Genomic DNA, 127,162 nt, shown 5'->3' with positions numbered 1-127,162 from the left:
TCCTGTCCATCCATTCTTTTCTTCTGTGAGCAGGTATTTCGGCATTCCACTATTCTAATTTGCCCCCAATGCCTTCCGCTCTATGTGTAGGATGGTGATTCTTTGCCGCCTGTATCAAATCCCCTTGACCCCCTAGCTTTTTCATCATTTATATTCCCTCAAACCCTCATAACTGGGTTTCTTCATGGTGCAATCCCGGATCGGGTCCAAGTTTTTCGAGGGAATGCCTTCTTCCAACAAGGGTTGTAAGTCTTGATTCTTTTATATCTAATTGCCTGAATCAGTGTCCTAGCCTGTTGAGTGGCGTTACACTCTTTCACCTCCCTCCGAGCTGCGTGACCACCAACATCAACTAGATTTCCCCATGGCTTCTGAGAAACTGGAGGGTGTGCAACTCTAACTTTTCTTGCTACTGCGAGAGAGTGTGCTATACACTTTCGGGCTCATCCCTATCCAGACGTCTTTGGGCGCTCCGTTTGGTAAGGTCTAATGTCTCCCCTTCCAAGTCTTCACTAACTAAGGTATCTTCCCATTGTTTTGCAGAAGTCGCCATGTTTCGTGTTTATGCTCTCGACTCCTCTAAGTTGCCATGTGAGATTCTGAAGAAGTGAGGCTAAGAGATTTTGGCGGGCCAGGAGGTTCCTCCGGCCTCTCAGGCCAGTGCCTCAGCAGAGGCTTCATCGTAACACTCTGGGGACCCCGAGGTCCTAGGAACTAAATTTCTCCCCCCAAGGCAACTGCGGTCGAGAGAGCTCCTTCTCCTTCGCTTGTGAAGCGTCTACGACTTCAGCGCAAGAGAAAGCGAGTTATCTCGTCAGTCCAAGCTTCTTCGTCCAGGCCTCCCCTTTTGCAGGCCTCTTCTAAGGCAAAAACCCCCACCTGGTGACTCCTTCCCCGTCAACAGAGGTTGTGAGCTCTTCTCCTGTTCCTGTCTGTGTCCCGTAGTAGACCAACTCCCAAGCAGGAGACCAAGTCGGGGTTTCCATGTCGTCCACTCCTATTTTTGCATTTGCTTCCTCCTCCCATCCTAAGGAGCGCCTTAAGAGCAAGTATGTCATCACCTCCTCCTTCCAGCTGCCGTCGCTACAAGTGCTGGGCCCTATTCCTCCTGCCAGCACCTCCCCCCACCGTGGTCAGGTGCAGCTCCACGGAGCCTTGACCGACTCATGGAAAGCTGCTGCCGACCAAATTTTGGAGGGCCCGCAACTGGAATTGGCCGACAAGTTCTCACAATAGCTAGTATCGGTGAGTTTTCTTTGTCCTTTCTATTGGGGTTGCAAGGTTGCAAACATAGTCCCATATTGAAAACACATGGGAAAGATCATGGGTTTATAAGAGAAAAGATATCTCTATTGGCATGAGACCTTTTGGGTAGAGCCCAAGAGCAAAGTCATGAGGGCCTAGGCCCAAAGTAGACAATATCATACCATTGTGGAGATATCTAAATTCTTTTCGATCCTACAATTGGTATATGAGCCTGGACTACCAGAAGGTTTAACCGCTGACTGTGCACAAGAGCTATGGTCTGATTGAGCCATATAGGTACAATATTGACCTCGAACAAAGAAAGTGGGGGCTCCTATGTTCGGATCAAGAGAATCAGATACCAGGCAGGAAGTCCTAGTTGCGGCTAGATAAGGAAGTCCTAGTAGGTCGGGTGGACCGAGGGACAGGAAGACCTGGTGGGTCGAGGATCGGACGTGGGAAGCCCGTGGTCCTTTGTTTGAGGGGGGGATTGTTGGGGTTGCAAGGTTACAAACATAGTCCCACATTGAAAACATCTAGGAAAGATCATGAGTTTATAAGAGAAAATATATCTCCATTAGCATGAGGCCTTTTGGGTAGAGCCCAAGAGCAAAGTCATTAGGGCCTAGGCCCAAAGTGGATAATATCATACCATTGTGGAGATATCTAAATTCTTTTTGATCCTACACTTTCCATATCTTGAGATAATGTTAATCCTCTTCTACTCTTGATAGACTTGTGCCCTGGGTCTTAGCATATCGCAATACGTGGATGGTCTGCAGCAAGAGAACGAGTCTTTGAGGGCTCGCCTCCAGGAGCTGAAATCTCCCACGACCGCCAGCTGTGCTTTGGATCCGACCACCCTTGATAACCCAATGCAGTCCTATCTTCAGACTGCCGAGGAGAAGGCCCAAGTCACCAGGGGCATGGCTCAGGTGGAGTTAGAGAAAGTACAAACCTTTCAGATTGCCCTGAAGACGAGTGAATCCAAGCTTAAGTCTAAGGGTCTGTAGCGTGCCCAGGTCTTGGCCGATCTAGAAGAGAATGAAGCTGAGGTGACCACCCTTTCTTCGTGGCTGTGGGAGCTTAAAGAGGCCCACACTGCTTTAGAGAGAGATCTGGCGGCCTAAAAGGCAGATCTATCTGCAAGCACTGATCGGGAGGCTGCCTTTCAGAAGCAGTGGGAGGTAGCCAAGGCTACCCTCAAGTCTCTTCAGGTGGACCTCTCAAAGGCCCGAGACGAGGCCACCATTGCACATCAAGAGCTAGCTGCGGTCCGAGTTGATGCAGACAAGGTCAAGGGCGAGCTGAAAGACTATCAAGTCGGCGAGGCTGCTCGCCTACAAGCTTACAAGGCCACCTTCCTTGCTTCCCAAGAATTTGGAGCTAAGATAGGCAGTCTCATTGATCGGATGATTTGTTATGGTGGTGTGGGGGCCCTATTGCAGCTCTGTGAGAAAGGTTACCTCCAGTCATCCCCTCCTGATGACTTCTTGGACCGCGCTCGCCTTCTCCGAGAGCTTCCTGATGAAGTATTCCCTCTTTTGATGACTAACTTGTGCTTATCTTGTACCCTTCTCTTCCAAGGATGTAGGACTTCTCCTCCTTCTGTAATATTGATTTGAAAATTATGAAAGGCATGTGTCTAGGTGGACTACCCTTGTGCAATGTATTGTTCACTTACTACTTTCCATTTGATATGTTCAAGTAGCTTGTTAAGTGACTTTTCCTCTTGCAGGTGTTTAGTTAACTTAACATCTATGTAGGCATCAAGAAATGCCATCGGGCAAGTCCCTTTACCTGACCGGGCGTTTATCCTGACCGGCCAATCAAATATCCCGACCGGGTTTATTGATGTGGCTACCCGATCAATCGCTTTGCCTGACCAACCTACTCTAGGGTTCCAGATCGAGTTTTGTGTGATCTTGCTACTCGCCTAGTCATGAGCCATGATACTTCAGAGTCTCCTTACAGGACCGAGGAGGAGCTATTGTAGCATCGCCTACTCCCGAAGCCACAATAAACCTTTATCCCCCTCGTGTCCCTCACCTCCGCTTTTCCCGACATGCCCCCTTGGTGTCGTTTTCTAGAATGATCCTATGACCATCGTTGCTTTTAAATCTATGGATGACGCCAGCTACCTTAGGCACGGACTGTTTGATGGGCGCTGATGACGAGACCCTCTGTGCCCCCCTTGATAGCTATAAATATCATTCCCCTTCCGTTTCACTAAACTTTTCATCTCCAAAGTAAGCCTTCCTCTTGTTTCTGGTACCTGCTGTGCTCTAACCCTTGTGCTTCGTGTTTGCACCCTCTTATGGATTCCCCTATGCCTACCTACTCTCTCGGAGTTTCAACCTTCATCGGCATGGATCTGGACGATCTTCGCTTCTCATATGAAATTCTCATGGCCATGCATATCATCATACCTTCTGAGGTTCACAGGGTCTTTTCCCCTCCGGCAGGATATATGACCTTTTTCAAAGAGTAGTTTGTCACCGACCTCCGTCTTCCCATCCACCTTTTCTTCTCTGAAAGTGAGTCGGTACTTCTGAATTCCTCTTTGTCAATTCACTCCCAATTCTATGAGGATCTTATGTGGGTTCTCCTACTCTGTGAAGTGTGTGACATACCCTGGACTCCGCCTATTCCACTGCTTCTTTACCCCTCATCGTCATAGTGAGGGCTTTTTCCGTCTCCAGACCCATACTTGAACTACCTTCTTTGTTCCCCTTCCATCCTCAGACTTGGAATGGAAAGAGAAATATTTTTTCCTGTGTTTCCCGGTGGCATGGGAGATTCAGGGTTTCCGCAACGTGAAAAAGCAGTTTTTTCGGCCCGAAAATTCCAACAGTAGGTGTACAGTGTTGTTGCCTTCTTGGTGGGCCATTATAGAAGAAAATCTTGCACATAAAAAGAAAAGGAACCAAATATCCTAAGACTTGGTCTTGGATTAGTAGCACAGGAGAAAAATAGAAATAACAATTAATTTTTTAAAAAAAATAATAAAATATTAAAAAAATGTTATCACAAATCTTTGAAAGTGCGATATTTCGCTAATATCGACCAATAGTGAAACGATAAAAATGAATTTTTAAAAATAGTTTTGGAGGGAAAAATGAAAGGCGTAAGTTTTTATTTTTAGAAAAACGGACGAAAAAAGCAAAAAAAAATTGCTCGAACGGTAGTTGTACCGATTTAGAGCAACCTCGCTCTGATACCAATTGTTAGATTGAAAGCGCTAGAGGGGGGGGGGGGTGATTAGCGCTCGTGGCTTTCACTTTTGTTTCGGAAAACTTAACGAGTAAACGTAGCGGAAATCAGAACAAACAACGCAAACACCGAGATTTACTTGGTTCGAAGCCTTGGGTGACACCTACTCCAAGGCCCGCGATCGTTGATCGCTTTCGATGGACAATCACTATCGATTTGTAAATCTTTACAACTTTGAAGTACAATTAAATGTAGTAAAATACACCAACGACAAAAGAGAATAGTGAACTTGAAGTTTCTGGTCGACAGAGTCGAGTTGCGACTTTGTCGGAACGTTCTTTAAGCAGCACACAGAAGAAGGATCACATTTATGATGATGTCTCAAGCTTGCTCGAAACCTCTTTATAAAGCTCGTTGAGGGCGCCTCTAACACCATGGAGGGCACCCTCAACCCCACCAAATCTGTAGCATGGGTGAGCTCCAACCCGGTAACAGTCTATCCGCCTGAGGGCGTCCTCAACCTCCATGAGGGCGCCCTAGCGCCAGTGTCTAGGGCGACCTCAAGCTCCATGAGGGCGCCCTCTGCTCAGCATCAATGGCGCCCTCAAGCTCCATGAGGGCACCCTGGCACCTTGCTGCGAGAGGGTCTCTTCTTGCAAAATAAGTTAGTCCAACAAACCAACATATCCTGCAAAAATAAAGTTAACATATAGATATGTAATATTAAAGTATTTGACAGTCACCGACTGTCCGATTCTGACTTCGAATTTCCTACTGGAAACCCTAGGTCGAATTGACGTCTACTGTTCCCACACCGGGGAACACGTTCTCGCCTACTCCACTAAGGAGAGTTTACATGTTACAGTTGATCCTCCAGACCAACTGGACTTTTGCTCAGCGCCTGAGGCTCCAGGACTTTCCCTGGGCGTCCGCTCCACGACCCGCCCAGTCTTTCACATGGTTCACGACACCAGGACTTTTCACCTGAAGCTCTCGAACCGCCAAGACTTCTCGCCTAGGGTTACCACCCCCTAGGACCTAGGGTTAATTACCACCCCTTAGGGTTTTCCACCTACCTAACTACAGCTAGGACTTTTGCCTAAGTACACTTAGGGCTTTCCTACAAGATCATTCAAACATGTTAGATAACAAAACAACTTAACTTTGAACTTTTTGACATAATCAAAACATAGGTTCAACTGTCAGATGCTTCTCGCACCAATAGACTGGTGGCGGGAAACATGTTAGCTAGAGCCCTAGAGCCAATCATTTGATGATTGTATTTTTGGACTTGTTGTATCATATTCTATATAAATAAAGGCATTTGGTTTTTGGTTATTATACTTACTTGTATTGGTGCCAAATAAACTAAGTATAATAACGTCCTTGAGTAGAAGGTTCTTACCTATGTCAATCGATTGGTTGAATCGATAGTGAGATGATATAGGGAACACTACTCTTAATCATTCCTAGTCGAGTATTAACATTCAGGGACAATGTTAATGCAATAAGACTAGCATGTAGGTTAACTCGATGACTTGATCTCACAAGTCATGGATATAGAGATATCAAGTTGACACATGGGTATACATTAGAGAATGTATACTGAATGACCCGCCATGAGAAAGTATCATGGATCGTTATATGAGTGTCATATACTTTCTCATGTGGCTATTAGTATGACTACTAGTCCTTAGACCTGAAGTCACCATGGATCCCTACATAAGGAGTTATGTACTTTGGTTTCGTCAAACGTCATCCGTAACTGGGTTGTGAGTGATTACTGGTATGTAATGAATTATGCAGAGGGATGTGAGTGATGTAGATGGGATCTATCCCTCCTATATGACGGGAGAGACATCGATATTCTTGATAGAGTGAGACCACGAAGTGCATGGTCATGCCCAAATGAGTCAATATGAGATATTGAGCTCATTTGATTTAGTGAGTCTACTTGGAGTTCAGGATTTAGATTGATCAGAGGATGACACGGTCTATGCCTCACATTGATCAATCTAGATGTCTAGGATAGAAGGACAATTGTCATATATTGTGAGGAGTCACAATTAGTAGTCACAAGGTGATGTTGGATCTCAATATTCTTATAACTTGGGTAGTAATGATGTGTTGCTAGATACCGCTCATTACTTATGCTCCTAAATGGGTTTAGGGTCATTGCCAACGTTACAAGAACCTATAGGGTCACACACTAAGGACAATTAGATGGAGATTAGGTTCATATGATGAACCAAGAGGATTAGATTCATTTGATAAATCAAATTGGATTAAGAGTAATTCTAATTGGGCTAATTGAGTTGGACTCAAGTTGATTCATGTGTTCAATGAGTCTAATTTAGATTATGACTCATTGAATCAATTTAATTAAATGAATTAGATTCATTATATTAAATTGACTTGAATTAAATGGTTGGATTAGATCAACCATGAGAGAGATTAAGTCAAGTTTGACTTGACTTGAGAGGAAGATGAAGAGTCAAGTTTGACTTGACTTTATGTCACTTCATTGGTGAGTTGTCATTAAGTGGCTAATGATGAGGTGCCACATCATCATGTTTAGCACATGTGTATGCCACCTCATGGAGGTTACAAATCTCTTAATGACCACACTTAATGCAAAAATTGGGGGTTACACTTTGGAAAGTGGTCGACCACTTTTGTTGGAATTGAGAATTCATTTTCTCATTCAAGACAATTCAATCCATCTTCTTCCTCTCAAGCTCTCCCTCTCCCTCTTCTCCTCTCTTGCCGTGACCTATCAAGGTGCTAGCACACCTTCATTTAGGTCTTTCTCCACCTAATTAGTTCGTGTGGATACTTCTAGAGGAGTATCTATTTTGATACTCTTGAGATCCGGTACCGTTTGGACGAGCGGAAACGCGAAAGGCTTCGCTTCAAAGGTATAACTCTTTTTCCATGTAGATCTAGGAGTAGATCTCGGTAGAAACTCGTATTCGTAGTTTTCGAAATTTTTCTTTGCACGGATCCGTTGGCTTTGGGGCTTTCGGGGTTTCCGCGACGCGAAAACGCGATTTTCGCGGCCCAAAAAACCCAACAAAACACAGCTAGGTGTTTCCTCCTGAGCTCCATTAAAGAGAGCTCGTGATGCTTAGCCATAGTTGACGAAATTAGTGATGGTTAACCCTAATTAGAGTCTCCAAGTGCCTAAGTGATCTAGCGTGCTTTATGAGATTGTGGCGAGGTTGTTTCTCCACCCACAAGGAGCTACGTGAGCTAAGAAGTTCTCCGGGGAATCATCCATCGATGGATCGGGATCGTCCATCTTAGAACTTTATCTCCGAACCACGTTAAATCAACATGTTAGGTTTGCTTTCTATTGTTAGTATTTATTTTTTTATTTCGCTGTGCGTACTAACCATTGTAGGAAGCGACGTTTTGGGTGAAACGCTATTCACCCCCTCATCGGACGTCAAGGTCCCAACAATTGGTATCAGAGCGGGTCACTCTTCTACGGACTAATCGCCGAGGGAGCAAAGCGCTAGAGGAAGATGGAGTCCGAAGGACTTCTAGGATGGGATATTTGAATCCTACCTCCATACGATCGAGATGATTTCGAGTATTGGAGGAAGCGGTTGGAGACTTGGTTACAAATGGATTAGAACCAATGGACTGTATTGGAGGAATCATTTGAAGCTCCAACAAACAAGAAAGGAAAGCGCCTCCGGCTTCGGTATTGGACCGAGGAGCAAAGAGAGCAATTGGAGGCGAACAAGGAGGTAACTAGGATTTTGATTAATTTATTACCTCTTAATTTGGTATTGAATGTAGGTGAATACAAGAACGCAAGTGACCTTTGGAAAAAGGTAATTGTGCTTCATGAGGATCCTACAAAACTCCATGTAATGGAAGAGCCCAAGGAGAAGGGCTCATTGGTTCAAAAGGAGAAGGACCAATCGGTTGTTGACATGTGCTCAACATCCGAGGAGGAGAAGGAAGATGAGGAGGTATCATCTACATCTTCAAGGGCGGAAGAAGTGGAATCATCCATATCATCAAGTGAAGAGGAAGAAGAGCAATCTAAGGAAGAGGAGATCTTGGAAGCTCAACCCTCCACCTCAACTACCAAGAAGAGTACAAAGGACCACATCAAATGCTTTGAGAGATGGGGCACTAGAAGAGTAGGTGTCCTTCACTCAAGAAGGTAAAGGAGGTAAACCCTAAACTCACTAAAGTTAATTTAGAAACTAATGTGAGTTGTAGGAAGAAGAAGAAGAAAAAGAAGCACATTAGGTGTTTTACATATGGTGAGTTGGGTCACTGCCACACAAAGTGTCTAAGGAGAGGAGAGCTCAAGAAATTGGCGTACTTGAAGAAATGGGAAAAGAAGATGACTCAAGTCAAGGAGGAGCTTTAAAGGTAAAAGGGGAGGTAATCCCTATTTTAAAGTTTAATCCAAGCTCTAATTCTTATATGCTTGTTAGAAATAATATAGATTATTTACCCAAGCATAATCATGGATTTATGTACAATGATAGAAAAGGGTTAATGTAAGTGATAACCCTAGGAGACCTATTCATGCTAAATCTAGTAAGGGTAGACCTAATAAGACCCAAGCTACTTTGCTTAAGGGAAGTAAAGTGAGTGAAAACCTAAGCATAAATTCTAAGAAGGGGAGACATATGCCTAGGAAGGTGGGTAGGTTTAGGGATGTCCAAGGTAGACATATTGATTCAAGGGTTAGAACCCTAGAATTAGAAAATCAAGTCTTGAAGGTAAGACTTGAAGAAATGGAGAAAGTCCTAGGTAGATTCATTGTTGGATCTCAAGGACTTGATAATGTTATGGGTTGCCTAAGACCCAAAAGTGATAGATTGGGTTTAAAATACTAATCTAGTCTCTCCAAGGCCAAGAAGAAATCATATGCTAAGGTGACAAATGATAATGGCAAGGGAGAGTCATCTAAGGCCAATAAAAAGGAATATGCTAGGGTAGCATATAATTATGGCAAGGATAAGATGTTAAGATTAAGGACAAGAAGAAATTAACCAAATACAAGGTGTCTAAGGTTAAAAAAATTCAAGTTTATAGGTCAAGTGTCACCTATGGTGCACCATGTGGCTATAGCCATAGTGGATGAGTCACCGAGGTAACTAAGGTTAAGATTCTTAAGGTTAGGAAGAGCCTTTGGGACCGATGGTAGATGGGTTATCAAATATGTAAAGTAGTTAAGAGACAGACTTGAGTCTCTAATCTAGTGAGTTGGCACAATTAGGATGGTACCATGCATGAAAATATGACATTAGGGTCATATTGTATGAAAATTAGTTTTTGATGTATAGATGCCATATAAACCCATGCTAGGGAAGTATTGTGGTTTAGTATGGGTAGATACATCAAGAGGAAGCCAAAACTAGGACTTTAGGTCAAGATTCAATGGAACCATTTAGTTAGTTTTGAATTTGTGATAAATATATTTTTATATTGAATGTATTACCTTTTAGCTACATGTCTACTTTAGGTATTGAATGTAGCTATATATATATATATATATATATATATATATATATATATATATATATATAGATATATATATATATATATATATATATATATATATATATATATATATATATATATATGTTAGGACCAAAATTCTTAGAGGATCCTGCTCGGCCTTACTCGGCGTTGCTTGTTCCTTCAAAGATGTGCAGCGGAAAATACAGAACCAAACACACAACGCTAACACGGTTGGTTTACTTGGTATCCACCTCACAAGAGGTGACTAATCCAAGGATCCACACCACGCACGCACCCTCCACTATGAAAACACTCCTTTTCGGTAACTACCGAGGGCGGAGAAACCCTACAAGACTCAATACAAGAAGAGAGGGAAAGGATACAAGAAATACAAGCTTACAAGCTTACAATGAGTACAAAACCCTAACCCTAGCTTCTCTTCTTGGCTTTGATCCGCCTCTTGACTTGGAGAGCTTCCAAGATCCTTCAAGAACTGGCGATCTGAGCTTTGTGAGCGCTGTGGAGGAGTTGGCGAGAGCTCTGGAGTGAATCAGTGAAAGGATGCCGCAGCCATCGAACGCCTGCAGCTATAAACGACGCCAACGGTCGGATCCCGATCGATTCGAATGTTCCCAATCGATCGGGGAGGCTTTGGATCGATCCACGGATCGATCCGAGCGCCTGATTCGACGCCACGGATCGATCCACGGATTGATCCAGCGCTTATCGCGCAAACGCCCCAATCGATCCATCGATCGATTGACCTCGATCGATCCACGGATCGATCCGTGGCTCGTCGATTGGGACCTGCGGATCGATCCACCGATCGATCCAGAGCTCGGATCGATCCACGGATCGATCCAGACTTGGATTTTGTCCAAAACCAAGTCCCAAACATCCCAAACCAACATCCGGTCAACCTTGACTGTTGGTATGTCATGCCCAGCATCTAGTCACTCCCTTGACCTGCTAGGACTCCCTACCAAGTGTCCGGTCAATTCCTTCGACCCACTTGGACTTTTCTCTGTGCAAAGTATCCAGGCAATCCTTTGACCTACTTGGACTTTTCTTTCATGCCAAGTATCCAATCAATCCTTTGACCTACTTGGACTTCCCAACACCAGATATCCGATCATCCTCGATCCATCCGGATTTTCCTTGCCTGGCTTCACTCACCAGGACTTTCACCTAGCTTCACTCACTAGGGTTTTCCATCTGCCTAGCTTCACTCACTAGGACTTTCACCTGGCTTCACTCACCAGGATTTCCATCTGCCTAGCTTCACTCACTAGGACTTTCACCTGGCTTCACTCACCAGGATTTCCATCTGCCTAGCTTCACTCACTAGGACTTTCACCTGGCTTCACTCACCAGGATTTCCATCTGCCTAGCTTCACTCACTAGGACTTCCTTCTGCCTGGCTTCACTCACCAGGACTTTTCTTCTGCCTGGCTTCACTCACCAGGACTTTCATTTTGCCTAACATCCCAGTTAGGACTTCCCAGTCAAGTATCCAGTCAACCTTGACCTACTTGACTCTTCTTCAATCAATATCTTATTGTCAAACATCTAAACCCAAACCAAGACTCAGCTTGGTTACCCAGGTCAACCTTGACCTGAGGGATATTGCACCAACAATATATATATATATATCCTAAGTGGACATGGATAATGTTGGGTTTTTCGGACCGCAAAAATCGCTTTTTGCGTTGCGGAAACCCCGAAATCCCCATGCCACCGGATCCGTGCGAAGTTTAAAATTTCATATACATGTTTTCTACTCCTACATCTACACTAGATCTACAAAAGAAAAGAGGTTACCCTTGATGCGAAGCCCTTCGCGTAATCTCGCTCATCCAAGGTTCACCGGATCTCGAGAGTATCAAAGTAGATACTCCTCTATGTGTATCCACACGAACAACTCGATGGAGAGAACCTCTAAGGATGTGCTAGCAACCTTAGAAGATCAGTAATGGTGGAGGAGAGGGAGAGAAGATGAGAGCTTGAGGAAGAAGATGGAGTTATAAAACAAAATTGAAACTCCACAAGCACTAAAAGTGGCTGGCCGACCACTTTTCATGAGGGGTTATATACTCCATGGAATTTCAAGAGTCAAAAACTCTTGATCTCCCTCATGAAGTGGCACACCATGAAGTGGTCTTGATGATGTGGCACATCATCATAAGCCCACCTAATGCCAACTCACCAATGAGGTGGCAAATGGTCAAGTCAAACTTGACTCTTCATCTTCCTCTCAAGTCAAGTCAAACTTGACCACTTCTCTCCCTTGGTTGATCTAATCTAACCATTGGTTCAAGTCAATTTTAATTTAATGAATCTCTATTCATTGAATTAAATTAATTCAATGAGTCTAAGTCCAAATTAAACTCATCTAATACATGAACCAAATTGAGTCCAACTCAATTAGCCTAATTTGGATTACTCTTAATCCAATTTGGTTCATCACATGAACCTAATCCTTTAGGTTCATCAAATGAACCTAATCTCCATCTAATTGTCCTTTGTGTGTGACCCTATAGGTTCTTATAACGTTGGCAATGCTCCTAAACCCATTTAGAAGCATAAGTAATGAGCGATATCTAGCAACACATCATTACTACCCAAGTTATAAGAATGTTGAGATCCAACATCACCTTGTGACTACTAATTATGACTCCTCACAATATATGACATTGTCCTTCTATCCTAGACATCTAGATTGATCAATATAAGACATAGACCGTGTCATCCTCTAATCAATCTAAATCTTGAATCCCAAGTAGACTCACTCAATCAAATGAGCTCAATATCTCATATTGACTCATTTGCGTATGGTCATGCACTTAGTGGTCTCACTCTATCAAGAATATCGATGTCACTCCCGTCATATAGGAGGGATAGATCTCATCTACATCACTCACATCCCTCCGCATAATTTGTTACATATCCAGTAATCGCTTTTATAGTCCACCCAGTTACGAGTGACGTATGACGAAGCCAAAGTACGTAATTCCTTATGTAGGGAACCATGGTGACTTCAGGTCCAAGGACTAGTAATCATACTAATAGCCACATGAGAAAGTATATGACACTCATATAACGATCCATGATATTTTCTCATGGCGGGTCATTCAGTATACATTCTCCAATGCATACCCACGTGTTAACTTGATATCTCCATATCCATGACTTGTGAGATCAAGTCATCGAGTTGACCTACATGCTAGTCTCGTCACATTAACATTGCCCCTGAATGTTAATACTTGACTAGGAATGATTAAGAGTAGTGTTCCCTATATCATCTCACTATCGATTCAACCAATCGATTGATATAGGTAAGAACCTTATACTAAAGGACGCTATTATACTTAGTTATTTGGCACTAATACAAGTAAGTATAGTAACTAAAAACAAATGTCTTTATTTATATACAAGAATATGATACAACGAGTCCATACAACAATCATCAAATGATTGACTCTGGGGCTCTAACTAACAGATAAAATAGACCTCTCCACAAAATTTAGAATTTTTTGGAGGTCTGTGGAATTTTTGGTGCATTTCTGAAGTTCGGTCAGAAAGGTTAATTTTTGTAGAAATAGAGTACCAGTCGACTGGTAATAGTAATTTTGAGCACAGAATATCTCTGTAAGCTCATTTTGATGATGACAACCGACTGAGACTTACGACAGTCGACTGATACGACTTGAAAATATTTTTCAATATTAGAAAATGACCAAAAGAGTAGTGAATATGTATGTAATCTTATGGGGGATTAATACATGATGTTTATGGTCATTAAAAGTCAAAGAGTCCAATAATTGGGATATTGTTGGAGCTTTTTTTGATGTATGACAAAGGGGGAGAAGTTTAGGTTTAAGTGAAAAATCTACACACCTTTGCAAGAAATCCTAACTCAAGGAGGAGCTTAGATGAAGGGGGAGCGATTACTCATTTATTAGCAAAGGGGGAGAAGTTTACTTTTAATTTGCAAGAAATCCTACCTTAAGGGGAAGCTTAGGTAAAGGGGCTCCCCTAGGGATTTAGGTTCCATTATTTATGCATGAGTTGATTTGTATATGTATTGCTATATTATTTTCGTAACTTAAACGGGTTGTCAAACATCAAAAAGGGGAAGATTGTTGGAGCAATCTGAGTACCCTAGGTTTTGATGTTTGCGTAAAGGTTTAAATTAGATTTATTGTTATATTTGATATGCATTATGAGCGTGCATGATACATGTATAATGAGGAAAGTCCAAGGGTGATCTTGACAAAGGAGGAAACTCCAAGGGTGAGTCTTGGCGGTGTAAGTCCAAGTATGTAGTCTTGGTAATGTAAGTCCAAGTGTGACTTGGCAAAGGATGAAGTCCTGGAGCGTGACTCTTGGCAGTGAAGACCCGACAATGATGACAAAGCTAATGGAAGCTCCAGAAGGCAAGGGGTGAAGGATGGGGAGACATCCGAGGGACGCAAGGCTGATGGAGGAGGCTAGAAAGCTAGGTCTAGGTTGTGCGGGCAAGGACGAGTGCACGAGATATTGTACTCAGGGTAAAATTTCAATGTGCACTGTAGCAGTACTATATTGTACTGTAGCAGTACTGTACCAGTCGACTGGTGGTGGGAAACACAGCTAGGTATTTCATCCTGAGTTTCTATTAAAGAGAGCTCGAAGTGCTTGGTCATAGTTGATGAAATTAGTGATGGTTAATCCTAATTAGAGTTTCCAAGTGATCTAGTGTGCTTGTACGAGGTTGTGGCGAGGTTTCTCCACCCACAAGGAGCTACGCGAGCTAGCCGGAAGTTCTCTGGAGAATCATCCACTAACGGATCAGGATCGTCTATCTTACGGGCAGCCGTGGAGTAGAAACTTTATCTCCGAACCATATTAAATCAACATGTTAGGTTTATTTTCTATTGTTAGTATTTATTTTTGTATTCCGTTGTGCGTACTAACCATTCTAGGAAGTGACATTTTGGGGGAGACGCTATTCACCCTGTCCTCCTCTAGCAGGCGTCAAGGTCCCAACAATGAATACCATAATCGATAATTACTTTTCTAAATTACATAAATTTTAAGTAAAACAAGTGAAATTTATTACTTTATATATTAAATTATTAATATTTTATTACCGAAGAATTAGTGACATGAACTAAATTTAGTATGCATACTATTAAGTAAGTTTATATATATAGTCTTATTTTTTCCTTAAAAAAAATCTAATTTCCATCCATCCTTCTTCATCTTCATCTCGACAAGTTTCTTTCATCATTGTTCATCTTGACATTTTATCAAACAACTATTAATTAAAAAAATAGAACCATCATAAAATACATAAAGTTTAGATCTTTAATCTGAAATCGAAAACTTATTTCGCCATCAAGGATGCACCAACACTCTTGTGAACGAAGTCACCCTTTGATGAAGAATCAACGAAGTTAGTCTCATCCTTCAAAATACTCATTTTCCTCCTCTCGTGATCAACTTTTCCGATTCATTGGATTTTATCTCTAATAATAATAAGAAACTAAAAAAGAGACTAAATGCTGAAAAATAAAAAAAAATGCAATGCAACGGTACGAGATCAAGAAAAGAGAGTGAATAAAATTGAGATGAAATGATGAGGAAAGATCACCCATAGCGTTTCTTTTAAAATTGACGAAGTTGACCACCATGAATTGATTCAAAGTTTAGTCTTGATTTTAAACTGTCGTCGAGTTACTATATCTTTTTGCTCTGTCGGACAGAGGTGAAGGGATGGCGACGGATAGTTACCGTCGATAATCTGATGATGGAGAAAATAGAGATGAAAGAGAAGGATTAGGAGATTAATTTTTCATTAAAAAAATAAAATAAAAATGAAAAGTAGTATTATTGGGAAATAAAAGGGAAAGAGATACAGAGTTTCATCAATTTTAAAATAGATAATTTTTTTAGATAATATCTAAAATCAATTATTTTACGTTATTTGATAAATCGTGGTAGATGTTTTTTTTTTAAATTATTTTTATCGTATGAAGAAATAGAGTCCAGAGAAAGTCACTACCTGAAAACTTCTTGGAAGCTAACTCCGCGTCCCATCTCCAAACTTGAATATAAAGCCAAGAGAGCAGCAGTGCCCCTCAAGTCCTGGGCCCTACCATCTCAATTGTCTACTGCTCAACAAACGTTCCCGATTCAATTTCACCGCTGCTTAGTCTGGCGCTATCAGTGTCAGTCCTTTTTCCTTTTACTTATTTAATAGCATGGTGTGTTGTGGGCTTGTGGCCAAATCAACACTGCTCAGTGACTCACATGAGGGAGAGGGAGAGGGTAGGGCACTGATAATGACATGGAGCTGTCACGTTTACAAATTAATGCGGTGTCGGATGGGATATGCATGGAGCAAGACCGATGAGCAATCTCCTTCATTTTCAGTCCAGTTTTCACACACTGCCGGTAATGAAATTTCACTCTCGGCTGGCTTAGGATTCTAAAATTATGCGATTGAATTTGTGTCAGTATTTACAAATGAGACATCTTCAATGTAAAATTTATGTGAGGTTTATAAAATTAAAAAAATTGAATAAATTTTTTTGAATCATTATGAGATTTAAAATTTGTAGTTTAAGAATAGTAGTGAAAATATAAATATATTTTTTTATGTCAAATTTGATGTAATATATATGAAGTCATATAATTCATATTATAATATAAATCATAAAAAAAATTTTATTTAAAATTTTAATTATTGAAAATATTTCAATAAATTTTGTTGCCAGAAATGAAATTTCACTCCAAACGAAGCGTTCGGTTTAGGATTCTAAAACCATGCAACTCGATCTGCGTATTTGGGGTTAGGTTCGAGGTTGGGTTCGGACAAGAAAGAAGAAAGACGACAAAACAAACAGTCTGGCAAGGAATAGCAAAATCAATTATTTTTTCCATGTAAAATTGGATTACTTTTTCTCTGGGTCGTATCTCCGCTGACGTCAGCGCTCCTCCATTTTGAGTCACTTGGCGGAGACGGAATCCAAAGAGGGAACTAAGCTCGCCTCACACGGAGTGACAAGAGCGGTAACGGCGATTTCGAGTTCCCAAGGCGGCGATTTCTGCTTGGTAACTCCACTCCATTGCTGCTGCTCCTCCTTCGACTGTTCTGTTTTAGGGTTTGTCGACCCTGCATTGCCCTTTGTCGAGGTGGTTTGCTGGTTGTAGCTCGACGCCTTGGGGGGATACCGTTGTGTACTGCTCCTTTGCACCAATGCCGAAGATTTTCGGGTTTTCCCGTCGCCGAACGAAACTGGGAAGGTAGTCTTCAGATATTTGCGTTTACTGAGCTACGCTACTTGTGTGCCTCATTATGCTCTTTTGATGAGAAGTTCTCACCTTGGGAACCTTGGATTATAGAATATGGTTTTTTTTTTCAATGAATGTCCTCTAGGATGCGATAGTTTGGGACTGATTATGTATTCATAAGTTTAGCATGACATAACTTAGGGTCTCTGATTCCGCTTGCATTCTTTATTGATGCAAGCTATTATCATTATCCGTGTACCACAAAGAGTTATTCATCGCCATTTTCTTGATGAACACTCTCTTTGCACAGTCAAAAATCATGTGTGATCTTTTGCTGAAGAGGCTGTTTTGCCTGGTAGTTCTCTTCATGCTATTTCTAACTGACAAAATACCCAATCTTGAAGAAGTTCAACTGTTGTCAAATTTACTGGGTACCATTGTGCAGGTTGAAGGTTCAACTTGGAGACCCTTTGCAGGGCACTAGAAGTCCCATTCGATCATCTAAACAGCTAAGCCGTTCCAATGCAAGAATTTTGCTAATAATTGTTTGGCTATAGTCTATTTTCTCCACTGAAGTAATTAGATTGAGGTGTAATTTCCTAGGAAGAGAATGTGGTAGTTGCATCATCAAGTGGCCGCTCTGATGGCCTTGATTGCCGTTACTCATCCCGTACATTTGATACACATAATTTTAGCGTTGGGAGTACAGAAGAATGGAGAGCATTGCCAACCTATGGCAACAAACCAACTCCTCGATCCCATGTAATTGGTACTCCAAACTTGGGAACTTCGTTATTTTCATATAACTTACTCAGTAAATATCACATGTTGTAAACCTTTATCTGTTTTCTTTTCCTTCAATAGCATGCAGCAGTTGTTATTGGGAGCAAAATGGTGGTGGTTGGCGGTGACTCTGGCCATGGTTTGTTAGATGACACTCTGGTAACTAACTCTTATCTGGGTTGAAACTCATATAAAAAAATTGTTCAGTCTTCATTCATTGAACATACCAGACAGAATTTCTAGCAGACTTGTGATTTGAAAGTCTCTTTTAGCTTAACATTCAGATGAATTTCTACTAACATTTAGGCGATTTAACCCTCACTTTCTTTATTCATTTCAGGTGTTAAACTTGGAGACACTTACGTGGATGACTACTGTTTCAAGTGTCTACTCATCATCTGGTGGGGTTGCTTTAAAGTTCCCTGCATGCAAAGGTCACTCTTTGGTACGATTCTAATGTCTTGACCTACAAATATTCATATTGTTTGGTCAAGCAGCCAATTATATCCAAATTCACTTTATATTTTCTAATTTAATTGAAATTCTTATTTGTGATATTAGCATAGTGTAGGTTTGGTCCCGTAACCTGACATAAAGTAATCTAGATCTGACACTTTTTTTATCTGCATTTTCTGTGTATCTGTTGGATTTATTGCCATCAATGTTGAGTTTGCTGCATTCTGAATTGTATTTGTAATATGCTTTTACATGATATTATATGTGCATGAATGATTCATAATTGCCACAACTTATATATTATGTTCTAACTAAGATGGGAAATAATTAGTTTAATTTGTCTTGTTGCTTTTGGGAGTCTTGACACAGTGGTAAAGTTGCTGCTGTGTGACCCGGTGGTCACGGCTTTGAGTCATGGAAACAAACTATTGCAATATCTCTTGCAATGCGGGTAAGACGGTGTACAATAGACTCTTCCCTGGACTCCGCATTGACAGGCGTGCACAGGGTTATGTTTTTTTATGTTGCTTTTGGGAATATATTTGGCTTGTTTTACTGTTGCTTTCACATCATGCATGTTCAATTGGTAACATATTAGGCATCAAGTCTCTAATATTCTGTGAGTGAACTGGTGAATCAAATTACGCTCACTTGGCGATATGGTTTCTCAGCTGTTGCTTCCCCTTTTTGCTTGTTTATCTGGCAACACATTTAGTGACAAGAAAAGTCTCTAATAGTCTGAGAGTAAATGGCCACTGAGCAAGTTAATGCTTACTGCTAGAGTAACTGATACTAATCACTGGGTAATTTCTATACTTTCCAAGGACTTATGCTGTTTCTCTGGAAGGATAAGTTAAGGCTTATGCACTTTTGTTATGTAGGTTTCATGTGGAAAATCTGCTCTCCTTGTTGGAGGAAGGACTGATCCTCCAAGTGACAAATTGTCAGGTTGTTTTTTAGTTTTCATTTCCTGATCATATTGACTAATTGCAGTCAAACAATTATTGTTGTTGAGGCTATTTTGCATTAATTTTTTTTTTCAGTATGGTCCTTCAATGTAGAAGTGGAAAGCTGGTCACTTGTTGAAGCTAAGGGAAATATTCCGGTAATTGATATATGATACTTCCATTTATATTTTTAATTAGATTACTTTCATATTTTAGAATGTTTTCTTCGTTTAATCTTTATTTGTTTAGCTTTCAATAACACACTCTTTACGTCTACAGCAGCAATGTATCTTTGTAGAGTAAATGCCCTCCTTTTATTTGAAAATATTATGTCTCCTAAGACGAATACTCTGTAGTGGGACTAAAAGCTCAAAATCTTATGCTCTTATCTAATTCTTTTACTTGTTTGGTTGCTGGTTCTATTAACTCTTCACAGCCATGATTTAAATGCTTAAATCCCTTTCATATTGGTTGAAATGCATTAATGTAAATTCTTGTAGAATTTCAGGTTGCTCGCAGTGGCCATACTGTACACAGAGCAGGCAATGTGCTTATCCTTTTTGGAGGTGAGGATATGAAAGGAAGAAAACTAAATGATCTCTACATGTTTGATTTGAAGTCACTCTCTTGGCTTCCTTTGCATTATAAGTAAGTGAGATTTCTCTCAATTTGTATTTTCTGTGTGGAAATTAAATCTGGGTTAGAATCATTACAGTAAATCATGAAAAGAAAAAAGCTTGAAAGAAATATATCATTAGAATGATGGTAGTAGAAATTTGGGGCCTTGTTTTAAATGACTTATTTGCTTGAAGTTAATGCTTGCCAACTTGAAATGCATAGTTGTTTCTCTCTTTGAAATTGCATGATTTTGGATAAAATATTTGTTAGCCATTAACCTATTGATGCATCTATATTCTAACAATCTTTATTTACAGGGGCGCAGGACCTTCAGCGAGATCAAATCATGTAGCTGCTCTTTATGAAGATAAATTGCTCTTTGTATATGGAGGGCAATCAAAATCTAAGATTCTCCGTGATTTTTACTCTCTAGATTTTGAAACAGTATGTCAACCAGTTCATGTTTAGTTTATTTTGGACAAATAATTTAATTAACAAATTTTTCAGGAGAAAAAAATATACATCCCATGACTCTTCTGCAATTGATGACAATTTGGTTTGACATCCTAACTGATTTGCTATTTTACTATTCAGATGATATGGTCAAGAGTCAAGGTTCATGGTCATCACCCTTCACCTAGAGCAGGATGCTGTGGTGCTCTTTGTGGAACTAAATGGTACATTATCGGTGGTGGAAGCAAGAGAAGAAGTATGAATCTACTATAACATAGAATAGTATCGCATATTTAGAGTTGATCTCTAACAAATGGACCATATCTTGTCTTGATTCTTCTAATTGCAATTACCATTGTTCAAATAAAACTTAATTAACTCTGTTTCAAAGACTTGGCTATGATTAGTGACTTAGAAAAGCACATAATGTGAGTTTTATATCTGGATAAAATTCAATAGCTAACTTCAAATACAGAGGCTCTTGGTTGGTTGTTATCATATCCATTTCAACAATAATGCTGACTTGAGAATTAAATGAGTATTCTTAATCTAAGCAGAAGAAGTCATGTATATTTTAGTCTATTAGGATCTGGATTGTTATGAATCATCTTCAGAAACAAATTTTGGTTATCTAGCAAAATTACTTGATCCTACAAGCTCGAACATTTATTACCTATGGTTTAGCATTTATTGACCTAATGACGACTATCATTCAATGATTTGTTGGCCTTATTAGCTCTAAAATCTCTATTAGCATGCCAAGCCGGGAATTGAATTGATTGGAACAGGTGAACCTACTATTCATTATAAATCCTTTGAACTTTAGTTTGATTGAAAAATTCAAAGAACCTATCCTCTTCTTTTTTTCCATTTTCTTTTCCCATTCAATGACTCTGGCTCCTTGGTACAAAATATTTTCCTGTAAGCTAGTCAGTTTAGTCTTTATTGGTTTATGGTTAGTTGGTTGAAATATTATACAATGTGTGGATTGCACTATATTGACATGGTTTTAACAGTTGATATATAATGATTAGTCTACATTTTCATATCTTGAAATTCGAAGAGATTATTTGCAGGACATGCTGAAATCCTCATCTTCGATATTTTAAAATTTGAGTGGTCTACATCAGTTATGTCACCAAGTGTTTCGGTGATCACTAATAGAGTAAGTTGCTATGGTCTTTGTTTTGTTTCCTTTGGCGTGGACGAGGAGTACCTATCATCACATGCTATTAACTTCTTCCACATAAATGTTGAGATTAAATCTACTTAAAATTTTCTTATCCAGGATTTGTACGCATAAAAGGCCTTAGCTTTGCAAGTTTCATAGTTTCACTTGCAATCCTTGTATAGGATTTTTTTTTAAACTGCACATGGCCTACACCTTGTCATAGTTCCAACGTCTTGGCCCTTTAGGAGCATGTCCCAGCTCGATCATTAGTTTCATTCTTGAATAGTTAATAAGAATATTAAAATATTTGAAACCAAGTTTGAAGCAAATTAGTACTCTATTAGGACTCAAAAAATCTAAAGGGCAGCCCAGTGCACGATGTTCTAGCCATGCAGGATCCCGGGGAAGGATCCATTGTATGCAGTCTTCCCTTGTTTTTTGCAAGCGTGACTTTTTGGTCACATGGCAATAACTTTACCGTTGCGCCAAAGCTCCTCTTCACCCCAAAAATTTAAAGAAGTTAAATAAATGGTGTAGAAACACATTTATAGATACGATTAAGAAAACATAGATCTAACATATTTTCCTAAATGATAGAACTCTTAAAATGAGATAAACTAGACAATGCCTTTTAGATAGATTGAAATGACCAAGTAGTTATGAATTTGTAGATGAAGTTTAGAAGGTTCAACCACATGACTTGACTAAGGTGGTGCAAGAAGTCAATGCAAGACTCATGCTCGATAACAATCATCTTTTTCTGTCCATGAATTGTAATGGAAACAAAGAAAGAAAGAAACTAATAATAAATTTAAATGGAAATCAGGAATGTAATAAAGAAAAAATATATAGATGAAGGAATACAAGCTTGTCTTTGTCAATGCTAAAGAACCATTGGTAAGCTTGAAATCAATGTATGAATTGAGTTATGTAAGAGTAGTGAATAAGTGAGGGTTACTAGAGATACATTGAAAGAACTTTGAGTTAACCATCCATGTAAAATGTATAGTGGAATTTATCAAAAAGGCAATAAAAATATCTTCATAAGAGAAAACAACATATACCTGAGAAAATGCATCTATTGTAATGTAAGCTAGATTAGAAGAAGACGGGTATGCTACTCTGTAGGTACAGTGATAATAGAGCTAGAGTCTAGAGGATAGGATCATATAGATCATATTCAGTAGTTAGTTGACTGTCTCATACAAATGATGTGTAGAGGATAACCTTGTGGATAACCATGAAAAGATTATCAAACATCCTTAATATTCCTAAGTTGTTGGTGCAAGGAGCACCAGATGATCGAACCTGAGTTTTGATAATAGCAAAGGGTTCTAAGTTAAGTGTTATTGTTGATCTAATAAATTAAACTAAGTGTGCTGGAAAGTCCTAGCTGCGGTTAGACAGTGAAGTCCTGGTTCGGGGGACTGGGCAAAGTCTTGGCAGATTGACGATGTTAGGTAAAATCCTAGAGTTGAGGACACTAGGTGAAAATCCTAGGTGTCGCGGACATCAAGTGGAAAATTGGACGGGTCGGGGATCAAACATCCCGTATGAAGTCTTGACATCTAAAGTCTAGATGGTTTGGAGGACCGATTTGGTAAAAGGTAATTTCTCCTGAGAGGAGTAGGTGATGATGTGTTCCCCAAAGAGGGAACAATAGGCGTTGGTTTGACCTAGAGTTTCAATGAAACTCAAAGTCAGGATCGGATAGTTTGAAGGTTGTCAAATTCATATTTTATATTGTTTATTTGCCTGGATTAACATTTTTTTTTTTGCAGAAAGTGAAGTGCTGAAAAAAGGTAGTTCGGGTGTCCAGAGGGGATCTGGGAGCTCGGAGTCCGGCCTCCCGGAGCTGCACCGCGCGCCCAGGCAAGTTTTGATGAAGGATCATCTCGGGCTGGTGCCTTGCCAGACACCCTGGTGGTCTGGGTGCTCGGAGCACCTTCGTGCGCTCGGACGGTTGAAATTTGATCGACTTGCTGAGCTGGAGCGCGATGCCTAGCCCACCCACGTTAGTGGTCCAGGCGCCCGGACGCAGATAAACTTTAGGGATGAAGTTTCGAAGAGAGCTTGCCATGTCAACACGGTCCAGGAAGGAGGGGATCTAGGTGCTTGGACGGGGCTAGAAATGGAGGGTTCGACCAACAACTTCTACTCATCATTTAAAAGATCTTCCGCTTTTGTGCGCTGCTCAGAAAGTATTTCCACGATGCCTGAAAGCTGCTCCGACGACGACTACGTTCAAGATTCATTTCTAAGACATCAATATTGCTTAATTTTAAAAGTTACTTGTTCTAAATTGTAATTCGCTTTTGTAATTTTTTGATTAACTAGTGATTGCCCAAAGAAAACACTTTTACGAGTGGGTTTTGGAGTAGGAGTTGTTGCAGACTTCAAACAAAGTAAAATTTGGATTTGTTAGCATTGTTTCTTTTCGTCCCTTTCTTTATTCCGCTGCGCGTTTTACTTTAATTGATTTTAAACGAACGTGAAAGCCACGAGCGCTATTCACCCCTCTAGCGCAACGATCTTATAATTGATATTAGAGCGAGGCTGCTTCGAACCGGTGAAACCATAATTCAAGCAACTTTTTCATGGTATTGTTTTTAAGTTTTTCGGAATCGATACGATTACCCCTTCCAATCAATTTTTTTTTGCAATCAAGTTTTTTCGTTTCTTGAAATTGGTGCAACACCACTCGAGTTCTTTTAATTTTTTATAAAGTAATTTATTCCGCACGACTAATCCAAGACCAAGTTTTCGAACAAGTCTCCTTGTTTTATTATGTACAAGGTTTGTATTTCGAATGGCATATCAAGAAGGTTACAGTACCGCACACCCACCACTCTTCTCTGGATGAAGATTTCGGCTACTGGAAGAGCTAAATGAAGTACCACCTCAAAACACAAATCGAAATGTGGATCTTCATCCAAATCGGCTTCGCATTTCCACTCGACGGCACTGGAAAACTGGAACCAAAGCGTAATGAAGAAGATTGAAGCCGATGCAAAAGCAACCTAGAACCCTTCAATGTGGCTTAACCAAAAAAGAGTTGAATTGGGTCGGTCCCTTCAATAACGCCAAGGAATTATGGGAAAAACTAATTGAGTTGCATGAGGACATCTCTGACACTAAGGTAAGCAAATGAGACTTACTTTTAAATAAGTTATACAATATTAAAATGCAAGATGGTGAGTCGGTAAGTCAACTCGATGCTCGGATCTAAGACTTGCTTAATGGACTACATGCGATCGGCTATAAGGTAGAGCATCGTGATATAATAAGGTACGTGTTAAATGTTTTTTTTGAGGAATACCTTGTGAACATCGATGGTAGATGCTTACAAACTATCTAAGAACCTCTCTTTAATTAGATTAGACGAGCTATTTTCAGAATTTGAACTTCATGAACAGACTAATGTACTTCTGATTAAGAAAGGTATTTCGTTGGTTGCAGGTACAAGCAAGACAAAGGAGTGTAGGAACAAGCGCTGGACCAAACCTGAGTTCGAAGACGAATCGAACTTAGAAGATGATGACAAAATCAACGCCGAACTTGTCAACCTAGAACGAAAACTATACAAGAAAAAGAAGGGATTCACCAAAAGAGAATTCAAGAAGGTGATTCAGTTAAAGACGACGTAACCAAGTCCAAAATCAAACATAAAGGTCAAGTCCGATGTCACCTGCTACGGCTACAACAAAATGGAACACATTAGGACGAATTGTCCAAACTTGAAGGAAGTGAAGAAGCAACGAAAGAAGAAAACACTACAAGCAACATGGGATGAGTCTTCATCAGAAGATTCCGATGAAGATCTCGAACAGATGAGCTTCCTCGTACTTTTAGACCGAGAACAAGTCATCAAATTTGAGTCCAAGACAAAATCGGAAGCTGAGTTCGAGCGAAGCTATGGATCCGTATCCAGTTCATAAGGTTCAATATTTCTTTAATTAGATCGTATAATTTAATCTTCTACTTGTCTAGAAAATTTGATTAAATTCAACCTCCGGGTCAAGTCACTCCAAGAGGAGGTTAAAACCCTCAAGGAAAAGAGTAACCCAAGTTCATTAACTGAGGAGACACAAATTGAAACTCCAAGTCAAGTCCAACTTGAGGAAGAAAATTCCAATCTAAGAACTCAAGTTAAAGAACTTAAGAAAACATTGGAACGATTCACTTTGGGTTCCAAGAACTTGACTTGATTCTTGGGAAACAAAGGATCATATATAACTGATCCGGACTTGGTTATAAGGTCAAACATAAATTTAAATTTGCCTGTTTCTTGTTAATCGAACAAATAAAAAGGTAATCCAAGTTTGGGTCCTAAAGTGTAACTTGGTTAATTAAGTTGGGCTTGATCAATATTGGATTCCTAAGGATCAAATCCACTACCTTGATAGACCTTATCAAAGCTATGATCCAAAGGAAGCCAATAGATAGAGCATCTTCATTATCAAATAAACTTGTTTAATGTTTATTTTACCGCTTTCCTTATGCATGTTTAGAATAGGATAAAAAGGACTTAGGCTTGATCGACACTTATTTAGTTAGATCAAGGATTCCCAAAAAAAAATTAAATATTTAATTTCTTTAAAAGACTTTGTGTCTAGAAGTGGTTGTTGTCAATATCCAAGAAGGCCTAATGCCTCATCACACTCTGGAAGTCAATTATTGAAATGAATATTTAATTAACTGTTAAACCTTAATCCAACTCATATGTACATCATTACTTAGATTTTAATCTAAATTGAAGATAAAATTAACCATTTCACAAAACTTATAAAGTTTTTTAATTGACAATCTATAAATGGGTGAGATGAATTTAGGTTTAAAATAAATCAATTTAAACCAAATCTTATTAAACTTGAATTAACTTAAACCAAATCTAATTAAACTTAAATCAAATTAAACTTAACTCAAACCAAATTAAACTTAAATCAAACTTAAATTAACTTGAACTTAACTTAAATTAAATCAAATCAAATTAAAACTTAAATCTAATCAAATTAATTTAGATCAACTTAAAATATAAATCTAATTAATCTAACTAAAACTTAAGTTAAACTCAATCAACCATCTCACAATTATCCATAAGTATAGCATGATTGACAACTTAAAATAGGTGAGATGGAAAATGAGGGGTTGAATTCAATTTATCTTATAATCCGTCAAAATTGGATCAAAATCAAATACTTGATGTGTATGAACATAATGATTTGGACCAATGGATGTTGGATAGTGGATGCTCTAGACACATGACTGGAGACTGATTGAAGTTCATAAGTTAAAATTCAAGAACTTAGGGTTAGTTGCGTTTGACAACGATGAAAAACTTAAGGTAATCGGTAATATCAAATTGAGTTTCGATTTTATTATCCGAAAAGTCTTATTAGTTGATAAATTTAATTTTAACTTACTTAGTATAAGTCAATTGTGTGACTCTGGATACTTAGTGATTTTTTTCTAATTTTGAATATTTAATTGAAAATGTTGAAATTCTTGAAATTACACTTAAGGGAATTAGGAAAAATAACATTTACACAATTGACCCACGTACCTCTTCACTAAAGTGTCTTTTGACACAACAAGAGGAAATCAAATTGTGGCACAGAAGATTGTGTGACACTCACATCAGATTCATTTAAAAAATGAGTTAAAATGGCTTAGTTAAAGGTTTACTTAAATTAAAAAATTTTGTAAATACAATCTGTAATACTTGTCAACAAGGTAAATAAACTAAGTCAACCTACAAATCAACAAACCTAAATCGAACTAACTCAATACTTGAGCTCCTACATTTAGACCTATTTGATTCACACGGAGCTGTCACTAAGTAAAACCAAAGCTACTTAGTTATAATTGATGATTATTCAAGATTTATTTAGGTAAAATTTCTAAAAACTAAAGATGAAACGTTTGAAATCTTTAATAATTTTTGTAAATTAATAGAAAATGAAAAAGATGCTAAGATTAAGAGAATTAGACGTGAAGGGGGATTCGAAAATCATAAGTTTATCGAATTTTGTCAAACTAATGGATATAATCATGAATTTTTATGTCCTAGAGCTTCCAACAAAATGGTCTAGTTAAACAAAAAAATATAACATTACAAGAAGCTGCTAGAACGATATTAAATGAATATAACCTAAGTAACCAATTTTGAGCAGAAGCAATAAATACAACATGTTATATTCAAAATAGAAATATTAATTAATAAATTTTATAATAAAATCCCTTATGGAATATATTATAATAAAATACCCAATTTAAATTATCTAAAAGTTTTTGAATGAAAAGTACATATATTAAACACTAAGGATTATTTAGGTAAATTTACGTCTAAATCAATATCTGACATATTTTTAGGGCACTCCATAATCAGTAGGACTTGTAGAGTCTATAACAAAGATACCTTAAAAGTTGAAGAAATAATCAATGTAATATTTGACGAACAAACTAATTTACCTAATTTAATTAATGAAAATAATAATCAAAATACAAGAAAGATAGAAGATGAAGAAGATAATAAAAATAGATATAAAATAAGTGAATAATAAGAACAAATTGTTGACCCTAATATAAAACAATCAAGGATAAGATCTAATCACCCAATTGATCAAATTTTTAGTAATTTAACCCTAGGAGTTCGAATTCGATAATCTTATAGAAATCTAAGTGAAATAACTCTTATTTCCAAAATTAAATCCAAAATTATAGAAGAAGTTCTACCTGACTCAGATTGGATAATTGTGATGCAAGAGAAATTAACTTCATTTGAAAGAAACCACGTAAATTTATAATTGATATTAAGTGAGTCTTTTGAAATAAACTAAGACGATATAGGTGAAATAGTAAAAAATAAAATTAAACTAGTGGCAAAGGGGTTTAATCAAGTTGAAGTGTTAGATTATGATGAAATCTATGCACCTGTAGTTAGACTTGAATCCATCAGGATGCTGGTAGCCTATATGGCATATAAAAGATTCAAGTTATACCAAATGAACATAAAGTCCGCATTCCTCAATAGTACCCCAGAAGTACCCTGACCTGACCGACCGCGACTACTCTGCTGCTGTCCGGTCGTCTGTGTCTGCTGGATCTGCCCTGATGCCTGTCCCGTATGCTTCCTTTTCCTGTCCGGATATGCTGTCTGCTGAGCTAACTCTATCATCAAAGCTCGATCCAGTGCATCAGAGTAAGATGTGATCCCTAAACCGGCAAGCCGTACATGCAGATAACCATCCAGTCCCTGAATAAACTGCATCATGCGAGTTCTGTCCTCCGCAACTAACTCTGGACAAAACTTAGCCAACCGGTGGAATTCAAAGATATACTCGCAATCGAGCGTATTGCTCGCCGACTCATAAAACCTCGCACGAGCCATCCGACAAGATAAGGAAAGAAGCGCCTCAAAAGCCTCTCTCAACCTCGTCCACGCGACGTCAAGGCCACCAATAATAACGAGTAATCCACCGTGCATTAGCTTCATCCCGTAAACGGTAGGCGCCACCGCTTTCTCCCACCGAGCTCATATAAAAGGTTCGCTTATCGCCTCTATTCATGTCAAGGCCATACTCGATCGAGATCTCCGCGAAAAGAGTGAAACGAGTCTTCATCGACTCACCCAACGCTGAATCCTAGCTCGCAAGACAATATCAAAGGAGCTGGTTGACTACCAGTAGGAATCGCAAGGAACACCGGAGCCGATACTGTGGTACCATGAATAAACCGGAGGAGGAACTCCTGTCAGATATATCAGCATAAGCCGCTGGTACCGCCGGTGAATATAAGTGGCCGCAACAAGGTACTGAGGTAATGGTACCGGATACGTGCACCGCCGCCATCAGAGTAATCGGGGCACAAAGTATCGTTGCCCGTACACCGTAGATCCGTGGCGGTGGTACCGAATACTGTAGGGTCTACGCCGAGCGTATGCACGCCAACGGTACTCACGGTATTGAACCATCGTAGGATAGGTACGCCAGACAACCGAGGTGGTACTCTAGAGCCGCTTGGTCCGAGAGCCCAACGTGCTCGCAAAGATGCCGAGTCCGTCCCCGATCGGCAAAGTATTAATCGCGGCATCTCGCATATCCAGAGATCCCGCGTCCTCGCACGCGGTCGCCCAAAGACCACGCCTCGCAAGAATACGATAGACCTCATATCCGTAAATTAAATTACAGATATTACTACAAGTATAAAAATCATAAAATAAACATCATACCTATTTGCTGTCTGGAGATGTTCCGTCGCTGTCCAGTCCCCATCTTTTGACCTCAAAATTCCGAACGAGATATCGCCGGAAATCCAAATAAATCCGAAACGGAAATCCGAAACATAACCATATCGAAAATCCGAAAATGCCCAGTTTGACTCGCAAACCTGGCTAACCCAAATATCCAAAATACGAAAACAAAAATCGCAAAACTTGGCTCTGATACCAAATAAATTGTCACGCCCTGGAGGAGTCCCTGTCCGAAGAAATTTCGGCAGCATCTCCCCTGTACGGCGGACAATCTGAAACTTCTACATAACACATATACCTCAGCCACAGGCGGCTGGAATCATAACAATAAATAAAAGCAAACACCACGCAGTTAATATAATTTAATTAGCCTCTGGCTGTCACAATCATGCAGTTAATAATAGTAAACAAAAACAATAGTACTCTGACTCAAATCCACCCTACTCCACTACACTCGTAATGCTCAAATCCGACGAACTCACCTCTTCTGCCGTCCAGGCAAGTATGTAGTAGAATAAAAACCAAATCATACCAAAACCATCAACGATAAGAATCCATACAAAATCCATAAGTAAAACCAACACAAGACTAAGTCCAAACATAGTCAAATAAGAAACAAAACAAAACTAAAAGACAACTACAGCTAGTGGTCTGCAGGGGACTAGCAACTGGAACTCTCTCCTGACAGCATCATCCTGAAATATAACAACAATGGAGGCGGGGTGAGTCCAACACTCAGCAGGTACAACTGATATACAAAGTAAGGAAATAACATCAGAACGCCTCGGCGGCCCCACCCGACCGAACCAGAACGACACCGTACTACCTACTGGCTCACGACTAGCCCACGCATCACCGTGAGGTCCTTTCGCCGCTTCTCCTCACTGCACGCACTCGAAAACTTCCTGTGAGGTCACCCATCCTCGTGATTTCTCAAGCCAAGACGCTAACTTCGAGTTCTTAAGTTCGCTTCCGAAATGGAAGGCACCTCGGTGATACGGATAAGACCATCTAACCTTTAAGTCATACTTAACCAGATCTCGTAACCGGTATTACAATCACCCCACTTAAAGACACAACGCCCTCGTCACAGTAACCACAAATCACACCACAAACAAATCCTGAATCTCCTCGCTAGGTGGTGCCCTGGGTGCCCACCACAGCGCACTCACTCGCCGCAGGTGGCTGATACCATCTCAGACGCCTCCGGGCGGCCCCACCCGACCGAACCAGAACGACACCGTAATTACTCATCGGCTCACGACCAGCCCACTGCATCACCAGAGGTCCTTTCGCCGGCTTTCTCACTCGCACGCACTCGAAAACTTCCTGAGGTCACCCATCTCGATTTCTCCAAGCCAAGCACGCTAACTTCGAGTTCTTAAGTCGGGCTTCCAAAAGGAAGGTGCACTCGTGATACGGATAAGACCATCTAACCTTTAAGTCATACTTAACCGTAATCTCGTAACCGGGTATTACAACACCTAAGACTAATCACGCCAGCATACCTCGATAAGAAAGATAAAATGCATCCAAGTAAACAGAGAGAACCGACTAACCAGACCCGAGTATAAGGTCAAACAACCGAGGGATAGGGAAACTCGTATTTACGTCAAACATAGTATCTAACAATACGCAAGATATAAACGCAAAGAAACATAAACACAGCAATAAACGATCATGACATGACGCCAACGACGCTGGCCCCGTCACCCCCGACGTCACCGATCATCTCACACAGGAGGCCGAGTGGGTGGGGGACAACCAGCAGACTGCGTCACTACTCCCGATGAGCGACCGAATCGGACGTCATCCGAGTACACCTATCCTCCTACCCCAAATCATAAATGGGGAGCGAACGGTCTCAACTCCCAGACATCGACGACGGGAGGAATCACGGATAACACGCAGGTCACACTACCCATGAAGGACCAACGGTGCCTAACAGAGTCCTCGCGAACACATCGCTCGAATCGACCACTAACTCACGAGCGGTGGTGTGATCCACGAATCGCACGGCTCAACAATAACGGAGCGACTATCGCACAAAGATGCAATCACGCAAACGGTACATGACAATAACCATAAAAACATCCCGACCTAATCCATATATATAAACGTGCCCTGAGTCAACGAATCATATCGAATCAAAGGTACATGAAGGTATAAAAACCTAGGTCCCGAATATGGTAAGGCACGGTATATCACCGCCTCTATAAGTACGATAAACAAATAAAGTATACGGGATGCAAATCAAGCAATCAATCAATCATGTATCAGATAATGGGTAGTGACTAACCGAAACAAATAAAGGACATAATTAATGCAACTTGTTAAATTCACTACTATGTATATCAAATGACATAAGTCAAAAGTACCCGCCTCCAATAGGAATGTCCAAATCCGACATCGAGATACTCGTCTCGCGTCAAAGTCCTGTATCCAACATAATGTCTAGTTTAGCTAATTCTATCATACAACAATTAGCCAAACTAAATTCTAATCCAATTAAATAATAAGTTCATCCTTAATTCCAATATCAACCCATAAACCTATTTCATATCCATCATCATAATAATCCAATTCCAACCTAATTCAATGTATTTACCAATCTAACAATCCTCTACATCATGCATCAAATCCCTACTCCTTACCTCAATTCGTATGTATCACTGTTGATCCAAAATCAAAGATGTTGGCTGCTGAAACAAAATCAGAGCCGCTGCTGGGGATCACAAAGTTACTGCCCAAACAACACATGTTATGCTAATACACTGCATCAACATCTCAAGATTGCAAGATGAATCAAATTGAAGCCCAACATTTCATACCTAAATCCCAAGCTTCTGTTGACGCTCAACTGATCAGAAAAACCAAATTTAGCCGGCGGTGGAACAACACCTTGAGTAGGTGACCAAGGCTTCGTTGACGATGGCAGCAAGCTTCCTGATGACTGGCTAGGTCAAGTGACGGCAGCACTGTGCAAAAGTGAGGCGGCAGATGCAAACCCAAAACTAGGGCACGGCACAGTAAGGGAATAAGAGAAGATATGGCCGGCGGTGGTCGGCGCTGAAAACTTAGAGCTCGGCGTGGAGAGGCCGGCTCTTACTCCTGTGGCCGGAGTGACTCGGGAGGGAGAGGTACGCAGCCCGGCCGGTGGTGGCTTGTGCTAGGGCTGAGGAGCGGCACCCGGCGGTGCTAGGGCACAGGCGACGGCGGCCGGCGATCGAAGAACAAGAAGAAAAGGGAGGAAGGACCGGGAGGATGGCGATCAACGCCGTCTCTCAGCGAAGTGGCAGATCTCGGGAAGAAGGAGAAGAAAATGCTTAGAACCCTCGGCACGGCTTAAATTGCGAGACAAGGAACCGTCGCCCCAAGAGGAGACGGCGGTTAGGGCAAGATCGGCGCGAGGAGGAGGTGTTGGGCACAGGGAAGAGAAGGAGGGAAATCAGCGAGTGAGAAAACGAGAGAAATAAAATAAAAAGGAAAAGAAAAGATATAAATAAAGGAAAAGATAATAAACTTTTCCTCGTTTAAATAGGGTAGCCCCAACAGGCTTTCCTAGGACCTAAATTTTATCCCCGTTAACTCGTCCATACGAGCCCCGAAAAATTTCCGAAAACTATCAAAAAATTCTGGAAAATTCCCTTATTAATATTCGCCTACTTTCGGTATTTTACATGTTTATCAAACAAAGTATGCTAAAGAATTAATTAAGAAATTTAAAATGAAAATTTCTAAAAATATTAATACTTTAATGACAGCTAATGTTAAAATTGACTTTGGCATAGAAGGAAAATCAGTAGATTTAAAATATTATAGAAGTGTAATAGGAAGTTTACACCTAACTGCAAGTCGACTTGATATTTTATTTGCAGGTATGCGTGCTAGGTACTAATCTTGTGCAAAAGATCATACTTAACTAATGTAAAAAGGATACTTAGATACATTAAGAGGACATAAGTGTAGGACTTTGGTAGCCTAGGACTAACACATTTGACTTAGTTGGGTACTCAGACTATGCTAGATGCAAACTAGATAGAAAAAGTACAAGTGGAAACTGCCAATTGACCCTTAGTAAGCTGGTCTAGTAGAAAACAACATTGTGTTGCCCTATCCACTACTAAAGCAGAGTACATAGATATGGGTAAATGTGCATCTCAATTATTTTGGATGATGCACACTTTAGAAGATTATTAATTAGAATATAAAAATACAAAAATTGTAATTGATAATGTAAGCTTAATCAATTTAATAAAAAATCCATGCACCACTCAAGGACTAAACATAGAGAGGTTAAGCATCATTTTATAAGGGATCATGTAGCTAGGGATGATATTATACTTAAGTATGTTGAGTCCAAGTTAAATTTAACAGACATTTTCACAAAACCCTTATCTGAACATGAGTTCAGTACACTTAGAAGACAATTAGATATGTACTTAGTCGAATAGATTCTAAAGATTTTAAAATCATTATTTTTATTGTTTTGACTTTTAAAAAATTTATAAAAAGCCAGTCCGATGCACGATGCTCCCACTATGCGGGGTCTCGGGAAGGATCCGTTGTATGTATCCTTACCTTGTTTATTTACAAGAGACTATTTTTAAGATTCGAACATGTGACTTTTTGGTCACAAAGCAATAACTTTACCGTTGCACCAAGACTCCCATTCTACTTTTCAAAAATTATGATTTTTTTTTTAAAATTTATATTATCTCTTCAAAAATCTTATCAGCTTTGTGTTAGGTTACCAGCTAGCATCAAATTATGACAAATATTCAATGTATGAATCCATTAAATTATTGTGCTAATGCTAGGTCGTTCTCCCGAAGGAATGCGTTGCATAGGAACTGTAATGTTTCGCAAGGACCGCCACATCTCCGTAACTCCTGTAGTGTTAAATATGCAAGATTTCACGTTATGGGCCGACGTAACGCCTCAAAGAAGGATCGCTACATCTCCACGAGAACCTGGGTAGTGTTAACTGGACAAGAGTTCTCACCCATAGGTCGATAAGAACAAATACGATAGAAAAATTAATAATCTAAGATTCAAAATAAACAGAACTCTCACCGGTAAATCAATGGAGGTAGTAGATACGATAATTAGAGAAGAATTAGTATTTCACAGTACAAGAGACAAAATGGATGTGAGAGAAGGCAAAGACGATAGAGAACTCGGATTTTAAGTTACGTATAATCGAAAGAGTAAAGCAAGAAACGGAGGGTATTATTGTAAATAGTTCATAAAGGATGAAGTCAGGAGTAGTTAAAAGAGGATAGAATTATAAGACTTAAGATAATAGGGGAAAAACTATGAACATAATTAACAGATATACACCACAAGTAGATTAGATGGCTACCAAATTAAGGTTTCGGGATGACTTAGATGAAGTATTACAAAATATTCTACCAAATGAAATGATTTTAATAGAAGGTTATCTAAATGAGTATGTCAGAGTGAAAAATGAGGAATATGAGAGGGTATATGGGGTTATGAGTTTGGAACGAGAAATAAAGAAGGGAAAACTATATTGGATTTTGTGGTAACATATGATCTTATATTAGTTAATATGTCTTTTAAGAAAAGAGAACACTTAATCACTTTCAAAAGTGAGAATAATAAACTATAAATTGACTTTCTTATAGTTAGGAAGAGGGATAGAAAGATTTGTAAATGTTGCAAGTTATCCTCGGAGAAAACTTAACTATCCAATATAGGTTAGTAGTTTTGGATATACACCTCAAGCATAGTATCAATAGAAAATATATATGACTCCTAAAATCAAGTGGTGAAAGTTAAACGATACGAAACAAAATATATTTAAGTATATAAAACATTAGGTGAAATATACGACGACTCTAATACAAATGGATAAGATGGTATTAAAGTCGAAATAAGAGCTAAGAGTGTACTCAATGAGTCAAAAGGACATGCGCCCACCAAGTAAAGAATCTTAGTGGTGGAACGAGAAAGTACAAGAGAAAGTGAACGAAAAACTAATAAGTTATAAAGAATTATATATTTGTAAGAACAGGGAAATTTAAAAAAATATACAATAGCCAAGAAAGAAGCTAAGAAAGTAGTGAATGAGGCAAAGAATGAAATTTTTGAATGGTTATATCAAAAATCGGATATAAAAGAAGGGGAAAGAGATATTTATCAATAACTAAAGTTGTAGAAAGGAAAATAAGATCTTAGTCAAATAAAATGTTAAAGACGAATGTAATAGGGTATTAGTAAACGACGGAGAAATAAAAGAGCGGTGGAAGAGGTATTTTCATCAACTTTTTAACGAAGGTTTAGTTGACCAACTTAACTTAGGTAATTTAAGTAAGTCAAATGAGCATAGAAATTTTAATTTTATCGAGAATTCAAACTTCAAGTAAAGCAAACTTTAAACGACGATGACAATGAAAAGTCCGTTGGATTATATATTCCGATAAGGTAATGAAAGTGCTAGGGAAACAAGGTATCGAACGACTTACAAAATTATTTAACATGATATTAAAAACGAAAAAAATGCCTGATCAATGGAGGATAAGTACTCTAGTTCCCTTATATAAGAATAAGGGAAATGTACAAAATTGTGCAAACGATAGGGATATTAAACTAATGAGTCATACTATGAAACTTTAGGAGAAAGTAATAGAAAAAAGATTAAGGAAGGAGACTACAGTAATAGAAAATCAATTTAGTTTTATGCCTGGAAGGTCGACAATAGAAGCTATACATTTTTTTAGATAATTAATTGAAAAATATCGAGAGCAAAAATAAAATTTACACATGATATTCATTGACTTAGAAAAAACTTATGGTAGAGTCCCAAGAGAAAATTATATGGAGAATTTTAGAAAAGAAAGGTGTTAGCGTAACATATATTGAACTAATTAAAGATATGTATGAGGATGTAATGACCAGAGTAAAAACTTCAGGCGAAGTAAACTGAAGCATTTTCAATAAAGATATGGTTACATCAATGATCAACTCTAAGTCACTATCTTTTTACACTAATTATTAACGAACTCACTGTGCACATTCAAGACACAGTATCGTGGTGCATGTTGTTTGCAGATGATATTATTTCGGTAGACGACAAGGAGTAAATGCTAAACTGTAATCTTGAGGAAACACTAAAGGGAAAGGTTTTAAGATTAAGAGATTAAAGATGTAATATACGGAATTTAAGTATAGCAATATTAAAAGTAACGAAACAATTGTTAAGATAGAGAGGACGAGTCGTCCTAATCGAGAGATTTAATATTTAGGATCATTTTGCAAAACGACGGAGGGATCGAGAGAGATGTCTTACATGTAATATAAGAGGTGAAATGGAGGAGAGCGCCAGTTATGCTTTGTAATCATAAAATACCTCTAAAACTTAAAGGTAAGTTCTATAAACCGACGGTTAGACCTGCTATGTTATATGGAGTCGAATGTCAGCTTATGACTCTAAGACACAAGCAGTAGACGAGAGTCAGAGACGAGGATGTTAAGGTAGATGCGCTGACATATGAGTACGGACAAATAAGAAACGAAAGATTAGAGAGAAAGTCGAGTTACATTTATCGAGGAAAACCCTAGAGACACGCATTTAAGACGGTATAAACACGCATTTAGATGACCAATAAACGCTCCAGCTAGGCGATGTGAAACTATGATAAACATACATATCAAACGAGGAAGAGGAAGATAAAAAAAAAGACTTAGTTAGCAACAATAAAACAAGATAAAATTTATTTAAATATAGATGATGATATAATAGGAGATAGAGTTCAACGGCATAAAAGAATTCATACAACCGACTTCACCTATGGGAAAAAGATCAATCATTGTTGTTGTTTTAAAAGAAATAAAATAAAAAGCAAACTTTTTCTCAAAAAGGAAAAGATAACTTTTCCTCGTTTAAATAGGTAGTCCCAACAGTTTCAGACCTACCTATCTCGTTAATCCCGTTCATACGCAGCCCTAAAATTCAAAACCATCAAAATTGAAAATTTCTTTATTAATATTCGCCATTTTATTTCTCTTCACGTTATCAAACGCATGCCAAGAATACCAGAAATTAAACAAAATTTCTAAAATATTACCACTTTAACGACACTAACAATAAAATCGACTGGTACGAAGGAAAATCAAGAGATTTAAAAACATTATGTAAGTGGTCAGAAGTTTAACTCCAATCAAGAAGTCGACTATTATTTTATTTGCAGATGGCCAGCGGCTAGGTACCAATCCGCAGCATCATACTAACTAATGTAAAAGGATACCTTGATACATTAGCAGGACATGGGTGGTAGACTGCAGCTCAGATCAACACATTCGAATTCTGGGTCAAGTACTGCATCTACGATGCAAACTAGATAGAAAAAGTACAAGTGGAAACTGCCAATTGACCCTTAGTAAGCTGGTCTAGTAGAAAACAACATTGTGTTGCCCTATCCACTACTAAAGCAGAGTACATAGATATGGGTAAATGTGCATCTCAATTATTTTGGATGATGCACACTTTAGAAGATTATTAATTAGAATATAAAAATACAAAAATTGTAATTGATAATGTAAGCTTAATCAATTTAATAAAAAATCCATGCACCACTCAAGGACTAAACATAGAGAGGTTAAGCATCATTTTATAAGGGATCATGTAGCTAGGGATGATATTATACTTAAGTATGTTGAGTCCAAGTTAAATTTAACAGACATTTTCACAAAACCCTTATCTGAACATGAGTTCAGTACACTTAGAAGACAATTAGATATGTACTTAGTAGAATAGATTCTAAAGATTTTAAAATCATTATTTTTATTGTTTTGACTTTTAAAAAATTTATAAAAAGCCAGTCCGATGCACGATGCTCCCACTATGCGGGGTCTCGGGAAGGATCCGTTGTATGTATCCTTACCTTGTTTATTTACAAGAGACTATTTTTAAGATTCGAACATGTGACTTTTTGGTCACAAAGCAATAACTTTACCGTTGCATCATAGTTTTCAAGTTTAACCAATTGAGTCATGTTTGGCACTCGCAAATCATGGGTGAACAGGGACAACAACCAATCAATTCACACTAGCATCAAATTACTTAATAAATATTCAATGTATTTAAATCCACAATTATCGCTAATGCCAGGTTGTTTCTCCTAAAGGACGTTGTCAGTAGGGACCCCAATCAGAACAGTTTCTAAGAAGCGACCGCCACATCTCCGCAACTCCTGTGGGTGTTAAATACGAAGATTTTCACGTTGCTGTACGACCGGTAACGCCTCGCCAAAGGATCGCTACACTCACGAACTCAAGCGTAGTGTTAATGTATAAACAGTTTCACCCATAGTCGATGCTAAATACGACAGAAAATTAATAATCTAAGATCAAACATAAACATAGAACTTCACCGGTAAATCAATGAGGCAGATACGATAATTGGGAGGCAAATTATATTTTGTGTGTGTCAAGACAAATGACGTGAGAGAAGGCAAGACGATGGGAGAACTCAGATTTTAAGCACAGACACCCAAGAGAAGCAAGAAATTGAGCGTATTATTGTAAATGGGTCATAAAGGACGAAAGCTTAGGAGAAGTTAAAAGAGATAATTATAAGATGAAGATAATAAATAATAAAAACTACGAACACATCAATAAGATATAATAATTATTGGCAGATTGTATTTAAGCTACCAATTACAGCTGAGGACTGATGAATATTATAAAAATATTCCATCAAACAAATAATTTACTGTGAGGTGATCTAAACGGTACGCCGGAGTGAAAACGAATACGTAGAGAGCAATACGAGAATTACGTGATTTCAGAACGAGGAACGAGGAAGGAAATTATTGGGATTATGACAAGATACTTAATCTTATATTATCTAATATTTTAAGAAAAGAGCGTAATTAATTTAATCAAGACAAAGGCTATATTGAAATCTAATAGTATAAGCTGTTGCAGAAGGACAGAAGATTCAGAAGATCAGAAGTCATCCCCGGAGAAAACTTTGTTCATCAACATAAATATAGTAGCAAGTGAGATTTAATGCTACCTTGGATAGTATCAATGAAGAAAATATACACAATTCCCAATTAGCATGGTTAAACGACACGAAACAAAATATATTTAGCATAAGTGTAAGCACAAACATTAGGTGAAGAGCACGACGACCTAATAATAACACGGATAAGACCATTAAAGTTGGAAGCCAGAAGGTGAGCGATTTCATGTAGTCAAAAGTACGCCATCATAAAGAATCATGGCGTGAAACGAGAAAGAGAAAGCGAATTAAAACTATAATGGTTATAAAGAATTATATATTTGTAAGAATGAAATTTAAAAAAAATATACAACAGCGTTGTTAAGCTAAGAAGTATGAAAAGAACAAAAATGAAATTTCAACGGTTATATCAAAAATCGATATAAAAGAAGGGAAAGAGATATTTATAGAATAATAAAGTGTGAGAAAGGAAAATAAGAGATTCAGTCAACAAACGATAAAGACGAACGCATTGCAGGCTAAGAACGACGGAGAAATAAAGAAAGGAATATATTATCAACTTTTAATTGTTGTTTGAAGCATCAACTTAACCTCAGTACTCTAAGTGAAAACAAACGATACGTAAATTTTAATTTTTATCGAGAATTCAAACTTCAAGAAGAACTTAAACGACGATACGAAAAGTCGCTGGACCAGATGCATGTCTCGACAGGTACGGAAGCGCTAGGGAAACAAGGTATCGAATACTCTACAAAATTATTTAACACTTATTATTAAAACCAAAAACGTCGATCACCTGAGGATAGTATTTCAGCTCCCTTTATATGCATCAAGTAAATGCATAAAATCGGTAAAACGACAGGATATTAACCAATGAAATATACTACTAAACTAGAAAGTACGTAAAAGATATGAAGGAGACCGCCAAGAATAAACTCACTTAAGCCTCGAAGGTCGATAATGAAGCCATATTTTTTAGATAATTAATCAAAATAACGAGAGCAAAAAATAAAATTTACACACGAATAAATTTACTTTCGGACCTCCCACAGTTCAGAAAATTATACGGGAGAATTGAGACAGATCTTGTAGCTAACGAGCAAATCTCGGTGACAATACAGAACAATTATAACACATACAGCTTCGAAATAAGTAAACTCGAAGACAATAAAAGATATGTTACCCACCCATCAACTCTAAGTCACTATTCACACTAATTATTAACCAACTCACCGCACATTCAAGACAACAGCATCGCGCGCACGCTGTTGCAGCACGATATTATTGGGTACAGACACGCCGAAGGAGTAAACGCCAAACCGACCTGGGAAAACACTGTATGGAAAGCGTTTTAAGATTGTTAGACAGTTAATGTATTACAATAATTTAAAGACAAGAATACAAGAATAAACAATCGTTAAGATGTATATGGACCAGCTGTCCTAACGGCAGGTATTTTAACATTTGTGATCATTAAAACGACGGAGTGATCGGCATCGCCTGCCATGTAATACAAGACGTACGGGCTAAATTCAGGAGTCGGTGCCGCTTTTGACACACTACAAATACTTAAACTCAAAAGGTGTTCTATAAACCTAGTTGCATCTCACATGTTATACGGAGTCGAATCAATACGCACTCTGGAAGATACCCAGCCAGTAAGACGGTAGTCAGGTATCAGCACGTTAAGGTGGACGCCCATACCTAAAGACGGACAAAATAAAGGAAACGCAGTTAATTAGAAATGCAGTCACATTTATCATGTGAAAACCCCGGTATAATGCTTAAGACTGCACGACACGACTGACTAATTAACAAACGCCTTCCAAGCAGACGTTGAACTACGATAAACATACATATCAAATCTTATATAAGATAAAAAAAAGACTTAAGAAGCAAACAATAAACAAGATAAAATTTATTTAACTATAAATTATGATATAGAAAATATAGCTCAACGGCATAAAAGAATTCATACAACCAACCCCACCTAGTGGGAAAGATCGGTCGTTGCTGTTGCTTAAAAAGAAATAAAATAAAAAGGAAAAGAAAAGATATAAATAAAGGAAAAGATAATAAACTTTTCCTCGTTTAAATAGGGTAGCCCCAACAGGCTTTCCTAGGACCTAAATTTTATCCCCGTTAACTCGTCCATACGAGCCCCGAAAAATTTCCGAAAACTATCGAAAAATTCTGGAAAATTCCCTTATTAATATTCGCCTACTTTCGGTATTTTACATGTTTATCAAACAAAGTATGCTAAAGAATTAATTAAGAAATTTAAAATGAAAATTTCTAAAAATATTAATACTTTAATGACAGCTAATGTTAAAATTGACTTTGGCATAGAAGGAAAATCAGTAGATTTAAAATATTATAGAAGTGTAATAGGAAGTTTACACCTAACTGCAAGTCGACTTGATATTTTATTTGCAGGTATGCGTGCTAGGTACTAATCTTGTGCAAAAGATCATACTTAACTAATGTAAAAAGGATACTTAGATACATTAAGAGGACGTAAGTGTAGGACTTTGGTAGCTGGGATAACACGTTTGACTTAGTTGGGTACTCGGACTATGCTAGATGCAAACTAGATAGAAAAAGTACAAGTGGAAACTGCCGATTGACCCTTAGTAAGCTGGTCCAGTAGAAAACAACATTGTGTTGCCCTATCCACTACTAAAGCAGAGTACGTAGATATGGGTAAATGTGCGTCTCGATTATTTTGGATGATGCACACTTTAGAAGATTATTAATTAGAATATAAAAATATAAAAATTTTAATTGATAATATAAGCTTAATCAATTTAATCAAAAATCCAATGCACCACTCAAGGACTAAACATAGAGAGGTTAAGCATCATTTTATAAGGGATCATGTAGCTAGGGGTGATATTATACTTAAGTATGTTGAGTCCAAGTTAAATTTAACAGACATTTTCACAAAACCCTTATCTGAACATGAGTTCAGTACACTTAGAAGACAATTAGATATGTACTTAGTAGAATAGATTCTAAAGATTTTAAAATCATTATTTTTATTGTTTTGACTTTTAAAAAATTTATAAAAAGCCAGCCCGATGCACGAAGCTCCCACTATGCGGGGTCTCGGGGAAGGATCCGTTGTATGCATCCTTACCTTGTTTTTTTACAAGAGACTTTTCAGGATTCGAACATGTGACTTTTTGGTCACAAAGCAACAACTTTACCGTTGCACCAAGGCTCCCATTCTACTTTTCAAAAATTATGTTTTTTTTAAAAAATATATTATCTCTTCAAAAATCTTATTAGCTTTGCGTTAGGTTACCAGCCAGCATCAAACTATGACAAATATTCAATGAATGAATCCATTAAATTATTGTGCTAATGCTAGGTTGTTCTCCGGAAGGAACACGCGTTGCAGGGACCGACTGTAATGTTTCGGCAAGGATCGCTACATCTCCAGAATTCGGGTGTAGTGCTAAATATGCAAGATTTCACATTACAGGGTCCGACTGTAACGTCTCAGCAAGGATCGCTATATCTCCATGAGAACTTGGGTGTAGTGTTAAATAGACAAGAGTTCTCACACCATAGGTTGGATAAGAACAAATATGATAAGAAAATTAATAATCTAAGATTTGGAGCATAAAATAGGAACTCTCACAGGTAGAAGGCAAAGATGATAAAGAACTCAGGTTTTAAGTTATGGTACACTGGAAAGAGTAAAGCAAGAAATGGAGTGGGTATCATTGTATATAGTTTGTTAAATGATGAAGTTGTAGGAGTAGTTAGAAAAGGGGATAGAATTATAACCCTTAAGATAATAGTGGCGAAAGAAACTATGAACATAATTAGCGTATATGCACCGCAAGTAGGATTAGATGAAGCTACCAAATCAAAGTTTTGGGACAACTTAGATGAAATATTATAAAATATTCTGCCAAATGAAATGATGTTTTAATAGGAGGTGATCTAAATGAGCATGTCAGAGTGAAAAATGAGGAATATGACAGGGTACATGGGGTTTATGGGTTTGGAACGAGAAATGAGGAAGGGAAAACTATATTAGATTTTGTGATAGCGTACTTATATTATCTATCGTTTTTAAGAAAAAGCGGAACAAATCGCGTTTAAAAGTGGAATAATAAATGTAATTGACTTTCTTATGGTTAGGAAGAAGGATAGAAGATTTGTAAAGATTAGAAAGTCATCCTGGAGAAAACTTAACTACTAACATGGTAGTAGTGTTGGATATACACCTCAAATATAGTATCGATAGAAGAAAATATATACGATTCCTAGAATTAAGTGGTGGAAGTTAAATGATATGAACAAATATATTTTAAGAAGGTAGTATAAGTATTAGGTGAAATATCGATGACTCTGTCTGACGTAGGATAAGATGGTATTAAAGTTGAAAATAGTAGCTAAGGTGTACTCACGAGTCGAAGGCGTGGCTAAGTAAAGAATCGTGGTGGAATGAGAAAGTCTGAGAAAGTGAATGAAAAGCGAATAAGTTATAAAGAATTATATATTTGTAAGAATGAGGAAATTTAAAAAAATCAATAGCGAAAAAAGAAGCTAAGAAAGTAGTGGGTGAAACAAAAAATGAAATTTTTGAGCGGTTATATCAAAAATTGGATATAAAAGAAGGGAAAGAGATATTTATTGAATAACTAAAGTTAGAGAAAGGAAAATAAGAGATCTTAGTCAAATAAAATGTATTAAAGATGAATGTAATAGGGTATTAGTAAACGATGGAGAAATAAAAGAGCGATGGAAGAGGTATTTTCATCAACTTTTTAATGAAGGTTTAGGTGACCAACTTAACTTAGGTAATTTAAGTAAGTCAAATGAGCATAGAAATTTTAATTTTTATCGTAGAATTCAAACTTCAGAAGTAAAGCAAACTTTAAATGAGATGCATAGTGGAAAAGCTGTTGGACCAGATGATATTCCGATAGAGGTATGGAAGTGCTTAGGGAAACAAGGTATTGAATGACTTACAAAATTATTTAACATGATATTAAAAACGAAAAAAATGCCTGATCAATGGAGGATAAGTACTCTAGTTCCCTTATATAAGAATAAGGGAAATGTACAAAATTGTGCAAACGATAGGGATATTAAACTAATGAGTCATACTATGAAACTTTAGGAGAAAGTAATAGAAAAAAGATTAAGGAAGGAGACTACAGTAATAGAAAATCAATTTAGTTTTATGCCTGGAAGGTCGACAATAGAAGCTATACATTTTTTTAGATAATTAATTGAAAAATATCGAGAGCAAAAATAAAATTTACACATGATATTCATTGACTTAGAAAAAACTTATGGTAGAGTCCCAAGAGAAAATTATATGGAGAATTTTAGAAAAGAAAGGTGTTAGCGTAACATATATTGAACTAATTAAAGATATGTATGAGGATGTAATGACCAGAGTAAAAACTTCAGGCGAAGTAAACTGAAGCATTTTCAATAAAGATATGGTTACATCAATGATCAACTCTAAGTCACTATCTTTTTACACTAATTATTAACGAACTCACTGTGCACATTCAAGACACAGTACCGTGGTGCATGTTGTTTGCAGATGATATTATTTTGGTAGATGAGACACGTGAAGGAGTAAATGCTAAACTAGAATCTTAGAGGGAAACACTAGAAGGGAAAGGTTTTAAGATTAGTAGATTAAAGACAGAATATATGGAATTTAAGTATAGCAATATTAAAAGTAATGAAACAATTGTTAAGATAGGAGAGGACGAGTTGTCCGGAATTGAGAGATTTAAATATTTAGGATCATTTTTGCAAAATGATGGAGGGATTGAGAGAGATGTCTTACATAGAATATAAGCATGATGGGTGAAATGGAGGGGAGCGCCGAGCGTTTTATGTGACCATAAAATACCTCTTAAACTTAAAGGTAAGTTCTATAAAACTGTAGTTAGACCTGCTATGTTATATGGAGCTGAATGTTGGGCTATGACTCTAGTACATGAGCAGAAGATGAGAGTTGTAGAGATGAGGATGTTAAGGTGGATGTGTGGACATACGAGTATGGACAAAATAAGAAATGAAAGAATTAGAGAGAAAGTTGGAGTTACATTTATTGTGGAAAAACTCAGAAGACACGTTTAAGATAGTACGGACGTGTACTTGGGCGACGAATAAATGCTCGATTAAGCGATGTGAAACTAATATGCACATTCATCAAGGAAGATAAAAAAAAAGACTTAGTTAGCAACAATAAAACAAGATAAAATTTATTTAAATATAGATGATGATATAATAGGAGATAGAGTTCAATGGCATAAAAGAATTCATACAACCGACTTCACCTAGTGGGAAAAAGATTGGTTGTTGTTGTTGTTTTAAAAATTGGACTTAGCCTAGGTTTTTATCCTATAAAGCATATACCCATAGGTTTCAGCCAGAGCATCTCATAAGCACAATAGAAATACTTTGCTTGTGTATGACAAAAAAAAAACATTTAGCATGGTGTGAAATACATATGGTATTGCCTGGACTTCAGAATACTTATGTCAACATAAGTCTGTGCTATAAATACCAATTCAAATTGATCAAGTTAAGTCATTCTCTTTAGTAAACCTAACTGGATCACGAACTTAACTCGACTAAGTAACCGCTAATACCTTATGGTAAATAGCTAGTGATTAATGGTTAGACATTTCTTCTAAGGAAAATAGACGACTATTTTTAAATTTTTTCTTTACTTTGAGTTTTACATGCTTGGATTAAAATCATTGACTTTCCCCTCAAACTTAAAACACTTACTTAAATAGTTTTTCTTAAGACATTAATTAATGCGGAGATTAAATTTTTTTTTCTTATTAATAGCTTCTTTTTTCTACTTAGTTTTTTTTTTGATATATGTCAAAGGGAGAGTAAAAGGAGTTTAGTTAAATATTTTTTTTTCCAAAAAGTTAAAGTATTTTTCTAAATTTTAAAGTTAAATATTATTTCAAAATTTAAATATTTTTTAAATTTTCAAAAGTACTTCAAAGTTTTTTTTAAGTTAAAATATTTTTCAATTTTTAAAGTACTTTTTCAAGTTAAGTTTAAAAAAAAGGTGAAAGTATTTTTCAAAAAATAATTTAAAAGCAAGAAAAAATAAGTGTTTTTGAAAAAGTATTTTTAGCTAAGTATGTATAGCTAAGTATTTACTAAGAAGGTGCTGTATTCAAGGGGGTCTTTGAACTCTGAATTCTTAGTTGTATTTCAAAACTTAGAAATTTAGTTTTAGAAAAATTTGACTTGTAAAAATGGTAAATTATTCTTAGTTGTTATCTGTTGTATTTAACTTAATTATGAACTGTGTTGTCATAATCAAAAAAGGAGAGATTATCGGTGCAATGAGCACTAGACAATGAAATCTGAGTTTTGATAATGGCAAAGCGTTCTAAGATAAGTGTTATTGTTGATCTAACAAGTTAAACTAAGTGTGCAGGAAAGTTGTAAGTGATCTTACGCAAAAGGAAAGTCATAGTTGTGGTTAGGCAGTGAAATCCTAGTCCAGGGAACTGAGCAAAGTCTTGGCGGGTCGCGGACGTGAGACAAAATGTTGGGGTTGTAAGGTTGCAAACATAGTCCCAAATTGAAAACACATGGGAAAGATCATGGGTTTATAAAGAGAAAGATATCTCCATTGGCAAGAGGCCTTTTTGGGAGAGCCCAAGAGCAAAGCCATGAGGGTCTAGGCCCAAAGTGGACAATATCATATCATTGTGGAGATATCTAAATTATTTTCGATCCTACAATTTGTGCTCATTTCGATTAACAACCGCCAACTGCGCACAAGAGCTATGGTCTGATTGAGCCATGTGGGTACAATATTGACTTCGAACAAAAAAGTGCGGGCTTCTATGTTTGGATCAAGAGGACCAGACACCAGGCAGGAAGTTCTAGTTGCGGCTAGGCACAAAAGTCCTAGTAGGTCGGGTGAACCGAGGGGCAGGAAGACCTGGTGGGTCAAGGATCGGACGTGGAAAGTCTGTGGTCCTTTGTTTGAAGGGGGGATTGTTGGGGTTGCAAGGTTGTAAACATAGTCCCACATTGAAAATACATGGGAAAGATCATGGATTTATAAAGAGAAAGATATCTCCATTGGCAAGAGGTCTTTTGGGGAGAGCCCAAGAGCAAAGCCATGAGGGTCTAGGCCCAAAGTGGACAATATCATGTCATTGTGGAGATATCTAAATTCTTTTCGATCCTACACAAAATCCTATAGTTAAGGATGCTAGGTGAAAATCTTGGAGGCCATGGGTGGAAGATTGGACGAGTCGGGGATTAGACGTCTAGTATGAAGCCCTGATGTCTCAAACGCTGAGCAAAAGTCCAGACGATCTGGAGAACCTGTATGACAAAAGGTAATTTTTCTTGAGAGTAGTAGGTGAGGACGTATTCCCAGAAGAGTGAACAATAGACGTTGGTCCGACCTAGAGTTTCAGCAAAACTCAAAGTCTGGATTGGATAGTCCGAATGCTGTCAAATTCATATTTTATATTGTTTATTTGTTTGGGTTAACTCTTTTTTTTTTTTTTTTTTTTTTTTTTTGCAGAAAGTGAAGTGTTGGAAAAGGGCAGTCCGAGCACCCAAAGGGGATCTGGGCGCTCGTCCGAGGGCCTGGAGCTGCTCCGGGTGCCTAGGCAAGTTTTGACGAAGGATTAGCCTGAGCGGGTGCCTTGCCAGGCACCTTGGTGATCCGGGCGCCCGGAGGTATTCCAGGTACCCAGACGGCTGAAATTTGATCGATTTGCCGAGTTGGAGTGCGACGACTGGCTATTCCACGTCAGCGATCCAGGTGCCCGGAGGGGGTTTGGGCGCACAGACGTGGATAAACTTCAGGGATGAAGTTTCGACAAGAGCTCACCACGTCAGCACTGTCTAGGTACCCGGGAGGGGATCTAGGCGCCCGGACGGGGCTATAAAAGGAGAGTTCGACCAACAGCTTCTACACATCATGAAAAGAAGCATGGGAAGATGCTTCTTGATAATTGTCAATGATAGAAGAACAAGCAACAATCATAATTGTCATAATCATGCGATTCTTGATTTCTATGATACAATTTATAAATAAAATGATACAATTCTTGCAATATGAATTGGAAGCTAAAATAACCGAACCAGCCAGGCTAGTACGATTTGAATTTTATTTATATGATTTTAAAAATAAGAAAGGAAATCATTAATGTTACATTTAATCAATTAAAAAGGTGATCTTACTCGATAAGAAATTAAATTAAATCCAATATCTTATTATGAAATAAATGATGATTTTTGCATTATAGGTTAGAAGAATAATGGTCATACAATGAAATTTCTGAGTTAAAAGTAATATAGAAGATATAATTTGTCAAGTGAAGAATGTAGCAATGTAAATTAGACACCTAACAATGATTGAAAATAATAAAACTTGTCATATTGACAAAATGATAATAAAGGTGAAATATATGGTGACTCCGAAATCATGTCTTAAATATGGTGTGGATGTTGATGGGTGTTCAATTTTACTTAAATGCTTGTTATTGAGTTGGATATGGTGTTGATGCTATTGGATGTTCAATTTTGTAGTGTCATGTCTAGTTTTTGTTATTGTACACAATAGCATTCTATTAGGGTTAAAGAACACAATGAGGTTGTTGATGGGGGTTCAGTTTTTGAATTTTGTCTAGATTTGTAGCATCTGTTTGTTCACTTCAATTGTTATGTTAGTGGTTTATTCCTATTTTTACAACTTGTTAAAATGCACAAAGATGGCTTTCTTGGGCTAAGTGTGGACTTAGGTGTTCATTCATTTATGTGTTTCTTGCATCATTCATTGTTGAGGTGATTCCCATGTGTTTTGGAGTTTTCAGCAACTTTTCTCTTTGCCCAGGCTTAGCATTTCTCAATTGTTGAATCAAGTTTGATGATCCATCAATATTGCAATCGGAAGAGCTTATATGTTGATTTGATTAGAGCTGTAGCTGATGAAGCATTGTTCTTGTTAAACTTCTCTGTGATAATAGTCATATAACTTGAAAAGTTCAAGAAAGCAATAGACTGAACATGCAGTGATATGGCTGAGGAACTTGACATTTTGGGATTGAACCATTGAAAAAAAATAGGTTGTTAGAATACAAATGGCAAGAGGAATGAGGATAGGTTCTATATAGATATCTATGTTTAATTTCTATTTAAGCTAGCTCACAAGGAAGTATAGGGCTAAAATGTAATCCTCGTCAGTGCCTGGTCAAATTTGACATCCACTGGGGAGGATGCCTCACGTAGAGCTCACCAGGTAGGAGACTAATCTGAACTTGAGATGCTCTAGCTGAGCTCAAAATCTGATTAAAGTTTGAGCATTTGTTGGTAGGGTGCTGGGTGTTGCTAATGCTTGTTGTGGTCGAGGATGATGTGATTATACATGTGTAGGTGAATGCAGGCAAGGGTACCACAACAATGGTAGGGGCCCATAGAATCACTTGAAAGATGAAGAGAGTAATAGGGCTCTAGTTCCATGTAATAGAGAAATATTAGAGCTTATTATTTTCCCTAGATCGCCCTTCTACCTAAATGTATTATTCATATTTGTAATAATGGGCACTAAATTCACAATAAGGTTCCTAGTATTTACATTTAGGTTCTTAACAATCACAATCATAATTGCAGATAATTCTCTAGCATCAGTGTTTGGCATGTAAACTTTACACCATACTTGTAGCTTAAAGTAAAAATTGCTTGCTATTTTTTTTCCTATAGTGTAGTTATCAGGGAATAGAAGGAAGGAAAAATTCATATTGCATCAACTTGTTAGCCAAAATATTACCTTTCAGGTGATCTGTAAAGAGATTTCATTATGTTTTTGTCCATGAATCAGGTTAGACTCTTCAATGATGAGCATCTCTCCATGTCAATAGAGTTTATGTTGTTTGATTATGAGTAGGTTCACTTACAACATTTGATGGAGTAAATTGGCCTACATTTGGGGCCTTATAGCAGTCTGATTTCTTTGTAGATGAGATTGGTATAAACTTTGTTCTGTTCTTGATCTAAACATAAATAGAAGACTATAATGGAGCAAGTGGTGCTTCCTGTGGGTCATCATAATACACATCAGCCTTGCAAGCATCTTTTTTATAAGATAGTAGTCATTCATTTTTTCATTGGCAAATTGCAATTATGTTCTAGAAGTAGCTAATTAACCATGAAGTTTTTATAACATTTATAGTGGCACTGACTTGTATTATTATCACTTATCATTATGCAGGGTTTTAGCTTGCTTCCAGTTAATCACAAAGACAAAGTTTTCCTTCTTGCCTTTGGAGGACACAAGAAAGAACCATCCAGTCAGGTCTAAAGTTTAAAAAAAATCATAGATACTACAAATGACTTAATCTGTTCTCTGTTTGCCCCAAAAATATCTGTATCTTCCTTGAACACAGGTTGAAATACTTTTCTTGGCTACAAATGAACATTCAATGAGTTCGCGGTCTGCTCCAGATACAGAATTATTACCATATGAAGAACAACACGCTGTGACTATTAAGGATGTTGGTGCTCACCTCAAGACTGGTTCTTCCCCAACTTCTGTTAATCATGCCACAAGACATAGTCTTGCATCTGCACTTGAGCAGCAAATATCTGGCAGGAAATCCATTTCAGATGATCCTTCTCCATCTGCTGGCATGCCAATTAGCAAGCAATTTCATCAAGATCAAGATTACTGTTTGGCTAATAAGATGCAGAAACCATCCCTTGAAGATGAAAACTATGAAACTGATGACCAGGTGCAGAACAACCGTTTCTCACAGGTGAGGGCAATGAACACTTAATGTATCATTCTGTCTCTTTTTTGTGGATGAAAATGGATCAAAGCTTTTCCCCTCTTTGAAAAAGAAAATGTTCTCACATATTTGTACCAGCTAGTATCTACCCTTCAGATGGGATCTAAACTCTATTCTAGGTTTGATTGAGAACCACCTAGGGTGACTGACCAGTTGGCTTATCTACTTCCAGGAAAAAGATGTTAAATTTATGTTTTAACATGGAGTTGCCCAGGTGCAAGGGGTTAGTACAAGAAGGTTATACTAATTGAGATTAGCCTTCTCCCAATTATTCACTTTATAGTTTCCAGAGTAATAATTTATCTAATTATCATACTTATGAAGTCAATTTGGCCGATTATTACACTGACAAACTAGAGCCCAACTATAGTATGTCATCAGTCTTGGATTATCTAAATTGATTTTATTGCTTAAGTCTATATCACTAGCAATATTCAAATATTAAAATCAATTTTTTACATTATTTAAACTTTTTTCTTCTGACATTAATTAAAGTTTTCTGTGGACTCCTTCTACACCATAGACTTTCCACTCTATTTGATTTAACTATTCTAATTGCAGTAGATTCAGTTTAAACATGTTCACGCTATATCAACCTATTTTTTCTCATTTTATAATTATTGGAGCTATGTTTAATTGATGCCATTGATATCTTTAATTTATCCTTCCTAGTAATGCCTCAAATCCAGTTTACCATTCTCATTTTTGTTACCTATGATTTTAAATATATTGCTTCTTAACAATCCAACATACCAATCCATAGAGTATAGCAAATTATACCCTACTCGATAGGTTTTTCATTTAGCCTAAGAGGCACGATACTACATAACATTCCTTAGGTAGCTATTACTACGATCCATATTTTGTTTGATACTTGTGATTACCCAACCTAGTTAATCGGGTAATGAGATTGGGTGAAATGGTAGATGTTTGTCATGGGTATGAGATGAGTTTGGGTTTGAATACTCGAGTACCTCAACATGTTCATATTTAGTATACATATTTGCAAAGTATATTATGGATGCTTATACTAAATTTGATGGATATTATGATTTTATTAGGTGTACAATCAGTAATTCTTGGCTTGTATGTTTAGAGATATTTTATATGAATGGCTGGATTAATTATTTTAGAGATCTAATTTGTTATTACTTTTGAATATTGGAGGTGTCATGATGTGTTGAAGAGGAGTGAGTTAAGGGTTGGTCATGTACCCACAGATAGTGATTGGATATTGGTAGAATAGCAAGTACTTGTGACAGGTATGAGTTTTAGATGTAACAAGTTGGTATGGATGAGAGCTGTGTAAAATTTATGGGTAGCTAACTTGTTGCCAACCCTATCCATAAGCTCCTCCATTCAATTGTTCATTCATTCCATTAGTTGTTTTTTTTATTAATGTCTAGTTGAATAATAGATTTGAGATATTAGAAACTGTTAATGGTTTCATTTCTATCTACTAACATAGTAAAGATAGGGACTTAATGTTGACACTTGATGTTTAAGTAAAATCGTGTCACTCCCAATATGCACTAGTGACTATATTATCATACATGTCTTTTATGATATCTAATTTCTAAATATTCCTTTTTATTTCCTTAAAAGACTCATTGTAACAGGTGTCTAAGTACTATCATGAATTTTTATCTAGTTGACAGAAAGAAATCATATGCAGATCTTTCTTCTTTGTACCTTTCTTTGATGTGTACCCAACGAGAAAGATATCTCAATAACCATCAACGAATTGAAGACAGAAAGAAGGAAGGTCTTAGACGATAAGATGGATGAAAAGAAACTTCGATCCAATGTTTAGAAAAGTACGAACCTTGGTATAGAAGATGGGAGACGCCACAACCTTGGGATTGAGGTTGATAAGTCTTTGAACGCCACAAGGAGATGCCTTGATAAGTTCTAAGTCAATGAAGAATCATCAAACGGGAGCCTCATCGTGCTTTAGATTGAAAAATATGTCAAAGATATACATGTGGTTGTTGCCTCCTTTATTTATAGCTATAGGGTGACCAAAAAATCCTAAAAGACCAAAAGAAAGCCCATTTAGTAAAGACCTATATAGACTACTTAGCCATTTTAAATTTATGACATTATTACAACCCAAATGAAGATAGAAATTGAGTCCAAATTGAGCCTACATATCCATACTATATAGATATGAGATTTAAATGCTAATTCAACTCATCTAAGGTTTGAATTAGGTTGACTAAGCCGGATGACTTGCTCTTGGTCAAACCTTCTTCAATGGTAGCTTTGACCTTCACATCTTCAATTAGCACATTAAGTTCTTCCTTCATCTTTTTAGCCTTAGCCCTTGTAATTGGACCTCCATTGATGCATAATGGATCATCATTAATATCTAGGGTGGGTTCAGCATGATCCATATCATAAGCTTGTTGCGCAACTTGTTGTTCTCCTTCTTTTACTCCAGATTCTTGCTCCTCAGTTTGTCCATCTTGATTGTGGATGACAAGTTGTGGAAAACAAAAGCTTTGTTCCTAACTTTTCCCATAATGTCTTCCAAAAGTAGCTTAGAAATTTTGCATCACGATATGAAGCTATGCTCCTCGGTACTCTATGAAGCCGCACGATCTCCCTAAAAAATAGATCAGCAATATGGCTAGCATCATCTGTTTTCCTACAAGGAATAAAATGAGCCATTTTAGAAAATCTGTCCACAACCACAAAAATAGAATTCATACCTCGTTTGGAAATATCAACCCAAGGTTCACTAGGAATTAGTAAAAGATGTATACAGTCCATGAGGTAAAGATTTAGATTTTGCTTGCCTATATGTAATACACTTCTCACAAAATTTGACTACATTTCGTTTCATGTGTGGTCAAAAGAAATGTTCTACCAATACTTTTAGAGTTTTTTTAACTCCAAAATGTCCCATTAGTCCCCCACCATGAGATTCTTAGATTAATAATTCCCTCAATGAACAATTAGGCACACACAACCTATTCACTCTAAAAAGAAACCCCTCGTGCCTATAAAACTTTCCAAATGCAGTATGTTCACAAACTTCAAACACATTTCCAAAGTCAGGATCATTAGAATATAGATTTTTAATGTATTCAAATCCTAACACTTTAGGTTCAAAGAGAGATTAAGGTATACCTTCGAGACAAAGCATCGACAACAATGTTTTCCATACTTTGTTTATACTTGATCATATAAGGGAATGATTCAATGAATTCTACTCATTTTGCATGATGTCTATTCAACTTACTTTGGCTCTTCAAATGCTTCAATGATTCATGATCAGTGTGAATAACAAACTCTTTGGGCCACAAGTAATGTTGCCAAGTCTCTAAAACTCTCACCAATGCATACATCTCCTTGTCATAAGTTGGATAGTTCAAAGCTGCTCCGCTGAGTTTCTCACTAAAATAAGCAAGGGGTCGATCTTCTTGTATTAGCACAACTCCAATACCTATTCCTGATGCATCACACTCAATTTTAAAAGTTTTAAGAAAGTTAGGTAATGCAAGTAATGGTGTTGAACTTAGCTTCTCCTTAAGTAAGTTGAAAGCTGAAACTTGTTCACTATCCCAACGAAACCCAACATTCTTTTTAACAATTTCAGTTAAGAGTGCAGCTATAGAACTAACATTTTTATCAAACTTTCTGTAGAAACTTGCCAACTCATGAAAGCTACGTACCTCAGTTATCGTTTTTGGTGTTGGCCATTCACGTATTGCCTTAAACCTTTTCTTCATCAATTGCTATTCCCTTGGCACTAACAATATAACCAAGAAACTCTATCTGATTAGTGCAAAAAGAATATTTTTGAAGGTTAATATACAATTTTTCATTTCTCAAAATAAGTAAAACTTTTTGTAAATGATTGAGATGCTTATTTAAATTTTTTACTATAAATCAAGATGCCATCAAAATATACTACAACAAAATTCCAATATAAGCAGGCAAAATATGGTTCATTGATCTCATGAAAGGACTAGGTGCATTATTTAGTCCAAATGATATGACTAACCATTCATACAAACCATACCTAGTCTTAAAAATAATTTTTCATTCATCTCCCTCACGTATACAAATTTGATGATTGCCAGACTTCAAATCAATTTTAGAGAAAATGCAAGAACTATGTAGTTTATCTAGCATATCATCTAATCTAGGAATAGGATGACGATACTTTACCGTAATCTTGTTGATAGCCCTACAATCAACGCACATTCTTTAAGTTCCATCCTTCTTAGGCACAAACAAAACAGGAACTGCACAAGGACTTAAACTTTCTCGAACATATCCTTTTCTCATCAACTCTTCAACTTGCTTTTGAAGCTCCTTTATCTCTATAGGATTGCTCCTATTGGCTGGTCGATTAGGAATGATTGCTCCTGGGATGAAGTTAATGTGGTGCTTTATTCCCCTAAGTGGTGGCAATCCATCAGGAACTTCTTTAGGAAAGACATCATCAAATTTATGCAAAAGAGATTTAACAACAGTAGGTAAAGAAGGATTAAGATTGTTAGTGTTAAAATAAGTCTCCTTGTACAAAAATACAATCATCAACTCTTGAGAATAAAAAGCTCTCTTAACCTCTCTTTTGCATAAAATCTCACTTTTTTACTCTCTTGCTCTTGATTTTTTTTTTCTTTTTCATTCTTTTTTTCACTCCTCATCCTCACTTTTTCTTTTCTCACACTCTTTATCTTTTCCATTTTTTTTCTCTCACAATCTTTTCTTTTTTCACTCTCATTTTTTTATCCTCAATTGATCTTCATATACTTGCTTAGAAGTTAATGGTACAAGAGTTACAAGTTTACCATGCATCTTAAAAGAATATTTATTTGTGAATCTATCGTGCATGACCCTCCTATTAAATTGCCATGGTCTACCTAAAAGCAAATGATTTGCATGCATTGGTACTACATCACAAAGAACATCATCATGATACCTACCAATGGATAATGAAAGCAACACTTGCTTAGTGACCTTAACATCATCGTAATCATTCAACCATTGTAGTTTATAAGGTCTAAGAATGTTTAGTGGTAGGTAAGCATAATTTCTCAATCAAGATAGTACTAGCCACATTAGTGCAACTTCCCCCATCTATAATCATACTATATACCTTGTCTTTGATGTGGCAACGGGTATAAAATATGTTGTCTCGTTGTTCTTCATCTTCTTCCTTCACTTGCACATTTAGAGCACGCCTAGTGACAAGGGCTTCACCTTCAACGACATACTCTTCTACATCACTTTCCATCAATGGTGGTAAGACATTATCATCTTCGGACTCACTCTCAGTTTCAATATCACAATTTTTTTTCAAAAGCGTACTTCTTTTATTTGGACATTGTGAAGCAATATGTCCTCTTCCCAAACATCTAAGGCATTTAATATTTCTATTTCTTGAAGATTGGATAGGTTCTTTACCTTTAACCAATGGAGAATTAACATCTTTATTCTTCAAATACTCGGTCTTACTCTTTGATGCAACTTTATTATCTCTTTTGTTCCGACTAGATTTTCAAGTGGATAAATTAGAACTTTGACCATGCTTGATTGAACCCTTTCTTTTGAGTTGTCTTTCAACTTTCATGGACATATACACCATATCTTCCAGCTCCACATAATGTTGCAACTCTACTATATTTGTAATTTTTGAATTCAAACCTTGTAAAAAATCTTCCAACTATCAATAATTAATCCAGACCTTACAATTAAGGCTCAAGACTTAAAATATACAAATTGGAAAACTGAAGAATGTAAAATGCACATTAATCAATTCTTAACTTTAGGAGTCATTCAAAGGTCCACATCTAGGCACCGAAGTCCATCTTTCATAGTTAATTAAGGATTAGAAAAAAAACGTAGCCAATCTAGAATGGTATTTAACTACGAAAGATTTAATGATAATTGTCAAGAAGATGGTTATAAAATCCTGACAAAGACCAACTCTTAAATAAAATCCAAAACTCAAAATGGTACTCTAAATTTGGCATGAAATTAGGATTTTGGTAAGTCAAAATGTATCCTGAGTCCATTGAATGGACAACTTTTTCCTGTCCAGAGGGACATTTTGAGTGGCTTGTTATGCCTTTTGGCCTTAAGGTAGCCTCTTAAATATTCCAAAGGAAAATGTTGCTTCTCGGTCCTCCTCCAAGCTCTAATCATGGCAATCTTCTTCTCTTTGTGGTATTCCTCTCCATCTTTTTGTGGTATTCCTCCACGGTCTTGGATCCTTGGGTTAGATTTTGTAGCCGTTGGTACAAATCTCGATAGTAATGTGATGGAATGAACCTCTTTCTCATAATTGATTTCATCTCTTCCCAAGTGCCAACGGGTCTTTCGTTATTTCTTCTCGCTTAGAATAACTTGATCCCACCAAATAAGCATAATCAATAAATTCGACAGCAGTAAGTTTTACCTTCTTTTCTTCAAGAGTAGTTGTGACAATCAAATACTAATTCCATTTTCTTTTCCCACTCCAAATATGTGTCTGGATCACTTTTTGGCACCGAAATTAAAAAAAAATAAAAAAAAGAAACAAAAAAAAGGTGAGTGTAGAGAATTGTTATTTCTATACTTGCACTTTCCAATTCCGCATTTCCTTTAAAGTTTTGCCTAGATTTAATTCTGACACTTGCCTAGATTAAGTTCTGGCAAATTCCTTTTTAGTTCTTATTTCAAGTATCTTTATCTTTTAGTCCCGTATTCTCATAAGTTTTGCCTAGATTCAATTCTGACAAATTTCCTTTCTGAACTTAATTTAAGTTTTCAATTCTGCAATTTGCATTCTTCTATCAATTCCTTTCTTTTATCCTAATATCTTTGGGATTTTCAATCAGTCAATGATCGTTTACAAGGAATTGCCACAATTCTAAATTTTTTAAAGAGTTAACATTAGCGAGTTGGGTGATTGAGTGATAACAGATTGCATTAATGGCGACAAGTGGAGAAGAAGCAAGACCTAGAGAAACACTTGAACAACGTGCCTTGAGACAACACTTGGAATGCATGGAAATCAGATTTAATCAAATCCTCGACAGATTGGAGAGACAAGATGTTGTAATTACTAAATTGCAAAATAGCTAAGCTGGTAAAGTTCTTACATGAAGTTCAAGGCAATATAACTGTGAAGACAACAATGATGATGATGATGGTATTTTTGAGGACATTGATGAAAGAGCTTCTAGTGGCAGATCTGGTGGTATTAGAATTGGTAGTAGAAGGGGAAGGATGAGTGATTATGTTGATAGAAACTTGGGAAATATCAAAATGAAGATTCCTTCTTTTCAAGGCAAAAGTGTTCTAGACGCATATTTGGAGTGGGAAAAGAAAGTGGAATTAGTATTTGATTGTTACAACTAATGTGAAGAGAAGAAGGTAAAACTTGCTGCTGTGGAATTTATTGATTATGCTATTATTTGGTGGGATCAAGTTATTCTAAGTAGGAGAAGAAACAACGAGAGACTTGTTGGCCCTTGGGAAGAGATGAAATCAATTATGAGAAAGAGGTTCATTCCATCACATTACTATCGAGATTTGTACCAACGGTTACAAAGTCTAACCCAAGGTTGTGGCGTCTCCCATCTTCTATACCAAGGTTCGTTCTTTCCTAAGCATTGGGTTGAAGTTTCTTTTCATCCATCATATCGTCTTAGACTCTTAGACCTTCCTTCTTTCTGTCTTCAATTCGTTGTGGGTTCTTGAGATATCTTTTTCGCTGGGTTCACATCATTCTTTATCAGTTGTATTGTTAAATAAATAACATTAATAGTTTGAGGTTTTTTGAATGTGAAATAATCAAATTGATTTTGAGAAGTGTTTGAAACATCTCTTATTCTAATCTCAATTAGTCCCCACGTTTATGGTATTTCTCATTAACTTGGTTCCTTTGTAATTAGGCATCTTCTTGATTTTTAACCATAGAGCAGGCACTTTAAAATATCAACCAATATTCTTAATGCAACTTCAGATGTTCAACAAATGCTTAAGAAATTGGAATTTCAATGTCAGGCAATATGAGTTAGATTTCCACCAACAATATAATAGGTTTTGCTAAGAATATTCCTAAAATCAATAACTATTTGAACAACAAATCATCTCTTTTTTTGACATCCAACGATTATATGTAGTGGGTAAGAAAATTGTGACCACCTTTAGATGAAGTATCAATCATCCGAAAGCAACAATGCCTGATTTTTATATCTTTTGCAGGGTACAATTTGCATATACAACTGGCTAAATTAAAACCCATTTAACAAGGGTCTAATGGGAATTCTAGCTTAAGGGTATGGAAAAATATCAAAATTTCAGTATACCACACATATTTTACTGAAATATATCGAATTATAATTATTTAACGGTATACTGAAAATTTCGGTACAGTATAATACTGTATTGAAATTTTTGGTATTGATATAAGATTTATATCGAAATTTTGGTATATTGTATTGATGTTGAAATTTAACTATATACGGTATGAAATTTGTATCGTATCGAAAATTTAGTATATTGAAATTTTGGTATGATATACCGAAAATTCAGTACGGTATGGGTATGTATTTTTGTTATACCAATTTTTTGGGTACGATATACGATTTAAATTTGGATATACCTTACCGAACCATCTCTATTCAAGCTACAATATAACCCCATAGTTTTTTTTGTTGCCATGTTTAACTCAGCACCCTTTTTCTTAGTTTTTCTGTTGTTTCTTCAAAATATTCTTATTTATGCTTATTATATAACACTAAAAAAAACTATATTTGGGTTACTCTCACTGTTAATGACTTGTATCTTTCTGTAATTTATTTAGGATTTCTTATTTTGTTAAATGAAAACCTGATATGTCCTCAATTTGTTCTAACAGAATACATCATCCTTTTGCAATTTGTAGAGCAGCAAAAGGCAAGAATCTGAAATAAAGATGGATATTGCTGGAATTTTAGCTAGTACAGAAGAGATGCTTCTTGTTGAATCTGAAGGTTCAAATGTTCACCTTAAGCAAGGAACTAATAGTCTCAGCTTGGCTAATGACCGTGTTTTGTCTCTAGAGACTGATGGAAGATCAGTTTTAACCAATCCATCAAATATATATCATCAACTTTACGAAAGTAAAATTGCTAGTTTGACAAGGAAGAATGCTGTGGTTGAAGAACAGCTGAAAGCTGCTTTGACAGGCCAAGAATCTACTGAGAAGAGCTTAGCCTCTGCTGCTAGGAGCACACAAGAGATGGAGATCAAACTAGCTGATGCTCACAAGGAAATTGAGTCGTTGAAGGAGAAGCTAGCAGCTGTAGAGCTAGCTCAAGAGGAGGCCAACAGCCTGTCAAATATTGTCCACTCTGACAATGTGAGGCTTGAACATGATGTAGCATTTCTAAAAGCAATCTTGGATGATACGCAAAAGGCAAGGCAATTCCATTTTCTAGCTTTTGCATCTTAGGGCTTTCATCACTAAGGGTTCCTTTATTCCTTGTAGGAATTGCACTCTACTCGTGGTGTTTTAGCTGGCGAAAGGGCAAGAGCTTTTCAGCTTCAGGTGAAACTATAGGTTTTGCCACAATTTTATTGTTTTGGTGCGTTCTATGTGCGTTCTAGAAGTAATTGACTTCTAGTACGTTTGGCAGGTTGAAGTTTTTCATCTCAAGCAAAGGCTACAATCCTTGGATAGTAGGGCACCCACTCCAAAGAAACCATTTCCGATGTAGATCATTTTCAAACTACGAAAATGTTGTAGCCTTCTGGATATGCAGTAGTTTGGGATTCTGTCAACTTAAATTCCCTGTATGTACAAGATGACTGGGGAGTATGTACGATGTGATTTCTAGGTCTGTTAGTATTTTAAACGAAATTTGACCTCGGCGTCGTCACTCAAAATTTAAGGGTCTTATCAGGCTGGATCTACACAGGATCTACGCCTTGCTTCTAATCGCCTGAAATTTATTATTCACACGAACTTATTCGATTCCACCATTGAATAACTGTATTACAACAGCTGTTTTTTTTTCCAAAATAGATGCAGTCGGAATTACTAATTCTAACAATTTTTTTATAAATATTTTAACAACTAAGAAAAACATAATAAATAAAAAAGATGCTAAAATAGCTTATAGCTAAGACAAGCCAAAGTATTGCCTTAATGCTTTGTTTACCGTCGGAAAGATTTTCAATCCACTCAAAAACATGGTTCCTAAGACTGTAAATACATTCCTCCTATATAGTTGGCTCGTTCTGAATCATCCTCTACGCCTATCTCTATTCTGCTTGTGGTTGGGATCTAGCAGACAATTGGTTTTTATTATATCATAAAAGCAAGCAGGGCACTGTCATCCGCCACATGCTGTGATTCTGACAGCATCCGATCCTACTCTCAGAGTCCACACCATTCACTAAGGTTGAACAGATTATGATTGAAATTACTTTTATAAACTAGGCTGTCGTAGCAGTGATCACCTTCTATCTGTTTAATCATTCTTTCATAATTTATTCATCTATATTTCACTGCCTACGATATTCGAGATCAGACGCTGTGAATCCATCCATTATCGCGTTGGTGTGTGGTTTTAGTTATTTGTCACTATGATTCCATGGACCTCCCTGTCCTTTTGATTGCAATCACAAGTTTCAAGATATGTTTTTGAACGTAATGTCAGCTTTTGAAGTATATTCTTGATGCCGGTCAGCACTTTCTCCACCATTTGACCGCACCCTTCACACGGATCCAAATCTTAATAGAGCTCCTATTTTCCTGTGCTTAGATGGCTCTTGGGCCTGCATGCCAATACTCGTCAGTGGACGCCAGCATAGTCGGCGTGACCCTCAACCATCAAGCCGGTGCTGAACTGAACAAGAAGAAAGTGGAAGAACACACAAAGAGCTTGTGTCTCGAGGAGAAAAATTTACCTCCAACCAACACCATTCATCCTATTATACTGTCGATGGATATCCACGTGGGTTGCCACGTCCGCTTGCATACAGTTAGAAGCGTGGGCTGATGTGGAACCATTTGCTTGCTTTCAGTCAGAAGCATGGGTCCATATGGGACCGCATGGTTTGGTAGAGGCATGATGTTGATGTCGTACACTTGATGTGGTGTGAAAATCACTGCAAGTGACATTTGTTGCGTTTGGTCTTCTCTGTGACAATTGTTGGTAGACTGATGTTGAAGTTGCAATTGTCAGGAATAGTCGGATCTGTAAGTCGAAGGGATCCGGTTTGGCAAGGATATGCCCAGGTGCCCATATTCTCATGGCTCAAATCCATCATGTTGAGGACGTTCTCGATCAGGGATGTTCTTATAGTTGTAACCTATCATGGGGATGTTCTCAATATGAGCATGCTAACTCTAGTCCTGCGTGATTCTTCCGAGGATGTTCTCGAGCAAGGATGTTCTCAAAGTGAATGCACAGTTGAAGTCCTGTGTGATCTTTTCAGGGATGTTCCTGAATAGGGATTGATCCTATCTGAAGACGTAAGCTGAAAAGCCGGGGATGTGTCAGTTCCGCTGACTGGATGAAGACCTCGCTCCTATCTGCAAAACAAACTAAATCAGGGAAGGTGGGCCTTGGTGTTGTTGAACGTTCAGTGAAGGAAGGTGAGGATGAATTTTTGGGACGGAGAGGCTACTAGGACACCCTTCTCGTATGCGCCTACAAGAACGGACTCTCACGTGGTACTGACTGACGACGATGACTGAACCGACGGTACTTGAGCTCTGCGCATACTCAGACAAGCACATGGAACGTTAGAGGCCAGAAACCAGGGAAAAATCCCCGGAGCAAGCCCTCCGATGCTCAAGTCAGGTAATTTTTCCCCATAAGAACAATGTACGAAGGAGAAAGAAAAGTAGAAGACAAGTGTGAATGTGCGAGAGAGCGTACCTTAGACAAGCACACGAAACGTTAGAAGCCAGAAACCAGGAAAAAAGTTCCCGGAGCAAGTCCTACGATGCTCAAGTTAGGTATTTTTTCCCTAGAAGATCAGTGTACGAAGGAGAAAGAAAAGTAGAAGACAAGTGTGAATGCACGAGAGAGTGTACCTCAGACAAGCACACGGAACGTTAGAAGCCAGATACCAGGAAAAAAGTCCCCGGAGTAGGCCCTCCGATGCTCAAGTCAGGTATTTTTTCCCTAGAAGAACAGTACACGAAGGAGAAAGAAAACTAGAAGACAAGTGCGAATGTACGCGAGAACGTACCTGCGCAAGGGAGAGGACCTCCCTTTTTATATGACAGTTCGTACCTCTGGAGCCTAACTGATGTCATGGAATATCAGGTGTCAGGGCCTGTCTAGTGATGGAGGATGCGTGACACCCTTTTGTGGGTTGGAAGAAGGTTCTATTCGTAGATGACCGCAGGCCATTGAAATATTCCCTGACATACAGTAGTTATTCTCTGACAGGCGGTTATGATTCCCCGGCCTCCGATCGGGTATGAATAGGGGAAGCTTGAGATGGTCGGTAGTTGACCTAATGGGAGGATCAGGCTTGGATATGGCCGAGCTGTGGAAACCCGACTAGTCGGAGCAGGTCAGGCATCACCCCGACTACCCACCATGTCTCAGACCAGGGTGTCTCAGATCTAGGGTCCTGGTCTGTGAGAACTCGACCGAGAACCATATTGCTGGGGATCAGATCCTCTGGTCCCCTTGTCCTGGTCCGCTCCTGGACTGGGACAAGGGGATTGGTGGGAGGCAATGACCCCCACCTATTAACAGGTGGGGGCCCAGTGCTCCCCACTAATGCAAAGGCTGGACCATGAATTGGTCCAACCTTTACGGACTAGAGGATCCGCCCTCATGTTGCTGATGTCGTCAGACGGTCCTACCTCTTCTTTCCCTAACCGCTGATTGCCACGTCGCCTTGACCTCTGACTGTCACGCTCCCTTGACTTCTGACTGTCACGTTCCCTTGACTTCTGATTGACATGTTCCCTTGACTTCTAACTGCCCGGCTTTATCGGACCCCACCATTATGCACCGTATCACAAGTCTAGTCGAAGGAGATTCAGGTCCGACTGACTAGACTCAGACCCCGATTTCATTTATTTTGCCATTATGTCCCTAAATGTTGCTCCTTTTCCTAGATCCTCGATTACGTAACCTGTTTAATTACTCAATCAACCTAGGGAGAAGGGTCATTTTAACTTCATAGGTTGCTTTCCCCTTCCTCTCCTATTTAAAAGGAGGCTAGTCTATCACCCTCCATATAATCATACTTTCTTTCTACTGACGCCCTTTACCCATGAATGTGAATTCTGAGTCAGATGAACTGCAGCATCTCCATCAAAAATTAGAATAGAGGACTCAACTACTTACCCCAAGGGGTACGACCTTAGTCGAGATGACGCAGGATAGAGATCTTCAATCTTCTCTCCACCGAGACATTGAGAAATTTGGTTAGCTGCTAAATCTCGGGCTTGGGCTGAAGTAGCGTTGAAACAGAAATCTTATGTAGACTTGGAGAGCGTCAGTAATCTGATGCAGAAATCTGATGGCTGACGTGTGCTATGGCGTTTCAATTGCCTAGCTTGCATCCCGATGTTTCCTAAGGGTTTTAATTTTAAAAACCATAAAGACTGTCCATTGTTGTTCCTTAACACTTTGTCTTTCTTTGATCTTTCTTTCTCTTCTTGCTTTCGCTCGCTCGCCTTCCTCTTCATGCATCTCTTCTGTAAGTACTTTTCCTTCTTCATCTTCCACTCCTTTTTTCGATCCTACAATGGTCGGCGAGATGGAAGTGCCCTGGTATGCATACTTCCATTCCGACTTGGATAGGAGTGATCTTAGGACGATTCAGTCTAGTTTGCAACTTTTCGAAAACTAAAAGCTCCATCCTTCGAGGCCTGATGACCATCCTTCTTCTCCACCTACCGGTTTTGTGACCTTTTTCAAGGATCAGCTCCTCGGCGGTCTTCGCTTTCCTGTCCATCCATTCTTTTCTTCTGTGAGCAGGTATTTCGGCATTCCACTATCCTAATTTGCCCCCAATGCCTTCCGCTCTATGTGTAGGATGGTGATTCTTTACCGCCTGTATCAAATCCCCTTGACCCCCTAGCTTTTTCATCATTTATATTCCCTCAAACCCTCGTAACTGGATTTCTTCATGGTGCAATCCCGGATCGGGTCCAAGTTTTTCGAGGGAATGCCTTCTTCCAACAAGGGTTGGAAGTCTAGATTCTTTTATATCCAATTGCCTGAATCAGTGTCCTGGCCTGTTGAGTGGCGTTACACTCTTTCACCACCCTCCGAGCTGCATGACCACCAACATCAACTAGATTTCCCCAAGGCTTCTAATATTTCTAAAATTCCATAAAAATACTCTAAAAATTTCTAAAAATCTCTAGAATTTTTCTTAAATATTTCTAAATATTTTTAAGAACGTTTAAGACTCCTAATGGGGAAAATTGGGTCGTTACAATCCCCCATACCTTATAAAAAGTTCGTCCTCGAACTTAGAATAATTCTGGAAAGTGGGTACTTGTTAAACTTGACAAAAGAAATTGACACAAAAGAGTGGGTAGCACCATTATCAAATAAGACGGTAGCTAAATGCTAAAGGGTAGGTATTTGACCTGTGACTACTATGGAGGTACTGACAGCTTCTTCCTTAGTGAGAGAAAATACTCTGGCATTGATTGGAACGGGTGGGGCTTCCAACCTTTCCTGACTGAGATAGGGTCCTTCTAGTGATGTTGTCATGTGGTGTAACTGTGCAGGCTTGCCTTCATATTGCACTAACTGTTGCTGAGGCGCCTTAAACTTATTAGGACATGCTCTAGCTAGATGTCCTTCTTGGCCACATGAATAACATCCAGTCATACCCAAAAGACAGGCTCCTGGATGCGATCTCCCGCATTTAGGGCAGGAAGGGAACTTAACCTGCTCGTCTATTGGACCTCCCTTTTGGCTGCCTCCTGTATCCCCTCGTTTCCTTTTGTTACCCTTGCCCTTCCAATTCGGATCACTTGACTGAGGTTTCTAACTTCCCACTGTCTTGCTTTCGATCTTGACTGACTTGTGTTGTTCTCGTTGCGCCTTGATGCTGTCCAGATAGTGCTCAGCGACTAATGCTCTGCTGACCAGCTCCTCGCCAGTCTGGGGCTGGTGAGTTCCACTACTCACATTAAGTGCTATTACTAGTCTCAGCATCCTGAGCATCATTCTGACTCGTTCCTTTTCTGTACTTATTAGCTCTGGACAAAGACGGGCTAGCCTATTGAATTTCTGTACTGCTTCTTTCACCGACAGGTCTCCTTGTCTGAATTCTATAAACTCCTCAAAATGCTTATTGGTGATCCGTTGACGGAAAAATTCTTCGTAAAACTCTATCTCGAAGTCAGCCCAGCTCATCTGATTGACTAACCTCTTGCTCTTAACTCTCTCCCACCACATACGGGCATCTCCAGATAGGCAGAAAGAAGCACACTTGACCTTCTCGACTTCTGGCCAATCAAGAAGCTCCATGGTGCTTTCTAGTGTCTTGAACCAAGCCTGAGCATCCTAGGGCTCAGTCGTGCCTGAGAAACTTTCTGGCTTTTGTTGGGTTTTTCGGGCCGTGAAAATCGCTTTTCGCGTCGCGAAAACCCCGAATCACCCAAAGCCGTAGATCCGTGCAAGGAAAACCGAACGAAATACAAATACGAGTTTCAAAATCTTTAGATCTACTCCTAGATCTATGTGTTGAGAACTTTACCCTTGTTGCGTGCCCTTTCGCATTCCCGCTCTTCCAAGGAGTTGCCGGATCTCAAGACCGTCAAGCGCCGGTCCTCTAGAAGTATCCACACGGACACGTAGGTGGAGAAACCTCACACAAAAAGGTGTGCTAGCACCTTGTGTGGTCACGGCAAGAGGAGGAAAGGGAGAGAGCTCTCTTGAGGAAGAAGAAGAAGAAGTAATGCCTTGAATGAAAATCAAATTTCATTCACCACTTTTGTGTGGCCGGCCACTCCATGGAGTGTAACTCCCATTCCACATTAATCACAATTAATGTGAAGCCATTAAGAGGTGTTGTGTAACTCCTATGATGTGGCACATCATGAAGATGTGGACCATTACCATTGGTCCACATCTTGCCACCTCACAATGATGTGGCAAATGAGTAACCTCCACTCATTTAATGTGGCCAACCCACATTAAATGCAATGAAGGCTTGTAACCTCCATGAGGTGGCAAAACAAGATGATGTGGAACAACACTATTGGTCCACATCTTGCCACCTCACTCATGATGTGGCAAAGAGTCAAGTCAAACTTGACTCTTCCTCTTCCTCTCTAGTCAAGTCAAACTTGACTCAATCTCTCTCATGGTTGATATAATATAACCATTTGATTCAAGCCAACTTAATATAATGAATCTAATTCATTAAATTAAATTGATCTAATGAGTCATAATCTAAATTAGACTCATTAAATACATGATTCAACTTGAGTCTAACTCAATTAACCCAATTTGGATTACTCTTAATCCAATTTGATTCATCAAATGAATCTAATCCTCTTGGTTCATCATATGAACCAAATCTCCATCTAAATGTCCTAAGTATGTGACCCTATAGGTTCTTGTAACGTTGGCAATGCCCTAAACCCATTTAGGAGCATAAGTAATGAGCGGTATCTAGCAACACATCATTACTACCCAAGTTACAAGAAATGTCGAGATCCAACATCACCTTGTGACTACTAATTGTGACTCCTCACAATATGTGACATTGTCCTTCTATCCTAGACATCTAGATTGATCAATATGAGGCATAGACCGTGTCATCCTCTAATCAATCTAAATCTTGAACTCCAAGTAGACTCACTCGATCAAATGAGCTCAACATCTAATGTTAACTCATTTGGGCATGGCCATGCACTTCGTGGTCTAACTCTATCAAGAATATTGATGTCTCTCCCGTCATATGGGAGGGATAGATCCCATCTACATCACTCATATCCCTCTGCATAATTTGTTACATACCCAGTAATCGTCTTTATAGTCCACCCTGTTACGGGTGACGTTTGACGAAACCAAAGTACATAACTCCTTATGTAGGGATCCATGGTGACTTCAGGTCAAAGGACTAATAGTCATACTAATAGCCACATGAGAAAGTATATGACACTCATATAACGATCCATGATACTTTCTCATGGCGGGTCATTCAGTATACATTCTCTAATGCATACCCATGTGTCAGCTTGATATCTCTATATCCATGACTTGTGAGATCAAGTCATCGAGCTGACCTACATGCTAGTCTTATTGTATTAACATTGTCCCTGAATGTTAATACTCGACTAGGAATGATTTAGAGTAGTGTTCCCTATATCATCTCACTATCGATTCAACCAATCGATTGATATAGGTAAGAACCTTCTACTCAAGGACGTTACTATACTTATTTTATCTGGCACTAATACAAATAAGCATAATAACCAAATACCAAATGCCTTAATATATATACAAGAATATGATATACATGAGTCCATACAATCATCAAATGATTGACTCTAGGGCTCTAACTAACAGCTTTAGCTTCAACCACTGTATCAGGTAGGCTTCTTGTCTTCTAGGTGCTGTGGGAACTTCCAGAGCGGCTGGTGGAACCTCAGTCACTACTGGAGTCTCCACATTAACAATTGGAGGAGTGGGAGGGACTGGCTGCTGATTCACCATCAGATTGAAGATCACTTGTTGCTGCTCCGCCACTTGCCTCTGGAGTTGAGCAACAACTTCAGAGAGATTTGGTTCAGCTATTCTGGGTTCTTCGTCTTCCTGTGCTCGGCCCTCAGTACGAACGGTACGGGGACGTCCTCTTCTTGACATCTAATTATGTAGGAGAGAAACAAAACTAAAATCATCTATATTCTGTTGGAGGATCGGTGGCCGGCTAGAAGGGGGGTTGAATGGACGGCGCCCCCAATAACTCGCTTCCTACGTATTCGTTAGTGCGCAAGCGGAAATACAAATACTAATTACGAATACGAAAGCTAAAGACAAAGAAAAGAACAAGCAAACCAATACACGTCGATGTAACGTGGTTCGGAGATAACTTGCTTTAACTCCATGACTCTCCGTAAGGTGAATGATCCCTCAATCCATCGGTGGATTAGCCCCTGGCAAACTCTGGCTATCTCATGTCGCTCCTTGTGGGTGGAGAAACCTCACCACAAACTTACCAAGACCTCTTGAATTACACAAGCACTTGAGAACTCTTGTGACTACTAATTAGGCTTTAACAAAGTCTAATTTTGTCACCTTGGCCGGTCATCTCAAGCTCCTTCTTATAGAGCTTGGAAGAAAACAACCCTGCTGTTTTACCGTTACCAGTCGACTGGTGTTAGCCCAACGGCTCTCTCAATGACTCTCTACCAGTTGACTGCTATAGTGCACCAGTCGACTACTACAATGTACCAGTCGACTGTTACAGTAACTGCTATAGTGTCGTTGACTGCTACAGTGCCTGTTGACTGCTACAGTGCCCCCCATGGATTTTTCCCCGAGTACAATCTCTCATGCACTCGTACCCTCACGACTCACTTGACTCTTCTTTCCAGCCTTGACCTCTTGCCTTCAAGCCTACTTCCTTTGGCTCTCGTCCCTCGGATGCATCCAAGCCTGCGGCTCGTCCCCAATGCCATCCTTCGCGTATGCCTCGAAGTTGCTTCCCTCGGCTCTTGTCCTCGCTGCCTTGTCCACGGTCCCTCGGATGCTCCATCCTTCACCGGACCCGAAGCCGTCAACCTGAGTCACATGTGTCACCTGCAGTCCTGCACAACTCAAGTACACATATCAAATAACAAGGGTAAACCTAACTTAAACCCTTTGCCCAAACACCAAAACACATGGTCCCGCGGACCATTTGGATTGCTTCAACAATCTCCCCCTTTTTGGTGTTTGGCAATACGTTTAAGTTAGGGAAAACAAATAGCAAAACAATATGCTAAAACAAATGGACTTACGATGCCAAGGCTACACACTTGGACTTACAACGCCGAATGAAAATGCAAACATGCATTGGAACCTATCACAAGGCTCCCCCTACACCTACGCTCCCCATTGAGCTAGGATTTTATCACAGGGCTTTTTAAGAACCTATCCCAAGGCTCCCCCTACACAAAGGCACTAAAGGTTTTCCCAACTAAACCTTAATTCTCCCCCTTTGCCTAACATCCAAAAAATTCTCCAACAATATCCCAATTGTTGAAAATTTCTCATCCAAACTGACCCTAAACTCATGTATTAATCCCCCTTGGATCCCATACATCTAAGTGAGTTGACATGGTCAAGAACAGTGCTGAAAAACACTTTCAAGCTGGTATCAGTCGACTGCCCCAAGTGCCAGTCGACTGCCCCCTTTGACAGAACCTTACAGAAGCATTCTGTGGTCGAAATCTACTGTTACCAGTCGATTGGTATCATCACCAGTCGACTGGTATCGACAAAATGAGCTTACAGAGGCATTCTGTGCTCAAAAACACTGTTACCAGTCGACTGGTATCTGCACCAGTCGACTGGTACCTTAATTCTGCAAAAATCAATCTTTTCAGGCCAACTTCAGAAATGCACCAGAAATTCCCTAGACCTCCAAAAATTCCCAAATTTTGTGGAGAGGTCTATTGTACTAGTGTCTACTTGGGAAAAATATATTACAAAATATATCTATCACCAATCCCAAGATTGACACAAAATCCAAAACTAGCTAAAAAGTTCAATTGAACCTTGACCTAAAGTCCTAGTTTTGACTTCCTCTTGATGTATTTGCCCATACCAACCCACAATGCATCCCTAGCATTGGTTTATATGGCATCTATACATCCAAAACCATTTATCATGCAATATGACCCCAATTGTCATATTTCTTGCATGAAACACAAACCATGTGTGCCAATTCCCTAGGTTTGAGACTCAAGTCCGTCTCTAAACCACTTGGCACACTCCATAGCTCCTCTAGACCCCCAAGTAGAACCCACCTGAGATCCATTGGCCATGGGTCCCAAATTGACTCTTGGAGCTCCCCCTAGAGCTCTTTACCTTAGTCACCTCCCTAGGTGACTCATCTATTGTGACCAAACCATAATGATGTCCCTTAGAAGATCTCCTTATCTTCTTGACCTTGGACACATCATCCTTGCCATAATCATATGCAACCCTAGCATATTTCTTCTCATTGGCTTTAGATGACTCTCCCTTGCCCTTATCATGTGCCACCCTAGCACATGTTCTTCTTTTAACCTTAGAGACACTAGATCGGTATCCCAAGCCCGATCTATCATTGTTGGATTTTTGGCTACCCAACACCATACTTAATCCCTTAGATCCAACATTGAATCTCTTAAGGAATTGGTCTAATTGATCAAGCTTTGCCTTCAAAGCTTGATTTTCCCTTTCTAGGTTTCTAACCCTAGAATTAACTTGTCCACATTGGACATTCCTAGACCTACCCTTTCTAGGCATGTGTCTCCCCTTCTTGGGATTAATGCCTTGGTTCTCCATTACCTTCTTCTCCTTAGGTAATGAGAATTTAACGTGTCTAGGTCTATCATGTATAGGTCTCCTAGGGTTATGATCTACATTAACCCTATTCTTATCATGATATCTAAATCCAAAATTTTTCATTGCTACATAATGATAATCATTATTTTTCCTAGCATGCATGGGAGCATAAGAATTTGAATTAAACTTCAAGTTAGGATATACCTCCCTTACCCTTGAAGCTCCCCCTTGACACTTGCTTCTCTCCTTCTTCTCCCATTTCTTTAGATGCGCTAGCTTCTTAATTTCTCCCTTTTTGGGGCATTTGGTGTGGTAGTGGCCCTTCTCTCCACACGTGAAGCATATGATGCGCAATCTCCTCCTTTGGGCTTCTTCACTCCTACAACCCTTGTTAGTGTTTAAATTAACTTGAATGGGTTTAGGAGATACCTCTTTCTTACCCATAGGACATCTACTTTTGTAGTGTCCCCTTTCATTGCACCCGAAGCACACAATGTGAGCTTTTGATTTTGCTTCGGTGGAGGTGCTTGCTAGATTAACCACTTCCAAGACCTCTTCTTCTTCTTCTTCACTTGTCTTGGAATTTTCTTCAATTATTGAGGATGTAGATGATGTCTCATCTTCCTTCTCCTCCTCGGATGTTGAGCATGACTCAACTTCCATTTTCTCCACCTCCTCTTCTTGAGCTACTAAGCCCATCTCCTTGGGCTCCACATCCGATTGGTCCTTCTTCTCCTCTTGGACCACTTCATCACTTTCTTCGGATTTTCTTTCTTCTTCTTGTGTAGGCAAAAATTCCTCCCATGGAAATTTCTTCACTTTGCTCCACAATTCATGGGCGTTCTCATATTTACCTACACCACTTATCACATTAGGAGGCAATAAATCAATTAAAATTGCTATTACCTTTGAATTTGCCTCCGATCGTGTGGTTTGCTCTTCCGTCCAACGTCGTGTTCGGAGCTTCTTTCCTTTCTTGTCCTTTGGGACTTTGAATGGCTCTTTGACCACCATCATTATGTCCCAATCCGTATTGAAGAAGGTCTCCATCTTCATCATCCAATAGGTGATGTCCCCAAGGCTTCCTCCTTCGAACTTTGGAGGGACAATCAACCCGGCCATCTTCTTATGCGTTGCTCTTCTTGGCGGTTAGTCCAATGAAGTGCGTCCTCGCTCTGATACCACTTGTTGGAGGATCGGTGGCCGGCTAGAAAGGGGGTTGAATGGACGGCGCCCCCAATAACTCGCTTCCTACGTATTCGTTAGTGCGCAAGCGGAAATACAAATACTAATTACGAATACGAAAGCTAAAGACAAAGAAAAGAACAAGCAAACCAATACACGTCGATGTAACGTGGTTCGGAGATGATGCTCCTACTCCACGGCTGTCCGTAAGGTGGACGATCCCTATCCGTCGGTGGATTAGTCCCCGGCAACTTCCGGCTATCTCAAGTCGCTCCTTGTGGGTGGAGAAACCTCACCACAAACACACCAAGACCTCTTGGATTACACAAGCACTTGAGAACTCTTGTGACTACTAATTAGGCTTTAACCAAGTCTAATTTCGTCAAGTTGGCCGGCCATCCCAAGCTCCTTCTTATAGAGCTTGGGTAAATCAGCCTTGCTGATTTGCCCGTTACCAGTCGACTGGTCCTTGCACCAGTCGACTGATGCCAGCCCAACGGCTATCTCAACGGCTCTCTGCTACAGTGCATCAGTCGACTGGTCCATACACCAGTCGACTGCTACAGTAACTGCTACAGTGCGCTACAGTAACTGCTACAGTGCCGCTACAGTAAAACCCTAAAACTATGATTTTACTCCGAGTACAATCTCTCATGCACTCGTACCCTCACGACTCACTTGACTCTTCTTTTACAGCCTTGACCTCTTGCCTTCAAGCTTACTTCCTTTGGCTCTCGTCCCTCGGATGCATCCAAGCCCGCGGCTCGTCCCCAATGCCATCCTTCGCGTATGCCTCGAAGTTGCTTCCCTCGGCTCTTGTCCTCGCTGCCTTGTCCACGGTCCCTCGGATGCTCCATCCTTCACCGGACCCGAAGCCGTCAACCTGAGTCACATGTGTCACCTGCAGTCCTGCACAACTCAAGTACACATATCAAATAACAAGGGTAAACCTAACTTAAACCCTTTGCCCAAACACCAAAACACATGGTCCCGCGGACCATTTGGATTGCTTCAACATATTCTTCCTAAGCATATGTATTTAAACATAGAAAGAATAAAATAAGAATTTTCTTCATACTTAACCGCATATAAGCAGATACTCTATACCGCAATTAATAAGCATAAAAGAAAAATTAAATACTTTCTTACTTGAAGACGGCAAGGATGGTGCTGATGTGTGATGCTGGAGAATGAGAACTGCTCTGATACCAACTGTAAACGACCACCCTTCTTACTACTACTACACTCTAAGGATGACCGTTACTTAACTACTAACTCTACTTAACCGGTATGATTAAAAATCACATGGAAACCCTACCGAAAAATTTCGACAGAGTCTCCCTTGTACCGGTGACCATAAATCAAGATACAAGCATAGTATACATCAGCCACAGGCGGCTGAAACATTTATCAAACAACCACGCAGTTAAATAAGTATCAAACACACCAATATCTACTTACTAAACTGAACTCATCCTACATGCAATCTAAACAGAATAATCTCAAATGACATGAACTTAAAATACAACTCAAATGTGTACAATAACTGAAATGCGGAAACTAAAATTAAAACTTCTTTCCTAGTCCCAAGACTTCCATAATCCTGGCATCACACATCCTTCGAACACCTCCTTGTCGCCTTCCTTTCTATATCTTTTCCCTTCCTGTATCTGCAGTAAGAGGAAGTGTAATCTATAAGCAAAATTTGCTTAGTAAGCGCTATCTAACTCACAAAAACTCGATATGCATGTGAATACACTGAAAACTAAAAACTGAATGCTCAAAAGGGAAAACTACTCATGCTCATCTACTAGTAAATAAACAAACATACTGAAGTGCTAAACATGCAAAGCTACTCATGCTCCTCTAACAGCAAAGAAAAGTAAACTAATCTAAATAACATGCTAGCATAAAAGGGAACTAAACTTACTGATTCTAAATCAAAGTGAAACTTAATTCATTTGTTTTAAACTTATTCTTTTATACTTTTATACTTATGTGAAACTCATTTTGTTTGTTCAAAAACTTATACTTATAATACTTCAAAATAATAATCAACTTCTTCTTGGGCCTGGCAACTGTACTTGCTATGCGCGCATCCCTAACTAGACCCGAGATAGCTGGTCCCGAATCTAGTAGGGTTTACTAGGTTATCTGAACCTAGGGACCGACTATGGGAGCCCAACCCAAGGACTACTGAGAGTCCTGTATACTAGGTTATCTAAACCTAGGGATGACTATGGGAGCCCAACCCAAGGACAACTGAGAGTCCAGTACAGTGCCACTGATAAAAGTAGAATACTTGTTATCTTTTAATACTTCTAATATATAATGTCTCGGCATTTTCTTTAGCACCTTGTGTGCCAAAATCCCTAAAGTCTTGACTTTGGGATCTACTTAAGGCCTTGGACTTTTTCTTTCTTTTCTTTATCTTTCTTTACTTGTTAATACCTCTAAAACAATGTCTCATACAAATTCTAACTTTGAAATGCTTAGATAAACTGAAATTTACACTTGAACATACTAAGAGTGAATGCTTAAACAAATAAATTTGCAGACTATAACTAACAAAAATCTGCATGCTACATAACAAAAATCTGCTCTATTACTCATTGAAAAATCTGTACTACTACAAACTAATTTCTGTTATCTAAAGTTTATACATGAATAAAATTATATGCTAGAACCTACAAGGAACCAAAGAATAATGTATGCAGAAGAATTTCTTAAACTACTTATTAATTCCAGGCCATCCTAATGTTGTACAGGAAGGAAATCCAGAAGTAAAACAACAAGGAACACTTGCTACTCTTACATCTCAAACCACCCTAATGCTGTACAAAAACCGAAGCAAGGAAAACAAAGGCATTAAAATCCGGATTGCAACAAGCTCCAAGAGGGGCTGTTCTAAGCTCCAAAAGAGCTGTTCGTGCTTGCAGAAAATGCTAATAAAACTAGGATGCTAATTAAGGTAACAAGGAAATCTAAGCTTGATATGCTAACTTCAAGGTTGTTCTGTTCATTGCAGCAGGGAGAAAAATAGCCACATGGAACTAATAAACTGCATGTTAAGGAACTAATAACAAAAAGGTCTAATTAAGCCCCTACCCAAAATTCCAAAATCAACAACAGAACTACAAACTACATGCTAGAAGGATCAGAAGCTGTTCCTGTTCGGAACTCATGGAAATCCAAGGTTAAAATACTAATCTTAAAGCCAATCATGCTCATGGAGTTAACAAGTAAAAACTAAGTTACAAATTACACCATGTATGGCTGTTCGTACCCAGCATTAGCACAGAAAATCATGACTGAATTTAGCTAACTTGTTGAAAGAAAACTAAATTAGTTAACCTGCTGAATTTGTAACAAAAGGAATAAAACTTGCAGGATTAAAACAAAAGGAATCAAGCTTACTAAATTGAAACCTAATAAATCAAGCTTGCTGAGAACCAGTAACTCATCTTATATGAAACTGATTCACGACTTGAACCTATACAGGGCAATCTATAAACCAGTAACTCATCTTATTTATCCAGAATGCTAGAACTATGTTACAACTTGGAAAGACTCAACTAAACCGAATTCATATGCCTAACCTCTGAACTCACGACAAAAATTTCAAAAGAAATGAATTGCTGTGCTAAACAAGACTTCACAGTATAATTCGAAAACAGGAATAAGCAAGGTTCATAATCTAATCCAATCAAAGGAAAAAAAACCTTTCCCTCTTCCTTAACAACTCACGGCAGTAAGCCCTAAACCCCAATCTTCACAGAAAATTTGAAACAAAAAGGAACAAGGACCCGAAACTATCCTACTGCAGGTGAGTAGCGTCTTACCTTGGGTTTCTTGGACTTACAGCCGAAGAAGAAGGCTTCAACTGCTCTAGGGTTTCGGGTGGTCTTGCTTTCTCGGCGATCTCTTGTGTCTACACCTTCCTCTCGCTGAAGGGGTCTTGAGAACGTGAAGATCTCACAGGAAAGGTCCTCACCGGCCACCGGAGACGCTGGGCTTCTCGCTGCGTCTTCGCCGAGAAGAGCCGCGCCGTCGAACTCGAGAGAAGGGGAGAGGGATCGAGAGAATTAATTTCCTCTCTTAACTTAACCTCTTTTATAACCTAATACTTTTGTTACAGCTTAAGACTATTTTGCTTCCTTCTTATTACAAAATTCCCGTTGGATCCCTGGTTAGCAGCGTTTGATCAAATCAAACCGTCGCTGGTTCGATTCCCCCAAAGCGCCCTTTTTCATTTTAATTAATTTCGATTTCCTAACTACGACTTAAGTACAATTTGACCCTTATTTGATTAAGTAACAACTGCTAGCCTAGTTGGTTAGTCGGGTTTTGCTTGGGTCAGGGGCTGCCGGTTCGAGCCTCGGCTTGGACATTTTTTTTGTCACAACTTCTTTCTTTTGGTAAAAATACCAAACGACCTCCAAAAATTTCATAAAAATACTCTAAAAATTTCTTAAAATCTCTAGAATTTTTCTCAAATATTTTTAAATATTTTTAAGAATGTTTAAGACTCCTAATGGGGAAAATTGGGTCGTTACAGGAAAGATCATGGGTTTATAAGAGAAAAGATATCTCTATTGGCATGAGACCTTTTGGGTAGAGCTCAAGAACAAAGTCATGAGGGCTTAGGCCTAAAGTAGATAATATCATACCATTGTGGAGATATCTAAATTTTTTTCGATCCTACAATTGGTATATGAGCCTGGACTGCCAGAAGGTTTAACCGTCGACTGTGCACAAGAGCTATGGTCTGATTGAGCCATATAGGTACAATATTGACCTCAAACAAAGAAAGTGGGGGCTCCTATGTTCGGATCAAGAGGACCAGATACCAGGCAGGAAGTCCTAGTTGCGGCTAGGCAAGGAAGTCCTAGTAGGTCGGGTGGACCGAGGGGCAGGAAGACCTGGTGGGTCGAGGATCGGACGTGGGAAGCCCGTGGTCCTTTGTTTGAGGGGGGGGGATTGTTGGGGTTGCAAGGTTACAAACATAGTCCCACATTGAAAACATCTAGGAAAGATCATGAGTTTATAAGAGAAAATATATCTCCATTAGCATGAGGCCTTTTGGGTAGAGCCCAAGAGCAAAGTCATTAGGGCCTAGGCCCAAAGTGGATAATATCATACCATTGTGGAGATATCTAAATTCTTTTTGATCCTACACTTTCCATATCTTGAGATAATGTTAATCCTCTTCTACTCTTGATAGACTTGTGCCCTGGGTCTTAGCATATCGCAATACGTGGATGGTCTGCAGCAAGAGAACGAGTCTTTGAGGGCTCGCCTCCAGGAGCTGAAATCTCCCACGACCGCCAGCTGTGCTTTGGATCTGACCACCCTTGATAACCCAATGCAGTCCTATCTTCAGACTGCCGAGGAGAAGGCCCAAGTCACCAGGGGCATGGCTCAGGTGGAGTCAGAGAAAGTACAAACCTTTCAGATTGCCCTGAAGACGAGTGAATCCAAGCTTAAGTCTAAGGGTCTGAGGCGTGCCCAGGTCTTGGCCGATCTAGAAGAGAATGAAGCTGAGGTGACCACCCTTTCTTCGTGGCTGTGGGAGCTTAACAAGGCCCACACTGCTTTAGAGAGATCTGGCGGCCTAAAAGGCAGATCTATCTGCAAGCACTGATCGGGAGGCTGCCTTTCAGAAGCAGTGGGAGGTAGCCAAGGCTACCCTCAAGTCTCTTCAGGCGGACCTCTCAAAGGCCCGAGACGAGGCCACCATTGCACATCAAGAGCTAGCTGCGGTCCGAGTTGATGCAGACAAGGTCAAGGGCGAGCTGAAAGACTATCAAGCCGGCGAGGCTGCTCGCCTACAAGCTTACAAGGCCACCTTCCTTACTTCCCAAGAATTTGGAGCTAAGATAGGCAGTCTCATTGATCGGATGATTTGTTATGGTGGTGTGGGGGCCCTATTGCAGCTCTGTGAGAAAGGTTACCTCCAGTCATCCCCTCCTGATGACTTCTTGGACCACGCTCGCCTTCTCCGAGAGCTTCCTGATGAAGCCTTCCCTCTTTTGATGATTAACTTGTGCTTATCTTGTACCCTTCTCTTCCAAGGATGTAAGACTTCTCCTCCTTCTGTAATCTTGATTTGAAAATTATGAAAGGCATGTGTCTAGGTGGACTACCCTTGTGCAATGTATTGTTCACTTACTACTTTCCATTTGATATGTTCAAGTAGCTTGTTAAGTGACTTTTCCTCTTGCAGGTGTTTAGTTAACTTAACATCTATGTAGGCATCAAGACATGCCATCAGGCAAGTCCCTTTACCTGACCGGGCATTTATCCTGACCGGCCAATCAAATGTCCCGACCGGGTTTATTGATGTGGCTACCCGATCAATCGCTTTGCCTGACCAACCTACTCTAGGGTTCCCGACCGAGTTTTGTGTGATCTTGCTACTCGCCTAGTCATGAGCCACGATATTTCAGAGTCTCCTTACAGGACCGAGGAGGAGCTATTGTAGCATCGCCTACTCCCAAAGCCACAATAAACCTTTATCCCCCTCGTGTCCCTCACCTCCGCTTTTTCCGACATGCCCCCTTGGTGCCGTTTTCTAGAATGATCCTATGACCATCATTGCTTTTAAATCTATGGATGACACCAGCTACCTTAGGCACCGACTGTTTGATGGGCGCTGATGACGAGACCCTCTGTGCCCCCCTTGATAGCTATAAATATCCTTCCCCTTCCGTTTCACTGAACTTTTCATCTCCAAAGTAAGCCTTCCTCTTGTTTCTGGTACCTGCTGTGCTCTGACCCTTGTGCTTCGTGTTTGCACCCTCTTTTGGATTCCCCTATGCCTACCTACTCTCTCGGAGTTTCAACCTTCACCGGCGTGGATCTGGACGATCTTCGCTTCTCATATGAAATCCTCATGGCCATGCATATCATCATACCTTCTGAGGTTCACAGGGTCTTTTCCCCTCCGGCAGGATATGTGACCTTTTTCAAAGAGTAGTTTGTCACCGACCTCCGTCTTCCCATCCACCTTTTCTTCTCTGAAGTGAGTCGGTACTTCCGAATTCTTCTTTGTCAATTCACTCCCAATTCCATGAGGATCTTATGTGTGTTCTCCTACTCTGTGAAGTGTGTGAAATACCCTGGACTCCCCGTCTATTCCACTGCTTCTTTACCCCTCGTCGTCATAGTGAGGGATTTTTCCGTCTCCAGACCCATACTTGAACTACCTTCTTTGTTCCCCTCCCATCCTCAGACTTGGAATGGAAAGAGAAATATTTTTTCCTGCGTTTCCCCCTGGTCGTGGAGTGGCCTACCCAACGGCGATCATCTCTTCCTCCGACTCCATATCTAGGGGATTTTCAGACAGACTCTAACTTTATGAAGGCCTCCGCGCAACTAGTAGGTTGGTGCTTAGACCTGCTCATGCTGCTAATAGAGGACGTATTGTCTCTATTCAGACTGAGCCACATCTCTTCAGAGCTACCACATTCGTTAGGTAAGGCCTACCCTACCCTGACTTGCCTTTGTCATCCCACTTTGATTTTCGTGCTCTTCTTGCAGCAAATACTCCAGCTCGACCATCCCCGATCATGCCTCTTCCCCTGAGTGATTTGGAAATAAACCGCCGGGGACGCATAATACTAGATAGGAGGGGTCTCTCGCATTCTGCTCCCCTTCCCATAGGGGCAACTGCCTCAACTACTCCCTGTCCGACCACCCAAGCAACCTCGCACATTCGCTTCGCTCCTGAGCCTTCAAGGCATGCTCCTCCCATGCCTCCTACTCGTTGGCCCCGAACTTCACCAAAGGAGTCAAATTCAGATGAGCAGCTACTTTCACGACGGACCAGACGCCGACCTATGGGACCCAGTCTAGTATCTGAGGCCCAGACTGCTACTCCAGCATCCTAACCAGCCTCCACTTCCGTTCCCGATCCATAACTCTCGAGCGACCTTGTTATGCCACCCAGAGCCAGGACTGGAGCTGAACGAGGGAAGACTTTGGTCGTTAAAGAAGAAACTGCTACAGAGCTGCCCTCTGTGCCAACGTCCCAGGCTACACCGAATGCCCCGCCCAGGCCTTCTTCCTCTATAGGAAGGCCTTATATGCCAGCGTCTCAAGCTATCCCCACTACCCAGGCTGTGCCTTCCTCCTCGCGACCATCTGCCTCTACGCATCCTCACCCCGCGAGATCGCTGCTTGACCGTCACAATCGCGACCCTCTAGCTATAACCGTTATTGAGCCACTAATCTATCAGAATGGGGCTTGCGCCATCAATCAAATGCCAAGACTAGCCGCCTCACACTGAGGGGACAATTAGCGACTCATTGGGAGGGGAGTTTGCAGCAAATGCATACTCCCCCCTGCTCGCTCAACTAGATCACTATATGCCTACTCCGACTAGCTGAGTCCCACTCTCTTAGCTTCTATTTACTCTAACTACCACGTGCTAGCTATACAGTAACTTACAAAGAGGTTATGATTGGTGCCATAGTATTGAGTCAGATGTTCTCCTTCTAATATCAACAAAATAAAATTTTAAAGGATAGTGTGGCTGACCTAGAATCTCAATTATCCGACCTTGCCTCAGTTGTGTCCCAACTAAAGGCAGAGGTGGCGACCTTAAGGAAGGTGAACGCCTCATGGGAACAAACCTTAGGAGAGGCCCAACTAGAGATCGGTCGTCTTTGAGATGACAAGAATATGCTTGAAGCTCTCCTACAGTCATCCGAGTCCAAGTGTCAAGAGGCTCAGTTAGAACTGACTCAATGTACTACAACTCTGGAGGACTTAAGGCTCATGCATAAGCAAGAGACAGATCGCTTGACTCAAGAGCTGCAATCCAAGGACATGCTTCTTATGGACCAGCGAAGGGATCTGGAGTCTCAGGCAATGGAGCTGGGCTCTTTGCAGACAGAGTTGTCTCAGGCTCAGTTTGCCTTATCTATCTCCGTTATTGCCTTAGAGACTTATAAGGTGGGGGAGAACGATCGTCTATAGGCGAGCCAGGAAGAATATTTATGCCCTCTGGAGTTTGGCTCGCAAGTGGGGGATTGTTTCGTCAGATCTGTGGCTTACAGGGTGGTAGGAACACTCCAACAACTCAAGAAGGGAGGGTATCTATCTCCCGATCCTCCTGAGGACTTCTTGGATCATCGTCGGATCCTCAGAGAGATGCTTGATGATGTATTCTCAGAGTTTAAATAACCCTTCTTATTGTACATGAACATCTTGCCCATTGTACTTATAAAAGTTAATTTAATTTTCCCTGTCCCTGCTACTACTTCCTCTTTAGGTTTTATGTTTTTTTCCTTAGTCCTTATTCAGTGAAGCTCGAGTCATTTAACACTAGCATGGGGACTTGAGCGGATCTTAAAGATTCATGAGTATTCTAGATCTAGTTATTCCGATCGGGCATTTCATTCTTGGTCAGTCATATCATCTTGATCTCAAGTCTTACAGAGGAGTGGTCCACTTAAGTACGATAGGGATGGAGGTAGTTAGCACTTCAAGGACGATCTAGCCTCCTACCCTAGTCATCTTGCATGTAGTAGGCACCTGATGCTAACTTTTTAACAATTTTATATGACCCGTCCCACTGAGGTGCTAACTTGGTTACCTCCCCTACATGCATTGTCCTTTTCCACACTAAGTCTTCTTCTCTGAAGAACCGCGTGATCACCCTCCTATCGTAATTTTGACGCATCCGCTACCTATAGGTAGTTAACCTGGCAGCTGCTCACTCTCGAGTTTCATTGATAAAATCCAATTCTGAAAGTCGCCGCTCAGCATTCTCCTCATCATACAACAACTTTCTGACGGATGGCACCCCGACCTCTATGGGCACAACTGCTTCATTACCATAGATTAGGTAAAAGGGGGTGAGCTCGATGCTTTCTCGTGGAGTCGTTCGGTATGCCCAGAGGATGCTAGGCATCTCTTCCACCCAATCGCCGCCTATATGATCCAGGTTGACCTTCAAACTCTGAACTATCTCTCTGTTGGTGACCTCTGTCTGGCCATTACTTTGAGGATAAGCCACGAATGTGAAAGCCTGGGTTATTCCAAATCCTCGACACCATTCTTGGATCTTGCACCCTTGGAATTACCTTCCATTATCTGAGACCAGTTTGTGTGGTATTCCAAATCAGCATAAGATGTTCTTCCACAGAAATTGAATAACAGCTCCATCAGTAATCCTGGGTAGTGGGTAACAATCCTCGGGGCTGGCACGGTTGAGGTTTCGGAAGTCGATGCAGACTCTCCACTTATTATTGGGTTTAGACACCAGGACCACATTATAGAGCCAGGGTGGGAACTACACTTCTTTAATGTGTCCTGCTTTCAAGAGCTGGTCTATCTAAGCTTGGATGATCTTATTTTGCTCGGTCGAGAAGTTCCGCTTCTTCTACTTGATCGGTCAGGAATCGAGCAGAAGATGTAGTTTGTGCTCAGCCACCTCGGGCCTGACTCCAGGTAGCTCCTAGGGGACCAAGCGAAGACATCCCTATTGCACATCAAGCATTACACCAAGTCTATCTTGATCTTGATAGGAAGGTCACTCGATATGCAAGTGAGGCTTTCCGGATGCTCGGGATAGAGCTGGACCTCCTCCCAAGGGACGAGCTCCTCTGCTATAGGTAATGGCTCCTCTTGGATGACGTGGATACAGCCATCCTGGGTTCTATGAGCTTTTCGGGCCTCGACCTTCACCATGTTGATGTAACATCTATGAGAGACCAATTGCTCACCTCTGACTTCCCCGACCTGGTCTCCTACAGGGAACTTGATCTTCTGGTGGAAAGTAGAGACTACCGCCTGAAACTTGTGTAGTGTCAGTTTCCCCAAGATGATGTTGTATGAGGATGAAAAATCCACCACTATGAAGGTGCTCTTCCGCGTCCTCATCAGGGGCTCGCTATCCAAAGATATGGCTAGCTTGATCTAGCCCATGGGTCATACTTCATTGCCGTTGAAACCGTATAATGAAGTAGACATGGGCTGGAGTTCACTGGCGTCGATTTGCATGCCCTCGAATGCACTCTTGAACAACACGTTGATAGAGCTTCCAGTATCAACGAAAATTCTGGCAAAGCGACTGTTGGCGATGATGACTTTGATTATTAGGGCATCATCATGAGGAAGCTCTAGCCCCTCTAGGTCTTATGGCCCAAAGCTGATGATGGGCCCTGCAGCTTGCTCTCGACTGCATCCTATAACGTGTATCTCCAGGCGGCGCTCATGGGATTTCTGAGCCCTAGCGGAATCTCCATCTGTGGGCCCTTCGGAGATCATACCAATCTCGCGGATGGCCATGTTTCTCTTGTTCTCCTCTTCCCGGGCTTCTCTTGGCTCCTGGTTACGACCGGGCTGCTGACTTCCTTGTCCTGTATTGTCGGGCAAGGGTTTACCAGACTGACCTGCCACGGGCTGTTGGCCGGCCAGCAGCCTCTGAATCTTGGGCGCGATCTTAGGTGGGGACAGGCCCAGCTTAGCTACGTGTTGGGAGTCACGGGCGAACTGGAAGCAATCACTTGTGGCATGGGTGTGGGACCTATGGTAAGTGAAATAATGTGGCCTCCACTGACTGGGCCTTGGGGCTTGGATAATTGGCACACGTTGGGCCAGTCTGGAATCCTGACCAAGAGGGAATTGAGGTCGAGCATCCTGGACGCGTGGAAGAGGCTGAGCTGATGGTTGGGGTGACCTCTTCTTTGGTTTGTTGGTGGGAGCAGGCGCCTTGTCAGCTTTCTGCCGAGCCGCCTGAGCTTCTTCTACGTTGACATAACTAGCGGCCTTCCCTAACATCTCATCAAAGTTCTTCACGGGCTCTCGGATGAGATCTTGGAAGAACTCCCCTTCTACCAGTCCATAAGAGAAGGCGCTCATCAATATTTCAGAGGTAGCGGATGAGATATCCTGGGCCACTTGGTTGAAGCGTTTGATATAGCTCCTAAAGGGCTGGACAAACCCTTGCTTGAGGGCAAAGAGATAGTGGTCTATCTTCTGATACTTCCTGCTACTGGCGAAGTGGCGCAGGAAAACAGTCTTGAAATCATGAAAGCAGGTGATGGACCTGTTCGACAATCCATCGAACCATTTCTGTGCCGAGCTAGATAGAGTATTCAAGAACACTAGGCACTTGATGGCGTCGCTATATTGGTGCAACAGCTCAGCATTTCAAAAGTTCCGAAGATGATCCTACGGTTCCTTACTACCATCATACTCTCTAATGGCTGGGGGCTTGTACCCCTTCAGTAGCTTTTCCTTGAGTACCCTTATAGAGAAGGGCACTTGCTCACCATGTTGGGTTTCTCGGGCCGCGAAAACCTCTTTTTCGCGTCGCGGAAACCCCGAAACTCCGCCACCGGATCCGAGCGAAGAATAAAACTTTCAAAAATATGAGTACGAGTTTACCAACCTATAGATCTACATTAGAACTATAAGTTAAAGAGTTTTACCCTCGTTGCATGCCCTTCGCGAGTCCCGTTCGTCCAAGGAGATGCCGAATCTCAAGTTGTCAAGGTAGACAACTCTCTATGCGTATCCATATGAACAAATCGATGGAGGGAGAACCTTAGAGTGTGCTAGCACTCCAAGAAGGTCTCGGCAAGATGAGGAAAGGGAGAGCAAGAAGAGAGAGCAAGGAAGAAGATGGAATCAAAAATACCTTCAATGAAAATGAATCCCATTCATTCCCCTTAGTGGCCGGCCACAACAAAGTGTAACTCCTCTCATTAATGTGGTCGGCCACATTAAAGCAAAGGGAATTTGTAACCTCCATTAGGTGGCACACACATGTGTTAACTATGATGATGTGGCACATCATCATTGGCCACTTAATGCCAAGTCACAAATGATGTGGCATAAGTCAAGTCAAACTTGACTCTTCCTCTTCCTCTCAAGTCAAGTCAATCTTGACTTAATCTCTCTCATGGTTGATCTAATCCAATCATTTAATTCAAGCCAATTTAATATAATGAATCTAATTCATTTAATTAAATTGATTCAATGAGTCATAATCTAAATTAGACTCATTGAACACATGAATCAACTTGAGTCCAACTCAATTAGCCCAATTAGGATTACTCTTAATCCAATTTGATTCATCATATGAATCTAATCCTCTTGGTTCATCATATGAACCTAATCTCTATCTAATTGTCCTTAGTGTGTGACCCTATAGGTTCTTGTAACGTTAGCAATGCCCCTAAACCCATTTAGGAGCATAAGTAATGAGCGGAATCTAGCAACACATCATTACTACCCAAGTTACAAGAATGTTGAGATCTAACATCACCTTGTGACTACTAATTGTGACTCCTCACAATATATGACAAGTGTCCTTCTATCCTAGACATCTAGATCGATCAATGTGAGGTATAGACCGTGTCATCCTCTGACCAATCTAAATCTTGATCTCCAAGTAGACTCACTAAATCAAATGAGCTCAATATCTTATATTGACTCATTTGGGCATGGCCATGCACTTCATGGTCTCACTCTATCAAGAATATCGATGTTGCTCCCGTCATATAGGAGGGATAGATCCCATCTACATCACTCACATCCCTCTGTATAATTCGTTACATACCCAGTAATCCCCTTTATAGTCCACCCAGTTACGGGTGACGTTTGACGAAACCAAAGTACATAACTCCTTATGTAGGAATCCATGGTGACTTCAGGTCCAAGGACTAGTAGTCATACTAATAGCCATATGAGAAAGTATATGACACTCATATAACTATCCATGATACTTTCTCATGGCGGGTCATTCAGTATACATTCTCCAATGCATACCCATGTGTCAACTTGATATCTCTATATCCATGACTTGTGAGATCAAGTCATCGAGTTGACCTACATGCTAGTCTTATTGCATTAACATTATCCCTGAATGTTAATACTCGACTAGGAATGATAAGAGTAGTGTTCCCTATATCATCTCACTATCGATTCAACTAACCGATTGATATAGGTGAGAACCTTCTACTCAAGGACGCTATTATATTTAGTTTATTTGGCACCAATACAAGTAAGTATAATAACAAAAAACAAATGCCTTTATTTATATAAGAATATGATACAACAAGTCCATAATACAATCATCAAATGATTGACTCTAGGGCTCTAACTAACAATCTCCCACTAGCACTAGTGCCAATCAGTGTAGGCTCTAAGCCCCAATGACCTAGTGTGACCATCATGCTTCCTCTGTGCCAAAGCCTTGGTCAAGGGATCTGCGATGTTAGCCTCTGTAGGTACTCTGCAAATCTTCACATCTCCTCTCTCGATAATCTCTCGAATGAGATGGAAGCGCCGTAGTATGTGTTTGGTCCGCTGGTGTGAGCGAGGTTCCTTCGCCTGTGCTATAGCTCCATTGTTGTCACAATAGAGCTCAATAGGGTCAGCGATACTGGGAACCACCCCAAGTTCAGTGATGAACTTGCGGATCCAAACTGCCTCCTTTGCTGCCTCTGATGCAGCAATGTACTCGGCCTCTGTCGTAGAATCAGCTACTGTGTCCTGCTTCGAACTCTTCCAGCTCACAGCACCACCATTTATGCTAAATACGAACCCTGACTGCGATCGATAATCATCCTGATCGGTCTGGAAGCTAGCATCACTGTAACCCTTTACAGCTAGCTCATCATTGCCTCCATATATCAAGAAATATTCTTTAGTCCTTCTTAAGTACTTAAGAATATTCTTGACCGCTATCCAGTGACTTTCACCTGGATCTGACTGGTATCTGCTCGTCATGCTCAAAGCATACGAGACATCAGGTCGAGTACATAGCATGGCGTACATGATAGATCCTATGGCTGAGGCATAAGGGATCTGATCCATGCGGTCTCTCTCCTCTCTAGAAGAGGGACCTTGAGTCTTCGAAAGACTCACGCCATGTGCCATCGGCAGAAATTCCTTCTTGGAGTTCTGCATGACAAACCGAAGGAGTACCTTGTCAATATATGTACTCTGACTTAGGCCAAGCAATCTCTTAGATCTATCTCTATAGATCTGTATCCCTAGAATGCGGGATGCCTCACCTAAGTCCTTCATTGAGAAGCAACTCCTTAGCCAGGTCTTGACAGACTGAAGCAAAGGGATGTCCTTCCCAATGAGTAGTATGTCATCCACATACAATATGAGGAAGCCAACTATATCCCCTACAACCTTCTTGTAGACACAAGATTCATCTTCATTCTTGATGAAACCAAACTATTTGATTGCATCATCGAATCGACGATTCCAGCTCTGAGAAGCTTGCTTTAGTCCATAAATGGGCCTATGCAGCTTGCATACTCTGCTAGTATGCTGTGGATCTACAAAACCCTCAGGTTGTGTCATGTACACATCCTCGAGCAGGTTTCCATTCAGAAACACGGTTTTGACATTCATCTGCCATATCTCATAGTTATGGTATGCTGCAATAGCAAGCATGATCCGAATGGACTTAAACATCGCTACTGGAGAAAAAGTTTCATCATAGTCAATACCATGAATCTGCTTGAAACCTTTAGCTACCAAGCGACCCTTATAGATAAGTCCATCCATGTCAGTCTTTCTCTTAAAGACCCACTTACACCCAATGGGTTTTACCCCTTCAGGTGGATCAACCAAAGTCCATACTTGGTTGGTGTACATGGATTCCATCTCGGATCTCATGGTCTCTAGCCATTTCTCGGAATCTGGTCTCATCCCAGCTTCCTGATAGGTGGTAGGCTCATCCTCTATGAGCACAGCGTCATCATTGTCAGACAAGAGAAATGAGTATCTCTCAGGCTGACGACGTACCCTATCAGACCTACGAAGAGGTATGTCTACTTGAACTGGTTGTTGTTCCTCAACTCCTTGTGGAACAACATCATCCACAACACTTTGTGGTTCCAGTTCAACTTCCATTGAGGCTTCAGTGCTATTGTTCACATCTTGAACTTCTTCAAGAACAAACGTGCTCCCACTAGTCTTTCTAGAAACAAAGTTTCTTTCTAGAAAGACCCCAGTCTTTGCCACAACTACCTTGTGCTGACTGGGAATGTAGAAGTAATATCCCTTAGTTTCCTTGGGATATCCAATAAAGTAGCACTTGTCGGATTTGGGTCCTAATTTGTCTGAGACTTGATGTCTAACGTAAGCCTCACAACCCCAAATCCTCATAAAAGACACCTGCGCATCTCTCCCAGTCCATATCCTATATGGTGTCTTTATCACGGCCTTGGATGGAACTCGGTTGAGCATAAAAGCTGCCGTATCTAGAGCATAGCCCCAAAGGAATGACGGAAGATCTGTGTAACTCATCATAGATCGTACCATATCTAATAGGTTACGATTTCTCCTTTCGGATACACCATTCCACTGTGGTGTTCCAGGAGGAGTGAGTTGGGATAGAATCCCACACTCAGCTAGATAGTCACAAAACTCATGGCTAAGGTATTCTCCACCTCGATCTGATCGAAGTATCTTAATACTCTTGCCAAGCTGGTTCTGTACTTCATTCTTGAATTCTTTGAACTTTTCAAAGGATTCTGACTTATGTGTCATCAAGTACACATAACCATATCTACTGAAGTCATCAGTAAATGTGATGAAGTACCTATAACCGCCTCTAGTAGCGACATTGAAAGGGCCACATACATCACTATGTATAAGATCTAACAAGTCAGTCGCTCTCTCACCGTGCCCACTAAAGGGAGTCTTGGTCATCTTGCCTAGTAGGCATGACTTGCACATCTCATAAGATTCAAAATCAAATGAGTCCAGCAAACCATCCTTATGGAGCTGGAATAAGTGCTTGTCATTTATATGACCTAAGCGACAATGCAAGAGATAGGTTTGATTCAAGTCATTTGACTTGAACCTCTTGGTATTTATGTTATAGATAGGGCTTTCAAGGTTTAGAATGTAGAGTCCGTTCATCAGAGGTGCACTACAATAGAACATATCTTTTAAATAAACAGAACAACATTTGTCCTTAGTTATAAAAGAGAAAACTTTCTTGTCCAAACAAGAAACTAAAATTATGTTCTTAGTTAATGCAGGCACATAACAACAATCATCCAACTCTAATACAAGCCCATAGGACAGAGATAGAAAATAAGTCCCTACAGCAACAGCAGCAACCCATGCTCCATTGCCTACGCGTAGGTCCACCTCGCCCTTCACCAATGCCCTATTATTTCTCAGCACCTGCACATTAGTACAAATGTGAGATGTACATCCGGTATCTAATACCCATGATGAAGAAATAGATAGATTGACTTCTATAACATATATACCTGAAGTGGAAGTCTCACTTTGCTTCTTCTTAAGATCTTCCAGGAACACCTTGCAGTTCCTCTTCCAGTGCCCGGTCTGACCGCAGTGGAAGCAGGTAGCATCCTTGGCGACCCCTCCTTTAGGCTTCAGTGCCTTGCCTTTGCCCTTGGCTTGAGACTTTCCTTTGCCTTTGGGCTTGCCCTTGCCCTTGTGTTTCTGAACCATCAGAACAGAGTGGGGCTTAGCCTTCTTAAGGTTTAGCTCAGCAGTTCTCAACATACTAAGTAGCTCGGGCAGTGGCTTGTCTATTTCGTTCATATTGTAGTTCTCAACATATTGTAGCTATCCGGCAAGGATTGCAAGATCAGGTCAGTGGCCAGCTCTTGGCCAAGCGGGAATCCCAACCTCTGTAGGTTTTCTATGTACCCAATCATTTTGAGTACATATGGGCCTACGGGAGCCCCATCTGACATCTTGCACTGAAATAGTGCCCTTGAGTTCTCAAATCTCTCATGCTGCGCTTGTCCTTGATACAGTTGATGAAGATGTTCAACCATATCGTAAGCGCCCATCAACTCGTGTTGCTTTTGAAGCTCAGAGTTCATGGTCGCGAGCATTAGACAGGACACATCTAATGCGTCATCTTGATGCTTCTTATAAGCATCTTTGTCAGCTCGCGGGGCATTGGCAGGAGGAGCCTCCGGAATGGGCTGCTCCAGAACGTACAGTTTACATTCCTGGGTGAGAACTATTCTCAAGTTCCTGTACCAATCCAGGAAATTTACTCCGTTGAGTTTGTCCTTCTCAAGGATAGAACGCAGGAAGAAAGAGTTCATATTCGACGTCTTGGTTATCTACAACAGAAAAATGCAGAAAATAAATATCATATTCTTTTAAATCATTTAATTAGGCCTTTAACTAAATGATGCTCCCACTGAATTCTATAATTCATGTGGGATAAGATCCACATCATACTACGCCTTGAGTTAACTTTAGCTAAATTGCCCAAGACTTAGTATGATCGGTAGGTAATGATTTACCAATTACATCTCTATGCAACTCTTGTTTATAGGATCATTATCCGCAGTTATATTAAAACTTGAGTTAGCTTTAGCTAATACACCCAAGAATTAATATAAATGTGATTTATGTCCTATCTTTCCAACCGTTGGAAGAATGCCTATAGTTGTACTTGATCCAACCGAGTTAACTAGGAATACTCAATCTAATTGAGTTTGTACTCGCCCATGCGTTGATAAGCGGGACCAAGATTGTCCTTCCGTACCCTACCAAGATAATATGTGTTGCTCTGCTTTGGCAGATTCAACAACACATGTGATCGAGGTAGTGATAGGTATCACGGCACGGTAGGCATTAGAGTTGATGCGATTGAGATCTAATCTAATCGAGAGGGTGCATCTTGTACACGATTTAGATCTAATCTAATCGTTAGGCACTAATTAATTACTAATCATGCATCACATACACACAAGCAATTAATTAAATTAATTTATGATTAGTCATGGCCCTATTACGATCTTCTCAAGCCAATGAGAAGATCGGATGGTCAACCTAGGGTCAACAGCTTCTCAAGCTCCTCTCTTTGACCACCTTGTGTTGCTCGCGCCCTCCTCGTAACTCTGTCTCGAGTGGACCTTCCACGGCTCCAATTTTGTACATTACAATTTTGAAACTCAAGTTATATTCGAGTCTAAAATAATTTACAGCAAGAATAAATGGAGAAAGTCACGACGCGCAGGTCGCGTATCAAATATACAACACACACAACACAAATGATGGCGCGCAGGCCGTAATATGAATTACAATACAAATCCAATCAGATTGGGTCTTTTTGGGCCATGACTATCACAAATTATACATAATTCTAAATTATGTAATTTCCATAATTTTCTGTAATTTTAATACTAATTTTTACAATTTTTACGAGTAAAATTTCCCGGCGGTCCCGTTTAGCGATTTCCGGGCGCAATCGCGGAACAAATCCCCTTGTGGGGCCAGGGGCAGCGCCCCTACCCGCGATCTAACCATCGCGAGGGTTCCTTAGTGATCCTACAGTGCCTTAGCCCGCTTTCCCAAAAAGTTTTGGGGTGAAACCTTGCCGTTTCGGAAAAATCTTCTCGGTAGTCGAAGCCTACAAGTGTCGAAACACTTGTGCTTCGCTTCTACGAGAAAATTACCCATAAAAACCATAAAATACTTAAAATTAAAGAATGTTACAGAATCTATATTTTTCATAAAAATACAAACTAAACTCGTACAAGTCTTCGCACGTGGCTTTGATACCACTGTTGGATTTTTCGGGCCATGAAAATCGCTTTTTCGCGTCGCGGAAACCCCGAAACCCCGCCACCGGATCCGTGCGAAGAATAAAACTTTCAAAAATACGAGTACGAGTTTACCAACCTATAGATCTACATTAGAACTATATGTTAAAGAGTTTTACCCTCGTTGCGTACCCTTTCGCGAGTCCCGTTCATCCAAGGAGATGCCAGATCTCAAGTTATCAAGGTAGACAACTCTCTATGCGTATCCATACGAACAAATCGATGGAGGGGGAACCTTAGAGTGTGCTAGCACTCCAAGAAGGTCTCGGCATGATGAGGAAAGGGAGAGCAAGAAGAGAGAGCAAGGAAGAAGATGGAATCAAAAATGCCTTCAATGAAAATGAATCCCATTCATTCCCCTTAGTGGCCGGCCACAACAAAGTGTAACTCCTCTCATTAATGTGGTCGGCCACATTAAAGCAAAGGGAATTTGTAACCTCCATTAGGTGGCACACACATGTGTTAACTATGATGATGTGGCACATCATCATTGGCCACTTAATGCCAAGTCACAAATGATGTGGCATAAAGTCAAGTCAAACTTGACTCTTCCTCTTCCTCTCAAGTCAAGTCAATCTTGACTTAATCTCTCTCATGGTTGATCTAATCCAACCATTTAATTCAAGCCAATTTAATATAATGAATCTAATTCATTTAATTAAATTGATTCAATGAGTCATAATCTAAATTAGACTCATTGAACATATGAATCAACTTGAGTCCAACTCAATTAGCCCAATTAGGATTACTCTTAATCCAATTTGATTCATCACATGAATCTAATCCTCTTGGTTCATCATATGAACCTAATCTCCATCTAATTGCCCTTAGTGTGTGACCCTATAGGTTCTTGTAACATTGACAATGCCCCTAAACCCATTTAGGAGCATAAGTAATGAGCGGTATCTAGCAACACATCATTACTACCCAAGTTACAAGAATGTTGAGATCCAACATCACCTTGTGACTACTAATTGTGACTCCTCACAATATATGACAAGTGTCCTTTTATCCTAGACATCTAGATTGATCAATGTGAGGCATAGACCATGTCATCCTCTGACCAATCTAAATCTTGATCTCCAAGTAGACTTACTAAATCAAATGAGCTCAATATCTTATATTGACTCATTTGGGCTTGGCCATGCACTTCGTGGTCTCACTCTATCAAGAATATCGATGTCGCTCCCGTCATATAGGAGGGATAGATCCCATCTACATCACTCACATCCCTCTGCATAATTCGTTACATACCCAGTAATCACCTTTATAGTCCACCCAGTTACGGGTGACGTTTGACGAAACCAAAGTACATAACTCCTTATGTAGGAATCCATGGTGACTTCAGGTCCAAGGACTAGTAGTCATACTAATAGCCACATGAGAAAGTATATGACACTCATATAACTATCCATGATACTTTCTCATGGCGGGTCATTCAGTATACATTCTCCAATGCATACCCATGTGTCAACTTGATATCTCTATATCCATGACTTGTGAGATCAAGTCATCGAGTTGACCTACATGCTAGTCTTATTGCATTAACATTATCCCTGAATGTTAATACTCGACTAGGAATGATAAGAGTAGTGTTCCCTATATCATCTCACTATCGATTCAACTAATCGATTGATATAGGTGAGAACCTTCTACTCAAGGACGCTATTATACTTAGTTTATTTGGCACCAATACAAGTAAGTATAATAACAAAAAACAAATGTCTTTATTTATATAAGAATATGATACAACAAGTCCATAATACAATCATCAAATGATTGACTCTAGGGCTCTAACTAACACATCAGTCTCCCCCCGAGGCTCCTCCCTAAGGACTATGGCTTTCCCTTTCTTTGAGCCCCTGGGCGGGGAGCTTTCCATTATAGAAGTCTGCGGTTGCTCTTTCTTATTATAGCAGTCCGAGCCCTTATGTAATAGTCCAGGCCCGACTTCTGATAGAAGGTCGGGGGAAACTCCTCGGGTTGTTTCCTCTTAGATCCTTTATCAGAAACGTGAGTCGGGTCCTTGACAACTGTAGGCATCTTGTACGGTCGTGAAGCAGTGGTCTATTTTTCGGAAGCTACTCGCCTCTTGGCCTCCTTGAACAATTCGTACTCCCCTGCCATTATGGTCACATTGATTCATCCAGTGTCCTTCATCTTGACTCTCCAGAACAGATGAAGGAGATTCCCATAGACGATGCCAAATTGATCCTGTCCAGAATTTGAGTCAGATGAAGGCCGGATGAGCTGTTGCTAGTGTTGACGGAGAGGTGACTATGACACCCTTCTCATATGCGTCAACAAGAATAGACCCCCACGAGGTACTTACGGACGATGATGACTGAACCGACGGTACTTGAGTTCTTCGCACACTTAGATAAGCACACGGAATGTTAGAGGCTAGAAACCAGGGAAAAAGTCCTCGGAGCATGCCCTTCGACGTTCAAGTTAGGTACTTTTCCCCCAGAAGAATAGTGTACGAAGGAGAAAGAAAAGTAAAAGATAAGTGTGAATGTGTGAGAGAACGTACCTACGTAAGGGAGAGGATCTCCCTTTTTATATGACAGTGCGTACCTCTGGAGCCTGACTGCTGTCAGAGAATGTATGGTGTCAGGACCTGTCTGGTGATGGAAGACGTGTGGCACCCTTTTGTGGGCTGGAAGAAAGTTCTATTCGCAGATGACCGTAGATCGTTGAAATATTTCTTGACATACAACAGTTATTCTCTGACAGGAGGTTATGATTCCCTAATCTTGTTGTTGTAGCACCTTCTATCTCGACCGAGTATGAATAGGGGAATCTTGAGATGGTCAGTAGTTGGCCTACTGGAGGACCGGGCCTAGATATAGCCGAGCTGTGGAAACCCGACCAGTCGGAGCAGGTCAGGCATCACCCCGACTGCCCACCATGTCTCAGACTAGGGTGTCTCAGATCTGGGGTCCTGGTCTGTGAGAACCTGATCGGGATCCATGTTGCTGATGTCGTCAGATGATCCTACCTCTTCTTTCCCTAACCGCTGACTGCCATATCGTTTTGGCCTCTGATTGTCACGTCTCCTTGACTTCTGACTGCCATGTCCCTTGACTTCTGACTGCTCAACTTTATCAAACCCCACCATTATGCACCGTATCAACATCTTTGTCTTGACTTCTCCGCATTCAATGATATATGGAGTGTTCTCTTTTGTTTTATCTTCCCCTCATTATGTATTCATCTTTTCCTCTTTTATTATATCTATTCATTACACTATCAACTGCATACCTCGAGTTGGACGGGTGGCCCACTCAACCCGCTCTCCTGCCGATCGGTTGGCTAGACGTTGTTTCATCTAGACGGCCGACCGGACAACGGTTCCTCTGATCGGCCTATATAGCGCCCTCTCGCTTGGGCAATGCGGTTGAGCCTCTGAGCCTTGATGTTGACCATTTTGATTTTGACCTCCACCGTGGCCATTGACCCATGCCAGGTGGGCTCTTCCTTACTGCCGCATCACAAGCCTTCCTTTAAGTCTAGTCGAAGGAAACTACAAGTCCGACTGACTGGACAAGAAGATGTGTTTTCAACAACCTTAAGGTCCATTTGGCCCATATGTTTCAGTGGCCGATCGGACTATGCTTGGTCTTTAATTTCTTAAGAGCCTACAAGCCAACGCTGCTCAGCTTCATTTTGTCGTTGCCGGGTTCAGCCTCATGACCCTTTCTTTGCGACGGCCAGGACAATGAGCAGCAACACTTGGCACATGTTGTCCTTTCCCTTACGCATCCTCAGGCAAGCTCGGTCTTGGCTGACATCATCTAAATTTCTTGAAGACTATGTAAATCCCTGATAATTATGGCCGAGTATGCGGTCATACCTTTTTAATTAAGCTCATTAAATGCTATTCAGTGATCGAAGGACACGTGCCCCTTACTATCGCCGTATTCTCGATGTGATAGGCGGATATCCTCTTACAACGAGGTGTGTGCCTCGTGCGCCTTTTCAAAACTAATAATGGGATTTTCTTCTAGGTTTTCGTAGCTTTGGATCGGACGGCTGAGGTCAATCGGTCGCGAGGTTTATAAACCTCACGTGCGTCTTCGTCTTCCTCACTCTGCGTCTTTGTCTTCGAAGTTTCCAGCGACATTACGTTCTTCCTTTCAGTCAATCGTAGCGATCTCTCTAGTAAGCTTTCTATACCCTTCAACTGAATCTGTTCGTTGTTCTCAGCGTCCTTTCTTTCAATCGAACTTCTTCATTGTTTCTTGTTGACGTTTATTCCCAATGGAAAGCTCCTCTTAACCTCCTGTCTCCATTCCTGGGCCCTGGTACACGCCCATCAAGTCTAGGTTCGATGGAGGTGATATTGAGAGTTTGAGAGCTGCCTTTGAAATTCCCTCTGATTATCAAATCGGTCTTCCTTCGGCTTTTGACCGTCCGAATGAGCTGCCTCTTGGCTTTGTATGCTTCTTTGGACCAATTTACTGCCGATCTTCGGTTCCCGATCCACCCTTTCTTTTATGTCGTTTGTAAATATTTTCGTATTTCTCTCCATCAACTAGTACCGAACTCCTTTCGGTTGTTGTGCGGGGTTGTCGTTCTGCTCCACCTACACGACATTCCTCTTATTCCTCTTCTCTTCCACTATTTCTATTATCCCAAATTGTCCGAGCCGGGGACTTTTCTCGTCCAGGCCCGAGTGGACTTAGTTTTCTTCGATAAGATGCCGCCCTCCAACAAGCATTGGATGGACTACTACTTCTTTGTTCGCTTTCCCGAGCTGCTGGACTTTTCAACCAGGTGGCAATTAGAGGTGTCGAACCCTCCTGAGCTCAAGAAATATAAGAGTCGTTTGGACTACCTCCATGCAGCTTCCAACTTGGTCTTTCAGAAATACCATATCCACAAGTTGCTGCTGGAGGGTGTCCTCTACGTGTTCAGCCTGAGCCTTATCCGCACAAGACTTCCATCCAACCTAGGTATGCTCTTTATTTTCCCCAACCTTTGAATCTAATTGATTTTTCTTCCTTTTTTGCAGCTCGAATCATGTTGTGAGCGCGTCTGGCCGGCAAGTGTAAGCTTGCGGACGCATACATCAACATCGCGGTCGTGGCTGAGCTGGAGATCTGTAGTCTACAGTCGATCGATTCCAACGAGGATCCGCTCGACGAGGAGGAGGGAACTAAAGTGTTGGGGAGCAGTGCTGGAGGAAGTTGGCTAGCCGTGAGTGATGCGGTAGCTGTAACAACCGATCTTTTGCCTGAACCACTGTCCATAGTCTCGATAGCGGTCGCTTCGGAGTCAGCAACTTCCGACGAGCCCCTGCGACACCGCAAGAGGCACCGAGCGGAAGGGGGTTCCTCCCGATCTGCAACTTTCGCCTTGCAGACTCCAGCATCGATCGTCTCTCAACCCCCTTCTGAGCTAGGTGAAACCTCTGCACCTGCTACCGATTAGGGAGCCGCTGTGCTCCCAGGCTCTATATCTTCCGACCAGGCATTGTTATTGTTCAGTCTGCCTAAGGGATTGATAGCTGCACCTCCGGTCGCCTTCATGCCACCCCCTTTGCCGGCGGCGCACATGCCCCGCATCCGACCAGTCTCCTCACAGCCCACCGGCGGGCGACTTATATACCTTTTGGCTTGAGTAGCCAGAGATCTATAACAGCAATCATCCACTTGCCGACTAACGAGTACCGTCATCCGGATGACCCAACGTCGCTCACCCCTAAGCATCAAATAAGAATACAAGGGCCCCTTGCACAGATATGGGCTGATGCCCGAGCCAGTGCGGTGATTATAGCTCGAGGGAAACTGGCCAATAGCCACACCTAGATGTCCACTGGGGTATGTAAACCTTTCTTCCTTTTTTTGTCCGCTTGGTTTATATAATGCTTAGCATTTTTGTAGTACTAGGTGGAAAGCCTGGCCATGTGCCATAGGCTTGCTTACCTGGAGCATGAAGTCCAACAGCTTCGTGCTACGAGCGGCCAACCATCTGCTTCTCAAACACAATTGGAGCAGATGAACGCTGAAATGGCTCAGTTAAGAGCTGATCTGAATAAGAGATCTGAGCAGCTCGAAGTGGAGAAGAGCATAGGTGCCAAGAAGGCTGGTCAGTTAGCTCGGCTCAATAAACAGGTGAGCACCTTCGAGTCCAATGTTGGATCGTGAAAACGCTAGAGGGGGGGGGGGGGTGAATAGCATTCGAAAAATTCATAATCAAATCGAGTGGAGTACGCAGCGGAAATACGAAAGACACAATGCTAACACAAACTAATTCTACTTGGTTCGGAGCCTTCGTCGACTCCTACTCCAAGGCCCGCACTCGTTGAGTACTTTCGTTTGGCAATCACTAATAATTCGAAAAGATGTTTACAAAATGAGTATAGGAACTTGGAAAATGAAATTACTGACAACAAGAAAGTAAAGACTAAATCGTTGGTTGCCGAAGAAGCTTCGTAGCGTAGCAAGAGCGTCTTGGAAGCAGGGCGCACGAGAGCAATCGTAGCAGAAGTTGTTGTACTTTGCTCCAGGTGATGGCCTCCTTATATAGGAAGCTCTGGGCACCCGGATCCCTTTCGGGCGCTTGGAGCGTGACGTAGTCTACCTAATCAGTGCACTTCACATTGTGTCGAGATAGAATTTGCATCTCAGTCTCCCGGATCCCTTCCGGGCGCCCGGACCACCATTTTCCAGCAACTAAATTTTCTGCAAGAAAATGTTAGTCCGAGACAAATGTAAATTATACTACACTGCAAAACAAAGTGATAGTGCAATATAAAATGTAGTAATTAGATTCCGTCTCACTGAGACCAGAATCTAGTCACGATCTCAACTTAGATTCTCGAAATGGTTTTAAGTTGGATTAACACCTAAGTTCCCTAACTGGGAACGCGTCCTCACCAAGTCACTCCCCTCCAATGACTTACCTTAACTTACCTACCAGACATCCGGTCAGTCTGTCGACCTGTCTAGACTTCATGCCAGCTATTCGGTCATCCCATCGACCTAGTTGGACTTTGTGTTAGACATCCGGTCAGCCCGTCGACCTATCTGGACTTCATGCCAGCTATCTGGTCAGCCCATCGACCTAACTGGACTTCGTGTCAGATATCAGGTCAGCCCGTCAACCTATCTGGACTTCTCCTATACACTAAGTCAAAGTGTTAGATCACAACGAAACTAACTTAACCAACTTTGTCATTCATCAAAACCTGAGTTAGACCGTTAGTGCTAACTGCACCAACAATCTCCTTCTTTTTGATGCAATGACAACCTGGGTTAAGTTAGTAAAAATATTCAAAAACAACTATTACCAAAGAAATGATTTTTGATTTACTTTTTAATTAGTTTGGTGTTTGTTAGTCTAGTTTTTGCTAACTTAAGCCACCTAACCCTCCCCCTTTGGCATTCATAAAAAAAAATAGGCATAGATAAAATTGGCTAAGAAAAGAAAGAAAATTTTTGATAACAGAAAATTTTTAGATTTATTGGGGAAGTTACTTAAAAAACATAAGCTTTCAATTTTTATATCAGAAATAATTTTTAACATCTACTAACATTTTTAAGATAGCTAAGTTTTGAAAGATAACTTTTGAACACATATTCAAAAACTTACTAAGTTTTCATAATTGTCAACATAGCTTAGGTAACTTGAAAAATATTTTCAAAAGTGATTTTTGCAAAATAGCAAGGCAAAAAACCTACTAACTATGTAAATTAACTTATTTTTGTAAGTTAAAGTAATTTTCAAAACAATTTTCAAGAATAAGTTTGCAAAAGCAAGTTTTAAAATAATTTTCAAAAATAAGTTTGCAAAATTAAAGCAAGTTTCAAAACAATTTTCAAAAATGAATTTGCAAAAGGAAAGTAATTTTTAAAACAATTTTGCAAAAGTATTCTCAAGGAAATAAAAAACCCTTTTCAAAAATAATTTTGCAAAATATTTTTAAAAAGGAGAACATAATTTTGTTACAAACAGTTTACTAAGTATGAAAACAATTAATCCTCCCTCTAAACCTGACAAAAACATTTAACGTAAGATTTTCAAAGTATTTTTTTTAAAAAATTAAGGTAGGATTTTCAAAAGAGATTTTAAAGAGAAATTTGAAAAGGAATAAAAAAATCCAAGGAATTTTTAATAACAAAACTTAAGGAAATAATTTTTTAAGTAAATATTTAAAAAAATTTGATATCTCCCTGAATTTGATACTCCCCTTAAATTTTATACTCCTCCTTAATTTGATATTCCCCTTTAATTTATTACTCTCCCTTAATTTATTACTCTCCCTAAATTTATCTCTCTCCCTTAATCTAGCATTTCCTAGTTATCTTTGTTAGCAATCAGGATTTTTAAAATATTTTTAAAGGATTTTAAAAATAATTTTTAAAGGATTTTTAAAATATCTTTTAAAATAATTTTTAAAGGATTTTTAATTTTTTTTTTAAAATAACTTTTAAAAGATTTGTAAAAGAATTTTTTAATAGATTAACTAATCTGTTAAATAAGTTAAGAGATAACTAGGTTAGGTTAATTTTTTAATTAAGATTAGGAATTAAATAAATTAAATAAGTTGTAAATTTTAAGATGTTAAAATAAGTTGAAATTTAAGTTAAGTAACATATATTAGAATTAATTTTAATTTTAATTTTAAGTTTATGTTTAATTTAAGTTTAACTTACTTTAAATTTAACTCAAAAGTTTAATTTTTAACTTAATTTAAGTTTTAAGTTTAATTTTTAATTTAAGTTTTAAATTTAACATAATTTAATTAGTTTAATTTAATTTACTTAGTTTAATTTGATTAAATTTTAATTTTAAATTAATTTAATTTTTATTTAAGTTAATTTTAAATTTGATTTTTAATTTTAGTTTTGATTAAGTTAGTTTTAAATAATTTTTGAGATAGTTTTTAAGTTAAACTAATTTTAAAAATAATTTTTTAAAATATATTTTTAAGTCAATTTTAAAATAATTTTTAAAATAGATTTTAAAGTTAATTTTCAAATAATTTTTAAAATATATTTTTAAGTTAATTTTAAAAATAAATTTTAGGTTAATTTTAAAATAATTTTTAAAATAGATTTATAAGTTAATTTTAAAATAAATTTTAAAATAGATTTTTAAGTTAATTTTAAAATAATTTTTAAAATGGATTTTAAAGTTAATTTTAAAAATAATTTTTAGGTTAAATTAATTTAATTTTAACTTAGTTTTAATTTTAATTTTATTCTAGTTTCAATTTAATTTAAATTTAATTTAAATTTAAATTTAATTCAATTTAATTTAATTATTTAAATTTTAATTTTATTTTAATTTAATTGTTTATTTAATTTAATTTTATATTATTTTTATTTTAATTAAATTTAAATTAAATTCATTAATTTAATATTAATTTAATTTAATTTTTATTTATGTAATTTTATTTTAATTTTAGTTTAGTTAATTTACTTTAATTTAATTTTAACTTTGTTTAATTTTAACTTAGTTTTAATTTTAATTTAATTATAGTTTCAATTTAATTTTAAATTAAATTAAATTTATTTTATATTTTATTTAATTTTAATTTAATTTAATTTAATTTATTTTTATTTAAATTAAAATTTAAATTTAATTTAATTTATTTTTATTTTAGTTTATATTAATTTTATTAAAATTTAATTTATTTAATTAATTAAGTTTAATTTTAATATTAATTTAATTGAATTTTAATTTAATTTAATTTTTATTTAATTAATTTTGTTTTAATTTTAGTTTAGTTAATTTAATTTAATTTTAGTTTAGTTAATTTAATTTAATTTTAGTTTAATTTAATTTAATTTAATTTAATGTCCTTTGTTATCTTAATCGATATATGTTTTCATTTACGGAATCCTATAATTTTTTTAGATGAAGTTAAGTTCAATTTCAGGGTTTGGTTTAATTTTGTGTTAGATTCAAGTTTTGCTTTGGGCTCAAGAAATTAGCATTCATTGGATAAACATCTGGGTTATTGTGAGTGAGTTAGGATCCTCTGTCCCTAAATTTCTCTGTCCCTATGTCCCATTGCCGATCAGACAGACCAGATTACATCTGAAGGATGTCTTGGACATCACGAGGATACTGCACACATCTTAACGATGCTATGATGCCTTGAGATGTAATCTGGTCCGTCTGATCGGCTGGGGACACGGGGACAGAGAAATTTGGGGACAGAAGATCCGAACTGTATGGTGAGTCACTTGGGCATCATTAGAGTAACCATGCCTTCAAGGTTTTCCAAATAGTCCTATCCACTGAACATAGTACAAAACCTTGGTCTAACTAGTTAGGATCCATAAGGGGTAGCTTTAGTTAGTTCTACTTAGCCAAATGCACCAGGTCGAAGTCATATCTTCGTAGACATGCATAGACTGAGCTTTCCAAACCTACTATCATCCAAAACTTCACCAATACCATAAGTTAAGTTAAACTTAATCTTTTTTTTAAGCTAATCCTAATTACCCTGCCGGGTAGGTTATTTTTGGAGGTGCCAACTAACTTGGAGCCTCCCTTGAATTATTGATTTTTTAAAAGATATTTTAAGATTAATTTTAGTTAAGATTTAATGTTTAATTTTATAAGTTTTTAATTTTGAATTAATTGACTTGACCAAGTTGTCCTTCTTTAAAGGAGTGTATTTAATGTTTAAATTTTCATTCAATTTTAATTTTATTTAGTTAATTGAATTATCTTTCTTTAATAACTTATTTTTAATGTTTAAGTTTTTATTAATTTTTAAATTTTAATTAATTAAATTGTTTGAATTATATTTATTTAAGGGTTTATCTTTTAACCTTTTATTAATTATTAATTTTGAATTTTCTAGATTATCTTTGTTTAATATGTTATCTTTAACATTTAATTTTAAGTTTGTTAAATTTAGTTTTGATTTTATTAAAGTATTTGATTTTATCCTTATATTTTCTTTGTCTTTTAAGTTGATATGAAAATTTAATTTTTTGTTAATTAAATTATATTGGGGTTGGATATGATTTTCTACATTGATATTGTCTAAATTATTAAATAATGTATTAAGAATTTTATTAATTTTATCAAGATCAATATTGACCTTGTCATCATTATCATTTGAATTTTTAGATTTGTTTAAGTTTAAATTTGAATTTTTAATAATTCACTTTTCTGAATTTATTAATTTGTTTAATTTTTTTGTAAAGTAATTTTTTTAATATTATTAGTTGAATTTTTCTAAGAGGTAGAGCCATTCAAATTGATTTGGTTATCATTTGAATTTTTAGGGTTATTAATTATTTTCAAATTTTTAGATGATCACCGTGCTTGGACTTGCATACAAAGCTACTCCTTTCTTGACATGGCTTACATTAGATTGTTCGTGTAATTCAAATTCACAGAATAATTCATCTAACTTGAAAATTGAAAGATCTTTAGAAACTTTGTACGCATCTACAATTGATGCCCACAAAGTATTCCTAGGAAAAGCGTTTAATGCGTACCTTATTGTGTCGCGATTTTCAAGATTATGACCAATCAGATGAAGACCGTTGAGGATGTCCTTTAGTCGAGCGTGGAGTTGCGAAGCCATCTCTTTTGGGAACATTTTAATATTGAATAAATTATTTAGAAGCAAATCTCTTTTATTTACCTTAGATTCATCAGTCCTTTCATGTAGTTTGACCAGGGAGTCCCACAGTTCTTTAGCATTGTCGTAGGGACCGACTCAGTTCAACTCCTCCATTGTGAGCCCACACTGAATGGTGTTGATCGCCTTGTAGTTTAGTTGTGCCTTCTTGATCATTGGAAAACTCCATTCTAAGTAACACTCCATTCTATTCTTTCAATAACTGAAATTTTCTCCTTTGAATAGTGGAGGTCGGACAGTGTTGTATCCCTCTTGATAAGAGTTTGACATCCTTAAAAGAATAACAAACAAATTTCCAAGACTCTCGTCTTGGGATTAGTAGTGCTTGAAAAATACAAACAATAAAAAATATTCTAAAATAATTAATAAAAAGAAGAAGTTTTTAAAAAGTGCTTTGAAAAACGGTTAAGTAATTTTAGAGCTTACGAGTTTTTGATACCAATTGTTAGATCGGATGAGTGCGATAGAGGGGAGGGTGAATATCGCGCTTTTAAAACTTTTTTTTTCTTTAGAAAACAGAATCATGCAGCGGAAAGTAAAATGAAAGACAAGTTCATTTACTTCGTTCGGAGTCTAGGTCGACTCCTACTCGAAGGCCTGCGATCCTTGATCGCACCAATGGGCAATCCACTATAACCCTTCTTTTCGAAATCCTCGAAAAGAAGCAGATCGTACAGATACAAAAAGATAAGACAGTAACAATCCTACTATCTTATATGAATTTAAGTACAATACAAATAAAGTTTTACCGACAATAGTAAGTGAAGATTGAAGCACGGTCGGTACTTCCGGACGGAGTGGCTTGAAGAGTGGTAGAAGACTTGTAGCACGGTCCACTTGCATAGATGAGCTTTGAGATGATCAGAAAACAGTATTATCCAGCCTCAGACATCGAGCTTCAATTTATAAGATCGTCGATGTTCAGTCGACTGATCCCTATGTTCGGTCAATTGAACCAGCTCCCTTCCTTAGTGGCTGAGATCCGATGCTAATTCGATCTTCGGCATTAACTGTCCATTAAGGGTTCGGTCGACCGATCCCTCTTTTCAATCGACCGAACATGCTCCTTCCCTGTTTGTCGAGATTTGCCAAGATCCTCATTTAATGCAGCTTTAATGTTGATTGGTTCGGTCGACCGATCCATGGGTTCGGTCGACCAATCAACTCTTTTTCCTTTTGCTTCTGATCAATGCTGATGAACTGGCCTGTGCTGAGTCATCATGGTTCAGTCGACCGATCTTACTTATCGGTCGACCGATCAAGACTTGATCGGACTCGATCTGTTCTGATCTGATCTGATCACTGCTTTGATCTCTCCTTGTTCGGTCGACCGATTCACCTGTTCGGTCGACCGATCCAGCCGGACCTACAAAACAGTGTTAGACAAAACAACCTGCAAAACAGATGTTAGCACAATAATATTATAATGCATGAGTAATATAAAAGATAGTAAAACTGTCTTGATCTCAACTTGGAAACCTACTCGGTTTCTTCAGTTGGATCAACGACCTAAGGTTGTTCCCTTCGGGAACCCGAGCTCACTGTCGCTCCTCCAGTTGTTTACCTCAACCTACCTGCCAAACTTAGATCCTCCAGATCTAGTTTGGACTTTTCACTTAGCTTTGATCGGCTCGCCAGGACCTTTCTATTGATCTTCGGTCCTCCAGACCTCTTGATCACACCGCCAAGCGTCCGGTCCCATCGACCCACTTGGACTTTCACCTAGGTTTCACGATCTGCTAAGATTTCTCCTGCCTAGCCTCCAACAAGGTCTTTCCCGGTTGAGTAAACAGCCTGCACACTCAGTCAACTTGTTAGATCACAACAAGACTTAACTTGAACCTTTGACAATATCAAAACTTAGGTTTGATTCTGGTGCAACTTGCACCAATAGTTTCACCTGCTTAGCATTTTACCACCTCCAGAAGTCAACCAGATCAGAGCTTACGAGTCAACCAAGGAGCTTTGGAAGAAATTTCTGGAACTACATGAAGGGACCTCAGAGGTAAAACTCGCGAGACGGGATCTACTCAGGAACTAGATCAACAACATCAAGTTAGAAGAAGGAGAAACCGTTGCACACCTTCACTCAAGAATAAAGAAACTCATCAATGGACTCACGAATCTCGGTGAAAAGGTAAGCAACCAAGATTCGCTAAGGTACGCACTTAACATATTTCCTAGGACTACTGAATGAGCATCATTAGTAGATGCTTATTATATATTTAATGATCTAGAATCAAGTACTTTATAAGAAATATTTTCAACATTTGAAGTCCATGAAATGAGATATGCAGATATGAAGAAGGAGCCAAAGAACAACATTGCCTTAAAGGTAAAGATGGATGAACGATATTCTGAATCTTCTCTCGATGATGATGAAATGACATTCATGGTAAGTAGATTTAAAAAATTATTTAAATCTAAAATATTTATTCAAATGAAGTGTACAAAAAGAAAAAGAAAAGTAAGATGCTCCCACTATAATGAAGAAGGGTATGTGAAACATAACTGCCCAAAATTGAAGGGCAAGGATAAGGATAAGAAAAAGAACAAGAAGGCAGCCCAAAACAAATATAAAACTTTAAAGGTGATGTGGGACGAAACGTCATCCGAATTAGAGATCGAAGCAATTGTTGGACTTGCGCTAGTGGCAAGTCATCAAGAAGATGAAGATGAAGCAAGCTTGTCCGAAATGAGCATCGAGAGCATTGATGAAGGGGGAGCGACATTGGAAGAAAGCATCTAGTAAAGATAAGTTATTTCAGTTTGTAAAGATATCATCGAAAAATTTCTATAAGTTAGAAAAAGAAAATAAGGAATTAAAATCAACCTTAGCTAGTTCTTCTTGATTAGAAGATTTCGACAAAGTAAATCTTGAAATTAAAAATTAAAAATTAAAAACTCTTCGGTCATATAAAAGGAGTTCTGTATCCGAAATGACATTGCGGATAGGCTTCTCCGTTGGATCTGACTCGAGTCTGGATTCAATTTTGACTTGATTGTCTAAGTCCAACGGTTCCTCGTGAAGCTTGGTCAGGCAGGTCCAAAACTCGTAGGCATCCTTGACCTTTCCTATCCTGCAAGTAACTTTGTTAGGTAATAAATCTGAAACTAACTTTATTACCTTTTGGTTTGCTTCCGAGTTTTGTGTTGATCTTTTCAGTGGCATGCCACCATCGAAGTCATTCATGAGAATAAAAGTTTCCATCTGCATCCTCCACAAATTGAATTCATGTCTCTTGTACATCTCATATGGAGATGGTTCGTGAATGTTTCGTCCTCTGACTTGAGCTATTAAGCACTAAAGATAGAAAACTAAAAAGTGGTGCCAAGACTTGGTCTTGGATTAGCAGTGCTGGAGAAAAATTATAGTCTTTCACTAATTTCAAAAAACTAATAAAATATTAATAAAAAAAATATTATTTTGAATTTTGGTAAACACGATATTTTGCTAATACTAACCAACGGTGAAAAGATGATAATGAATTTTTGAAAAATAATTTTGGAGGGAAAAATGAAAGGCGTATTTTTTAAACATTTTAAAACACAAACGATATCTATTTTTATTTTAAAAAGAACCCCCTTACTTGATTGGTGGTTGCACCAAATCAGAGCAGTACCCGCTCTGATACCAATTGTAGGATCGAAAAGAATTTAGATATCTCCATAATTGCATGATATTATCCATTTTGGACCTAAGACCTCATGATTTTGCTCTTGGGTTCTACTCAAAAGGCCTCATGCCAATGGAGATATCTTTTCTCTTATAAACTCATGATCTTTCCCATGTGTTTTCAATGTGGGACTATGTTTGCAACCTTGCAACCCCAACAATCTCCCTCCTCAAACAAAGGACCACAGGCTTCCCATGTCCAATCCTCGACCCACCAGGTCTTCCTACCCCTCGGTCCACCCGACCTACTAGGACTTCTTGCCTGATATCTGGTCCTCTTGATCCGAACATAGGAGCCCCCACTTTCTTTGTTCGAGGTCAATATTGTACCCACATGGCTCAATCAGACCATAGCTCTTGTGCACAGTCGACAGTAAACCTTCTGGCAGTCCGAACTCTGATACCACTTGTTGGATCGTGAAAAAGCTAGAGGGGGGGTGAATAGCGTTCAAAACATTCGTAATCAAATCGAGTGGAGTACGCATCGGAAATACGAAAGACACAATGCTAACACAAACCAATTTTACTTGGTTCGGAGCCTTCGTCGATTCCTACTCCAAGACCCGCACTCGTTGAGTGCTTTCGTTTGTCAATCACTAATAATTCGAAAAGATGTTTACAAAATGAGTACAAGAAATTGCAAACTGAAATTACCGACAACAAGAAAGTAAAGACTAAATCGTTGGTTGTCGGAGAAGCTTCATAGCGTATCAAGAGCATCTTGGAAGCAAGGCACACGAGAGCAATCATAGCAGAAGTTGTTGTACTTTGAGGTGGTGGCCTCTTTATATAGAAAGCTCCGGGTGCTCGGATCCCTTTCGGGCGCCTGGAGTGTGACGTAGCCCAGCCAATCAGCATGCTCCACATTACGTCAAGATATAATTTGCATCTCGGGCGTCCGGATCCCTTCCGGGCGACCAAATCACCATTTTCCAACAACTAAATTTCCTACAAGAAAATATTAGTCCGAGACAAATACAAATTATACTACCCTGCAAAATAAAGTGTTAGTGCAATACAAAAGGTAGTAATTAGATTTCATCTTACCGAGACCGGAATCTAGTCACGATCTCAACTTAGATTCCCGAAATGGTTCTAAGTTGGATCGATACCTAAGTTCCCTAACTGGGAGCGCATCCTCACCAAGTCACTTCCCTCCAGTGACTTACCTTCACCTACCTGCCAGACATCCGGTCAGCCCGTTGACTTGTCTGGACTTCGTGCCATCTATCCGGTCATCCCATCGACCTAGATGGACTTCATGCCGGACATCCGGTCAACCCATCGACTTGTCTGGACTTCGTGCCAGCTATCCAATCAACCTATCGACCTAGCTAGACTTTGTTGGGATCTTAGATGGCTAGAGGGGGGGGGGGGGGGAATAGCCTCTTTGAAAACTTAAACACAATCTTTCTTAAAGAAAAACTTGTTAGCACAGCACAGCGGAAGTAGAAAACTAAAACGAAGGAAAACAAACACACACAGCAGACACAAGGATATACGAGGTTCGGGGATAACTTGCCCCTACTCCTCGGCGTGTCCGTAAGGAGGACGACTCCTTGATCTTTCGGTAGATCACACCCCGGACAAGATCCGGCTAAAGATGTCTCCTTCTCGGTGGAGCAACCTCTCAACAAAGTCTCAGTTGATTATAGATTTAAGCACAAGACTTACAGTGGCTGAGAAGAATAATCAGATGAGCTTACAGCCACGCGGAGAAGAAAACAGAGCAGAGAGCGCACAACAACCTTCTCAGCAAAGAGCTCACAGCTTCACCAACTTGCTTTCTCAAAAGATTGATCGATTGGAAAACAGAGAATCCAGTTAACTTCTTTCTGAACCTCTCTTCTTCCTTCTTATGTCTCTCTGCTTTACTGGCTCGAATCACTGCCGCCTGCAGAATCACTGCTGCCAACAAAGCGTAGCCAATCACCTCTCCTCCTCATCTGGTTCTCTGAACCCATGCCAATGGAAATCACTGGCGTCTCTGGATACGAACCAATAAGTAGAGGTCAAACTGAGCGCAACCCAATCGCAATCAGAAACCCAGTGAACGTTGATGCCTCAAATGCATCTGTTGCAGCAAATCACAGTGTAAAGAGCACTTGTCTTCTTCTCTTAATGAAGCTTAATTTGAATTCAACCATGAGAGTGTGACCTGCAACCTGCAAGCTAAAAAGACTCACAGCAGATGGTTAAAAACAGATGGGTGAAAACAAATACGGCAATCAGAAAAAGTACATGCAAAACAAACAATACCGTGGGTCGGTCTGCAGACCGATCCACGCTTTCTGAATCATCGCTGATCGGTCTGGCAGACCGATCAGGAACTAATCTGATCGGTCTCCAGACCGATCAGATGTCGCTGCGCACAGCTTCTGATCGGTCTGCGGACCGATCAGGCACTAATCTGATCGGTCCCGAGACCGATCAGATGTCGCTCTTCCCAAGCGCTTACAGCCTCCTGATCGGTCTCCAGACCGATCAGTAAAATCACAGTAGACCTACTGATCGATTCCTGATCGGTCGCCAGACCGATCAGGTGTCCAAGGTTTCACTGGATCGGTCTGCCGACCGATCCAGCTTCTTGACTCAGTCCGGGTCGAGCCCTCTCTGACCTAGTCCGGAGAAACGAGCTCCCTAGCCCTCTCCGACTTCATCTGGTCCTAGAGAACGAGCTACCGAGCCCTCTCTGACTTCGCATGCCAAGTTTCCTTCTTGGACTTTTCAACACCAGATGTCCGATCACCCTTGATCCATCTGGATTTTCCCTTGCCTGGCTTCACTCACCAGGACTTGCACCTAGCTTCACTCACTAGGGTTTTCACCTGGCTTCACTCACCAAGATTTCCAATCTGCCTGGCTTCACTCACTTTCCAACTGCCTAACATCCCAGTTAGGACTTTCTCAATCAGGTCAACCAAGTCAACCTAGATTAGTAATCAATCTGAGTTAAATATCTGATACAAACTTAAATCAGTGTCAATAGCAAAACAACATCCAGGTCAAACTGTATCAACAATCTCCCCCTTTTTGTTGTTTGACAACACGATTTAAGTTTAGATCAGAAATACTCATATACCCATAATTTTTAGGGAAATCAGGATCCTCCCCCTAAGACGGATATACCTTAGTTATCTTCTCCCCCTTTTTCATATCGACTCGATGAAGTCAATTCATCACTTAACTTAACTTAGTCGAATAGGTGCGAATTAGGTAAGAGGATTCAAAAAGACTCAAAGTCATCCTCTCCCCTAAAATCAACCTTTCATTCATTTCTAAACTTAATTATCTTCTCCCCCTTTGTCAAACACCGAAAAGGAGCGAACAAGGTAAGATAACTTAAAGAGCTCCCCCTTAATCCATACTGTCTTCTGCTTAATCCCTCTAGAATTCCTTCTAAGTGTATTTTAGGACAGTAAATGAATAAAGAAATAAAAGACATATGAAGAGTATAGTAACAACCAAGAAAAGAACAGCAAATATATAAGGAAGAATGAGTAGCATAACAGTAAGTAGCATACAACCAGGTCAGGCATAAGTATCTAGCAACCATCATCCAAAACATACAATCAATATGATCATCAAAAAGTATCAGTCATCTTCCTCAAGACGAGGAACATCTCCAGTGTCGGCTGGAGGAATATCTTCCGGAGGCGGGATGCTGCTGCTCGAAAGTGTATGGTCCGGGTGGTGCTGTGAAGGTGGGTATCTGGCCATCCACCCTCGAAGCAGTTGCTGAGTCACCAACTGCTGGCTGCGCAGATCGTCGTAGCGCTGGTCAATCCGTATGCGTAGTCCATCGAACTCAGCAGCCATCATCTCCTCGTGGCGATCAAAGCGACTCTCCAGCTCGGCGATCTGCCAGGGCAGATCAGGATCGGCCTCTCCATCATCAGCAGTAGGAGGAGCAGCAACAGGAGCAACCTGTCGTCGAGGTAACTCACCTAATGCCCTCCCATCCTTCCACCTAACTGCCCCAGCCTATCCTAAGATTCCAGACTTGGAAAATGCACGTTTCCCAAGTCGACAATCCTGCCTAACCATCTTTACCATCCTCCCCCTAGAGACGTCAACACCCAGGGACTCAAGCCAATCAGTAATCACATGCCCATAAGGCATATAGATGGTGTAACCGCTTGGCTCGCTATGGGATATGATAGAAGTATAGACACTCGACATGATATCAAAGTCAAGATGCCTACGCAACCCATAAAGCATCAGACAATGATACGGTCGAATCTCTGCCAATGGTTTAGAAGTAATAGGTAGTAGACAGTTTGTGACAATTTTGAAAAGAATGTAATCAGGAGCAGAAAGGCCAAGGGCTGCAAATGTAGGAAAGTCGACATCTAACTCATCTAATCCATCCGGTCTCGGATGTCCAAAGAAGTACTCATAAATCGAGTCAGATGAGACATCAAGAGGATGAGGCACGGGTTCAGGCAAAGCAGGATAGAATGAGAACACCGTCCCCGAACACAAACGACAGCCTAAATAATCAAAGAAGGCAATTAAGCTGAAATCAACGGTTTGCTTAGCCACTCTTGATCTATAACTACCATCAATAATCTGATGAAGGTTGTTATAGAATTCAGAAACTAGGTCAAGGTTGATATCCCTCTCTAAATATACCAAGGAATCAAGTTTATAGTAGGCTATGGTCTCCGTAATCGCTGGACAAAACTCATTCATGTATTTTTTATCGACTGATCTACATGGGAGCAACTTGAAGGTCCTTTCCTTAAAGGATTGTTCAAACTGTTGGTTGGGAAATCTTCCCGAACTGGATGGTTGAGGTCGGGAGGTTTCTTTGGATTTGGATTTATCTTTGGACTTGGAAGTACCCTCACCTACTGGTTTCTTCCTAAGGGGTTAGGAACATGACACAGATGAAGCAAAGGAGCACAACCCGAGCACCACCCCAAATCACTGAATCAGTGAGAAATGAAACAAATGAAGTACTAACGAGAAATAGAGCTGATGAAGTTACCTTGGAGCCATTTCTCTGGTTTTCGGAGAAAGAAAGAAATGCTGAGGCAGGAGGGAGTCGTCTAGGGTTCGGCGATCAAGGGGAAGAAGAAACGGGGGAAAAGAGAGTCGGCTAGGGCTTCGTAGGTAATGGGAAAGGAGGGAGTCGGGAGGAGTTAAAGCCAGGGATCGATCTATTCCCTGATCGGACGGCTGTTCGATCAGGAGAAATCCTGAACGATCAGATTCACCCGAGTGAATCGGCGACACCTGATCGGTCAGTGGACCGATCAGGGATCATCCTGATCGGTGCCCGGACCGATCAGGGGGCTTTCTTCGTGCGCTGATCGGTCACTGGACCGATCAGATACCAAACAGAGAGTTTGGCTTCGTTCTGGATCGGTCGACAGACCGATCCAGACTTTCCTGATCGGTCTGTGGACCGATCAGTGTCTGATAACCCGATTTCAGTAATTTCAGTAACTGAAATACTGAGCCATGAAGTCTGAAGAATCCGGAACTCAAGAATTCATAACTTCCCTAAGACATACCCTAGAACTTAGGAATCACCAAACACTAATATATTCGAAATATGATTTCTTATGACCTGAACTTGTTCATAATCCAAAAGTTTCAGACTCTTATCAAACAAAACCTCACATTAACTCCAACCATATGGAGTTCTGTCTTCTTGGTCCTTAGAAGTTCAAAACATATTTTTGCTAAACTCATCTCTATGACCAGGTTCAAATTTGTCAAAATATAAACAACTTGTCCTAATTTTTCAATCAAGGCATGAAAGCTGAAATTTTTGATCCTTGTTATGTTTAGTTTCAAGTTTGTCAAAATATATCCAAGTTGCTATTATTTCCTTTAACAACCTATCGTTTTATCAATCAAAGTCATAAAATGAACCAAACAACAATACCAATCAACACATCAACCATCAACCATAATTAGATAATTTCTAGGCAAAAGTCCAACCAAGATTCCTTGGTTGGAATATATGAGTAAGATCTAGGAGCCAAATACACATGAATTATGTAATGGCCTTCCCCATACTCAATTAATGTCTCTTCAACCTAATTATTCAAGGGATGCATGATACATTTTGAATAATTTGGTTGATCCTAGCATCTCACCCCATATTTAGCAAACAAAAACAATTTGTTAAACCTTATAGTTTGTGTGAGATGTCCCCAAGTTGCCCAAATTAATTTCCCAATTTTTCTTGTCATTTTAATGGTCCTTATTGATTATGATGTGGTCAACATGACTTATTGAGCCAAACACATTCCCAATTCCCTCCTTAAATGACTAAATTCATTTTCCGGAAGGGGTTTTGTGAAAATGTTGGCTAAGTTTGACTTTGACTCAACATATGTGAGTGCAATGTCTCCCCTAGCTACGTGATCTCTAATGAAGTGATGACGCACTTCAATGTGTTTGGTCCTTGAATGATGGACTGGATTTTTCGTTAGGTTTATTGTGCTAATGTTGTCACACAACACTTGCACTCCCTTATACGAAAGTCCATAATCTTCTAGAGTGTGAATCATCCACAACAATTGTGATACACTCTCTCCCATGGCAATGTATTCATCCTCGGTCGTGGAGAGAGCAACACAATGTTGCTTCCGACTTGACCAACTAACTAATGATGAACCTAAGAATTGGCAACCCCCACTAGTGCTTTTCTGATCCAATTTGCACCCAGCATAATCGGAATCGGTATAGCCTATCAAGTCAAAAGACTCTGTACGAGGGTACCATAGACCTACTCGAATTGTGCCCTTAAGGTATCTCAATATTCTCTTAACTGTAATTAAATGAGATTCCTTGGCACAGACTTGATATCTAGCGCACATGCCCACAGCAAAAAGTATGTCTGGTCGACTAGCTGTGAGATATAGAAGACTACCAATCATGCTTCTATATTGCGTTAGATCAACTGGTTTCCCACTCTCATCATTGTCAAGGCGAGTGCTTGTCGCCATTGGAGTGGTTACTTCCTTAGAGTCACTCATTTTGAATTTTTTGAGCATCTCTTGAGTGTATTTCGTCTGATGGACATAAATTCCATCTCGAGTTTGTTTGATTTCAAGTCCAAGGAAGAATGTCAATTCTCCTACTAGACTCATCTCAAACTCACTTTCCATGTGAGAAATAAATTCATTCAAATAGCCCTTGTTATTTGATCCACAAATTATGTCATCGACATACACTTGGGCTACAAAAATGTTTTCACCATCTCTACGTAGAAATAGTGTTGGGTCTATTTGGCCTCTCACAAATCCCTTTTCTAGTAAATATGTTGACAACCTTTTGTACCAAGCTCGTGGTGCTTGCTTAAGCCCATAAAGTGCTTTCTTGAGCTTGTACACGTGGTTTGGAGCTTCGGTATTCACAAATCCCGGTGGTTGTTCAACATAGACTTCTTCTTTAATGAAACCATTTAAGAAGGCAGATTTAACATCCATTTGATAGAGCTTGAAACCTCTATGTGCAGCAAAAGCTAACATCAAACGAATGGACTCTAATCGGGCCACGGGAGCATAAGTCTCATCATAATCGAGACCTTCGACTTGACTATAGCCCTTGGCTACAAGTCTTGCCTTGTTTCTTACAACTTCTCCCTTTTGATTTAACTTATTTTTGAAGACCCATTTAGTTCCAATAATGGTGGTCTTCTTAGGTCTAGGAACTAAGTCCCACACTTGGCTCCTTTCAAATTGACCTAACTCATCTTGCATAGCTATGATTCAATCAGGATCGCGCAATGCCTCATCAACTAATTTTGGTTCAATCTCTGAAATCAATGCGACTTCATTAGACTCATTTCTAAAGAATGACCTAGTCCTAACCCCTTGGTGGATGTCTCCCACAATTTGGTCTTGGGGATGACTAGTGGCTATCCTAGATTGTCTTGGTGTTGGTGGTGCCTCATGAATGGTCTCACTAGGCACAGGCAAGGACTCGATATCAGGCAAAGAGTCAGATTGAATTCTTTGTTGCCTTTGCTCATCACCATCAGAGTCAATTTCGACTCTTTCTATGTTTTGATCATTCAAACTTAGCCTTCTAAGTTCAAATTGAATTTCTCCTACATCCCTTGATTGATCATTTGAGTTAGGGATTTCTTCAAAAGCTACATCAGAGGACTCCTCAATCAATTTAGTCCTATTGTTGTAGACCCGATAGGCTTTGCTGGTGAGCGAGTACCCGACCAGTATCCCTTCATCAGCCTTGGCCGAAAATTTTCCAAGATGGTCCTTGGTGTTCAAAATAAACACCTTACAACCAAACACCCTAAGATGTTTAATTGTAGGTGGTTTCCCAAACCAAAGTTCATGGGAAGTCTTTCCTAAAAACCTATGTATCAGGATTCAGTTTTGCACATAGCAAGCTGTATTCACAGCTTCAGCCCACAAGTAACTCGGTAGTGAGTACTCATTGAGCATGCTTCGTGCAGCCTCTTGTAAGACTCGGTTCTTTCTCTCCACAACCCCATTTTGCTGTGGGGTCCTTGGAGTTGAGAACTCATGTCTATACCCTTTTGCTTGACAAAATTCTAAAAACCTATGATTTTGAAATTCACCACCATGATCACTTCTAATGGTTTTAATTGTTGTCGATTTTTCATTTTCAGTTCTTCTACAAAAGGAAATAAAAATATCTATGGTTTGATCCTTAGTTTTCAAAAAGAAAGTCCATGTATATCTAGTAAAATCATCAATAATTACTAAACAATATCTACTACCATTCAATGAAATAACATTGTTACAATCAAACAAATCCATATGTAATAAGTCTAAGGCAGTAGATGTACTCACAGTGCTTTTACCTTTATGAGATGCTTTTGTTTGCTTACCCATTTGACATGCATCACATAGTTTGGTCTTGTGGTACTTGATGCTGGGTAAGTCTCGCACTAATCCTTGGTTGGCCAACTTCCGGATGTTCTTCATGTTTACATGTGCCAACCTTCTATGCCATAGCCAAGAATCTTCTTCTTTCGACATGAAACACTTAATCAAAGCATTAGTAGCACTTTTAAACGATACTTGATAAATATTATCAACCCTTGTGCCTACTAGTACTGTGTCAAGTGTGTCAATGTGTTTAACCAAACATTGACTTGAATGAAATTCAATTGTGTAACCCGTATCACACAATTGACTGACACTTAGGAGATTAAAAGTCATTCCCTTGACTAGAAGGACATTCTTGATATGGAAACATTCGGATATATGAATGTCTCCAACTCCTACAACCTTAAGGCTACCATTATTACCAAAAGACACATTACCTCTACTTTTGTTTTGAATGGTTGTAAACAGTGATTTGTTCCCGGTCATGTGCTTGGAGCATCCACTATCAACAAACCAAGTTGATAGATGCTCCCCCTCGACCAATGCCTACAAGACACGGAAGATAGAGGTTTTAGGTACCCAAATCTTGGGACCTAATGCTTCTACAACGAAAGACCTAGGAACCCATGCCTTGGTCATACCTTTCCTAGTTCCATGAGCCCTAGAAACATGTGATCTACTATTTTGAGTTCTAGACATTAGAGAAATGAAACTCGACTCCTTGGGTTGATACCCTAGCTCGGCCTTGTTGTAGACTGCCCTTTGGCCATTTAGAATCATGTCTAGAGTCTTAGAGCTAGTTGAGAACTTCTCAAGCATTTTCTTGAGTTTCTCAACCTCACCCTTTAAAGCCTTGTTCTCATCCTCAAGGACTTCTAGATGTAGGTCATCGACCTCATCTTCCCTAAGGGTCCTTAAGGTTTTTACTTCTTCTTTTAACAATTTATTTTCTGTTTTTGACTTTTTAAGCAATGTAGATAAGTGAGTGATAGTCTTATAACACTTTTCTATATGAGAAGAGGTTACCTCTTCATCATCCGACGATGATGAAGCCGCGGTTGAAGCGTCGCTCGAATCTCCCTCACTTCCGGAGTCCGAAACCTCCCTTGCCATGAGTGCTAATTGTCGTGTGCTCTTTTCCATCTTCTCTTCTTCCTCCGATGAGCTTGATGAGGACTCATCCCAAGTGGCCTTGAGAGCCTTCTTCTTCTTGGCTCTTTCCTCCTTCTTTTTGGCTCGTTCCTCCTTCCTCTTTAATTTCGGACACTCGCTCCGAATGTGTCCTTTCTTGCTACACTCATAACATATAACATTAGATTTATCAAAATTTTGATCATTAGTTTTACCTTTTCCTTTGTATCTTCGGCTTCTTCTCATAATCCTTCTTACGAAGTTCGCCATCTCACTTGATGATGATCCACTTTCATCATCGGATTCGGAGGAAGAGGTGGATGAGGAAATCTCCTTTTCCTTCTTCCTTCTTCCATCCTTGCTCTTTGGTCCTGCAAATAAAGCAATACCCTTCTCTTTTTGACCTTTGTTAGCAAGCTCATGAAGTTCCATCTCACAGAAAAATTCATCTAGTTTAACAATGGAAAGATCCTTGGATACCTTGTAGGCATCTACCATAGATGACCACAAGGCATTCCTAGGAAAAGATTTAAGAGCGTACCTTACTAGATCGCGATTCTCCACTCGTTCATCCACAGAGTGTAGACCGTTGATGATCTCCTTGAATCTCCCATGAAGTTCACTTACCGTTTCATTGTCCTTCATGGTTAGATTTTGGAGCTGATTCAAGAATAGGTCCCTCTTGGCAATCCGAGAATCTCGAGTTCCCTCTTGGAGCTCGATGAGTTTGTTCCATAGGTCTCTTGCACTCGAGAACGGACCTACCTTGACGAGTTGGTCCTTGGCGATTCCACATTGCAAGGTGACCATAGCCTTGGCATCGGCTTGTGCTTTGCGGAGTTGTTCGGTAGACCACCTTGACGAATCGAGTTCCTTACCTTCTTCATCCTTTGGTGGTGTGAAACCTTCCTTGACTGAGAACCACATGGCAATGTCGGTCTTGAGGTAATACTCCATGCGGCCCTTCCAATATTGAAAATCTGCTCCTTCGAAGTAGGGTGGTCGATTTGTGCTAAAGCCTTCCTTCATAGCCATCCTTGTTTGCTCTTTTGGGTGTTAATCCGAATCAAAGAGCCCCTTGCTCTGATACCACTTGTTGGGATCTTAGATGGCTAGAGGGGGGGGGGGTGAATAGCCTCTTTGAAAACTTAAACACAATCTTTCTTAAAGAAAAACTTGTTAGCACAACACAGCGGAAGTAGAAAACTAAAACGAAGGAAAACAAACACACACAGCAGACACAAGGATATACGAGGTTCGGGGATAACTTGCCCCTACTCCTCGGCGTGTCCGTAAGGAGGACGACTCCTTGATCTTTCGGTAGATCACACCCCGGACAAGATCCGGCTAAAGATGTCTCCTTCTCGGTGGAGCAACCTCTCAACAAAGTCTCAGTTGATTATAGATTTAAGCACAAGACTTACAGTGGCTGAGAAGAATAATCAGATGAGCTTACAGCCATGCGGAGAAGAAAACAGAGCAGAGAGCGCACAACAACCTTCTCAGCAAAGAGCTCACAGCTTCACCAACTTGCTTTCTCAAAAGATTGATCGATTGGAAAACAGAGAATCCAGTTAACTTCTTTCTGAACCTCTCTTCTTCCTTCTTATGTCTCTCTGCTTTACTGGCTCGAATCACTGCCGCCTGCAGAATCGCTGCTGCCAACAAGGCGTAGCCAATCACCTCTCCTCCTCATCTGGTTCTCTGAACCCATGCCAATGGAAATCACTGGCGTCTCTGGATACGAACCAATAAGTAGAGGTCAAACTGAGCGCAGCCCAATCGCAATCAGATTCGTCAGTGAACGTTGATGCCTCAAATGCATCTGTTGCAGCAAATCACAGTGTAAAGAGCACTTGTCTTCTTCTCTTAATGAAGCTTAATTTGAATTCAACCATGAGAGTGTGACCTGCAACCTGCAAGCTAAAAAGACTCACAGCAGATGGTTAAAAACAGATGGGTGAAAACAAATACGGCAATCAGAAAAAGTACATGCAAAACAAACAATACCGTGGGTCGGTCTGCAGACCGATCCACGCTTTCTGAATCATCGCTGATCGGTCTGGCAGACCGATCAGGAACTAATCTGATCGGTCTCCAGACCGATCAGATGTCGTACAGACTCTGATCGATCTGCGGACCGATCAGGAACTATCGGTCCCGAGACCGATCAGATGTCGCTCTTCCCAGCGCTTACGACCTCGATCGGTCTCTAGACCGATCGGTAAAATCGATGAACCTGCGATCGATTCTCGATCGGTCGCGGACCGATCGGTGTCAATTTCCTGGATCGATCTGCCGCCGATCCGACTTCTTGTCTCGATCCGGGTCGAGCCCTCTCTGACCTAGTCCAGAGAAACGAGCTCCCTAGCCCTCTCCGACTTCATCTGGTCCTAGAGAACGAGCTACCGAGCCCTCTCTGACTTCGCATGCCAAGTTTCCTTCTTGGACTTTTCAACACCAGATGTCCAATCACCCTTGATCCATCTGGATTTTCCCTTGCCTGGCTTCACTCACCAGGACTTGCACCTAGCTTCACTCACTAGGGTTTTCACCTGGCTTCACTCACCAAGATTTCCAATCTGCCTGGCTTCACTCACCAGGACTTTCCAACTGCCTAACATTCCAGTTAGGACTTTCTCAATCAGGTCAACCAAGTCAACCTAGATTAGTAATCAATCTGAGTTAAATATCTGATACAAACTTAAATCAGTGTCAATAGCAAAACAACATCCAGGTCAGACTGTATCAACAGACTTCGTACCAGATATCAGGTCAGCCTGTCGACCTATTTAGACTTCTCTTGTACACTAAGTCAAAGTGTTAGATCACAACGAAACTAACTTAACCTACATTGTCATTTATCAAAATCTGAGTTAGATCGTTAGTGCTAACATCACCAACATCCAAGGTCAACTCGGCCAACACCAGGAAGCTCTGGGCCATTGAAGACTTGGAGCTTAAGATTAAAGAGGCCCGGGTCTTGGCGTAAAATTTGAAAGAGGCTGAGGTCGCACTGAAGGTCGAGAAGGAAGTACGATCTGCCGAGCAGACTGCCATGAAGACCCAGCTCGATGCAAAGAATGGGGAGCTTGCAGCGAAAGATGAGGAGCTAGCGACGTTGAAGGCGGAGTTGGTGGCCTCCTGGGCGGCCCTAGAGACTTATCAGGGAGTCGAGTCTAGTAGGTTCGAGCTTATGAAGCAGGCCTACATCCACTCAGACGCTTTTAATGACAAGGTCGCCGATTGATCACTCCATCTATTCAACCTCGCTATCGATGGGATGTTTGACCAATTAAAGGAAGGCAACTACATCCCAACCGCTCTGACAAGAAAGGTCATCAGTCGGGACAAGCTGACTGGGTCGTTGCCCAACGATGTTTTAATTATCTGGAGTGATCTTGCTCGAGCGAATTTTTATATTTGCCCTTCATGTGCTTTGTAAAGTTTATGCAAGTATCAATGAATGGTCGCCCGTTCGGCGGACCTTTTTATTTAATGTCGATCCTATGCTGCTCGTCTTTTCTTTTTCATATTCTTCGGTTTGTTTCATGATCGACATCATGTTACTTGCTTGGACGAGCCATTTTCGTCGGCCTTGAGTTGATAGCCGTTGCTCACCTATTGATGTAGATGAGGGTTTAAGATCACCTCTTCGACTGTTGAATGGCATAGATAAGGACTTAAGGTCACCGCTCGACTGTTGAATGGCGTAGACAAGGGTTTTAAGGTCGCCGCTCAATCGTTGATGGAGACAAGGGTTTAAGGTCGTTGTTCGATCGCTGATGGGGACAGGAGTTTAAGATTACTGCTCGACAGTTGATGGGGATAAGGGTTTAAGGTTGCAGCTCGACCGTTAATGGGGATAAGGGTTTAAGGTCGCTGCTTGACCGTTGATGGAGACAGGGGTTTAAGGTTGCCTCTCGACCATTGATGGAGACAGGGGTTTAAGGTCACCACTCGACCGTTGATGGAGACAGGGGTTTAAGGTGGCCGCTCGATCATTGATGGAGACAAGGGTTTAAGGTCGCCACTCGACCATTGATGGAGATAGGGATTTAAGGTCGCTGCCTGACCGTTGTGGGGACAAAGGTTTTTGGTTGTCGCTCGACCATTGATGGAGATAAGGGTTTAAGGTCACCGCTCGATCATTGATGGAGACAGCGGTTTAAGGTCACCGCTTGACTTCTAATTTAGCTGGTCGGCTCAAGAGTCTAGAAAACATGTTTTTTATTCATGTATGTCCTGCATCCAAAAGAAATATACACAAATATATTTATATTTACTCACACACTTCCCATCTGACCCTATAAGGTTGGAGATGATTCGTGCTCTATAGCCGCTCGAGCCGCCTTCCGTCTTCATCCTCCAAGTAATAGGCCCCCGAGCGTAGTTTTTGTATGATCTTGTAAGGTCCTCCCATAGTGGCTCGAGTTTGGTGATGTCGCCGACCGGCTTGATTTTCTTCCACACCAGATCTTCTACCTAGAAAGACCTTGGGATCACCCTTTGATTGTAGTTCTGCCTCATCCGCTGTAGATATGCCATTAGCCGGACGACGTCTTTATCTCATGATTCATCCACCAACTCGAGCTACATTAACCTCCGCTCGATATTTCCCTCGTCGTATAGTTGCACCCGGTCAGAATCTCCTCCAACCTCCACGAGGACCACTGCTTCTTCTTTATACACCGATGGAATGGTGTTATGCAGTTTGCTTCTTTTGGATGTAACACCCATGAAATTATAAAATAGGTATATGAATATTATTTTCATTAGAGCATAAAGAAATGATAAGAATAAAAGAAAAAGGAAAACAAAAACAAAAGAAAATTAGAATAAGAAGAGGTGAGGTCAAGGATTGAACCTTGAACCTCCCACAATTTATGGAGATAAATTGATGAATGATAACCATTAGGATAAGGAGAAATAATTGGATAGAAAGGAATGAAAAATTTAGTTAAAGGAGAAAAGAAAACTAAGCAAAAAGAACAAGAGAAAACCAAATTGCTTACCTTCTTTTCCCTCTTGGTTAAGAAAAGGAGCAAGCAAAAGGAGGATTTACTACTTCCCTCCCTCTCTCTATTTTCGTGGGAATTAATGGAGTGGGGGAAAAGAGGAGTTGAGGGAGTGAATGAGGACATGTTTCATGGGCAAGGGAATAAATAGATTGGGAGAAGAAAAATAAGGGATTAAATCATTTCTTCCTCCTTCCTCTTTCTTCTTCATTCCTCACTGAACCAAGAACTCCCTCCCTCTCCTTTGTCCGAGAGCTAAGCTAAGCTTCTCTTCAAGAAAAACTAAGTTTAGAGAGGAGACCTTCAAGATCTATCCCTTCCAAGCAAGAGGAACAAAAGGAGGTACAAGAAGAAGAAGCTCTCTCCTTCCTTGGCACCTAGGATACTTTTCTTCTTAAGAAAAACCACAAGCGAAAGGAGGTAAGCTTCCCCTCACCTATGGTACAATAGTTCATATGGTTTTCATGAAGATAGATTGCTTAAAAACCTAGGGTTGCTTCATGGAAATTTCGGCCAAGATAAAAAGAAGAATCTAAGGAACTTTAAAATTCAACTAGATGTGCTCAATATATTTCTTATGATATGTATTTTATGGTAGGAGGTTAATCTAATGTTTTTATGCTAGAATGTTTAGCTAGAACTTAGATTTATGATCTTAGATTCTCGGCCAAGCATGAACAAAAGAACTAAGTAAGCGTAGGACTCAAACTAAGCATGCTCCCTTGTTCTTATGATATGTGCCCTATGATAGTAGTGTTGTTAACATTTTCTTCCACTTGTATGTTGATTTGAACTTCATCTTCAAGCTCATGAACATTTGGCCATGGTAGAACTAAGGGCTTAGAAGAGCTTTAAACCTAAAACTAAGCATGCCATGATTTTTCCCTAAGATAAAAATATGAAGCTAATATGATATGCCCATGAGTTATGTTGATTTGAACTCTATTTCATGTTTATGAAGATTCGGCTATGTTGAGATATGAGGCATAGGGAAAGTTTAAAACAAGTTTAAGATGCTCATGACCTTCTTGATGAAAAGATATGAAACTAACTTGATGTCCTTATGCTTGTTTGTTGCATAGAAATTTAGTTACATGCTCTACAACTTTCGGCCACACAAGGTTTTAAGACCTAGGATGTTTAGAACTTAAACTAAGTTTGCTCATGTTATTCCTTGTAATAAATGCCATGAAATTGATGTAGGCTTTACAAGCTTTTATGGCACATGAAAACTAGTCTATGCCTTACATGTTTCGGCCACCATTAGGTTAAAGGCCTAAGGAAACTTAGAACCCAACTTAGATATGCTCATGATGTTCTTGTAATAAATGCTATGAAATTATTTATGGTTTTCATACTCTTATGCCACTAAAAACCTAATTCCCATGCTTGATAAGTTTCGGCCACCTTGGATTAAAGGGCTTAGGAAGTTTGGAACTTGAACTAAATGTGCTTATGATGTTCCTCATGATATGTATTATGATATGGATTTAAGGTTCAACACTTTCATGCTACTTGTAACCTAGAATCATACTTGCTAGGGTTCGGCCATGTTAAGGTTAAAAGCTTAGAGAACTTAGAACCCAACTAAGCATGCTCAAGTTGTTTCTTATGACATATGATATGACATTAGTTAGGGTTTACATGTTTATATGTTGCTTATAACCTAATTTGAGGCTTGATGGGTTTCGTCCATGATATAAGTAAAGACCTAGGAAGCTTGGAACCCAAACCAAATATGCTTGAGGTGTTCCTTATGATATAAGATATGATAAAGGTTTAGGGTTCACATGCTCTTATGTTGCTTGCTAACCTAGGCTGCAACTACATGTTTCGGCCACCACATGACCTTTGGGTTAGAGACCTACGTATGTTTTTTTCCCATATGCTTCATATGCAATGCTTATGATATGATAGGAATATGATATGCTGCTATACTTATGTATGCTTATGATCTATGTATGATGATGTGCTATGTGCCCAAGTTTATGATGTGCTATGTGCCTAAATTTATGATATGCTATGTGCTTAAATTTATGATATGCTATGTGCTTAAATTTATGATATGCTATGTGCCCAAATCTATGATATGCTATGTGCCCAAGTTCATGATGTGCTGTGTGCCCAATTATGCATGTGTTCATGATGTGCTGTGTGCCCAAAAATTCATGATGAGCTGTGTGCCAATTATACATGCTTTATGTTATGCTTAAGAGTTGCTTCCCTATCAATTGGGACTAGGAGCACTCTTCATGATATGATTATGACATGAATGATAGGTTAAGAATTAAAGATATGTATGACATGCTACTTTACTTTTAAGGCTTGTACCAAGGATGGGCTGCATAAGCGCCCCGGGGTCGATGGACTAAGAAACGGGCCTCGTTAGGGATGGGCTCCTAAGTGCCCCTAGGTCGATGGACTAAGAAACGGGCCTAGTATGTATGCCTTGTAGGGTTCAAGACTTGCTACCTTGGACCTACATAGGACGCACACATTTATGTATGTGGTACAAACCCTTATGTTGAGATTATGTTTAAGTATGTATATTATAAGTTTTCAAAAGACATGTTGCATATGTTTTCATGATACATGTTTAGAAACTCACCTTGCATATACCTTATGATTATGCCATGATATTTATGATGATGTAATGATATGTCAGGGTGCATTTGATGATTATGTTATGTTATCTTATGCCATGATACCTTACGATTATGTTACGATATGCCATGATATGCTACATGCTATGATGAAATTGTCTCCATGTGTTATGTCTTGTGATTTTGATATGCTATGTGATTTTTGTGAGTAGGAAAGGAACTTACTGAGCCATGAGTGCTCACAACTTACTTTCTTGTACCATAGATAAAGGCAAGGAATGGATGAACTAGGGGAGCAGCAGGAGGGGCTAGAAGGATATGTGTGGTAGTGACTTGGCTAAAGGAGAAAGACCTGCTTTTGTTTAATAAGAACTATGCCTAGTTTATGTTACTGCGTTATGACTCTTTGACATTAAATTTTGTGTTTGGGTATTATGACTTAAAAATCATATTAAGTATGCTATGTGGTTTTATACGTCCAGTTGATTAGTCATGGTGATTTTAAATAAAAGAAAAGTTTTAAAACCTATAAGTAAGACTTCCGCTGTACTAAGTAAGTATGTATGAGTAAAGTAAACCCCGCCGCCTTAGCAGGAGGGGCGGGGTGTTACATTAGAGTTGTGCAAAGTGTCCATAAGACACTCGAGAATTCATCGACCCAGCTTCCTCCTGTGTTGTTGAGCCGAGCTCGTATGCCTCTAAGGATCTCCCAGTTTGTAACTTTTAACTGGTTGTTGCTCTGAGGGTAGGCAACTGAGGTGAAGGACTATTGGTGTTGGTTGCTATGGAATATCATATCGGTTCCCCTATACAAAATTTTGTACAAATCCTGAACCTTTACTAATAACCTATTGTGTTCTTTAGAAATTAAATTAGGAATCACAAACGGAACTTAACATTATTGATTCCAAATTTAACTTATCTGTTCTTAGTGGTTTAGACTTGGATCGCAAACGATGCTTAACATTATTGATCCAAATCCACCCATGTTACAAATTCAATTAAATATTAATTTCTAAAATTGGCTTCCAAGACTACATGGCGAGGTACTAGGTCTTTTTGTATATGGGATCATCCAACACCGCCTAGATAAAGCTTTTTAAAGAAATTTAATATTTAATTTCCTTATATAACCCTAGGTTTAACCAAAAGGAACAATCAAATCACAAAATCGAAAAACAAAAAAAACACAAACTCGAATCACAAATTCGAAACCTAGAATCATATGCCTCTTGTGTTTGGTATTTCAAAAATCATACAAAGAAAACTAGTATGATGCGAAA

General features: G+C 39.6%; 2 protein-coding genes across 5 annotated transcripts; one reads left to right on the top strand and one right to left on the bottom strand.

Annotated features, from left to right (window-relative positions):
* The first annotated feature begins 16,941 nt into the window (after positions 1–16,941).
* Positions 16,942–61,664, top strand: LOC122009850 (acyl-CoA-binding domain-containing protein 6-like). Of its 4 annotated transcripts, none has more exons than XM_042566158.1 (17): positions 16,946–17,244; positions 17,678–17,756; positions 17,836–17,994; positions 18,097–18,174; positions 18,356–18,460; positions 19,353–19,419; positions 19,515–19,576; positions 19,927–20,066; positions 20,354–20,480; positions 20,631–20,745; positions 21,566–21,654; positions 51,160–51,243; positions 51,335–51,703; positions 60,630–60,717; positions 60,787–61,142; positions 61,215–61,274; positions 61,363–61,664. In XM_042566158.1, exons 1-17 carry the CDS (start codon positions 17,198–17,200, stop codon positions 61,441–61,443), a joined length of 2,106 nt encoding a protein of 701 aa, XP_042422092.1. In that variant the 5' UTR covers positions 16,946–17,197; the 3' UTR covers positions 61,444–61,664. The 4 variants fall into 4 exon arrangements, with proteins under 4 accessions (XP_042422089.1, XP_042422092.1, XP_042422093.1 ...); XM_042566156.1 differs by having other exon boundaries at positions 16,948–17,052; positions 17,152–17,244; positions 60,630–61,142; XM_042566155.1 differs by having other exon boundaries at positions 16,942–17,244; positions 60,630–61,142.
* Positions 61,665–84,544: 22,880 nt separating this feature from the next.
* Positions 84,545–97,114, bottom strand: LOC122011056. Its single transcript, XM_042567497.1, has 2 exons — positions 97,055–97,114; positions 84,545–85,483 (listed from the first exon to the last, which is right to left on the bottom strand). Exons 1-2 carry the CDS (start codon positions 97,112–97,114, stop codon positions 84,545–84,547), a joined length of 999 nt encoding a protein of 332 aa, XP_042423431.1.
* Between the last annotated feature and the right edge of the window lie 30,048 nt (positions 97,115–127,162).

Source organism: Zingiber officinale, chromosome 8A, assembly GCF_018446385.1.
Source record: "Zingiber officinale cultivar Zhangliang chromosome 8A, Zo_v1.1, whole genome shotgun sequence".
NCBI lineage: Eukaryota > Viridiplantae > Streptophyta > Magnoliopsida > Zingiberales > Zingiberaceae > Zingiber > Zingiber officinale.
Note: the sequence above shows the minus strand (reverse complement) of the source record. Positions and strands in the feature narration are given on the sequence as shown.

What these genes read in the sequence shown, in the direction of transcription:
- LOC122009850 (XM_042566155.1), top strand. Translation starts at nt 17,198, where the DNA reads ATGCCGAAGATTTTCGGGTTTTCCCGTCGCCGAACGAAACTGGGAAG. An exon ending in TTTCGGTGATCACTAATAGA is followed by an intron (nt 21,655 to 51,159) that starts GTAAGTTGCTAT and finishes ATCATTATGCAG; the next exon opens with GGTTTTAGCTTGCTTCCAGT. An exon ending in CAAGAGCTTTTCAGCTTCAG is followed by an intron (nt 61,275 to 61,362) that starts GTGAAACTATAG and finishes TACGTTTGGCAG; the next exon opens with GTTGAAGTTTTTCATCTCAA.
- LOC122011056 (XM_042567497.1), bottom strand. Translation starts at nt 97,114, where the DNA reads ATGTCGCTGGAAACTTCGAAGACAAAGACGCAGAGTGAGGAAGACGAA. An exon ending in AAGACGAAGACGCACGTGAG is followed by an intron (nt 85,484 to 97,054) that starts GTTTATAAACCT and finishes AGCTCGGCACAG; the next exon opens with AAATGGTTCGATGGATTGTC.